Source organism: Anabas testudineus, chromosome 23 (genome assembly GCF_900324465.2).
Source record: "Anabas testudineus chromosome 23, fAnaTes1.2, whole genome shotgun sequence".
NCBI classification, from domain to species: Eukaryota; Metazoa; Chordata; class Actinopteri; order Anabantiformes; family Anabantidae; genus Anabas; species Anabas testudineus.
The window spans coordinates 3,606,789-3,750,967 of record NC_046631.1 but is presented as its reverse complement, the minus strand read 5'-3'; the positions used below and the strand labels follow the sequence as shown (position 1 = coordinate 3,750,967).

General features: G+C 41.6%; 5 protein-coding genes across 10 annotated transcripts in view; 2 read left to right on the top strand and 3 right to left on the bottom strand.

Moving 5' to 3' along the window:
• Positions 1-37,426: 37,426 nt before the first annotated feature.
• Positions 37,427-78,500, bottom strand: tafa2 (TAFA chemokine like family member 2). The gene is made up of 6 exons (XM_026361534.1): positions 78,039-78,500; positions 53,156-53,262; positions 45,707-45,862; positions 42,807-42,931; positions 42,150-42,206; positions 37,427-38,349 (listed from the first exon to the last, which is right to left on the bottom strand). Exons 2-5 carry the CDS (start codon positions 53,259-53,261, stop codon positions 42,177-42,179), a joined length of 417 nt encoding a protein of 138 aa, XP_026217319.1. The 5' UTR covers position 53,262; positions 78,039-78,500; the 3' UTR covers positions 37,427-38,349; positions 42,150-42,176.
• A 753-nt stretch (positions 78,501-79,253) lies between these two features.
• On the bottom strand, positions 79,254-100,403 carry etv6 (ETS variant transcription factor 6). 3 transcript variants are annotated; one of them, XM_026361653.1, is made up of 8 exons: positions 100,019-100,403; positions 97,026-97,155; positions 85,088-85,252; positions 82,658-82,792; positions 80,836-81,435; positions 80,578-80,720; positions 79,885-79,985; positions 79,254-79,778 (listed from the first exon to the last, which is right to left on the bottom strand). In XM_026361653.1, the coding sequence occupies exons 1-8, from the start codon at positions 100,046-100,048 to the stop codon at positions 79,676-79,678; spliced, it is 1,407 nt and encodes a 468-aa protein (XP_026217438.1). In that variant the 5' UTR covers positions 100,049-100,403; the 3' UTR covers positions 79,254-79,675. The 3 variants fall into 3 exon arrangements, with proteins under 3 accessions (XP_026217438.1, XP_026217439.1, XP_026217441.1); XM_026361654.1 differs by having other exon boundaries at positions 97,026-97,152; XM_026361656.1 differs by lacking the exon at positions 97,026-97,155 and having other exon boundaries at positions 100,019-100,402.
• Positions 100,404-102,445: 2,042 nt separating this feature from the next.
• si:ch73-252i11.1 (WWE and TCCD_inducible_PARP_like domain-containing protein) lies at positions 102,446-110,988 on the top strand. Of its 3 annotated transcripts, XM_026362645.1 has the most exons (13): positions 102,446-102,794; positions 103,974-104,109; positions 104,219-104,996; positions 105,095-105,145; positions 105,262-105,388; positions 105,513-105,678; positions 105,859-105,985; positions 106,085-106,181; positions 106,299-106,377; positions 108,244-108,374; positions 108,522-108,673; positions 108,778-109,169; positions 109,275-110,988. In XM_026362645.1, exons 1-13 carry the CDS (start codon positions 102,523-102,525, stop codon positions 109,419-109,421), a joined length of 2,655 nt encoding a protein of 884 aa, XP_026218430.1. In that variant the 5' UTR covers positions 102,446-102,522; the 3' UTR covers positions 109,422-110,988. The 3 variants fall into 3 exon arrangements, with proteins under 3 accessions (XP_026218430.1, XP_026218429.1, XP_026218431.1); XM_026362644.1 differs by having other exon boundaries at positions 108,778-110,988; XM_026362646.1 differs by having other exon boundaries at positions 102,447-102,794; positions 104,219-104,579; positions 108,778-110,988.
• Positions 110,989-113,497: 2,509 nt separating this feature from the next.
• The window catches only part of LOC113163449 (synapsin-3), a 72,534-nt gene continuing 41,852 nt past the window's right edge, over positions 113,498-144,179 (top strand). Inside the window, exons 1-6 of one of the 2 annotated variants that reach the window (XM_026362078.1) lie at positions 113,498-113,552; positions 119,397-119,855; positions 126,709-126,766; positions 134,819-134,910; positions 142,850-143,006; positions 143,389-143,478. In XM_026362078.1, coding sequence (XP_026217863.1) covers positions 119,449-119,855; positions 126,709-126,766; positions 134,819-134,910; positions 142,850-143,006; positions 143,389-143,478 — 804 coding nt within the window. In that variant the 5' untranslated portion in view covers positions 113,498-113,552; positions 119,397-119,448. Of the gene's footprint in view, positions 113,553-119,396; positions 119,856-126,708; positions 126,767-134,818; positions 134,911-142,849; positions 143,007-143,388; positions 143,479-144,179 lie in introns of those variants that run through there. The other variant, XM_026362079.2, reaches the window with a different exon arrangement.
• The window catches only part of LOC113163450 (metalloproteinase inhibitor 3), a 15,587-nt gene continuing 14,994 nt past the window's right edge, over positions 143,587-144,179 (bottom strand). The window contains exon 5 of the mRNA XM_026362080.1: positions 143,587-144,179. This exon is cut by the window's right edge and continues 1,845 nt beyond it. The gene's annotated coding sequence lies outside the window, so the exon portion shown is untranslated.

The following is a 144,179-nucleotide window of genomic DNA, read 5'->3' as shown; positions in this document are numbered from 1 at the left end:
AATGTCCCCTCATTACCCACATTGTATCTGCCAGTCTCATTAGCCCTTTGCCAGATTGTCGTACACCTTCCTAGTATGAATTTCTGTGTAATCAGCCTAATTGCTGGTTGGTTTTAGACATTCTGAGCATGTTGTGAAATGTTTTCTGCTTCATTTCACTAAAATCCAGTCCTCAGTTCTTCCTCCCTGGATTCTGTTCCTGGACTTTTAGATTTCCTGCCCATCAGCGACCTCAGTTTGCCTTGGACTTCATTTAGATGTTGAAGATTCGTTTCACCAATAGGTTCATTTCACCCAGCATCGTTTTAGATCGCTGACAGCTAGTGAACATATTTTGTGTAGCAAAACAGATCCGAATATCACAAGTTTCACGCCACACAGCACAATTTGGATGAATGTGTGGCAGCTAATGGGGCATTAATAAAGCTACACTTTGGTGGGATAAAGTCTAGTTGCTTCTGTGACATGTGACCTGTGCATGTGTAACTAATGATTTTTAGAAAGTGTAGTGTTGTTGCAGCAGCTCAGTTGTTTTTTTTTTTTTTGAGAGAAAGAAAGAAACGCAGAACGATGTCGATAAAAAAAGATTTTTTAAGAAATGGGCAGTAGTGATGAAGGGTGAAGAGTCATCATGTCGCCAATCTAACAGCTAACGGTAAACAGAGGTTTAGGGTGTAGTACTGAGGCTTATAGTCAATTTAAAGCCAGACTAGTGTACTAATGGTTTCTGTGGTATCATGGTGTTTTAAGTTTCCCTTCATTTCCCCAATTCTCATGCGTCATGCTGCGTAAAAGACATACTAGAATTGCAAAAAGTCCATTTGATAGAGAGAATGATTCCTTTCTACTTTCAGAAGTTGTGTTTCGAATAGGAATCTACCAATTTTTGTCAAATACAGGTTAAATGGGAGTGTTAAATATTTCATATGATGCTTCTTTTCACGTCCAAACGCTCGGACACTTTATCTTGGTATCAAAGACCCAAAAACAACCCAAAAACAACTGGAGAGATTGGGTCATTAGTGTATTGTCAGTTGATGTTGGACTGAAATCTTGCCATCAACCTGTCAGTGTTTCACTTCATGATAGACACTGGCAAGGTCACAGACTCCTGTTGGTAACTAAATCCAGCATCGGAAGACAATTGCTCGTCCATTAACCGTGCTGCGTTTCGTAATCTGATCGAGTCACAACTTAACACGTCAAGTTACATTGGCGTATCACTCACTCTCGCCCCGCTGCAATCACTGTGATGTACAGGTAGCTCGGTGTGAGGGAATGTGAGAAGCTAATGAGAAGGAATGGGGCGCGCTTTGATCGGCGGTTATCATTTCATCAATCACTTTGTGGTCATGTGCTTTTCTTGTTCTTTTTTCCATCATTAATTCTACTTTATATACTTGTGTGGAGCTCAAATGGAGGGATATCCTTCGTTTTGATACGAGCATGGCAGAGCTTTTTTGAAACTGTTTCTCTCAGGGTGGCAGGGCTTGGATGTCTTTTTTCCTCCCCCAAAAACCCTGTGCAGCATCCTTCTTCCTCTGTTCTCCTTGAAGGAAGTCCTCCATTGCGACCATATCAATTGCATCACACACCATTTGGACAGTTGCATCTTTCATGTGTAGGCAGCTGCTGAAAGCCATTTGGAAAAAAACACATGAATTCATGGAAAGAAGAAGTAAGAAGAGACTTTTATAGATGTTCATATAATACATTTGTATTTAGCTATTGTGTATTTAAAGAGGCACCGAAGCTGGCAGCCAGAGAGGACATGCAACCAAACTTTTGTCTTCCAACTGCCAATTTAGGACACATACACATACACAATGATATCACTCACAGTTTGTTTGTTTTCCTCTGTCAAACATTGTTAAAAGTGCACTATGGGAAATATTGAAGTAAGCACTGCAGCCCCTTGACATGTCCTTAAGGCACCCCGGGGACCCATTTCAGGACTGGCTGGTCCGGAGAACGACTAAGTTCAGACTTGTCAAGGAGCTCCACGTCCAAGGTGATGGGTTCTCCAGGGCATGTTGAGGTAATGTGCTGTGTTAGTGGAAACCTCGAGTGTGTCAAAAGGCAATCTCCAGCTACCCTCTCACACGCAAGCGCGGAATATGACTCAGGGGGCCCCTGGGCACAGACATGTAGAAGCACCCCTGCCCTCCCACCTACTTAGGTGGCAAGACGCACTCTGGAGACTGGAAACATCACAGAGCCTTCTGTCTCCTCCTCTTTAAAGACATTTCTCTTTATCTCATCATCATTATTTTCATTCTCAATCATTAGAAAACAATGTAACCTGGCTCTAAGCCAGGTTATAGTCTGCACCACTGTGTCAGAGAGAGCACAATGATTATTACTTACAGATAAAAGCGCACATTCACATTGTAACATCACTTGTGTATGTACAGTATATGCTACAGAGGAGGAAACTGTTCCCTGCAGTGTGGCTGAAGAATAAAGGAGAGCGTTGCCAAGTAATCGGCCTCCCCCACTATCTGCTGTCCACTTCAGACGATAACCTCTGTGTGGTGGGTGGAGGCTAGATCTTCATTATCTCTGTGTCACATTAAAGCTCATACACCAGAGCCTTTCCAAGGCCCCTGGGGTGACCTGGGATGTGTGGTTCTGCTGGCTGCAGATATATGAATTCACACTCACACACACACACACACAAATGCGCATGAGCACACATAGGGCACAGAAAGCAGCACCCAAAAACACCCACACAAGTTCATAACCACTCAGATGCGACACACCATCAATGGACGCTGTGAATACGCTCATGAATACACACATTCACAAAACACAAACTGCACACGCGCGCGCAAGTTGTTACCTGTCCTATTTGTCCTCTTTCACCTTTTTTTCTTTTCACACACTCCACTGTTGGCTCTGTCGATCTCCCACACGTACACACACGCACACAAAAAGCACTGCGCCACTCTCTGACAAGATACATGATGAACGTATCCAGAGTGATTTATGATAACTCACTTCAGAGCGACGCTATTGCAGAGGAGGAAATTGAACAAACAGGCCATGTTATCTGTCACTAGATGACCCAGTTCAAGTTCAAGAAGCTGCCTGTCAAGTACAATTGACTGCACAACTGATATATTAGACCTTAATGGCAGCAGAAAAAAGAAGCTCTTAACGATTGCCTTTGCTGGGCATGTGAAGGTCCCGTGGAGGGGTAGATTGCAAAAAGGAAACAAATGATTTCCTGAAGCAGCATCTTCCTTCCAAAAAAAAAAAAAAAAAAAAAAAAGAAAGAAAATCCATCTGATACGGATGCTAGTAAGGCACTTTGAAGGGAGCGGTTTGATGGTGAGTTAGGCTTCAGGGGATTAAAGGGCATCTCTTGATGAGAGGAATAGGTGGGAAATGATACATCACAGAGGAAATATTAGCTGTTTTGATCATATTACAGTGAGTCCGGACTGATGCAGCTCTTCACTCGGAGGGAATCAATCACGCTATTGCAAAAAAATAAAGATAAAAATGCACATTTGTTGATTTCTTTCTGGTACAAATGTTATTCCAGTCATATTGTCCAATCTGAGCTGGCAATTACTGAAGCGGCCAACATTAGCTAATATTTCTATGGTCAGACAGCTCCTGATGGATTGGTTAGTCAAACAAAAATGCTGTGTCTAATGTGCTTGTAAAAGATTTAGCCATTTAAACATCCTGCAGACAAACACCATTAGTATTCATTTGAGCTTCGGCTCTGTGTTACAAATGTAACTCCAAGATTCAATCCATTTTAGGATGTCTCTGCTACTCTGTGATTTCATTTCTACCAGCTCCACCACCGAGATGTGAGCTGATTTGCCTGTTTATTTGAGCCCTTACAATAAAACTATTGAAAGTTTGATGGAGGCGGAGCAGCGTGAATAACCCGAACAGTAAAGTTTAAAGTTGTCAGTGGTTCAGAAGAAAGCTGCACTGAAGGGTGGGAATTCCTGTTTCCTGGTTTACAGGTAATATAGGTTCTTTTTATTTGTTTGTTTGGTTTGATTTTGTTAAAGAGAAAAGGGAAGTTTGCAGAAAATCACATTTGTTAGAAAAAGAAGCTGGAAAATGAATGAAATGAAAATTGCATTTTTTGGTTTGTACTGTAGGAAACTCAGACTCTGGACGCTGACTTCTGGTTTATTTGAGAAAAAAATCTCAGTGTCCTTAATGTGATTGGTGCAGTAAGAGGAATGATTTTGCTTCGAGTTATGCAACACAATTGTCACAGCCAATTTCTCATGTACTGGAAATAAGGGGCCGGTTGATGAAATGACACCAGCAAAACAAAACACTATGTATCAGTGTTATCAAGAAGCCCGTGAAACATATGTTGCAGCATATGGTCCAGAGAGGAGCTCAGGCCTGCCTTTGCCATCAGACACTTTTATATCAGTATAAAAAGTTTGAAAAATATTCCAGCTCACGGTGCTCTTGGAAAAACACATTAACCTTTTCGCGGTGAAAAGGAACCGAAGGCAGCAGCTGTGAGCGTGAAGTGGAAGAAGTGGAGATGCATTCAGATTCAGTGTTACAGCACGGCGCGTTGCCGACGTGACTCCACGCACTTTTCGTCACAGTGAACCTCATCGTACACAAGCATATACACAGTGGGGCAACGTACAGTAAGCTACAGCTGCAAGGAAGCGAAAATTGCAATCAATCGGCGTGGCAGGGGCTCCCCAGTGGTCAGTTTCGAGTTTCATCAGAGCAGAAAAGCTTCAGTGACCCAGTGGACTGTGATCTGGATCTCTCACACCACTGAATTAGCTCCTGTTTAGCTGACAACACAAACTTAAGGCCTGCACCTATGACTGATGAAGGCAGACAGACTGAATCTAAATAATAAACTTGTGAAACCAAAACACTGAGCTGAAAGACACTAAAATCCTCAGTTGATATGTGAGGAATTGAACTTACTGCTGAGTGTTAATCATCTGATCCACTGTAAATATAAAGCTGTGGTGATCTGTATTATTGAAGCACTGAGGGAAATTTGTGCTGCGAATACATTTTGGACAGAATTGTGTTTAAACATGGGTTCAGTCCTTTACCTGAAACATTTCCTTGTACACGACATAAGGCAGCATTTTTAACATGGGATTTGTAATTTAATAAGTCTTAAGCAAGGGTCTTCATTTTTTACTCTTTAATAGTAGCTCATTTCCAGCTTGTTAACACCTCCCTCGTGTAATCTTTATATTTGAGTGTTGAAATATCATATCATGTTCTTAAGATAAAGCCCTATAATTATTAACTGCGCCGGTATTAGCAATAAAAACTATTCGAGCTGCGACTAAGTGTTAATCAAGCCTTTTGAGGATGTGTGAAGACGAGAGTCAACAAGGCCACGTTTCTCCACTTTCTGACAAGATAAAAATAAAGATGCAACATTAAGCCTTTTGTTGCCATATGAAGCTCTCCAAAGTGGGATCAGTAATGTGCTTAAAATGAGGCCTGTCCTCTCTCATCTTGTCTGCTGGTCATTATTCTGTGAGTAGTTAAGAAAATAAATATACAAGACTGATGCTGGTGTCTGTCAGGGATGTTGGGAACTCACGCTATAGGCAAATGATATCCCCACTTACATTGTTTTACAGTAACGCTGCCATTATTGCAGTCATTAGTCTAAATTATTGACTCATAACGCAGCATTTCTGTGCAGCCGTAGCCTGGTTTAGGGTTTAATTTATATGTAAATGCATTTGTACCCTGTGTATTATTTGTCAGCACATCATTTGTTGAAATGAGGTGTTGGATGTTTGGTTTGGAGGGATGCTGATTACAACTCAGATAGCTGAACTCCAGAGAATAAGTCCAATTTCTTTAAGCTAGGACGAGATTTTTCGGCCGAATAAAAAAGGCAGAATTCTGATTTCCAGCCCTGACTTGAAAAAAAGGATGCTTTTATATTTATTCTCGCAGCGTGGAGACGGTGTGAAAATATGAAAATGTCTCAAGTTTGTTTGCAGCAGACAGAAGAATGCAAAAGCATTTCTCAACTATGTATAAGTACTGCATAATGACTGCATAAAACCGCTTGTCTATATGAACACTTATTAACAAAAATGTAGGAAATTATCCTCCAGCTGTTAGGGTGAGAAATTATTCTTTATCACAGTTTGAATATTCAATCATATACCTAATTAAGCTATTTCGTATGGCATTATTCCTGCTTTGCATCACAAAGAGTCTCAAGAGGCCGCGATAATGCCCATCGAGTCTACGGCAGCCTGAAATCTAACTCGTAACAAAGCAGTATTTCTATAAGCAATAAAGCACTTTGCTGCAGAAAGTGGGTCTTTAGAATTAAATTTGTAAAGGAAAACAACTTGTGTGCAGCTCTGGCTTCATCCTGTGTTATTCGATTATTAAATTCACAAAACCACCCACAACGATGCCAAAATTATCCTCTGTTCCCTCTGAAAATATAATTTATGATTGATTACAAGCACATAGTGGGGATTATACAGTAAGGTTCTGTGTGACCTTTAATCAAACTTGACTTATTAGATCGAAATATTAAAATGTTGGGTTTTCCTTTGGGGTGAAATAGAAGTAATATACAATAAAGACTGGAAGATCTGTATGTCAACACCTATGAAGTCATATAGAGAGTATAACGATGACTCTACAACTAAAAAATGTTGTGATGTTCTGTAGCTAGCTTCCATCCCAGCATAAATTCAGACTCTTTTCAGCATGCTTAAACATAATTGTAGACCACTTTTCAATGTGTTCATAATGAGGCCAGACACTCGGCAAAATAACACTTGTCTGTTCTATCCACCGTGTAGAAATTGCAGGAAAATTTCAATTACAATAAGCCTGATTGTTCAGAAACTGGATTGCACAGTACAAGGTCTTGTATAATTTTATGGTTTAGTAGTGACAGTTGTGGTTTCTGCCTCTTGTGCGAACAGCCAGTGCCAAGTGTTTGTCCATGACTCAGAATCTGATATGACTTAGGAAAAGCAGGCTGAACGCGTGCGTATGTGTCTGTGTGCGTGGAAGCAGTGTGCCTGAAATAAAAAGAGAACATGCACGAAGGGTGGGGAGAAGTTGGATCATAGAAATAATTAAAATACTCATCACTGGAACCAATGTGTTGAAAACCAATGACATCTAAGCCCTTTTCACACATGCACCTTATTATGTAGTGTAAAGATGATGGTGTTACAGGCTTAAAAATGAAAAACTGCAGTGACCAGACTGGAACAAACACATGTAATTAGAGGGGTTATCTATGCACAACATACTGTGTGACAATAGTCACCAACACTTTAATATTGTGTGGAATTTGCTCCATGTGCACCAGCTCTGCTGTCTCTGAACCGGGAAAGAATAACCTTCATTTACAGTTCTGTCGTGAACTAATTCCAATAATAATAATGTGCAGAGACTGTCAGAGCACAATTAAAAGAAACATTTACATGTGCACAATGCAACTATACTTAGTAACTCTGTGAAAAAGTACAAAAACACATACAAGTGACAACATAGAGCAAGAGAAAAACTTTCTGACCAACTCTATTTGCATTTCTACAAACTTCTCCTAATAACTCTTTATAAGCTGTTGCTCCGCTTTTACTGCATGTACTGGAAATGTGAGTGCATCAGCCCTGTTGGAAGCTTATTTCTACCATCCCTGCCTACCTGACTGATTCACTGCCCTGGACACTGTCTCTTGCCTGACCCCCTGGTACTGTGAGTTTACTGCCTTGCTTTGTATTACCTGAATTGCTCCTGACCATGAATTATAGCCTGCTGGATTTATTGTTGTTCTGCCCTGTACTTATCACCAGACTTTATTAGCCATATTGGCCGTGACGTCACAGCATCACTTCCTGTCACCAACTACTTCCGGTTCACCCAGACCTCCACACTCACCCTGCACTGACAAGTATTCATCTGACTTATTCCCTTGCACCTTGTGGTTAATAAAACATTGAAAACTTTCCAGTACACTGTGTTATCTCTGGCCATGGAGTCCTTCATCCAGCTCGTGATACTTCTACTGCTCAGTTTTTCCAAAGTAGCCTGCTGGCAGTGAACCAAAGCTGGCGATCCACTGGACTTCTGATCTTTTGATCTCCACAGAGCACCTAATGCATACGGATGTGCATTTTAGCGTGTCTGTTTTATGTGTCTGACATTTTTAGATGAGTTGACTACATAGCTCATATGTTGAACTGATTTTTATTTGACACTTTCCCAGAATTAAAATATAAATATAATTATTGAGCAATAATCCAACATGCATGCATGTAACCTTGGTGGAATCCCCTGAACCAGTCTTGCACACAAGCATTACATTTTTTGTGATTCCATGTGGGAGTACCTGAGCAATAAAAAAGCGTGACACTCTCACCCCGCCAGGTAAACACAAACAGAGTACTTTTCCCACCAACAGGCTTCCTCCTGTCTTCAACTGTGTTGTTGTGCTTTTTTTTTTTTTTTTGCTTTGTCTGCAAGGCTCAATATTCACTGCTCAAAAGTAAAGTAACCTTTCAGATGTCGATAAATGTTGAGGGCACAACACAGGATCAGGACAGAGAAGAATAGACAAGTTGACCTGCACGTGCCCTGAGAGTTGTGAGTCTTGTGCTCTGTCGGCCCCTGCACCATTAACCCATGCAAAACTTAATAAAGCTTATACAGTACTGTAGCTGACCAGTCTAGAAACTAGCTTGTCACCCCATCAAGCAACATATACCATTAGCTGATCGTGTATGTTGATCTGATCTAGATTAACTTCCAAAGGTCCAACGGACATTCATAATCAATTCCTTATTGTTTTCTCCCTGACGTATAATCAATGGGTGGCCCTTCATGAAAGCTGTGCTACTGTAATGTTAGGGCATGACGGAGAACAGATGACTATCGGCCCCTGGGTGAAGGACTTTCAGATGGTTTCTTGAAGGATGAAGCAGAAATTCCAGTAATTAGTACCAGGAGTTTTTCACTGGACAGTATAAAAAAGAACTTTGTGTTATGTTTACAGTGAGAAGGTGTTTGGACATAGGATTATTAATTCACTCACTCAGTCAGATGATGTTTAAAGCACCAGCTCACAATTTTCCCAAGTCTGTCTTAATGAGCATTAGTCAGGCGGCTTTTGTCAGGTCAGCATTTTTGCATGTAGGAAAATAGGTGATGTATCATGATGCTGTAAAGCACCAAATGCAGATGGTAGAAGGTGAAATAAAGGTGCGATTGAAACTTTTTTTGTTGGTGCTATTTTATCATCATTTCATCACGTCTGATTGCAACATTTAAAACAGCTACAGCCTGGGTGAGTTTTAAAGTGAGTGATTACTCCGAGCAGCATAAACAGCAACTGTGATCGTGCTGGATCACACATGGTGCATCACAGCTTGCTGCCCTCTGTCAGAGGGCCAATACTGAACCCTGTCCATGTTTATGGTGCACAGCACATCGTACTCCAACTACACTTGAAACTAACTTTTTATTTGTCACTCTACTCGCTATCATCCAGCAGAACTTTATTCAATGATTATATTAATAATTAATATTCATTATTTTTATTTTATTCAAAACGTAGAAGTTAGAACCAAAACTATAACATTTCTTTATGAAGATCTGTATGACATTTAAATCCAAGCCAGTATTTGGCACTTTGATTATTGTTTCAGTAAATAACTACACATAGGCAAACTCAAAAAGTGAAATTTAATGAAATGAAAAATTCAGTGAACTGTCTGACTCTATCAGCAGCTGAAAGGCTGGGACTTTCCAATGAACCCACTGCTTTTGCAGCGCGTCCCCATGCTGAACCCGGGGTGAGGCTTTTACAGCAGTCCTCAGCAGAGGTTTGACATTTGTGTACCATCATCAGCAACAAGCCGCTGTGGCTCAGACTGAACGTAGCTAAATGCGATGCTGGAAGTCTAGCTGCTAAATTGCTCTTTCCAAACTTGTGCTGGCCTGCTCCTGAAAAACACTGGCCCACTTTATTTGTTCCCTTTAACAATCGGACTCTAATAAGTGATGGTGATTGTGCATGAAAGGTGCAGCTCCACTCCGTTCAGGCTGCTGTGGGTTTACTCATCCGCGTTTAAAAAAAGGAACACACAAAAACAAAAAGCTCTAACAGCCTTTATCTGTCCTCTGTGGTTGCTTGCTGCCAGACAGTCCCTGACTGTCCCTGACCTGCATAAGGCTCTTGTCACATCTCTCTTTCAGCCTGGAGAAATGGAGTTTGACTCAGGCTGCTCTTGCTCTGAATCCTCCGGGGACTGTATTAAAAAGGCATCGCAGCAATGTTGACAGGAATACATTTATTGGGATTGTGTCTCCTTTCAAGAGGCGGCTGGGGGTGGCGCTGGCTTCCACAGGTCGCCGTGGCTGGCTGGCAGGCCATTTGATCTCCGTATCACCTGCACTGGATAGTCCCGCACCGGGCTGGGGCTTCAGATGGAGCGTCGCATTGTGGAGCAGATAGAGATGAAATGAGTGCTGCTATTTATGTCTTTCAAATCATTGAATATTATCATTAATCTTTTTTTTTTTTTGGCATGTGGAATATGAATGTTGAGGGTAATGACATCAGTAGCTTCAAATTTCAACCCCTCTAATAATGTGTTGTGTTTTAAAGGCACATTTCAGGATTCTACAGCTACAGGTTCTGGTTGCCCCTATCATTAGAGCTGTGTGTCTGTTCTCGTGGAGGTGAAACCACCTGGTTTTGAAGGTTTCTAATCGGACCTAGAGTTGGAGTTAGACTCAGCAGTCATGCACAGTTCCATCTAACTTCTAAGGAGGCAATTGGATAAACTGGTTGGCAATTAATTTTAACAGGTGATGTTATTGTAATGATCATTACAGTGTGGACATTTGAGTATTAAACTCAACAAGCATGCAAAGAATGTGTGTTAGTGTTATCATGAAACATAAAACAGAATAATAATAATAATAATCATCATATTTACAGCAGGCATCATTTAAAATGAAAGAGGTCTCTAGCAATACAGGGTGTGATGTATAAAAAGTACTTGAGTAGCCTAAATGTGGCCGAACTGTGGAAGCTGCTGTTCGTGAATGCTCTTAAATCAGCATAATTTTCGATTGAACTGTGCCATTAGATGCATAATTGTCCCTGATCTGTTGTGTCATTGGCGCCCCACAGCATTCTGCGAACAAGGTTAGGATGAAATCTGACTCTGACACCCATTCTGACAGCAAAGTCATTACTAGGAGATTATGAATCAAACATTTAGTCCACAGCCAGGTTTATGAGATGGATTGCTGAGGGCTCCTGGGCTCTTTTGCATTTAAATAACCTCTCGTGGCCCAGTCAAACACTCCGCTTTATTAACACTCACCCAGACTAATGACATGGAACGCCCTATTAATTGCTGAAAATGCCAGCTACGGATCCCAGGCGTCGCTCCTTCTTCCTACCTTTGGCTTTTTACAGGCGAGCGATCTATCTGTTGACATGGTGATCAAAGCCGAGAGCTGATGGCACAACTTCAGTGTGAGTCGAAGCGGAAGGTTCGGGGCTCAGGGGGATCAAGGGCCTTTATGGCAGAGGAAGCCAGTGAATTCAAAGACGCTGCAACCTAAGCGTCTACTCTGGTTCTGCTTAGTATTTTGCTTTTGAATCAAATATCCAAACACACATGAGCTCCTATAAAAATGTATTGATCCCTGTGGTGGGAGGGCGACTACAAGAAAAAGAGTAACATGTGCTGTATACACCTTTTAATTTATTCCGTGTAGATTTTACTTTAAGTGGATTCAATTTCTATTTGTTGCCCATTCATCTGATGAACATGTACAACAACCTCTAAAGCTCTGAGTGCTCCCAGGAGCAAATAAAAAAAGAAATGCTAAAATATGTCATGCACTCATAAACTAAATCAGATATTATTTGACCTGGTCCAACACTTCACATACATCAGAAGGAGAAAATGTCGGCGAGGTGCTGTATGATTACAGTCTCCATCCTGATCAATATTACACCCTCGTTAGCGAGACAAAGTATCCCTGGTCCTCACCCCCTCTCTTCCCACTGCTGGATCGCTGTGTCTCTCTGCTCGGCCCAGATCGTTTCTAATCACACCTAAAAGGGGAATTTTGATCGAGATTAATTGCATCCCTTGAAACCCTGGCTTCCACCTGCCAGTTTTGGGCCCTTGCCACCCATCCTCGCCCCTGAGAGTATCAGCTTAACCCGGGTAAAGTACTGAGGCGGCTGCCAGGGAGGAGAAAGGGAGCTGTGGAGTCGAGCACAGAGTTGTATAACAGTAATGCAGGATGGGGAGTAACGTTGATGGATTTAGGGAATTTGAGTGAATGTGCTGTGTGTGTGTCTGTGTGTGTGTGTGTGTGTGTGTTGCTCTTTCCCCCTTGCTACTTCATGTAGTACGCCTGAGTGGCTGCCGGATCTGACAGGCCAGCTTCCCAGAATTCCCGTGTGGATGACCTCTCTAGGCTGGAGGGCCTTGTTGCCATGTGAACCACACAGAGCAGGATGCGCCACACCAGAAGCCGTTTCCCATCTGAGCAGCAAGGCAGCGAGGGCGCAATCACACCTGCTGCTCATTTACTTTATTCCAGAGCCGACCAGAAACCACGATGATGTATTTGTTTTTGTCATTTAGCCTGACACGGACCAATTACAAGACTCATGCTCTGGATGGTTTCAGTCACAGATGGACTGTTTTTTAGTCCAACTCCAAATGAATTCATAGATTTGCATGTTGTTACATTTTAATATGAAGATGTTGAGAGGCAGACAAGATGCACTTTTAGCCGTTGACCAGATTTCTGATTCACATATCGTAGAGTGATGATACTTACCAGAACACAGATCCTGATGGAAGAAAAGCTCATTAACAACTGATGCAGAAGTAGTAGTAGCTGCTGTGTTGCCTTATTTATTTGGGTAAGGGTTTTGTCAGGCATATCATTGCTTTTTTTTCTCTTTTCATTGAGTAATTAACTTTTTTTTTTTTATCATTTAACTTTTTTCAGCCATCACATCACGTCAACAGTTGAGAGTACCCACTCATTCTCTGCTTCGGGATTTTCTTGTGAATTGAATCACAGGCCTCGAGGTTTTTGGTGTTACTTCAGAATGAAGCTGCTTAACTACAGTTGTATCTGTGGGCACTGCGGGATGATGAATCTGTAGCAAATAAAAAATGCAAATGCTGTTTTCCATACCAAAAAAACGCATTTGCACAGCAGCGTACAATCAGAGCAATGCATGCCTCTGCAGGATTTAATGTGTCCAGTTACACGTTGATGGATGTAATTTGACATACAGTATGTTATTCTCTTGCACTTTATCAGCCTATAGACGAAATGATGACTACATTTGATGCTCTTTCAACAACCTCAGGCGTCGACCTCACTCACTACACACGGGCAGTGTAAAACAAACAAACAAACAAACAAACAAACAAAAATAAACTGGCAGTCCTTGTGTTTCTATTGCGTGTTCCTTTTGAAATGTGGCTGTTAGGAAAGAGTGTCTGACCCATGAAATCCAATCTCATTTAATGATAGACATTTTGCATCAAGCTGTCTCCTATGACAACTGCTCTGTGTAGTGTCATTTGCTGGAAATTGCATTGTTTTTCTCGGCTGGACAAACTAAAGTAGGAGAAAGCTGCAGAGTTCAGGCAGCATTGTTCCTGTGAACGCAACCTAAGTGAGCTGCTAAAACCAAACCCACACAACCATAATAGACTTGCTGAACCCTGACTGACACAAACGTGTTCTCCCACAGGAATCAGATAAAGGGACACGGCAGGAAACTAATATAAGATACAGTATATATCCCCGCTCAGATTGTTGTTCATGTCTCAGTTACTTGTCACAGTCTTTGTAACCTCTGACTGGCATAATCTTTTAATATCTGAAGATGTGTCTGCTGTGGTGGAGCTGGGGGTCAGCCCCAACTGCAACGGGGAAGATGTGAGACAGCAGAGACACTGCTTCTCTTCACAGTTTTATCATCAGCCTCATTGCGACTTCAGAAAATGAAACTAAAGCACGAGCACGCACGGCTGTACACTGAAAATCATTCAGCAGTCCGGCTGGAAAAATATATTTCTTAATTCGACTATTTTCTACCATTAGACTACAAAATGCCCCTGAAAGTGTGAAATGATTTGCATGTAAAGTGTCTTGACTTCCAAACCCCCACTGGGTTTTTATTTTGGCTGCAGGGTAAGTTGACGATATCTCTCTCTGCCTCTCACTCAGAGATGAATGAAGTCGCCCATCCGGAAATCCACACTGCTTCTTAAAATGTGCACATTTTCTGTCAAACCTCTGGAGTGGGACAGTGAGGAGAGAACCACGGCTCGCGTTTTAGGAGCTGATGCTGCCTTCTCTAAGCCATTTACTCATCATCTTTATGAGTATTCTGGGGGGGAACCAGTAAACCGGTATGAAATGAACAATGTGAATAAGGTTAGGTTATAATAACTGAATGTATTAGTCAAACCTATAACTGAACCATTATCTGTGGGGATGTCCCGCTATCTCGTTGGATCAGAGCTCGCCACCAACGTTTGAGTATTTGAACACCTAGATTGGAATATTTCAGCGTTACCATGACAATAAGTAAATGTCAGGCACCTGAGACGGAGGAGGCAACAGGCAGAGCAGCTAAGGTGAGAAGCATCGTCTTGGCGTTTTTCTGCACCATCATCTGCTGATGCAGTTATTAAAAAAAGAGGAGGGCCGCTGTTCACTTTTCATTGTGCTGCAGTTTTATATGAACATTCGATAGTAAACAATATTTGGGATGCACTTATGTCTCCTCCACATCCCTTGCAGTGTGCAGTATAGTACAAACACTTAAAAGATATAATACGTATGTCTTCATCACTCTCTAGCCGTCTCTTTAATGAAGGCAGATCAAATCCAAATCCATGCCCTTGTTGCTAACTGTAGTCGGAGCCACGCTCTCACACCACAACAAATCTATTTTTACATTCCCGAGCTGTGGATAAAGTCCGCAGCTCGAGGTCATGTTGACTGAGATGGAAATTAGTTTACGACAAGCATAACACTGTTCCATTAAACTCACGGAAATTTGTCATTAAGACGATAGTCACACTTGTGGGACAGAAGGCCCCCTCCCCTCCGTCAGTTATTTAGATTTAAGCCTCCCCTGCGCTTTCTCTTCGCCTTGCATGGCTAACCCAAGCATCAGCAAAAAAGCACATTTTATCAGTAGCAGGACTTTGCCAGGAAATCATTCACCTATATAATTACAAATCGACAAAAGGCAATTTGTACAGTATCTGATTGCAGGTGAAAGACGCATAAGAATCAATATTCTCTATCCATCTTCTCTTGTGGAATTAAAGTCTTTGTCCCAGCTCCCACTTCCATATGTCCCCATCTTCTTTTTGTGTATTTGGTTTGATTTTGTCATTTATTTTGACCATTCGTCTGGTTCAACACACACTTTTTTGTTATGTTTCCTCAACCCAGTCAATCAGATTTAATGTCTGTGTTTGAAAACATAAGGTGTTTTTATAAGCTTTCAACAATATTACACCATGAGGACTTGAGTTATCATGTTTTTTCCCATTTTCCCATCACTAATATATAGTGAAAGATTTCTTCAATATATCATATTAATACAAGATATTTTACAAGATACTAGATCATTTAGCTGTGATGCGTTCACTTACTGCTATAAATAGCTGCTAAGAATCATTCTCAGATAAGTGGCTACTACAGCAAAGCTGACTGGTAGCAGGAAATTGATGTTTATTGAAAAAACTCAAATGACTTCACGTCCCCTCTAGGACTTCTTGTCTACTCATTTTATTTTAAGGCTGATTCTGATTCTGATCATGCAAACTGTAAACTCCTTTTAGGACTGAAGAAGGATTTTCAGTCAGAATCTTTAAGCGAAAGCACAGTGAACGCATCTGGATAAAATGTGTGTGTGTGTTTTCTATTCCACAGGGTAGAGCAGCATATTGCTGCTACTGAACTTGCCAGCCCCGTGTACAGTACGTGTAATGGTGTAATGGTGTACAATTTTTATGACTTGTGAGGCTACAATAGTTCTTTAAGACAAGAGGTAAAATTGCATTTTGATCTTTTATTAGTGGAGAAAACAGCATCTTCTGGGCCTGGAGTTACAACCCATTTATAATAATATCTTCTCATTTATGTGAGACTTGTCAAAACACAAGCGCTGCCGAGCAAGAGAGAAACGGGACGCAGATTATACGAAATAAACTACTTCAGTCCATGTATACTTTACATTCCCCCGAGCAGTTTGCACTACATTGCAATTAGATTTCAAACTTTGCTTGAAATAACCTAATCCATAATCCATTTCTATATGTGGGTGTCAGGTGATTGAGTAGCATTATGCAGCGCTGATATGGAAACACACAGAAAAATGGGGATAAAACAAACTTTCTTCCTGTTTGCTGTGATGAATCAGCTCATTGGTCGGCCGTTTTTTATACCGAACAAGAACACGAACAGCAGCAAGGAAGAGAAAAAGTACGAGCAGAAAAGTATTGTGTGTTCTCCCCACCAACGCTGATACTATCTACTGTTTCTTTAAATCACCACTTCCTCCTGTTTTCCCTCATTTCCCTTGTAGTCAGGTGAAAGTAAAGTTTAATGTTAATGTTCAACTCATTCACTGGCTCCAGACTACTGGAATATATTTGTACTGATTCTATTCCTCCTAAAGACCACTACTATCTCTTTAGTCTTGGCCACATTTAAGGTCAGGTGATTGTTCCCACGGCGCTTCACAAAACAGTCCACTGTACTCTGAAAGCCAGAGGTGCACAGGGTAAAGAGGAATGGCGAGAGGACAGTCCCCTGTGGTCTTCCTGTGTTGCTGACAAACCACTCAGACACACATCCCCGCAGGGAGTCAATCCAGGAGGTTGTGAAGGGCTCTGCCTGCATGTTCAGGAGCCTCTCAGCAGCAGGGCAGGCTGGATCAGATTAAAAGCACTGGACAAATTCAAAATCCTACTTCTGACAGTGCTGCCTGCTTTGTCCAGGTCCAGGTCAGGACAGTCATTCACTGTGCAACATTAATTAATTAACATCTGCAGGTAGATTTGATGTTAAGGTTTTACTCACTGTGTGATGCTGTGAGTGGAAACAGAAGAAAAACGGTAGAAATGAAGTTTTTGGTAGTGGTGTTACAACACAAACTGCACAGGTGAATAGAATATTTAGGTCTGAGCGTTAAAGAACCACTGGCACATTTTAAAAGGTGCGACAGCAACTTCATTCTCAGGAACGTCCTTGTCTTCACTCTGCATTTTTGGTAGATGTGTCCAGATGTGTCATTCTACTCTGAGAAGTTGAAATGTGTGTGTGTGTGTGTGTGTGTGTGTGTCTGTGAATATTTTTATTCCGTGTTTTTCTGGCTGAGCCGCAGCTCTACCCTACTGGGCCTCCCGCCCCAGCTCTGCACTGATATGTGTGAGGATGAAGGTGAGTGAGGGTGACAGGCAGCTAAGTGCCTTTTCACCTGCAGCTGATTTCTGAACGCAAACACCCCGGTTTAGACAAATGGGAGTGGGACGCAACAATTACGTGGCGTGGCTGACCTTCAGCTCGTGCTCCGCCATGGAGCTGTCACACGATTTGAAGCTTGGCCTCTTTAAGCTCCTCACTAACACGGATCCCTACTTTTTAAAATACGTACAAAATATTTGGTTAGATTTTTGGTTAAGTGGTCCGATTCCAAGGCTTCCTCATTTGGTGGATATTTTTTACTTTATACTCAGCATGAGTACTTCATGACCCTCTTCGCCTGATGATTCTTCGATTGCGTTCATCCATTATGTAGAGACAGGGTCTTCATCACACTGCTTCCTGGGAAAATTACTGGCAAAATTTCCTAGACAGACAAGGGAAAATGCTGCTAATAAATTCTGCATGTAATGATTAAATTTAAATACAGAGGTCAAGAGCCCTCATTATTTGCACTGAAATATTAAAATAGTGTTAATAATTTATGCGGCCAAATATGCGGCACTGAATTAATTTCAAAAGAAAAATGTTTGCACAGAATAAAGTGCTTTTGGGGCTAAACATGCAAGTGAGAAACTTTTATCCTGCAGCTGAATTTTTAATTTGGCCCCAGATGCCTCTGTGTCAGTGTGACTCATTGAATCCTGGGGAAGAAAAAAACAAAACACACACACACAAGTGGTGTTAACTACATTATTCTCAACTGCTGACCTCTGTAACCAGCTGATTATCATGTTGTAATAAATAAAGCACTTAAAATGCAATCACTTCAAGTTGAAATCTGTATTTCTGTAGATGCTGTGTGTGTGCAGCAACTATCACATACATCATCACACAAGAGAGAATCTGGAGATCAAATCCAATCCTGCCGTGCTTCTGTTCGCCTCCTGCATACGTTGCTATTTGGTAGAACAAGTCACGCATGGATGACAGTGGGGCAAGTCTCCTCTCTTGCCTGATTAGTTCTGCTCCAGAAACGTGGAGTGATGAGCTAATTGCAAGCTGTGGCGGACAATGAGCAAACCCCCATCGAAGGGGGACGGGGACAGATCGATGATCCTCGAGCCCGGCGACAAGCAAGAGATGCGCGGCCTCATCCAACACAATGTCAAAATGAAGCATGCAAGGCGTGCTGCGTGAAGGACGGGTTGCCAGTTTGGACATCTTGATCTAATCCCGTGTTCAGTGTCAGAGAGAAGTGATCAAGGTGTAGCCATCATTGGTTTTATAAACACAACCCTCCCCTCTAGTGTTATTGAGAAAGGAGCATGGCGTCACTAGTACACACACTGAGAGCACAGGCTCAGCAATTTGCTACTGCACATTACTGTACGGGACAAATAGAAACATTTGTGTTAAGTCGTCCTTGTGGTTTTCTGTCAGGGAACACATTCACATCCTCTAATCATCCATCCATTCTTCTCTTTTCTCCCTCTTTTCCTGTTGCAGGTTGCAGGGCTGCTGGTCGAGACGCGATACGATTCACCCTGCACCGGTCACCAGTCTATAAGACTCATTCACACATTAGACATTTGCATCTTACACCTCTAGCCATTGGACTAGTGATTTTCTATGTTGTTGTCAACAAATCTCATTAAAAGAGTAAAACCAACAGGGAATTGTGTCTGCTTACTGCATTCCAGTTCAGTGAATCCCCAACCCCGATTATTTCTTATATTTAATTTTTCCCTGCCAAAAACCTCCACTGATGTTCACAACCGGTTCAAGTGAGCCACATGCTGCTCTGGGTAACATGTCCACACAAACAATGTCATTATAAGAGGTTTTTATTTTTCTCAAGAACAATAACTTTTCATAATCTTTCTCTTTTTTTGACATAAGCCTTATCCTGTAATGGTTTTATTCCTTTTCCTTTAATGGTCGGGTGCTTTAATGTGCCGTATAATAACACATACTGTATTATGTGCTCATAATGGCTTTTAAAAATCATCACCGTCATATTAAATGTATTGAACTGAAATTATAAAGATACTGATTACCACGAAACAATGGAGGCCACACTTTTAAAATAATCAACAGGTGAGTTAAACACACCATGTTTTAGCTGTCTCTTTGCTAGTTGGTGGTTGATTGTGAGCATTTAACGCATGCGTTGGAACTCTGATGTGTTTTACATCACTTTGTGTTTTATCTACTCAGTTTTTAACATGATCTCTTACTGATTTGAGCCTATATGTTGATCTATTTAGGGCATACCCAGAAAGGAGGTAAGAGCCTGATGGACTCATTGCAAAACTGTGGCTATTTCCAAGAGGCACTAAACTATTAGGAGTAAAGTAATTTGCTCAAACATGATCATGTGCTCGTAAAATAAATGGTGCACGTTGTCCCCTCATACTTCAGCGGTGACTGACATGTATGACAAAAGCCTAAGATGCACAAAGGGCCATGGCACCCTGCAATAATAAAATGCAATATGCATGTGCACCGTAACAAGTGTTTACTTCCCCCTAAGACTTAATTCCTCATATAAAGCAGAGGCACACTTTATGCAAGGTGTTACTTTGTCCTTCTATGCCCGTCCCGCTTCATATGAATTTACACGCTCAGAGTGATTTCCACACTAAACACTTTCTCGTCTGTTGTCAGGATGGATTTAGACAATGTTCCTCTACCTATATTCATTTCTCTCTAATCGTCTTTCCTCACCTGTCCTTGCATTACCTGTCCCCTACCCGTCCCTCCCTCTCTCTTTCCTCCTCGCTCTCTCTCTCTCGCGGCTGACTGACTCGTTGAGATGGACATAATGAGACAGGTCCATGCAGGGAGGGAGATGGGGGCAGAGCCATGAAGGAGTGCAGTCGTAAACAAGGTGAAAAATAATCAGGTGATGGTGGACTGCAGCTCTCTGAGGGCCTGCTGCAGCCACAGGCGCAGCAGCCAACACAACCATGCAACTATATATCACTTTCTCCTTAGAAATGACTTTTTTACCTTCAGTCAGCTCTTGTTAGCTCGTTCACAGTTCAGCTTTTTTTTTGTTTATTTGTTTCTATGCCTTTCTTGATTTAGCACCGACTCACAGTATTACTTGTTTGCTCACGGCCGATTTGATTCTATAAATCATTTCTTACATCTCAGTCTGTGACCTTTTCAAGTGTAAATTTCAGGTTTAGTGTTCAAGCAGGGCATCATTTTTGCTTCTGTATGGTGTTGCAGAAAGTACATTAAAATAGAAATATAGGCATGTTAGTTATTCAAATTGATTGATACAATGCTGTCAATAATTGAATTAGTTAGAAATATATCTTGACAAGACCCGCAGTGTAACTTTTCCGCAGTTTGCTGTAGTGCCTAGTTGTGCAGTAATAGGTGTTTCCTACTGTTTAAATATGGACTAGATTTTAGTTTTAATTGTTGGATGTACTGTATCTAACACTTCATGTTCTCTAATCACAGAGATGTAGATTTAATCTGCCCAAATACTATTTGGCCTTGCTGCTGTGTTTTACCGAAAATCTGGGTTCATCAGATTATTTGATCGTAAGCTGAAACTGGCTTGTTTGACTAAGGATTTTGCGAGACCCTGCCTTTGGTGTTTCTCATGCTTGAGCAAACTTGACAAAATTTTTAAACCATCCCTTATTACCTCCCTGTCGTTCTCGTGTTGGAAGTCAGCAGTGGCCTGACCAGGCTGTGGTTCAGATCAGACGATCCTGCAGTGAGGTGAGCAGACGCAGCCATGAACCGCACTGATGGACGACCTGCCCTAATGGTCCCCTAAGGCAATTAAAACTGGCAGGTGGGCAGCCTTTCAACTAGTAAGCCCACAGAAATGTAAAACTTGTGAGGCACCACCACACCGTGGCAGACTCTGAAAGTTGGGAGCTATATACAAAGAGACTGCAGGAGCTTCTGATAAGACGTGAAGCCATTGAATTAAACTTCAGAGCATTTGTTCTTAAATTATCATAGGTTTTACTTTAGTTAAAAAATAAAAATATATATACTCATGGGATTAAAGTTTAATAGCAAACTTATTCGGAACAGTGTGTCTTATTAGTCTTTCCTATGAGAATGTGTTAAATGAGATTTCTAATATGTACTGTAGCTGAGATAATTGAAGTTACTTCACTAAGTTTATGGGAAGGTTTGTGTCTTTCTTTGTGGTGATTGTTCGCTGTGCCTATCTTAGTCACTTTGTTATGTTGTGCAGTGTTGTTCATATATTCACTGCATTTCATAGCTGCATAGCTGGGGTTTTTTGTTTGTTTGTTTGTTTGTTTGTTTTTTGTAATTTTTAAATTACGACATCATGACAAATAAAAATCAGGTTGATAAAGCCTATTTTCCCTTTTTATTGTGCTTTGTAGCGATGACCACCGAAGGCAGTTGGTATTTGTGTGTGTATTTTTAGACAAGAGGCAACTCATTAGGTTTGTGTTTGACTTTTTTGATTAGGTATAGTTGCATTTTTCAGTATAATAACACTCATAAATCATTTATTTGTTTTTTCGAGGTGTGGCATCTTGTTGCATTAGCTACAATTTGGTTGTTTAGCTAAACCTGGCACATTTGCATTGTTTTTGAAAATGTCAGTGTTGATTAATGTTCACTGGCCCGTATAAATAAACAACTAAACAGCACTACAACACACTTGCATGTAAATCGACAGGCAAGGCCTTTGTGCTGCTCGTTTTGGACTTTGATCACACTATTACACATATTAGTGTTTTAGAGACTGTAAATCGTGAGAAGGGCTCCACTAAAGGATCCCATGGGATTAGTTTGTTGTATCAGTAACGTTTTTTTGGTTAATTTTTGTCATGAAATGTTGATTGTGCCAAACATCTGTCAGAGCAACACAATATATTGAAAGCATGACAGGGATTGTCTTATTTTGAAATTCATCATGCTTCTACTGGTGACTGCCATGAAGTGCATTAAACTACAAAACCACAACTGTAGGCCTGATGATGCTAATCCTCCATGAGGTGCCCCACAAGTGCTCTTACACTATAGCACACTACAGCACACTACAATGGCCACACTTGATGGTCATTTATATTCCTAATGCCAAAGTCTGTTGCATTAGGCCATTATTGGGCAGATGTATAGATGTGTTCTAAGAAGGAAAGTGTAGTAAGAATGTGCTCTGTACTGTAAATGCATTATTCTGCATGCCAAATATTTAAAGAGTAACTTAGAAGGACGTTAGAGGTATATGAAAATTGGATTATTGCTGCTGCAGACATCGTTTTTCTAGAGCTGAGTAATGTCATCTGTGTTTCAGATCAAATGGTGCATGATAATGTTGTGTGCGCCACCCTTAAAGCACTGATTTGGATTCATATTTATTTTTACAGGTTCCTGTATTTTCTGCAGTGTTGTAAGATCTCCAGTAAACGCTAGGTCTCAGTTTCCTTCCTGTAAGATGAAATTGAGTAATGTGGTTGACTTGGATCTTTATCACACTGCTGTACAACACTTCAGTGTAAACAATGAGCGTAAGCCCAACCTTATTATTATTTGGCTCTTCCAACTGCTACGCTGCTGTTTTTCTTCCGACTCGTGCTATAATCAAGGTTCCAGAGGCTGAATCGATCTGGTCATCCGGTTCTGCTGTAAAACTATTTATTAAAACATCAAATGCTTGTCCCTGGTGGATGTGTGCCCAGTGATTACCTTTGCAAGTCAATTAAGCCACTGAGTAATTGATTGGACACAAGTCCATGGTCCCAGGATCTTGTGTTTTTGGACCGAGTGAAGGTCAGCACATTTGTACCAGTTTTCTTTCAAATTCCTCTCTTTCTATTGAGGGAGTCGAGTTAACATGGACGGTTGAATCAATACAGAATGGACTGGACCTATGTTTTTGGGGCTCTGTGAGTAGAGGAATAGATTGTGAGGTTGTAATTAGTAAGCGCATTTACACTTTAACAAAACATTTCCGATCAGTGATTCATCTCACGGATCTCTGTTTTCTGAAGAAAAGTGAAATACTTACACTGAGATGTAGGGATTGTGGTTTTAAATAAACACATTTATTTATAGAGGAAACACCTACAAACTTTTGGGCATTTCTTTATCTAGCTGTAGAAGAAGGTTAAGTGGATAGTGCAAGTATATAGGATAAGACTTAGGGGTACTATATTAAATTTGATGTGAAGAATAGAATTAGCCTTATGAGCTATAGTAATTCATCTGCAAGGCTTTATCTTACAAATAATCATGGGAGTTTGTGGTCAGTGGCCTCTGGCCATTAATGCTGACAGTCAATGAGCCTCTTTCATTTTCTAATGTCTAAATTGGACAATAAAAGCACCAGGGATCCCAGACAACCTCTTTTACAATAGCTGAATTCCCTGCAGCATGAAGATGTGAACGTCAGTGCAATTAAAGCTGGTTCATCCTCGCAGCAGCAGCATCACGTGTTCTATTAAAAACAGGTAGCGGTCAGAGCTCTGGTTGAACATGTGAACTTGACTCCACATTAGTGGCTTTATCCTCCAAGGCCTTTGCCATTGCACTACAAGAGGCCATTTTTCCAAGAAGGCAATTATTCATTAAATTGGTGTTGAAACTCGTTGTGTACTGATGAATTACAGTGGCCAGTAATTTGCACGGTAATTAAAGATTTGAGCTACTTGCTGTGCCATGAGCATAAATCACATTTGCAAGGATGTCGGCCAGAATCTGTGAAGCACTCCACCTCGTTACAGCCAAAGTCTCCTGAGTTTTAAAAGTGTTTATAGTTAAACCTTTTATCAAAAAGACTTTTCTACAAGCCAACGAGGTTTACAAGTATCTACCTGCAGTACAGTTAATGGGGAAACTCGCAGAGGAAGGGATCAGGTGGAAATTTCACTAAATACATTTTCATACAGTAATAGTTGACAGGTCTCAAATTGCTGGTGCTGCTGTCTGAATCTCTTTCATTCATGTATTTATTTAACACAACGCATTTTTAGTCAAATGCTGATACTGTACTAATATAAATAAAAAAAATAAAATTCGGTATATTTTATTGTCTGATTTTGTTCAATAGATGCATCACTGCATGATGAAATGATCCAATGCTCACTTAAAACCATGTCAGAGCTGCAATTGAACCAAGGACAGGTAATGTGTAACATAGAATAAGGTCCAGCGTCCTCTCCTTAATGAACTTACATCCTTTGAGATTAGCGCAGACTCTTTTGTATTGTCCTTTCCACAGACAAAGTTAATTTCCACAGTCTCTGTCAAACAGCATTTTCGGTGCTTGCTATTGTTTAATTAAGAGGAGGTGCGCTGCACAGGAGCACGCACACTCTGGCTGGATGAAGGAACTCCTCCGCTGGGACTCGATTCGGTTTGAGAGAGTCGCGTGGGTGGAAGAGAGGAGATATGCTTGCCAGAGAAACGTACAGTACTCCACCAACACACTGCACGCCCCGAGGGAGTTAAGGCAAAGAATTCCTCCTGGATTTTCTCTTTCAGTCTTTTGCTTCTCTCTCACTTTCTTGCCCCCCACCCCTCCTCATTTGGTTGTGGTAATTCATCATGGAATATCAAAACCATCCAAAGCTCCTGCACAGAAATGAAGGCTTCGGAGCCCGTGTATAATTAGTTTTCGTGAGGTGCCACCATCCCTATTGAACTCTCTTGACTCTCTGTCCCTAGCAGTGGCATTACTTATGATGAAGAGACAAGGAAATCCCCCAAGGACATGGAGAACATGACAGCTGCAAGAGGACAGCGAAGTCAGTGCATCTCAAGAACATTCATGAAATTGATTTTGCTCTTCTTGCTTGTTTGAGATCTGTGCAATCACATAGCAGCCTTTTGAACACATACATCCAGATTTAGGGACAACCTTAATAACATCACAAAAAATCAAGAGGATCCGTTGTTAAATTTAATTTAACCTTTACTCAATCAGACAAGTCCCACTGGGATTTTTGCTAAGGCACACATCACGACAGCAGCATAAAAAGTTGCAGACAAAGCAACAAATACAACATTAAAGGCTGCTTTGAAGTACCTGATCCCTGTTGTATCACGTTGTGTGTCACACTACTGTCTCCTTCTAGTTTTAATCACAATAAAGACGTCGTCAGAGCTGAGAGCTCCTTGAGCCTCTGAGGCTGCAGAGTGCCAACAACTCTGAACGCCATCTGTGACTTTGGCCAGACCGTTCCTGTTGCCTGGCACAGTCGCACAGATCACACACACACAGCACCGCTGCAGTGACACTCGCAGTGGAGATCTGACAGTCATCTCCAGCCAGCAACGGGTTCCTTCCCTTCTCCAAAGTGCTGAGGAGGGGAAGACTGAGCATGCCTGCTGGTTATAACTGCGAACGGAGGTAAGATGAGAGAGCCTTTCAATTTAATGTGGCACCTGCTCCTTCAGATAGCATCATCCAGCTTCAGCCTGAAAGCCAATAAAACAATCCATTCTTTTCATAGCTGTGGAAAGGTCCAGGAAGTTTTGCTGCCCAATTGACAGTCATTAGAAGCCGCTCTCAGTCTGTAGTAGCACTTTACAGAATGGACATGGAAGTTAGCGATGGCCAAGTCAGGAACAAATTGAAAACTAGTGGTGAAGGGCTGAGGTCAAATTATAGATGTTTCAGCATCATAAGTTAATAACTAACATGCTCCTCTATATTCTAATGAGCCAGTAAAAATGACAAGATCCCTGCCATGTTAAAACTGCAGGTTGGTTGCATTCTTAAGAACTGCTTAGTTAATTGATACAGATGTCAAATAATAATAACTACTAAATTGTATTTAATGCCAACATAACTAGTAGGACGAGACCATTCAAATTCACAAATTAATTTGCATTCTAACATGTTCATAATGAAACTGCCAAAAGTCAAGCTCACAAATACAGTATATTTCATTATCAAGCAATGACTGGTACTTTGTATTACCACTCATATGGCAGATATTTGATCTTTTCCAGCTAGTATAACCTAACCAGATGTCAAGGTCATCTGCGTCTCTTCCAGGTTTTTCTAGTGAAGAGTTGTGCTTTAGAATATGTGTCCCCAAATGTCCCAAATTCTTATTTCTCATGGATTGGGCATGTTTATGATGGGTACAACATGGCACTGTGGAGATGGTAAACTGTGTGTGGCATCTTCAGTGGCTGAATTTGGTTTTCTGCCTTCATCTGAGCTGCGACTGTGTGTTAGTATTTGTGAGGGTGATAGGATATCCTGTCATTTGGCTGGAGCTTACAGGTGCTTACCATTCAGCGCTCTCAACGAGAGAGCTGGCGGGCCACGGAAATGAATGGTCATTAATGTATCACAGTGGCAGCCTGGTGTCCACTTGAGCACCACTGCTCACTGAGGCCTCTGTCAGCAAAATAAACAGGCTGCGTGCTGGAGAGAGGGGCTGAAGAACTGCGCGTCTAATAAATCCCATGGTGTCGCGAATAGTCAGTGATCAAAGGGGTTAGTAAGAGATGGATGGGATTCACTGTCATTCCCCCAGATGTTGATTCAAGCAGCAAGGGACATATTTATAAGCTACCCTATTATCAAACTCCTCAAACACTGTTAATGAGGTGCTGCTGTGCTACACAGTGCTGTATAACTAATAGCAAACATGGTCTCACTGGAGTGTATATTTGTGCTGACTTCAGTGCAAGCTTTCAATTTAATAGTATGATTCTTCAGTGTGAATTTGTTATAAAGCTATATATGTAACTTAAGGTGGTTCTGCTACACTCCACCACACTCTACCCAATACTTCAGGTAGTCATCATTACTATTTAAACTGCAAGAAATGAGAATCCTCCAAAACCTACTAATCAAGCCTGAAATAATTGATTATCTAATCAGGAAACATATTTACATCACAATAAAGAAAGGAGCCTACTGGAGAAACCTAGTTGTAACCATCATACTTAAGTGCACCTACAGTGGTGAACTCAAGCACCTTCCCTGAACACCCCATCTAGGTCTACAAAAAAATAACAGCAAAACTCTTCAGTTCAGTGGTCACATGATGAAGGAATGCGCTGCCTTAGCAGCCTCACACTCGATATTCAAAAACACTCGAGTCTTTTACAGCTTTTGTTCCCTGTGGCACTAGAAACGAAATCATTTTTTCCTCAGTGTACTTTGCTTTCACTGTCTTCTTCCTGACTCGATGACAACTCTGATTTGTTGCTTGCTTTGTAACTCACTTGTACGTCGCTTTGGATAAAAGCGTTTGCCAAATGAGTAAATGTAAAGAGAGTCATTGATGATGGCTCTTTAATGGGTGATAACATTCAGAGAGGGCGGTGGTGTTGTCAGCCCTTGAACAACTCTTTTAATGAAACAATTTGCTGTTTTGACGTTTTGAAAGTTGAATCATGCAATGACCTTTTGTGTCTTGAGGTGTTTTGAGTTAATTAGCTGATTAGAGTGTGGAAAAATCCTGTCTTTGTATTGGTCTTAAGTAATAATTTAAGTTTTCTGAGATACTGAATTTGGTTTTCATGAGTTGTCAGTTATAATAATCAAAATTAAAAGAAATAAACACTTGAAAGATATCAGTCTGTGTGGAATGAATGTATACATTATACAAGTTTCACTTCTTGAATGGAATTAGTAAAATACATCAACGTTTTGAAGATATTCTAATTATATGACCAGCACCTGTATATAGCTTTCATCTGACCAAATCTTATTTATGCATTAGATCCCAGACTACTGCTGCTTTTCAATACTGTCAGTACAAGTAATGCACCCAGCTTGCATTGATTAGATAATGAAAAGCATCTACACTATTTTACAATAATAACTTAGTTAAATGTGTAGATTTTTATTTTTATTATGTCTGTTAGTTAAAAACAAATGATGAAAGTCACAGGATTTTGCATAGTTTAACAGGTTGACTCACACCATTTTCAGCTTTGGCAGCAACCCTTGGTTATGCTCCTGCGGCTCCTGCAGTAGCATTTCCCGCCCCCTCCCCTCGACAGAAACCAGCGCTGCGTCCAAATAGAGTTGTAGAAATAAGAGAATCCAGGGCTTAAACAACAAAAGAAGAGGCCAAGTTTGAGCGAGGCGGAGAAAGTCGGCGAGATTAGAGCCGTCAATCCCGGCATCTTTAGGACCTAGCGAGGCCCCCTTATGGGATCAACAGCAAAGTTAGAATAGAGGCTAAGGAACTTTTCTAGTCCACTGGTGCACTCCACTGCCCTACCTACTTCCCTCCCATGTCTCAGCAGCACCAGGGCAGGGGTTGAGAGAGGTGAGTGGGTGGGCAGGTGGGGCCGCTGAAGAACTTTCCCTGAACTCTCATCAGCTTGCTTTCATCTCAGGTCACTGTCAGTAAAGGGTTTATCTTGTTAAAACAGTCCCTGAGATGAAACAGGGACCATTGCTGCTGTACACTAAGGGGCCAGGCTTCCGATGCAGTTTTTCTAATTCGGATACTTTAGAATTACGTTTTTCTTTGTGCTAAATATGGGTCCTGTCGTCCTGAGACGCAGTAACCCCGCTGTCTCTACCTGATTAATTAACTTGTGACTGGAAAATTCCACAAAGCGTGAAATTGTAGGGAATAAAATGGATTGCACAGAGGATCCCATATTTTATTCCTTCACAATTGAATGAGTAAAATAAGGAAAGCCACCACAAGGGAATAGAGAGAGAAATTCTATTATGATTCTGTAGTTTGGCAGATATAGCAGCTAGTCGCACTGGAAGAAAATATCTCAGCCGGGCCTTGATGAACACAGATGCATACCTAGACGACATGTTTGGATCAGTCAGATAAAGACACTGTCAGGAAACAAAGACGCTGACAAAACTGACAAAAGACACAGTCAAAACCCTGACACTTATTGAAATGACTTGCTTTCATGAAAAGCCTGTGTTTTCTCACTCATGTGTTATTTGGTTATTGTCAGTCTCTGCGCGCTATTGTTGTCACAGTCCTGGTCTTATGATAGCAAATTCATCCCAGGCTGCTCAGATAATAAAATCGTAGCAGCGATGGCGAACACAATGGCATAGCAAATGACTATCAGAGACTGTGTTTTACCTAGCCTTTCCATGCTGCACACAGGTAAGCGGGATGACACTGATGGCTCCCTCAAATCATCAATGCCATCCATTTGTCTGCTTTGTTACAGTAGATGTAATGCGGAGCAGCATCTAATTTGCTCATGCTTTTACCAATTTTCAACCAATTTTTAGCTCCACAATAGAATCTGAAATTTGTGTCAGTGGGCAGACAATGAAGAGACAGCTTTGAGGAAAAATGATTTCTACAGACATTATGTACTGCCAGATGCTTTGGTGTTCATTGTATCTATGCCTCTTTAATTTGATTGCTAAAGCATGCTGGAGCATAATGCTGTGAAAACTGGCCACTTCTCTCAAAGCAAAGCTTTTCTCCCCCCCACAAACCTGGTGCTGATATGAGTCATTGTGGTATAAATTCAACAACAGCTTTCTATTTTTTTGCCTTTAGACCCACTTGAAACCTTGAAATCTTTAATTTTGTGTTGTGACTGATTAACCAAAAGTGCAGCTGTAGATCCACAGTCAAGTGATCAAATATGAATGACTAACGAGGGGGGAGAAAAGAATAGACCAGTATGTACTGCATGGTTAAAAGGCACTGTGATTAAAGACAACTGTGGTGACTGGTGGTAACACTGAAAACATCTACAGTTCATTCAGAAATCCATGTTTATAGATCACTGGGCTCAGAAGATGCCCTTTAAAGCTAAAATACACAACTTAAGCTAACAGCTTAATTAAACTCAATACGTTCTGCTCTGTCCAGCCCTCCCTCCCCCTACTCTGCGATGCTCTTTTCCCATCTGTTAGGCTCTACCACAATGTACGCAGCCATTCAGGTATTAGTCATGATCAAATTACAATAAGGATGTTCCAAAACGTACTCATTGAGCATAATTGGTTAAAGGTCACCTCTCCACAATACTGAATATTATAGCTTACTGTTTAGGTTTAAACTATTAATACTAGTATTAATAAGTATTACTACTCAAAGAGCAGAGGAAGTCAATGTAGTTGTTGTACTTGTCCCAACACCAATCTCCTTCCTCCTTGAAATCCCTATGACTGTCTTCACCAGAACACGAAACCTGACATAGCGTACTGTTCGCACAAGTAATATGCAATATGAGCATGCACAAGCCATCTGAAGCCATCTGAATTTCATCCAGTACATGCACAACCCACCCTGTGAATCTCTTGGACATGTGAAGGGCACTGAAGGTTGCCGACAATCTCTTACGGCTTAAAAGAAAAAGGAATGGTTTACACAGTTATTGTAGCAGGTTTAAATATAAGTTTGGAGTTGGAGTAGTTTGAAGTGTGTTTTGGATTATGCACTAATTTACTGTTTGTAGACCACTAATAGGGCATCATGCAGTTATTGTAGGACTTTTTAAATGCAAGTGTGATTATTAAATCTTTTTTTTTCCCGAATGTAACTTCGTGGTTGCCATGGTCATGAATTGGAAAAATAGCAAATAGCAGTGCTCTGCATGCGTTGTTACTTTTTGTCACTTTTGGCTTCACCTCCAGATAAGTGCAGCAGATATTTTATTCTAGATATATTCTATTATATTTATATATAAAATCATAATCAAACACTATGAATTAGGAATCACAGCGTACCCTTTAAGCATTCAGTTCTAATCCCTGGGGGTATTCGTGCTCATAGGTTGTTGTAATGAAATGGAGGGAGATGTGCAAGTGTTACACGTATTACCAGAATGAATCACTTATGCCTTCTTTGTCTTATCTACATGTAACCTAACACTGCAGTGTGAGGGTTGTCTCGCAGAGCTCAGGGGAACGCGGCAAACAGGCGCGATCCATCTTGGTCCTAATAATACTGTTCATAACATCAGCTTTTGTCCGGTGTACATGCTCGGGGATCTATTCCTCATCAGATTTCTGCTAACTAAATATAGCATTAACACTCTTGAGGGCAGTCTTAATGACATTAATGGGCACAACAGCGATTCATCACTGTAGCACCTACAATAACAGTATGGAATATTCTCAGGGGCATTTCAGTATTCATGTAGCAGTCACCTATGCTTGTGTGGCAGTCATCAGTATGTTGAGCAGCCAATTACATTGCTTAGGTTAAACTACAGCACCTGTTGATCAAACAGAGCAATGCCTCATATTTATTCTAAACATTTAATTTTCCATTCCAGTTTTTCTCAACTGGTGTAAGATTTTTTAATTTAACTCTATTCATAAATTCTAATGTAAACACAAGACCATTTAAGAAGGACACCATAGGCCAACGCAAACAGATGGTTTGGTGGAAAAATGCAGTGTAGAAACAGTGCTAAAGGCTAAAAATGTAAACACACTCGGAAGAACAAGCTCAAATATTTGTTAGGCACAAATAGTGAAACTCTTGTTCAAGCCCACATGAATCCTTTGCACCTGTCAGAAGTAATTACAATGTACAAAGTGACTGCACTAATTTGGGTGTGCTAATTTGTGAGATGGATGATGTGTTATATTAAGAATTCATTACCAAAGCTGTAATTAAATATAATCATTTGTTTTATATTAGAAGTATGTAATGAAAGAAGACATCCCCATCACATTCATTTGCGCAAGTGTAACAGGAATCAGGTGGCGATGATAGGATGCTTGTGCACTTGTTGGCGTGTCTTAATCAACCAATTCCACCGAACACAAACATGCATTATATTACTTGACAAAAAGAAGGCGCTCAGGTCAGATGACAGGGAGGCGGCGAGGAGGGTCCAGAGACTGTTGTCTCTGGAGGCAACTGGAACAAAATTCTTAGCATAACAACACTAGAGAGGAGTGGAGGGCATGAGGTCGACTGTGGACAGGACCAAAGATTTTTTATGATTTTTTTAATAGATTCCAGGCTGAGCCTCAGAACCCTGCACTTCACTACAGGCTCCTCAGTCCCTCCCCCAAACGATGTCCACCTCAGCAGATCTGGTGAGGAGGGAGATGCACAGGCTTCACCCCACAACAGCTGCAGGGCCAGATGTAGTCAGCCCAAGGCTGCTGAAAGCCTGTGCTCCTCAGCTATGTGGTGTTTTCCAACACATCTTCAACCTCAGCCTGCACCTGGAGAGAGTTCCTCTTGTGTGGAAAAAGTCATGCCTGGTTCCTGTGAATGAGACGCCACGTCCCAGAGTCCTCAAGACCAGACCAGACACAGACCAGTGGCTCTGACCTCACATATTATCATCCTGGAGTCCCTCAGACCTCTGGTCAAACCCTCATTTGACCCCCTCCCTTTCCTACATACCCTAACTTGGAGTGGACAACGCCATCATACATCTGCTCCATTGCACCTACACCCACTTGGACAAGCCTGGGGGCTCAGTGAGGATCATGTTTTTTCATTTCTCCAGTGCATTTAGCACTCTCTGCCCTGCACTGCTGGGAGAGAAATTAAAAAACATGCAGGTTAACACTCCCCTGATTTCATGGATCATGGACTACCTCACCAACCGCCCACAGTACGTCTGCCTGCAGAACTGTGTGTCTGACACAGTGGTTTGTGGCACAGGTGCTCCACAGGGGACAGTGCTGTCTCCCTTCCTCTTCACCCTGTATACCTCAGACCTCAGGTACAATTCAGAGTCCTTCCATCTTCAGATGATGACTTTGCAGTTGTAGTTTGTATTCAGGGTGGAGATGTCACAGAGTACCAGAGAGGGGTGGACAGTTTTGTTGACTGGTGTGGGCTCAACCATCTTCAAATCGACATCAGAAAAACAAAGGAGCTGGTGATGGACTTCAGGAAATCTGAGAGTCCTGTCATCCCTCTTTTTATACAGGGGGAAGTGGTGGAGGTCGTACCCGAGTACAAATACCTGGGTGTACAACAACAACATTAAGTGCTCCACAGAATGCCACAGGAGATCCTTTCTACCTGTGGTCATCAGTCTTTATAATTCCTTCCCCCTCTGTTAGGGGCGGAGGAACTGAAAATTTTTTGTCATATATTTGTCATTCCACCATTTTAATTTTAATTTTCATCCATCGCACATATTCTGTATATATGCTGAGTTTCCTGTATTGATGTTATTCTGTATTTGTGTTGGAGTGGATCTTTTCTGGTTGTGATTCCCTTTCTTTCTGTCTGAGTTGAGAGCACTTGTAACAAGGCAAAACAATTTCCCTCTGGGATTAATAAAGTTTTTTGAAATCTTGAATCTTACATCAAACAGCATCACCTGTGGCTAAGACTGGATTACATCAACTATATAACATAAGACATGAGCCAATTACTTCTTGAGTTGAGTTGCAGATGGTGAAGGCCAAAACTTGATAACATAGAAACAATGTGGCAAATGTGAATTTTATAGATATACAATTTAAAGCTGCACTGTGACCGTGACTTTTGCCCCCACCCACTGAATGTTTACTCAGCCAATCAGATTTTCCTTCTGTCACTATGTAGTGGTGGTTCAATCGTTAGACAATCAAACTTGTGATAGGAAAGTCATGGGTCATAGAGGTCATAGGTCCAGTCCTCAGCCTGGGAAGCTGGGTGTCCAAGTGAAAAATGTCTATTCCCTTGAGCTTTAACAAGCTGCTTAGTTGCTACAGTTGTACTGGGCTGCTTCCAGGTACTGTGTGGATGTGATGAGGATTTTTATAAACCTACCCAAAATAAACAAAAGTTAAAATTGTAAAAAAAAAAAAGAAACAATAATTGCATTACTGCTTTAGTTGCATTAGTTTTTTGGCCAGCTTGATGGTATCTTTCTGTGTTCAGTTTGCATGGTTGCATATTTTTCCTCCAAAGGCATGTTGTCAGGTTAATTGGTCACTCTAAATTGCCCATAGGTGTGAATGTGAGTGTGAATGTCTGTCTGTCTCTCTCAGCTCTGTGTTATGCTGGAGACTCGTCTAGGCTGTACCCTGCCTCTCACCCAACAGACAGCCAGGATTGGCTGCAGAAACCCTTAACAAGATAAAGCAGTTAAGACAACTGCTGGATGGATAATTACACTAAACACTTTAAAGCTGATAGACATAAATGCAACGCATTACTAAAGAAAATTCAACTGACTGTGTTATGTGTTCTGTTTATTACTCTTTTATGAGATGGACAGAGAAGAGGTTGTGTAAGCTGCTGTTTGTTTGCATTCTGGTCACGGCGAGGTTTCACAGCTGAGACAGAGCAAAGTTTCAGGCTGGAGTTGTCAGACTTTACTTAAAAAGGATTTTAACACACAGCAGAGAGAAGGCCACAGTGAATCAACACTTCTAACATATATAGCTTTTATTACACCTAAAGAAAGATATGAATAATTCCCCTACAGTGAGTGTCTCATTTATCATTAGGTGACTTGATGAATGCTGCAGGATTTCCTGCTGCTGGATTTAAGGTGCATTTATTAAAACATGCAGCATTCATTAGGTGTATATCATGCATATATTAACATATCATACTGTGCTGCACAGAGAAAACAAATTACATGATCAGCTCAAATATTTCTTGCATGTTAATACCTTTGCACGTGATATTTTCGACTTGTCAGCCTGGAACGTTTTGGAAAACCGATTCACATTCGCATCTGTAATTCTTCCTGTAACATGTAATTCTGCCAAGTGCTTTTCTTATGTAAAACGATTAAATGAAATTAAAGCACAAAGCTGTTGATAGCATCAATGGTTTACAGTGGATCTGTGCAATGAAATTTCTTTTCCCAGAGAATCGATGAGCTCCATTCCCTTGGTGGACTTTGTAATTACAAAACCCTCATTAGATTATGAAACTATACGGCATATGGCGAGGGGAGGAGATTCCTTTGATGTACTCTTGTAATGACTGCAGCAAAAAAGAGAGCAAGAGAGAGAGAGAAAGAGAGAGAATTGCCTGCCTTTGCTTCATTTGAATCTCTTGAAAGAAATCAAAGCTTTGAAAGCGAGAACTTCTGTACTTCGCAGCTCCCCCACCCCCAGACACTCCTCTCCCTCCTCTAAAATGACTCGGAGACCAACCGGGAGTCTAGCATTGACCCTGGAAATGTCAAACTGTTTTGTTAGGCAGAGGCCAGTGGAATCCAGGCCTTTTGATTCGCCGGGAATGTTTGTCATCCTGCCAAAGGACTCCTTCAGTAAAGAAGAATGAAGCTTGATGTTTGGGGGAAGCACTTGCTCCTCGTAGAACATGAAACAGATGCTTAAGGCAGCACTTGTCTTCGTTTTAGTTCTCAGTGCAACACATTTCACAGACTCAATGTTTGGAAGCACATAGCAGACTGGAAAACAGTAATTCAATGTAACAGTGATTGACAGGCAGAGACGTGCAACTATGTCTATAGCAAACACAGAGGATGTGTTCCAAAGCGAAAATCCATTTAAAGTCCAGTCAGAACCCTGATGAAAGTTTTTCTGTCTCTGTCGAGTATCTTCTCTGTTATGGATTCTTCTAATTTACCAAAAGAGAAGCATTTTTTTTAAAAAAAAGAGATGTGTCATCAATGCAACAGTAGTGGCTGAACAATGCTCAACAGTAATTTGGAGCAGCGCATCTTAAACTGTTGGTTGGGATCCAAATTGACTAAAAGTCTTGTTGCTGGTGGGTCCCTTTATGACGAGGATGTGAATTTTTTTAATAAGCCTGCTTCCCAGAGCAAGCAAAGCTAATCTCTCACTGGGGTCTCCAGCTAAAAACACTGAAGAAACGGCTCATTGACAGAACAGAGTTATGTGTGATATGGGACAATTCGCAGATGAGATAGTTGGATAAAATCAAATCAAACGCAGGTTAACAAACATGGTGTTTTCTAGTCACCAAAACAGGGTGTACTCCCTGTGGAAGGGAGAGTGAAATACAAAAGACTGTCATTTGAAACTATTTAACATGAAACTACAAAGCATGGATAAGTCTGTTGGAGGGTTGTGCATTTCAAAATACATGCCTGCTGATTTACATCAAAATGCTTTGCTTTTCAGGACCGTGCAATTTCATCCACAGTAATGAGCTTTTTTTTTTTTTCTTTCTTTTTGTAAGCACTGAAAACCAACTTTGGCTGCTGATTTGATGACTTGACAACTCTTTAAAGGGCCGTGGATGTTACTTTGAAATGACATCAGAGCAGCCGATTGAACTTGAACTCACACTGACAGTCGTAAAATGACTTTTTCCCCGCAGCTGTCGGGCTCCCAAACGTTGCGGATAGGTAAATTCCCGTCCACGCAGAGTCTTTTCCAGAGAAGATAAATTAATCACATGTGACACTCAGAAACAGCAACAAAACAAAGTAGCTGAAAGAATGTGAGTTCTAGCTTGAGGTGGCCCGTAATGAGATAAGCATTGTCAGCGTTGTCATTTTAATAATACTGTGACTAATATAGTGGCCTGCCAGTTCTTTTTGCTATGCATAGGTCCTTATAATGTAGTGCAACAGTCTTGCAACAGCTTAATTAAGGCTGTCATATTCAGATCCTGATGTTTCAGCTCTTTTGGTCATGTCATGGCTGTGTTGCATTAACAGCGCAATGTGTTTCCAACTTTCTAGCCATCATCCCATTAGAAAAGACCTTTTAGTAAAAAATCATACCTGTCGACACTGTAACTGAGTAGAAGTAGAGCATTCCCAGTTGTCAGCTGGAACTCCTCTTCTGTCTGACACAATGTCAACAGAAGCTAAATATACTGCAATGATCTTTATATAAGTATAAATGATTACAGGGCTGCTGTATGCATAGAGCTGATGTGCTTAACAACCTGACAGCTCACTCTAAATTGTTTTATTACTATTTTGCAATTTATAAGACAAATAAAAACAGTATTTATACGCTAAAAACACATAATTGTTAGCGGTTAATTAAAAGACACATGGCTTTTGTTACACAACCATAGTTTATTACTGATATCATCACTTACACAGATAAAGGAAGTGTCAGCAATATCTACGGAAAGGTGATCAGAAAATCATACTCAAGTAAGTAGTTAAAAACTGTTGGAACATCATTGTCATCACCCAGCTGGCAACCAGATGCCGCGCGTAATAATTTATGCTGTTGTCTAAAATCTGAACTCCAGAGCTTGAATTCTGGAGAAACAAATCTGGCAGAAGAGGCAGGAAATGGCAGAGTGATTTTCATATGTCGTGACTGGATCCAACTTTCTGTTAACAGCTGGTAGCTCTCATCAGTTTCTACCTTTTACACGGATTAGTTCTGCAGTCCATAAATTCTCAACAGTATCTGTGCTGATAGGACCTTGTAATGCACACATTATACAATGTGTAGTTTATTGATTTGGAGTTTCAAATGGATTCACCTTCCCTTTCTGTGTTGCTGCACACAATATGAATGATGCATTGCTGCTGTGAAGGGGTTGTGTATTTGTTTGGAAAATCACCATGAATATCTGCGTCTCAGCCATGTTATCACAGTTGAACCTTTAAAACTACACTTTGTTAGAGATGAAAGACTGATAAAACCACAATTTGTCTTAAATATTTGCAGTACTTACTGTATTGCAGTTCACCTGCTTCGACTGATGCAAAATCCCCTGTGAAGGACATATTACTCTAGAAATTAACATGTAGGCAAAGTTCACCATTGGATTCCACTACAAGCAGGACAGTGTCAGGGATTAAACCCTGGTGTTCAGTAAGGCTAATTAGATGGAGTCCTTCAAAAGAAGTGCTGCATGATCAGTACTTTAAGGATTTACTCCTCTTTTTGATGTCCATAGAGTTCAAGAACAAGTATTCAGAGTTTTCCATAGATTATCTGTTGTCCAGAAGAAAGGAAGTCCTTATTTACAGGGGGGTCCTTTGAAATGCTCTTTTCTTCCTTGGATGATCCAACACAGATTAGAACTGATTCACCTGTGACAGAAGAAAATCACATTACAATGAAATCAGAACCACTGGCGCCAACATGTTCTGCGTTCTAAGGTTTTGATAATGAAGGTAATGAGGCGCCATAATTGTTTTGAAAGTCAGCATGTGTAGATGTACTCGCGTCATCATAGCATGGTTACCGAAGCTCTTGTCTAAAGTAATTCCTTTAAGGTTTTAGCTGTAATTGATGCTGTCTAAAAGCGCCTACAGGGTTCAGTCGTCTCGTCATGCCTTCAATTGGTGCGACCTGTCGACTTGGTAATGGGGCTCGCCTCTACTGTTGAGCTGTGACATTTAGCCTGCTAACGCCTAAGGCTCGTGGGAAATTATGTTCCTGCTAACAAACCGAAATATTGGATAAACAATGAGATTAGATTATTTTTTGAAAATTTGTACTTCACTTAATCCTCACACACCAACTAAGCTGTGTTCTAAGGCTGAATTTCAGAAATACCAGTGGGAATTTAAATGAGGTTTTCTTACTTTCACAAGTTCCAGTGTCACTTTGGCTCCCCTAGGTCCCCCAAACCAAAAAAGGAAATTTTCACTTTACATATAGTCACATGAACAGCTTTGATATATTGATTAATTAAGCTTTAAGCTTCATTCATCTACTGGTGGCTATGAATGTTTGATGCAAGTTTCATGAAGATCTGACAAGTAATGACAGTAGGGTAGGAAAATACTGTTTTACTCTAAATCTAATCTTGAATTCTACGTCATCTTAAACTGAGAACTGATGAAAAAATATATATATTGGGCAGAAAGGTATCTCAGGTTAAACTGTGCAGTGCCATGGCTCCTTCTGACAGAGTAACACCTGTGGGATCTTTTCAGCTTCAGTATCCTTTGAGTGTTTTAGAAAAAAAAAACAAAAAAAACGTATATTGGCTTCATGCATCAGCATATTGATCTCTCAGATGTTATTCAGCACTCAAGATAAAGGATGCTGCTGATTGGGCCTGTGCTCCCCACAAACCCGTCTCTCAGTTTGATGCTGTCAGATACTCTGAAGACCTCCATTCTCCTTGAGATTAAATTGCCTGTCATGAAGCTTGCTGGCTGACTGGCAGCTCCTCTGCACCTCCAAAAGTACATTTTGGAAAAGACTCTCAAGGAGCATAACATAACAACCTTCATAATGACGTCTGCTATCGATTCCAGCTGTCTGTCAGTCGCCACGTAGCTTTGACGGACTGGGGGAAGCCGCCGCCGAACTTGTAAGGCTCCATTATCGATGCTGAACTTTTGATAAGAAACAGACAGCTCTGACAGCCTGGTTAGATTAATTCACAAATGGGTTGTTTGACACAGAATAAGGCAGAGCAGTAGCGCGGCACTGCAGTGTCATATAAATCATCCTCAATTATGCAGAAAAGCAAAACAATCCAAAAACTATCGGGCCATTACTTGACAAGAAAACCTGCATAGTCAAACACAGGGTGAAGAGATTCCATAAATTTAGGTTGTTGCAGCACTTTACTGGTCGCTGCACAGGCTGCAATAAATTCTTCCCTTTACGGAGTCATTTACATTCCGAGCTGTCACCGTGATTAATGTGGTACTAATTTGAGAATAATTCCATGCTGAAAAGACAAAGAGCAGAGCGACTTCTTGTCAGAAGAGAAAATGTCTTCAGAGATGGATCTGCATTGATTCTCACTTCAGGAGGGGGTGAGTGGGGGAGATCATTAACAGTATTTGAGTTGCTGTCTGAAACAATGCTAAAAATACTGGGAGGAATACTAAGGCTTCGGTGGAAGTTGCGTTCACTTAACAGGCGTCTGACACGTGCTAATTTAACTGGCAGAGAATTCATTTCCATTTAGTACCTGAAGCAAGGTTGGCTGAAAGATTTAACACGGCAGGTGCATGGAGTTGTTTGTGTAATTCAGCCTTGTAATTGGCACACAGCAGTGTCCTTGTCAGCAATATGTTTTGTGTTCTAACTATGAAGACTGGGATTTTCATAATATGGACATTTTTTAAAGCTGCACTAGGCAAGATTTTGTGAATGTGAAGATCCACTGGTAAAATCAGCAAAAACACAAATCCAGGACATTGCAAAGTCATCTCTACCCAAATTAGACTTTACTGCCAGGGCTATTTCATACTTTCATACAGATCATTGTACGGTATGTTGATTTTTTATGGTGGTGTAGCAGTTCAGCATGTTACAGATTAAAGAAGGAGAAGAAATATTCATTATTCATTTGTCAGGCACACCTGATGATACGACATGAAATCTTGGCTCGGCTACAAACACACCCACAAGGTAAACACTGCTTTCAGTTTTAACTCTGGGAGCCATCAAGGTTTTTGTCACTGAATATTCACAGTACAGTTGCATTATAAATCTCAGTGGTAATGAGTGCTAACACACAGGCTGACTAAATATATTCTGACCATGTGTAGGTTGAATAACTAGGGTTGGTTTCCATTTTGGATTGGCTTCCCGGTATGCAAATGAACCAAATGTGTTCATCTCCTGTATTAACATATACCAAAGCTTTTGTGTGCTTTAGGTTTCTTTCTCTTAGCAAAGAGGAATGTAAAAAGTGTTGGAGCAGGAGACCTCATTGTATTTTATTTTAAATAAATAGTGTTTCTGCTACATTGATTTATGTGTGGTGACCAAGCTCAAATTAATTATTAGATTTATTATTAGCATTCAACACACATTCAGTTAACTGAATATCTTTAGGTTTTACTTGTTGGTTGCACAAAACCTTTGAATTCATCTAACAATATTTAACATTTGTAGCTCCAGGGCTACATGGATTTCAGTTGATAAAATCACAAATATCAATCATGTATTTCAATTGGTTTAATCTATACAAATATAATAGGGAGCTCTAAGTTGTAATGTACTGGCAAATTAAATTAGTAGTATAAATGTTTTAGACTGATGCCAAAAAATTTTGACTGGTGGTAGAACCTAAAGAAATTATGTTATACATAGAAATTTACATAAAAAAATAAAATGCATTGTGTCTTTAAAATGTTTTTCTAGTGCAAATACAGACACCTCTGAGTGAAATACATTCAGTTTCCTTTCAACTTAAGACACTCCAAACATCCTTCTTTGCTAAAATTAAACTATGAGATTTGACATGAATAGCATCAGCAGGGATTAACAAATATAAAATTAAAAGAGAAGCACAGACAGCAGCTCTGTGTACACAGGAAGCCCCACTTTCCCACATTAGACCTTTATTTTCTTTCATCTCTCTGGTATAAAGCATCACACACTGTGAGCAGCCTAATCACGTCACCTTCCAGGATTTCTCTGCTCACAAGTCCAAAAGAGAAAAATGAAACTTGAATGAACCCTCTTGCTGCCATTTGGGGGCTGCAGATGTGCGAATTGTAACACTGCAGCTGGACGTCTTTGCATGTCACATGCTGCTTATCTGCAAACTCGAAAGACGTTGCAGGTTGTGTGACCTTGCTGCTTCAAGTGACTGACAGAAAGACTGGAAACTTAAGAAACTTGTTTTTCTTGAGTTCAAATGTGTGCAAGATAAAGCTGTTGGGCAAGGTTGATGCTTTGAACAGGTTGTTGGTGTCTTTTACGCTACTGGGAAATGTGGTTAACACCTCAGTTTTTATGAAAATACAGAGCGACACTGTTTCAGTAAAACGATATGCAAATATCCTTTTTGTTGAATGAAGTAAAAATGAGACACATTAATGAACCCTGTTGGGATTTTCTCTGTATTTTAACATTTTTAAGGCAGCACCACAGTGAACAGATATTTTCAAATATAAAACAGATTCATTACCTGGATTCCAGTGTGAAGCATCTGACGTTACCAGAGCTGGTCTCTGTCCGCCGAAATCTTCCCAGTTGTCCATGATTAAGAAGACAACAAAAGAACTGTTTAGCTTTCATACTTTAAGGTCTTATCATACCTGAGAATTACCCAAACTTTTTCCTGGCTTCACCAGATGTTTAGGCTTGTCTAACAGACCACTAAAAGAGTAAAAAAAAAAAAACGAAACAAAAACATATATATCCCACTTTGAGACCCCGACAACTCCCTGAATCAATAGCCCCAGGCTCCAGGCTCCTGGCTCCAGGCAGGTGTGGTGCGGGCAGTTTAAATAATTAAGTACGTGGAGAGAAGCAGAACTGAAGTCGTCATAACACAGTGAAGGATATGGGCATCACGTTACAACGTTAAAAGCAGGTAATTGGAGTGAGTAATTGGCCAGTTTGGATGCTCAAAGTGGCCTGAAAGTGCTAAGGAGACACGGCAGCTCATTGATTACAGGCCCCTGGGGTCTAAGCGCCAACTGCAAACATAAGCTGTTTTTAGGTAACAGCAGGGCAGACGACTGTAACAGAAGCCACAGCCTCTTGACTTTGACAGAAGGTCAAATTCAACAGGTTTGAACATAACATTATTAACACGGCACAGTTATTTTCTTAAACTCACCTTAGTAGTTTTAATCTTGTTCCCCGTTGCACAGCTCCAGCCCTTCAGATCAGGAAGAACTTTGCACTCCTCGCCGTCAAGGCACGGATGCATCTGACACCACCACTTCTGCTCCACTATCGAGGCTGACAGAGGGGATGTAGAGGTCAAAGAGCAAATTAGTCTCCAAGCAGAAGCTGAGAACTTCAGCATCAGCCATTGTGATTTAATCGAAAAATAAGTTCATGTTGGCTCTACAAACAGAAAGTAAGACTGTGCTGAGAAATATTGCCATGGGTTATTTGTATCGGTGAACTTCATACAAAGGGCAGTAAAGGGAACAAATCGCTATATTTGCTGTGACCCCCCCTCTGTCTTCAACACCAGGTCACCTACACATACACTGTTTTTCAGTTACTTGGCAGAGAGGTTATTCCAAGCACCATGGAGCACTTGCCACAGTTCTTCTCCCGAATGAGTCTCTTAGTGTCTTCTGTCTCTTCATTTATTCCCAGATTGACTCCATGATGTTGAGATCAGGGCTCTGTGGGGGCCAAACCACCAGTATGTTGCAGGACTCCTCAGTCTACCTGTGTTTTTATGACTCTTGGTGAATTTCGGAGGTTGTTGTGAGACACCTCCCTGATTGTGTGATGGATTTTTGAAGTATCCAAACACTCCAGGTCTTGAGATCCATGTCAAGCATGTGTTCATGATGGGAACTAGATTAATGCGAGTCCTGCCATGTGAGTGGAAAACCTTCAGCTACAGTGAGAACACCTGCTCTGTCACCCTCATAACAGAGCACATTAAGCTTCTGCTATTCCATTGTAAAAGACATCATTTACATTTAACACATTACAGAGGTCATTATCTACATTCCACATCCCCCTCCAAAAGCATTAGTGTTTTTCTTAATGAAGAGCCTGGTTATTATAATCCACACATAACACTGGAGCCCCACTAGAGTAAATTACATAAAATGGATACTTTGTGACAGGAGGGAATCAATTTGTATCACACAGCCATGGTTATAGCAGCAGTGTGGTGTAAAAAGTGCATCAGGTCAACTGCGAGCAGATGGTGGTTGTGTTACAGCAGCTATTAAAAAGCCACAAAGTCTTATAGTGAAATAAAATGGGCGTATTGATAACCAAACATGTAGAAAGTGCATGGGATTCATTTCAGTTAACAGTTAATGATGCTAAAAAGCATGAGGACTCAAAACGTCTGGGAGCAAATCATAGATTTTACATTTCCATTTTAATGTAAAAATATATCTAAATAAAAACATTAGCTTTGACCTTGAGCTCGACACAGTTTCCCACTGATAATGACGTGCTCTAATGTATAATGATAATTAATGATAATGATAATAATGGTAAATGAAAATATACGGTGCTGTATATGCTGCTCCCTTATTAAGACATCAGTGCATGAAAACTGACTGGGTAAAACGTTCAGCTGTTTTCTTTGGTTACCTCTTAGAAGACTGAAATTTATTCAAGTGTTCTCAGACGTCTGGAGGTTCATTTATCTTCATATAAAGAGGAGATTGTCTCACACAGAGTTGAACTAAAGGTAATCCTTGGTTGTAAAAGAAAAGAATAATTAAAAGGTTAAGTGCTGATCCTTTTTTCCCCTCACATCACCTGTGGAGCTTTAAACTGAGGCCAGTGGCTCACTGCTCTAATTTGCAGAAAATGTCAATACTAAAATGTCAAGGAATAGGTCAGACATGATTGGGTCCAGAAAACTCCACTTTTCAGACCAAAGTGAAGTAGCCACTTCAGCCGAGTCGGGGGTCTGACACATTAGCATGCTAACAGACCCTCTGGGCCATTGACTTAACAGTGTGCAGAGGACTGTCACTGTCATTTGTAGGTGATTAAACGAGTGCTTCAGGAGCCTCTTTGTTAGGCCAGTATTCTAATGTAGCAGGGATACGTATGACTTACTGTATATGCCATACAGGCAGAAGTTAAAGTATTGCTGCTTAATACTTATATATATATAATACTTATATCTTTAAAATATTGCTAGAATATTTCTTATACCAATGTAGCAGAGCTTACTATTATTACTGATGTGACTATTACTAGTAGTAAAAAAGATACCTCACCTTACTACTACTACTACATTGTTACTTCTGATCCTACTATTTCTCACTATGCAGATTTCTCACTATTTCTGTCATATTAGATCTGTCAAGCTCAGACAAGAGTGGAATATTTTATTTTACTGTTTTCTGATTCTGAATCATCTTTAGCGTTTTACAATATAGTCATAAAGAAAGAGAGGAACAATCTACCTGAAACATTGTTTTGTGACTAGAAGCTTGCTGCTTTGCATTGTGAGGTATGTCGACATTTCTATAATATTTATTGTAACATTGAGTGTCGTGAGGTGTCTGTTTCACTGTCCTTTGTCTCATTCATTGGATCTATTATCCTCCATTGTTCTGGCTCATGCATGGAGTGGTGGACTGCTGCAGCCTTCAGCACGATTGCGTGTCAGGGTTAGACGTATTTTGTCCTGGGCCTAATTACTGAAACGTGTACAGTATTCAGCTTGGTGTTCTTGTTCTATGACCAAAAGCATGTTTATGTAATTAAATAGACATTCCTCCAAACTATTATCTAAGAAATTTGATCAACATAAGAACACCTGCATGTGCGCACAATGTGTGACTACCTATTTTCTTCCATGTAGCTGTAGTTTAATAAGACAACAAGCTGTTGTTGTTGTTTTAGTTGTCCTTGCCCCTGACAGCATCTCTTAGAAATTACACCCAAGTGAGGTAAAGTGTGCTGAAACACTTCTGAATGATCTCAGCAAAACTAATCTTTAGGATCTGTGGAAAACCAGCAAAAAGAAAAAAAAAAAAAAAAGGGGTCATCACATATTCAGCCGGAGCGTACCATCTACGCATGACGGGGCTGCTCTGGTGGTGCCGGCCACTTGCCCTGGAAAGCAGGAGCACTTCACAGTCTGCGACCGCTCCTCGATTTTGTTCTTGTTGCAGCAGCGATGCAACGCCACCACCTCACAGGTGCCTGTTCGGACATGGTGCGCCGCTGGAGAAATGACAGGAAAGATAAAATAATCAGCAGTGGTGCAATACTGTAGTTTCTTTATCTTTTTCTTTACTTCTTTTACATTTTGGTTAGATACTAGAATTAGTTTGCAACTTCGTTAAAACGTTAATGTTTTATGGTGCTTGAGGTGATGTTTGTCATCCTGCTCATCAGGAGGCCAGAAAAGAGAAGAGTAAAATTATTGCACCTCTTAGAGACTCTCTAATATGTTATCAACAACTCAAGTATCAGATGGTAATGATTTGGTTTCCCACAACACGCAGCAGCTCTTAAATTCAGATACTGTGGGGGAAGTCCAGTGCTGCAGTATTCGGAGCCAATTTCCAGATCACGCTCCACCATCTTGAATTATTTAGAACCTGAGCTGCTCCGTTCTCTTTTAATTACAAGTGACATTTTCATGAGGTGTCCTTGTGCAGAGATACTCACTGCTGCTTTCATAAACAGTAAATCTGAAATGACTGAGCAGAGCTGGTTCTGCTGTAGGAGCACAGCCAAAGCCAGGTAATTATATTTTCACTTCAGTATATTGGTGGACAGCAACAGTCTCCAGCTGGTGCAATGAACAACTACTGAGGAAAATCAGCTCTGCTGGGATTGAATGATATTAATCAGTTGAACAATATAATGTCTCTGGAATTCTCTTTTTAAATTTAGAATGCGTCACGTATGAAAACAAGATATTTCCGTTATAATTGCCCCTTTTCTTGTGCATGCTCAAATATTAAAAGCTGAAAGAGAGCTGATAGTAGGCCTGCTCCAACAGTCTCCTCCATCCTTCGTCGTGCATCACAAATAGTGCAGGTAGTTGTCCAGAAGCAGCTGGATGCTTATTCATCCTCTGCCCCGAACAAGAGCAGATATAAAAGACGAGCACAGAGCAAGCTGAGCTGCTTTAGATGTTTGTAAGAGAAGTGCTGCCAGTATCTCCCTAAAGGACATGCTTCGCACTGAGACACTGTGGTATTTCTGACTGGATTTGGAGTTCTACTTGGATGCCTGTTCAGCTTCCTCTGCCAGCAGACACAGAGAAAAGCATTTCACTCAGGAATCAATCTGTCTTGCAAACCCCAGTTGCAAAGTCCAACTTTAAACCTGCTGTGCTGCTGCTGTGACACAGAGGATCCCTCAAGCCTTGGACATGCTATAGCTGCTGTGGTTGTGTTTTGTAGATTTGTCTCTTTCAAAGTTTTAGAAAGACACGAATGATGCCATAAAACTTAAATAACAGGATTTCAGGGTATCCTGGTGGCCTGCTGGTTAAGAAATATCCAATTTGACCGCAACATCCATCGTTTAGTCCTGGCTGGGGTCCTTTGTTGCATGTTATACCCGTCTCTCTTTCCTAGTGTTTCCTGTTCACTTCTCAACTGTTGCTATGCGAAAAAGGTGAAATTGCCAAAAATAAATTAACTTACCCATGCATGAAAAATTAGGAAAATGTTTTGGGACCAGGACATGTAGCTAGAGTAGAAAGGAAATAGGACATTTACTTCTTTTTTTTTCTTTGTAAGTCACACAACCCAGTTTTAATTTAGAACATTATTTAGATTTTTATTTTTTTATTTAACCAAGACTTAAGTATTTCTCTTTCTGAATCAAAAGTGTTTTTTTTTTTTTCATTGTTTAAATTACTTAAAATGTTCCATTTCTAGAAAGGTTTCATAAACTACATTTTCCATTTGAACAATAAATGGCATTTTCATGTTTACTCTGCACTATAGCCATAAACCTTTATTACACACTTCGCTGTGTAATATTGTATTTTGTTACGCTGCAGATTATTAATACTGGGGGAATTGTACTGCTAATGTGTTCTGAGCATGTTCAAAACATGCAGAAAACCATGAAACTTGAAAAGGTTCACATACTTTTTCTTGCCACTGTAAATAGGCTGTAGAAAGTTAACATGGAGAACCCCCCCCCCCCCCCCCCCGCAGTGATGACCATATTCTTGCGAATCAGCCAACACCATATTCTATATTTGGCCCCTACAGATAATTCAGTTAATAACTGTTGTTGTGACTCGATTGTTCAGCTCAACAAAGTAACAGCAAAAAGGGGATTGCTATTTGAGAGAATTTAATACAGCTTAGCACAACTCAAGCTACAAACAAAAGCCCTTGGGCATTTTCTATTGCCTTGCCTGCAGGTAAAAACATGAAAAGCATGTACTGTACGGTAAAGAGCGACCTTGAGAAAATAACAAGGAAACAAATAAAAAGATCAGATTTGTTTCTATCAGCCAGGTTTTCAGTATGTGCTCACCTCTTTTTACAATGAGGGCATCAGGTGTGGTGCGTCTCGTCTAAACCTTTTGTCACCAAGGTGAAAATGCCTGATGTTTCCATTGTAATAACATTCACCTTTACAATACAATAATACAATACAGTGTTTCCAGACAAGACAACAGAAACCGTAACGCACAGGGTGATTACTGTACTTTGACAGGTTTGTGGGTTTCATTTAGTAAAAGTTACCGACTTTAAGTGTGCAGCTGACATGCAGTGCTCCACCAAGCTGCAAAAATGAGATGGCACATTATTTCTCACATGTGGCACGCTGAACCCTCAAGGGCAACAGTTCCTCCACTGTCATCCTGACACAGCGGTGAACTCTGAAACCCAAAAAACGTGGACTCAAAGCAGCAAGCTTAACAAGCAGCAAGTGGAGTAGTGAGTTCTTATCAGACTTTCTTTGCCCCAGGTTGCACCCTCTTTGACTTCTCCTGAGAACTTTATACTCCACTGAACTGCTTTGAGATAGCTGCAACTTTCTAAAACCAACAATACAACACCGGTCCCAACTTCACCCCATAATTGGCCTAATCTCTCTGCTTGTAGTTGAAAAGTCCTTCCACGTTATATTACTTGGAGGACATTTTCAGCTCAGATGGCCCCATTTGGTTGCTCATACTATACCAATTGGTCTTGGTTGACCTGCTACCCAGAACTGGGACAGGGACAAACAGCTACCACATCTCCAAATTTAACAAAATCCCCCTAACAGTCCTGCAAAGCTCACTAATCAACACACTGGATAGACAACCAAAGTTTAAAAACCACGTCACTGTGAGATTACACCACCAGAAGAGCGATCAAGAAGCTGCTGGTGCTGGTGCTGGTGCTGATGCTGATGCAGGAATTGTCCCGTACATCAGCTACTGGAAAATCACAATATGTTGTTGAAGTTAAGATGAACAACCTATCAGGTTTTCAGTCACATCCTGAGAACTAACTGCAACATAAACTCTCAACACTTGATGTTGACAATCACACTGTGATTGTGTTTTTACCAGGCATTTGTTGCCATTAGTGAAACCTTTGAGTGGCTTTCAGTGAGGAGTGATGGGCTTTTTTCTCTTTTTGCAGCACTGAAATTACTCTTCTTCAGAGGCTTTTTATATGCTGGTCTCTGGAGACTGAAGAAACTGCAAATGATGCATACTTTGTATCATTCAAGAAGCTGTTGTGAATGATAATGTAATCATCGCTTTATACACGGCGGCGTGTGTAGCCAAAAACACAGCCTCTCCTATAGAGAAATTATCTTTGACGATGAATTCACTGAGCGTAATTCTCTCTGTACAAACCTACATAATGAGGTGTGGAGCTGTGATTCTAATAGTGATGAACAGATTTACCCCCACAAACTATTCATCACTTTGTTAGTAACAGTTTGAACAATGACAGATGAGGAACCGCTTTAGTCAAAGCACAGTTACAAATCAGATTCAGGGAGCCAAACTCTGTGCAACTCAGCAATGCAATGATAGTAATGTTTAACATGGGGCTGCAATAGTGGCCCAGTCTGTTAGTTACTGCTCTCTGAGGGGTAGGCATTGTATTTTCCCTTCTAAGGTCTTACTTATGCAACACATAAGTCATTTTTATTACAGAGTGCAGAAGGTCTAAGGTGCAGAGCAAGCAACAATCTTTGATGCATATTAGGTCACATGTGAATGCATAATTTACAACAGTAAGGAAAATGCCTCACACTCCATAATGTAAACATGTCTTAGAAATACTGAGTATCCACCATGGAATATGTGTAGTTCTGTTGTGGTCTCACATTGTGGACAGCAACATTTAAGCACAGCAGCACAGTGTTAAGGTCAGACATTAAAAGGTGCTATTTGTTGGGAACTTGATTTGCTAGAGGTTGTACCTTGCCTGAAAGGCTTAGTCAGTTCTGTCCAACTGGTGAGAAGACATTTAACCTCTGCAGAGTTGTTAACAGCTTGAGGTCGAGCTGTTAAGGTCACACGTGGGTTCATTGTACCACCTGACTACCATGTGCGTCTATCAGGTCACGTAAGTCAATGAGTCGAAGATCACTGTGCATTTCCGAGATGGAAGCTTGTCCACTCTAAGGATGAAACACCCTAGACAGAAGACGGTTTGACAGATGAGTGCAGTAAAGGAGGCTCGCTCAACAGAGGAGGTCATCTATGACATCACCTGTCAACTAGTCCTTAGAGTCCTTACGTCACTCATCAGACAGTTTAACATCTTGACTCATGTGACTTCACACAACATATGCAATGACCACGATGACCTCAACAACCCTCAAGTTAATAGTGACTTCACATAGGTTAGAATGTGCAAGCTGACATCACGATGGAAGCATATGAAGCAGTTTAACAATATAAAACTTAAATGGACTTGTATGACAAAGCTCAGCAGCTTTAAGCAGTGCACATGTGGACTGACTGATACACACTTTCCCCTTGGGGCTTACTGTAGTTCAATGCACTCATGATCGTTCAGTACTACAAGCTACAGTATATTACAGTTGACTCAGATAATGTGCATTGCACATTGTTGTCCTTGTCAATTCCTGAACATGTCAAACTGCTACTGTGTGCCAAAGTGTGGACAGACTCTCTGCTGCAGTTTAGTTGATAGTAGGTCTTACACCAGAAGATGTAGCACGAGCAGCAGCCAGCAGCATTCTGCCACTGTATTGATTTGAAGGTCACTTAAAGCTCCATGAACCTATTAAACACTGTAGTGTAGTAGGAATTAGACTCGGAGCATATATCGCCAGTAACAAGCCAGCCATCTATTGTATGAGATGATGGAGAGAAGAACAGGGGAAACACAGCTAAAACAGAAGGTCAGTGAAGTTACTTTCTTTACATCCACTCATTACCAGCATGTCCTGCATGTAAACACAATGGCTAATACCCAAAAAGAAATGGTGAAAGAAAAAGTTGAATTTGTAGAGGGACACCGGAAAGCAGGTAGCCTTAAATACTGAATAAATAGATGCTAATTAAAATAAATCAGGTGTCCTCACAGCCTGGGAGCTGAGCTAAACTGGGACTGAATCCAGTCTCACTACACTTTCTGCTCTGCCTCCTGGTCAATAAAGGACGAAAAGACTGACCGCTGATGCTTATTATTCTCTCTTACAGTATCACTGCCTGACAAGAGAGTGCAATAGCAAACCTTCCCAAACCAGAGAGCGAAATATACTGAATTTACATAACTGTCAGGGAGTAGAAAAGCATGTTTGATGTTGCAAACATGATCCCATCTTCACTGACACAAACCGGTTATTTAAAGGCGTCAAAGCTCATGTGTGCATTAGTAAATCAACTTGTCCCCTTGCTGAAATGAACTAAATTTGTCCCGCTTTTCAGAGGTTGGGCTCACTTTTCCTCTCCTTTTTTGTGATTTCTGAGAGGAAATACATTTCCTTTTCTATTCCGTTCCTGATTAATTTCATCCCTTGAATGATAACAGGTTTACAGCAACAGAAATAGCACCCAGGGGAAATTAGAGGGGCCGCATTGACTATCAGAGAGAAACTGAATGCGCGTGAGATTATTCTGATTCGCTTCCTGCTTAAACGATGAGCACCTTGAGCTGGGACTGCTGCCAGTCAAAACCGCGAACATCAAAGCTCGGCGCTGCCATCTAATTGGTCAACAAAGAGAAGATAGGTATGTCTGATTTCTATCATGCTCACAAATGGACATCCTGTTGGGCAGCAGCTCCGCCTGTATACTACCAATTATCTGAGGCTGTGTATTGTCTGTAGCACTCCCAGTGATGAAACATATAAGTTGGCCTCTACTTGTAATGTTGCCATAATTGATCTCCCTGGGTTTACTAGTGACAACCCGACAACACTTTTAATGAGGCTAGAGCAGACGATTTTGACTCATATCTTCAAAAGAACTGTTTCCACTCAATTACACCCCCATTTACAAGCGTGACATTTTCTGTTTGATATGCAGCATAGTGAGGAATCCCTTTTTAAACACTTCACATGATCAGTGGAAGCTACTATACCAGCACCACTCCATGCGTTTGTCTCACGCCTCTCCTCGCTTTAATGCTGCCGGTCACTCTGTCCTGGATGCAGAGCTTAGGCTTCACGCTATGAACAAATCAAACGAGCCTCCGCAAGTCCCGTCGGTTCCTGCAGAGCTGCATGAACAGATGGATGGAAACTCAACAAGCTTGTGGAGAAAGAACAATGGTTTATGTCTAGATATGAAGAACAGCTTTGACCTTATTGTGAACCTCTGTGGGCCACCTGGCTGACTGATTGTATTGAGCACATGATGGGACTGAGAGAAGGAAGGAAGGAAGTAAACATATCTTCACCTGGATTTGTTTTTCTTTATAGAGAAACTAGAGTGGTCTCAAATTGAACTCTATCGAGAATAGTTTGACTTGTTAGACATGCAGCTGGTCTCTGCTGAGCTATGCGATTTCCTTGTGCTTATTGTTTAAATTGGAGTTTTCCACTCGAAGATGAATGAAAGTTGCTCTCTTGGCCAGATTTGCTTCCACATTGTGCAGCCCTCTCAGGGCTCCATCACCATTTAAGAACACCATGGATGATTGTCACGCTACTCCACCTCCAGCTGTAAATGAATGGGAACTGTGCAATGATTCTGTGCTATGGAGAAAACACCTTTGTGCTTGTGTCTGTCACAAAGATCAAAACAGAAGTTAGAGTACCATGGTTTGTGCAGTGCTGACCTTGGGGGCTTGGGCCCACTGCACATGCTTTTTTTTTTTTTTTTTTCCAGTTTGCCCCACCCATGCATTCCTACAGGCTTCACCTTAGGATGACATCTTTAAATTAGTAAATGTCTTTTCAACAGTTTTGGTGTAAGATACACAAGATAGACTTGGACATATACAGGCATTTATCAGGCTTTACTATTTTTTATCACTCTTATCTTTTCCGTTAGCGACACTGAAGACTTGGGTGTTAAAGAAATTTGACTTTTGTTTTTGATGTACTCACCTGTAGTTCCTTCTGTTGGTACAGACATCTCCCAGACACTGATGGCAAGCACCATGACAAGTAGAGTACAAGTAGTACTTCCGATCTGCATGTATCGCTCACTCATCCTGAAAATACAAAAACAAATGTTAACATGAGTTGGTCATTTACAGCACTACTTTAAGCTATTTTAGGTAAATTGATACCACTATTTATCTTACCCAATATTTTACAAGGGCAACATGTCACATTCCAGACACCAGACGTTGGTTTATCAAATTTTATTAACCATAACTATCCTATTTGCATGTTTCCAAACTGGGCACTTTCAGTGAGAGGACTCGGACTGACACATAACAGAAAACGAGGGCTGTTCCACAAACTCGCAGTTTAACTCAGTAGCTTAGCTTCTCTGAATGCATATTTGCTCTTATCAAGCAGCGATACAGGCTCTTATCCTCCTTCTTGCTTTTCAAAACAAACTACAGCTGTGAATGCGCCCTAGATCACAGTCTCCAAATATTTTCTTTCCTCCCCTGCTCCTCCTTTCCTCTCTCCTCCAACAGAAGGATGTTACAGCAGGAACCTGAACAGAAGGTGAAGACCCTCTGCTGCCCCAACAGGCTTCCGCCAGCCTCTCAAGGCTCAACAGTGGAGTGGAAGAGAGCACACAGGCTGTAATGGTTAATCCATCCCTCCACTGTACCTCCACCTCTGCACTACCTCCCCCTAATGAAGTGTGGTGTGGCTGAGGCCCCACTGTATAAACCATCTGGCACAGTGTGTTATCATTGACAGACAACGATCACATTTCAAACAGGGATGCAGGAGCAGTACGGTAATTACTGGAAGAGGTATGGTATCAAATGGCGTGAGCATACAAAATTACAAGCTGCGTTTACGCCTTATTTACCGCCTCCCGCCTCTTATCTTCCTGCCTTATTGACATATAGATTGGCTAAACCTCGTTGGGGTTCTCAGATTATTTGTGTAATTAAGTTTATTTTGGCAAAGTGAACATGACCTTTTATCAAGATTTTCTCATAACTCCCAGCGTCACACAGGAATTAGACTCTAGTGATGTGTCTCACATGTTCTGTGCACCCGCTGGAATTATAAATAAGATATCCATCATCAAGAGATGCAGGTAATGCCAACATAAACAAGAGGGAAGCTATCTCAAGTGCTGACTGTGGCTCTGCCTTCATACTGTACTGTTTCTATTGTGTGAAAGTTTTTTTGTTTTTTGTTTAAGGTAAACACAACACAAGTCATTGTTAAAATACTGTATCAGAATTGAGACATCAGCTTATGGTTGTGAAGCAGCTGGGCAGAGCATGATGGGGATTTTCATTTTTCATTCTCTAATATGTGACAGAGATTAAAAGTCAAGCAGTTTGCTGTTATTGGTATCTTCATTTTCGAAACTTTTAATCTCCCAGAACGCGTGCCGGGCATGCTGGAAATATCTGAGCATCAGGTCATTTAGCCACTTATCCACATGGCTCTGATCTTTTAGGATTTCATTATGGATTTTTCCATCACTGAAATAAAGTATACCTCCAACAGAGGCCATGACAGCCAGCTTCATGACTTTTAGCAGGGAATTCAAGGTAGCTGGAGAGACATGTGGAAGGATATTCACTCAAATGTTTAGTGTGATAGCAACATAAGCGTGAGGTTTATGTATCTGCTCAAATTGTCCACCTACACTAGGTGCTTGTATTGGAGCAGTGAGTGCTAAAATTCACCTTCATGGCAACAGATTTATAGCTGCTGCTTAGTTGTAGAATTGGAAGACGGGTTGAAATGTTGGCCAGCCTGTGTTTCTGTGCAATTCGTGGTGATGTGTGTTTAAAAAGGGTCATTGGTGACACAGCGCAGGGCAGTGTGCCACAGCATCATTTGTTGGGTCCCGTCTAAAGGTGCAGTCCTATAAATGGGATCTCATTGTCCCTGAATGTGCAGTGTTGTCACTGGTGCAGCGGCGTGCTTGGCAGAGCCAGCCACAGAAGATTTGTTACAAGCCATTTTACATTCTGACCTCGGCTCTGACAGCTTTAGCAACTTTGGCGAAATACCGTACAAAAATGCATGGATCCAGAATACCTGCAGTTGAAGTCTTAGCCTTATATTCTTGTTTAAGATTAGGAAACCTTATTTCAACCCTATTCTATGGTGGAAACAACCCAACATACCCAACTACACCACCTATGTCAGACAGTTTTATGCTTTTAATCCACTGGCTATGGCTGGAAAAGGTGCACCTTTCAGCTTATTGTTTTGGTTTTACGGCTGTGTTTTGGTTCATTCTCACAGCTCCCATCAACCTCTATAAACTACCTGCACAGCACCAACAGAGAGACAAACAAAAATAGCAAGCTAGTGAACGGGCATTAAGCAGCTTGGACCAAATCTGAAAGCGAGTGAGCACTGGTGAAACACCACATCAAATGAATGCTAATGTTGCAAATTAGGTAATTATCTCCTAATCTAATTGCCATACCTACATTATACTGTAAAGTGACCACATCACACTGGTCCTTGCTGCCTTTCACTGGTTACCTGTGTGACTTGAAATTGATTTTTATTTTTTAAGGGCTTGAATGGCAAAGGAAAGGCCAATTCAGTGTTCTCCTTTAAATCTCCTCTATAAACTCATGGCTGTGTTATAAAACTGACGCTTATATGCTATCATCATTTTAATTAATTATATTGTTTAAGATGATGTTTATGATTTGATTACTTGATTTGACTTTAGTTTAAGGGACTATATAACTGTGTTTTAAAGGTGCTAGAAAACAAAAAAGACTAATTAAATCAAATAATTCAATTTAATTTACCCAGATCCAGTTACTTCCATGTCTTAAAGATCACCTACACACTTTTAATGTACATAAATGCATAAGCTAAATGCTTGAATACATACGTACAGCACATATATTTACACAAATTCAAATTGCATTTATGTGTTTTAGACAAACACTGTGTAGAAATAAGTGCTTAATGTGCACATATTAACTTGACTTTCGTCTTTTTTATCTCTTTATTTATTCCTTTTAAGTCTGAGCCACTTGAGCACATTTATATTTTTTCTTTAATTAAGCCAGAACAATGTAGTAATCTTGATAATAACTACTTTGCTGAGGTGCTGAGGTATTATTACAGGTTTTCTCTATTGATTTTTATCCATGTCATGGAGCTTTTAGTGCCACCCGGGAATTTTCCTCCAGTTATAAGAGACTCAAATTAATGTTTTGGGAGGAAACTTAAACTATGACTTCGAAACTGTCTACTGCAGTTAGGAGTTTTAATTGTGCATTTTCATTCTGATCTCATGTATAATGTATGCTTTTTGTCGCACAGTAGCCCCCGTAGTGAAACACATAAGGTATGCAGATAAGTGCCATGAGCGTGAAAGATGAACTGCACATTGAAGTTTGGAGGATGGCAGATGAAAAAACAAATACCAATAAACAGAAGCTTTAATGAAATGTAATTATCCTTTGATTGTGTTCAGTAGTTTAGGTCTTCTCTTGCCAGCAGAGACTTAACATTTTTCGATCTACAGTATATTATGTACAGCACTCAAGGACGCTTTCAAATGCAAATGAATACCTTTATTGAAGAATAATGCATATTCTTTTCATTGGTGCCACCTCAGTAGTTCCCCTAGATTTGTGTGCTCAAATTTATCTAGAGATTGGACTTTTATCCCTTTGTTACGAGTTGGCTCTGTTGTGTGGCGTATAAGCCTGCGGTGTAGATCATCGGATTTCCTTTCAAGAGTACAAAGTGAATTTGTTTAAAACTGAATGAAGCAAGAAATCCCCATCTCTGACCAAAACTCTGATCGTCTCAGTGGTTTTGTCCGGCCCTCCCACTCTCCGTTCCCTCGCCGTTGAACAATTTGAATGGCAACAGAGCGCTTTAAAAAAGCCTCCACTCGAGGCTGGACCTTGAGGGGACACACCGACGTGAACTGTCACCTCTGAAAGATTTTTCTGCACACACAAAGATGAAAACATATTACTGTAGCATCTGCAGAAAATCCCCAGCTCCACTAAATTTAAAGGAAACAGTAACATTAGCACAGTGCAAAAAAAAAAAAGCCATCAACCTTATTTCTGTTGTATTGGGCCATTAGTGTCCCAGCACTGCACACTGTGCACACACATCAGTGCAGCCTTGCAATAACTAGACAGAAATTACGAAGAAAGCAAATTAGATTTTCTTACTGTGTATTATTTCTTATTTCTAATGCCAATGCATTTTCTTTTGATGGCTTTCATAGTATATCTTAAATGAACAATATTGGTCAAGTCTTGTTTTCACCTAAGACTTTTTAACAGCTGGAAAGAAAAAGAAATCGAATGGACAAGTTTTGACAGACCAAAGTGCAGCACTGCCCAGAGTCTACTTCCATTTTATTGCTGTCGATGGAGAAATAATAACATTTGGTATACTGTTGCCTGGAGACACAGTGAACAGCCCCCGAGCTTGACACTCTGCCCAATCATTTTTTTTCTTGCTGTACTGACAGTGAGACTGAACAATAGATCAAAAGGTTATGTTCCCTACTTCTACTCCTGATCACCATGTGAGGGGTCTTCTCCTCATAACAACTCATTGGCATGCTCGCTAATGTGTCTGGAGTCTCTCAACTTGTTCCAGTTGCACACCTCATATGTAAAGCATACATGTACTGTATACCACTAATAAAAACACTGCGCTATTTTGGCATTCACTTCATATAACTTGTAATCCGGTTGCAATTTCGCTCCCTAATTCATTAGAGAAACGTCATTTTTAGGACACTGGGTTGCATTTTAAGAGCAGAGAAAGACATATCGGCTATTTAATAGAGAAATTATTAGCATGCAGATGCAGCAACCAAAACTGTTTGAAATGCAGCACTGTTGTTGCTAATGAGGTGCCAGTTATTACAGTGCCTCTGGGACCAGTTATTACAGTGCCTTTGGGAGTTTCGGTGGGTAAATACTGCACCGACCAAGACCCTTGTTTATCTTCAATAATGTGAATATGCCTTAACTCTGTTTTTCTTGTTGCCACCCATAATTACCCAACTGCCATTTCTACACTGATGTCAGCGAGAGACAGATCCACTCTGGCAGATTTGTGATGTGTCAACAAAGTCTGTGTTTGTGTGCACAAGCAGGTGAGAGCTTGGAAAAAGATTTAGTTTGAGTACCGTATTTTGTTTGACAAGAGATCGGGACTGGAAAACGCAGCATAGAAAAAAACTATATTCCCCCACTTGATGAGAGTTCACTGCACAATCTCAAGTAGGAACAATGTCAACAAATCAGACATCTTCAGCATTTAAAACTTCGATGTGGGAAAAGAAAGAAAAAAAAAACTAAACAAAACGTGTGCGTTACCAGCCGTCATGCTTCAGAATGGTGGGTTTGAATAAGTGTATTTGATTTAGTAGAATTATGCCGAACACTTTAGTGAAATAGGGACTGTGTGTAGATTCAGATCCTGACCTCTTTTTTCGTTGTTGTCCCACTTATGTCACTTATTTTCCCACTTTGATGGGTTTACACAAAGTCACAATACTTTCCATTAGCGAGCAAATTACTCTATCAACCCTGGCCTATTAATAGTTCCTATAGCACAATAGTACATGTTAAAAAGTGGAATATATAAAAATGTGTGTTTCTAAGAGACCATCAGTGAATCACAGATCTCATATCTCAATTTAATGATCCCATGGAGCCTTTTTTTAAGGACATAAAACATTCTCAGAGTATCTGAGCTGAAGATTTTGAGTTTCCACGTCACACTTTTGTAACTTGGCCAAACCTGTAGTGATGCCACACAAATCTAAAGCGAGCCCAGAGAAAACTTTCTCCAGTCTTCCAGTTACATCCTGCACAGTGACCATTAGGCAAAATGCATTTTAATAGGAAGGCTACTGCCTCGGTTGAGAATGGGAAGTTCATCCATGTTCCAGACACTTAAAGACTCATAAGACTGGTATATTTCTCCATAAATATCTCTCCTAGCTTTGATGCTAATGTGTTTTACTTTTATGCCAGTAATCATTTTAAAAAGTGTAAGATTCAATTTTGTGTTTGCCTTAACTGTAGGAAGATGCGCGCCTGAAATGCACAAGGCAAGTGTGTAATCCACAGTATCAGAGAGTTTGTAGTGTGGATGGAGGGAGTGTTACTAAACCATAAAAAGCTGGACTGTCCCCCTCTGTTACGGCAGCTGGATTGGATTCAGGGATTAGCCCCGCTTCTCCTTCCCCTTCCCCTTCCCCTCCATCTCTATCTCACTCTTTACTTGGACCGTGACAGAGACTGTCACCTCGGACGGCTGCAGGGAGCCGATTGCTCCGTCACAGAGCAAACACCGCTCATTCGCCAAAACACAGATGTTCCCTTCTGACAGCTGAGGAGGGAAGCTCTCAACCCTGTCACGCCAAACAAGGGAGTTTGCCCACTCTCTGTCACGCGCCCTGTGAAGCATCTGCCACAAATCCTCCTCAGTTCACTTCATAAACAAGACAAGACAGCTGTCAGGGTTGTGTTGAAGTTGATGTATGCACTTAGGACTATAAAAGGAGCCCTGCTTTAGCACATTGTCCTGATGACTTGCTAATCAAATCATTATACACCAGCCTGGAGCAGAGACCGAGCTGCTCCTCGGTGTGATTCACAATCCAAATCTGTCTGAGACTGTGAGTGGCTCGGTTCGCTCCTGAGGCCTTCACGCTCGCTCCTGATTCGCTCCTGATTATTTCAGGATGACTGTTCATATCAAAGCTGGGATGTAATCCATAACACAAGCCAACGGAGCTCTCAGCTCTATGAAACATCCACATGCGATAAGGATCAGTGTCTAGATGTTGTTTATGTTAAGGTGACATGCTTTAGAAATGACGACTTTGTGAAATGCATTTTGGATTTCAGCAGACGTAATTCATTTGACTTGATATGGCTCTGAACATAAAACATCCACCCATGCAGTTTTCTACTGCTCACACATCAGAGAGGGAAACTGATTGGGGGCACTTCCAGCTGCGGTGAGAATGCAACCCGTGTGAGGAAGGCCTTGATTTCAAATTTCACCAAAGAAGAAGCTTGGGCAGAGCAAATATCAGCGCCGTAACCCGACACTGATGCTGAGTGCCCTTTCAGAGACTTAGCCACCAAAACGACCTTCCGTAACGACACGTCGAGATGCTATCCGAGAGGCCGTGCTCCTCAAAACCGCAACAGCCAAATGGTCTCAACCTTAGTTTTCCTTTGATCAGAGTGTCTATGCATCAACGTCTCATGATCCAGTGTGCTATTTCAGTCTAACCCCCCCCCTTTAAATATTGCCTGGCACCATCAGCAGGTAGGAGCATTCATACAGATCACAGTGTACCAGACCAGAGTCTCTTCTCTTTTTCTTTTTATAGTTAAGGTCTGTTTGCCTCCCTGTAATTGCTCTCTTAGCTGAAGCTTTATGAATTATCAATGAGCAGAGTCTAAACATTTTAGGAAAAATACGCACGTTTGTGGCACTTTCGAGAATAGAAAGACTGGGTTCGACTGACGTCTTCAGCTGATATCAATTTTTTAAAGCATCGACACTGGGTGAATATCACCACTGTCACAAGTACTTTAACTTAAGGAATTGTACTTACTCACTGTTTATTCCACCACATTTCAGATGGAAAAGCTGCCTTTACTAAAGGTTTGGAGCAGGAACAGTTTAGATTATCTTAGCGTAAAGTTTGGTTTTGTATGTGCCACTGTATAAATCGCCACCAGTTTTTGCCTGCCCTTTAAAAATACATTAACGCCACATCGTGTTGTCGGCGCGCTCTTGTGCCGTGTCCATCTTGTAACTGGAAGGACATGGGTTTGATCCCTGTGACAGCAGCCTCGTGTCCTTGCGCGCGACGCCTATTCCCTGTGTCAGTGCGAGCGAGTGTGTCAGCTCAGTGACTGCAGAACAACATGGAGGATAATAAATAAATGATGTATGAAAAATTATATTCATCCTTGACAGCAAGTCAGGTGTGTGGGAGTCAGCAGGAAGCTCTCGGTCTGCTTTAATTTCACTTTTGTGGGTCACAATTTCATGCTATTGCAGTTTCGGAAGCGTTGGGTATGTTTGATTTGATTAAATTCAATTGGCTGCAGTGCTTATTGTCTTCCTGCCATCTCCGTAACACCTCAAAGACAAAGATGATTGCTACATAACATTTTTGGCACTTACTGAAATTGTTCCGAGGGATAAAAAGGGGGAATAACAGGTCGTGGCGAGACGAGTCTTTTCTTTTCCCTGTGTCTCGGCTCTGCTGTCAGTTTATGTGATAAGCCAGAGCTGAATCACAGGCTTTTTGATTTTACATGTATCAGAATATTAAATGCCATTTTCTTTCGCCCGTGTTTGATAACAGTGGAGAAATTGTATTCAGTATCAGCGAGCAGATAGGAAGACTTTGTTTTTCAGCCTACAGAAGGTGAAAGTTAGACTTTTTTTTTTTTTACAAGGTAGTGGCTTCTAGTGTTTATTAGATGGTCAGAAGTGGAGAAAAAAGTTTATATACAAACTGTTCCATTATAATAGGAACTATTTTATCCAGTTCTTCCTTTATTATTTAAGAGATATTTTATTAATTTCAATTACTACACATTTTTTCCTTTCCTTAGTAGACTGCACAAACGTTCCTAATCTAAATTTCCACATCTACTGTTGAACAAATCAATGTCCTACTGTAAACAAGTCATAATTACTCCTATTTGCCATATAGTTTGGTTTCCAGCAACACCGTTCAGAATAGATACTTTTTCATTCATGCACATAGAGTACCTGACCCAACCATAGATATAAAATCAAAAATGCGAAATGAGCTAAACTGTTCTCTAACTCTGGCAGGAAGCTGCAGGTTGCAGAACATTGACATTGAGAGCCTTTATTGTTAGTTTGAATCTAACACCTTATATGTAACTTACCTGATTATACAGCTGTACTGGAGTTTTGTCACTTTCTTACAGGCGAAACACAATAAAATTACAGCTAAATTGTCACCGCAGCGTGGAGGGACTTATCAGCGCTACTGTAAGATTCATTTGAAATTCGCGAGACTGACTTCTCTTTAAAAAGGCAGAGGGGCTATTTAAGAAATCACACAGGAGGAACAGGAATACATTACACTCGGAGGTAGCCTCCATTTATCATCATCATTAAACAAACGGAAGATGCCAGAGTCATGTGCACATACGGATATTTCCTCTCTCTCTCTTTCTTTTTGCCCCTGCTTACCTTTCGTCCCGGACAAGTTAAAGCACTTAGAGGAGCTACTGGCAAGTTTTGTTTGCTGTGGGAAATAATAATAGACTACGTTATAGGTCGAAGATAGGTTGCTACTCAAGCTGATATAATTGGCTTTAAATCCTGGCTGTGTTTTTACAGAGAGGCGATATGCAGCAACATTTATAACCAGCTTCAGCACAGGGCTGACAGAAAATGCAAAGTACATAGAGGCTTGGAAAAAGAAAAAAGAGGATTTTGTCAGTCAAAACACTGTGATATTTGTGCTCTTGGTGTGAAATAGCTGTCAAGGCCGCAGCCACCTCTTTCTTTGTCAGGCTAGATAGGTTAATAAAGTGAACACATGCGAACAAGGAGAGAATTTGTGTCTAAACTCAGACACGGCTGTGAAGAAGAAGCAGACAAGGTGATAAAAGTAGGTGAGATCGTGAGATTTCCAGTCATGTTAAGAGAGATAACCGAGGCTCTTTTTTATTTTTATTTTCCTGACTGTGTCTCACGTGTGACTCTAAACTCTTTCTTTGGTGACGGGGCTCGGCACGCGCTCAGCCACGGTGCACTTCCTGCAGTGTCTGTGACTGGAAACCCGGAAAAATCCCACCTCGGATTAGTCGCAGCCAATAAGTGTGTGTGTGTGTGGGGGGGGGGGGGGGGGAGGACGTGAATAGAGTCAGCTCTCGCACGCTTTGATGAGAAGAAAAGGTGAGGAGCGCAGAGCACGTTGAAACCTATTTTTAGGAATCTAATGAAACTTCTCAGCGCTGTGCCGACAGCAGGAGACGTTGACAGGCGATTATGATACTCTTTAATTAGCTCCCAAGCTTTGGTCTATTTGTTAGCCAATTATCATCACTAATGCCACCTTTGATGCCTCCTACCCAGGTTACATGCTGCAAGAGCCAAGTAAAATGTGAACTACATTCATGACATTGTAGGCATTTGTTTAGACTTCTCATGTGGAGACATCATGACAAAGCGGCGTCTTCACCCACTGAATTATGGGAAGAAAAATGAGCTTTGGAAGACATAGCCATTCTCTGGGGTTGGCCCACTTCTTGCTATACTTCAGCATAGAGTGGTTCAGTTAATTTGGCTACGCTGCTTTCCAACTCACCCTGTTGGGCTACATTGGAGTGATGTTTGATGTTGCTGTGCCATTGATCTTAGCAATTACCTAAATGAGCACAATGTTATGTTATTTTCCAATCTTCCTAACTTGAATTCATCTTGTAACAGTGATAGTAGAAGTGTACTCCAAGGTGTTACATCGCTGTTGATTGTGGTTGCTGGTGCAACAGGACTAGAGATGTTAGTGTTGTAGGGTTAGTTCTATTACATCTATAACTGAAGTGAAGTGTATTAATCTAATATGTGACATGTGTATGTGTGGAAAAACAAAAACAACAGGCTGGAAGTAAAAGGAATTGCAGAGAGTGGACATCCCTGCCATCTTATCATAACTAATCCACGCACTCCTGCACAGGTTGTATTTATATTCCGGCTGTCTTTGTATTACAACACCGAGGGGCACAAAACGCGTTGCAAATGACACGAGCCATAAATCAGCCTGGCTTCCTCTTATCTCTCGTGTCGACCTCTCTCGTGTCAGAGCGGAAGCGCGCGCCAGAGGCGGCCCCGCTCAGGCTCTGATTAGGGCCGTTGCTCGGTCTGAAGGGCCGGCGGGCACTGCTGGGACAGAATGACCAGGGCAAGATGCTGAAGAAGGCAGGGGGTTTAAAAAAAATCTATTTAATTACACAAAGCAATTGACCAGAGCACAGAAGCTTTAAAAATGAAACTGCACATGTATTTTTTTTGTGTGTGTTTTCGGTTACACTGCTCTCTCCGCTGTTTTACATCACAAAACAACGGAGCTCAAGTTATTTTAGCCATGGCCCTCATGAGGCTTATAATCCCAGCTAAGTGACAGGCTAATTTGTGGTATTAGATTGCTTTCATCGGGTCGTTTGGGTCCGCTTTGAACGTTAGCGTTATGAAAAGGCTGCTCTGCCTCAGCGGTCACATTGCCTTGTATGATGGGTGAGTGCTGGGGTGGGTGGGGAAGCCATATTTCCACAGTCGTGTTCAGTCAAGAAGGATTAAGCCGAAGGTACGATACCAGGGCTGTATGGGAGAACCTCCACCCAGCCGGGATCAGTCAAGTGTTCAGTCTAATCGTAGTGTGAATTTAGTCTTTTTATAATGAGCGATGAGACTTAAACAGAACTAAAGGTCCATGGAATGACAAAAAATAGGTTTTCTGCAGGAGTGGAAATCCATCAAAAAGGGACAAGAGGCGACTCTAGTGGTGTTAACATGGCTCAATGGTGAGACAAAAACATCCAGTATTATAGAAAGAAATCAAAGCGTGTACGTGGGTTTGAGGGAGGCGTTAATACCAGAATATAGCATTAAGATATACCCTCACACACAGACACAAGACTGTTCTCTTTAACAATAAAATGGGAGCCATGCTAAGTCAACTTACTGCTGATGACCATTCATAGTGTCAGGGACTGGAACAAGTAATTAAAGGCAATAGAAAAATGGAAGATTAGTTAGAATTAATCCGCAACTTTTCCCATTTTCCTGCAGAAAAGGCTGAAATAGAAGAATATGGAAATCTAGCAGAGCATAGCAGAACTAATGGCTTGGCAGCTCCCCCCCCCCCCCCCCCCTGAAGTGAGAAGGGGCTAATGGATCCGCAGCCCTGGCTAAGATGGCTGAGCCAGATTGTATGTGGATTTAAGCGATTAGGAACGCGGTGGTCCCGGTTTTCTTTTGACGCAGAAAATGTAATATATGACAATGAATGCTAAAATATGAAATTTCCCATTTAAAGGATCAATTGCTGTTGCAGGGAATTCACGGTACAATTCCAACTTTAGATTAGGGGGATATATGCCATTTGAATTTACATCATATATCTATGACACGGCTGCAGAGGACATGGCAGCAGGAGTCTGCAAATGTCCTCAAATCTACTGGACTCAGTGACATAAATATACATTCTCACATGCCGTGACATGTGACGTGCTCAACTTTCCGCTGTTGAGAATTGGTGGAATGATCTCACCTCACTAGCAGAATTAGTTATTTTAAGATTAATGATGAGTTATGTTAACAGCTTTCATGACATGAAGGACAGTTTTAATAACTTGAGTCAGTGTTGTCATTGTTTAACATCGTCTTAGATAATGTAATACCACGATATTACGTTATCTGAGAATTGATTGCCTGACCCAACTTTTTATTTTCAAGCCATGTAAAGAAAGAATTTATTACATTTCACCGAGTTATTACATCATCTATCAAGAAAATAATGGGACAACAGAGGCTGTGTGTGTGTGTGTGTGTGTGTGTGTGTGTGAGAGAGAGAGAGAGAGAGCGGGAGAAACCAAATTCAAGTTACAAACTTACATGTTAGACATTTGACATGAAGCCATTAAGAATCAGAATTAAGTTATAACTACACTTTATTTTAAAAAAAAAAAAAGGGCATAGGTTCCTAATCTGTCCTAAAGCGGTCCTCCTGTCCATACTGTCCACACAAATCACCTGTTATTTTAAGACAGGAAAAAGGTGAACCTGTCCTTTCATCTTAAAATATTACAAATCTGTTATTAAGTTCGTATGTTGACAGAACCATTCAGGAATAAGTCCAAATCTGAGAGCTAGAAAGAAAAAAAAAAACAACAATTCAGAAATAAGCGAGCTTCTTTAAAATATACAGTGCCATAGCAAGTGCCCTCTCATTATACGACAGGACATAGGATAGAAGGCAGGGTGGGACTCTGTGCATGCTGTCTGAAAGCGCCACTCTGTAGAGCCACGGCCGACTTCGACAGGTGCCGGTGGATAATTGGGCACCGTGCAGACTACAACCGCAGTGCCGCTGTCTCCTAGAGCTCATTACTATCACTCAGAAGTTCCCCTTAAAAACCTCCACAGTCACATGACACCACGCATTTGGGAAACACACGACTGAAGTCTCTTGAAAAGTTAACATTAAAGGGGCCGTCACTCACTGCAAGCTGCTGACGCACTGTTTGGACGGGTAAATGATCGTGCTCAGCGTGTCATAAGCCTGGAAGGCAAGAGGTTGAACACACACACACACGTTCAGCTGCATGCAGATACACACAGGGTAAGGTGCAGTCCATCCTTTGGTGAAACACGTACTGTATATCAACTGTGTGCTAGCCACTGATGACAGCTTTAAAGCAGGGGTTTTTCTGCCTTGCTGCCCAAAATGTGTATAATAGATAACAGAATTGTTAATCAGCTTCAGTGAGCCAACAATATGTTGCTAGGTGCAGAATGTATGTCCTTGAAAAATCACTTTCTACACATTTGCAAGCTTTGGAGTTTCTGTTTACACCTCATGAGAGTTTGAAACACCAAACCGGCAACACCTCACATTTACTGGCACACAGTTCCACATGCATCTTAGGTAATGTTTCGCCTTCATTAGTTTTTAAAGACGGGAGACAGGAGAGAAAGGAATCCACTTAGAGAGCAGGATGCTGCACTTACCCTTCTGACCCAGCAGAATGCCACCCACTAGGGCTATTCACACTGATTATGGCCCTGAGCAAATAACAGCAACTGTCTGTGTGGTGTTGTGTCAGTTGTCAGTGAGAAAATATAAATTGTCCAGTTTGAAGAATGGAGTAATAATGAGCAACAACTTTCTTCTCTATTTCAGCGCTTCTACTGATGAGTTGACAGGCTGACATGTTTCCATCCGCGTTACTAGATGACATAGCACCGTCGCACAGCGACTTTATGGCGCGACTACTTTGCAATTTTGCAAGGTTCTGTGTTCTGAGCAGGTATTCAGACTAAACTATGAAGTCCAGTTTATCAGACAACAACACGCTGCGTAGACAGGAAAATCCACCAGGAATGTGTTGGCATATTAGTATGTGGTCAGCCACTGCAGCACCTTGTTAAATGACAGCTCCTTGCAGCGTAAGTTGAGGCACATTCAACTTTGGAACGACCCTGCATTTTTCAGATGAATAAGGGCAGGCTGTCTTTTCATGCACGGCTAAAGTTGGCATGAACGCAGCCTAATTGAAATAAATGAGGAGCGCGCATTTTTTTTTTTTTTTTTGATGCCACGCTAACGCAAGTTCAAACCCAGCCTTACAAGTGTTCGACTGCACCATCCTCTTTCTAGCTTATTGGCCCATAAGCCAGGAAGAGGACGCTTGAGGTGAAAATCATTCAGTGAAACTCGCTGTTCCCAAGGTCAACAACGAGTTTCCGCTCTTTAATAGTGCTGCAGCTTCAAGAGGGCAAGTCTGAAAGATGGTGCATCGAGCAATGATGCTATTCCATAGTAGAATAGTTTAAAAGGAGGACGTATTTTCCCTTTTTTGATTTGGTTTCTCATCCTACTGGGTTAAAAAAGAGGCTTTTTTGTGTCAAACCACCATTGCCAGGGGAATAAAAAGGAGATTGTGTCATTGGTTTAGTATTCCGCAGACTTTGGTGTGAAGAGATAAACTTTATCAGTGCTATTGCAGCTCCTATTGCTGCCTATAGCAGTCAATAAAAGTGATAATTACTCAATGCCCCTGTAACAACTTCTAGAATCATGTCATGCAATTAAGCCGAGGTATTCTGATAACCGATTTGATTTCTAAACACAACTCTGAGGCCGGGCAGCATCATTAAATGCGCAGATACACACAGTCTGGGGAGAGAACAGTCCTACACATTTACAAGTCCACTGTCTCTTTGGCTTTGATTATTTGCTCAGTGGACAGAAGCCAAAGACCAGAGGGGAGAGACGAACAAAATCCAAATGAGCAATCACACCGTGAGGTTGAGGAATTACAGAATGTTTGGAGCGACACTGAAGGAATACTATATATCACAGTCATCGCTTAATATTTAATAAAGCAGATAAAGGGCTTCAGCAGAGTTTGACACAAGTCTGACTTGCATACCAGAAATAATTACATGAGAACAGATGCATTTTTGAGGTGGTGCATATGATATTAGAGCGAATCTCTTAATCGGACGAGGATCGAGCTAAATCAAAAGACACTGGAGCTTACTTTGCAACATGGTTCACACACACACACACACACCTCTCAGTCTTCTTACAAATCCAGTGTTAAACTGAGCAGATGCTCCTCAGTATGTATCAGATCTTACACCTTTAAATAAAGAAAACCATCTCACAACTCGGCAAGCAACTGCAAAACTGCTGGAGTGTGCCTTTACCCTGACTGCCGTCATGACGTGGATGATAGAAGAGCATTTACATTTTTATTAAGGCTTTTATGTTCACAAATCACAGCCTCTCACAATCTAAACCCAATCTTTCTGTAACGTGAAGTAACATCCTTGTATTGTAACACAGCTTCTCCAAAGAGCTGTTTTTGAATCAAGTTTCAAAGGAGAATTGATACCCTGACTTTTAATCTCTACAGTGGGTTAAGCCCAAAAATGGTAACAGAATGACAGAGATGACACAATCAGGGTTATTTTAGCAACCTTTAAAAAGCTGGAGCCACCCAAGCCAATAAACAGCTGTTACGTGATCAATAAATTGAACATCTTGTGTAAACACGTTTCGATTTCGAGGCCTATGCAGCTTAACCAAGGCCGATTCATTCCTTTTTATTTGGTCTAATGTGACAAATCCTTACCATCATACCTGGTAAGAAGGTTGTACAGTATTTTCTCATTAGGTATTTCCAGAATATGACGACACGCTAGTCGGCTGTGCTGTCTGAGAAAAATACACGACTCAATGCAAAGTGTTTGTCTCTCTGGGTTTTCTAATGAGCTGTCAGCACCTTGCACTTGACGATATAATTGGTTTCTGTGTTGGTTTAGACTCATTAAAGAAAAAAAAGAACTATCTGAGAACTTGGTTTGTCCTTCACAGTGACTGAGAAGGAAACATTGAGTTCCACCACAGTGCTTGAGCTATGGCCAGCACACCAACCCTCCACCGGTGTGTGCCGAGACATTGACTGGGTCGTCCTCCTTCCACACTTGGCACCACTAACATATGGTAAAGGATGTAAATCACCATCATCTATACCATCGGTACTGTTAGTGTGCCTGTTTGTGTGACTAAAACCACATTTTCCAGAATGCTACATTGCATCTAATTGTCCCCTGAAGATAAAGCTTGACATTGTGTTTTATTTTTTTTGTTTTTGTTTGTTTTTTTTTAACCCAGGGCATTTGTTTGCTCCACCATCTGCCCTCACCAGAAACTCTAAACAACTGGAGCTCTGCTTAAATTACGGTGCCCACTTTCTGTTTTGTGCTGCCGAGGACATGAAAATGACAAATCTTAGCTTCACTGAGACTTTGAAGCTAGAAAGGTTCGTTTAAAACATTAGTAGAAACTGGCTAATGTAGTGTTTTTTTTAAATTGTCCACAAACCTGAACCAAACATGATTTCAAAATTGTTTCCTGTATCTGATCTGAACGCTCAGGTAACAATGGATCCTGTTAGAATCACAACAAACCCCATGTTTCATAGTTATCTGACTAATAATTAATTAAAAAAAATTGGTGCAGCTTTAAATCATTTTGTTGTTGTTCACATTATTTTTTAAATGAACATCAGCAAGTTTAGTTTCAAAGTTCAGTCTGTTAATTGATTACTGCTGTTTTATTCACTTCAACAATCTGTAACAGCTACCACAAATAAAGATCCACCCACTCATTCTGTAATATTTCGGATAGTATCCACAGGGCAAAACACTTCTAATTGAATAATTTGAACATCTGGCTTGTACATCAACTAATCAACAGATCTCGCAGCCTTGGGACTGGAGGTCTGTGAGTTTTGCAGTCTGGAGGCTTCCTGTAACTCATTTCTGCCAAGCTATACACGCAAGCCAATGTGAATTTCTTCTTTTTTTTTTTTCACAAGTGTAAAGTAACCTGATGTTCAGCCAGAAAGAAAAGGCAAGGATGTGATGTAGCATTTAGGAAGAAACCCAGCTGATAAAAGGCTACAGGACCACACAACCATTCTATGTGACATTAGATTACTTTACTAATTACTTCCAAAACAAAAATTAATATGACTAATATGAAAATGATATATTTTTCCGTCTAGTGTTTCATTTAAGATGGTTGGAAGTTCTGTGTAGCGGTGTCGTCCGATCTTCAGATGGCGATACAAGTTATTGATGAAGGTCTCTGTTTCAAATACAGATAGATATACAAAAGCAGAAAAACACGCTTCATCTACACAAAACAGATTAGGTGACATGCAAGCGGTAACAAAATGTAATGCTTCACTTGGTGCAAGATTCCCACCTCTGGGGGCTGCATGCATCAGTGCTTTGATTGTGCTGGAAATGACTAAAACAGAAACTGTAATAACTATAACTACTGTATATAATCGCTCATCTTTAGCAAGTAGGCATGAGAGTGATACTTTTCAAGCAAAGAAGCAAATATGATCTAACTGCTCGGTTGTTGCTGAGGCAGGCAGCATGTACTGTAGTCCGGCTTTTACTATATTAATGATAATATTACCATCTTTGCAAACTTTAAATGGAATTGTTGCCTCTTCGTTTCTCCTGTTCTCTCTGCCTTCCTCCCGTATTTCCAGCTGTCGCCTGGTAGAATGTAAATGAGCCTCTCAGCACAGAGCCTATGATGGTGTCAGCCCTCTCCTTGGTCTCTGGTCTCATTAGAAGCCTAGTGTAGCTGACATTTACCCAGCCACTGTGTTGACTAGCTCTTCATGCGGGGCACATGGGTCAAAACAATACACAGCGAAACTTCAACAATCCATATCTCGTTGGAAAGGAAAGTTGCTGGAGCCTGTGAATGTTGACTAGAAAAAAAAAAATCACACTAAAGGGCCAAAATAAAGCCTGGAAATGTAAAAGCAAAATCCATACACATTCCTTTCTAAATGACCCATGTTGTGGAAACAGAAGTAAAAACTTGGCTGTAGCTTTGCTATTTTTGACGTTCTGTGTCCTTGCTCTGCTGTGCACACTGTTATTATCTGTATGTTACCAGTGTCAGCATGACAAAATCCTGGCAGCTGAAATAATTAAGATTCTGAATTAGCAGCAAATACTGCACAGTTTTTTTTTTTTACATCTGTACAAGGCTGAGTGAGTTGGGGCCATTTTGTGCAGTAACCTGCGTGATTTTACACGTTCCATACTTCCAGTGTGCCCATTGAAAATGTCAGCACGCTGCACGCTGTCATCTTACAGAGATAATTCAAATTTGCTTTGATTTCAGTGAACAACAGCCGTCTCCCGAGCCCTACAATAAGCTCTGAAACGGCTCTGTGAGTTTGAAATTAATAGGATGGCCGTAGCTATTTCCTGACTCTTCCTCCTCCTGGGACCCCGCAGCTCTGTTTTTCTGCGGTCCTCTCATCCTGTTACTAATGCCTGACTGTGTGTAACCCTTATCTCCATGCTCAGTACATGGCCTGATAGGGCTCTGTGTGTAAGCAATTAAAACGGCTTATTTGCCAGATAAGTGGGGGAGAGCGGTCAGATAGAAAGCCACAGGCTGCCACTATCAGGTCTTTAGGTTACAGCCCCTGGGTTAAATAGCCCGGGGCGCAGAGTGAGCCAAACGAGGCATACAGCTAGGCACAAGTGTGTGGAGGGGGATGAAACTCACACAAGACTGTGTTTTTCCACATCACATGCACACATCAAAATTAACATGCAAACATCACTCTAAAAAAACAACAGCTAGAAACATAGACAGGGCACCACCATGCAGGGATTGAATAAAATATATGTATCTAATGAACGGAACACATTTTCTGTGAAGCAGCTCTCCACATCGAGTGCAGCACAATCCCAGCACACGGGGAATAACACAGGAAAAACTTGTTTTATTATCACATTACAACTAATCACCAAAGAGACATAAAATCTGGTACGGTTTGCTCTTATTGGACGTCTTTAACACTATGTGTCATGTAGTAGCTGGAGGCTGCAGCGAATTGTAAAAAGTGTTACATATTGCCCTCAAAAATTCCCACAGTGGATCAAAAAGCAGGAGATTATAGCCTGTGCACTAGTTTTCCTGTAGTTTTCCACAGCACAATGCTTTGCCACTCGTGGAGGTGTAATTTACACTTTAGCACAATACCCTTGTTAGTGCTGCTGCAAAATGAGGATGATTCATAATTGTCTCAAACCTCAGTTTACTGCTCACTATAGATTAAACTTTGTTTACTGGGGTGTCAAACATTCACCGTCTTCTTGTTGAAACAACTTCAAACTAATATCCTATATTTTTCTTATTGTCAATAAATGTCACTTAGCCAGCAAGACTAAAACAAATGCTAATCTGTAGAGCAAAGAAGCCTGATGCCATCCACATTATCTTTTTATTGCTAAGATTTTTTATTTTAAATTAGGGTATGACTCATTCATAGCAAACACATCAGTAAAATGTTCACTAATATCAAACAGTATTTCGTTTATTTTGAAATACAACCTCTGTTCACTATAGCTAAAGCTCTATTTATCATTTTTTTCAGTTGCATTGCAACTTTAGGCAAAAAATAAATTTATATGGGCAGAGCTGAATATGCATAGCCTCTTCTATGCCACCAAGTAGGCAAAGCTGTCCAAAAGATGTCCTTTATTATCATGAACACATCCACTGTACTTTATTTCAATTTCACATATGCCACCTTGCAGTCCAAGCAATGCATTGTTCACTGGTGTTGGAATACCAAAAAATACATTACCTAGCTGTTTTATAGAGAGCCCCTAAAGGGACATGGGCAAAAAAAAAAAAAAAAAACGGATTTCAGTTTCTGTCAGGGAGTCACTTTTTTGGAAAGGACACCTGAACAGTCGATAAGACTTCAAAATATAATATGCCGGTGACAATTAGCAAGCAAAGCTGTAAAGTCCTTATAATTCAATCCAAGCTTAAAATAAAATTCCTGAAATTCCTTAAAACTAATTCCTGCATTGGCAATTGACACATAAGAAGATAGGAGACAGTTTCTTTTAATATAGTTATATAGATAATATAGATTTAATATGATGATCTATAGAAGCTAGATCATCATGAGTAGCAAATACAGGAGATGACAATATAGATGAACATTAAAATAAATAAGGTGGCATTTAAGAAGGAGAAGGAGGTGTTCACAACAGATATGTTAATTGTTATTTAACTGAGTCAAAGTAATCTGTATTTTTAAATAAAACTGCCACATCAGACTTTTTTTTAAGTACATATCTCCCTTTTTCTTGAGCGACCACCAGAACGGCTTTAGATGTGTTTGGTGGGAGATTTGCTTAGAGCGCATGTCAAGAAAACATGCATAGATTGGAAAAAGCGAGTAAAATCATAAGGTACAGAGTCGTCTCTCTGAAGATGACACGGTGGAGTAACGGAGAAGGAGAAGACTTCGACCTTAGTCGTGACCTGAACAGACTGTAATGAGTTTTGAACTTGTGCTTCAGCTCGGTATTGTTGTGGTTTTCAGAGTGCTGAGAGCTGGTAAACAGGATATTGAGTCCCAGATGGGTTTGGCTCACATCATGAAACAACTGTAGGCCCACAGCTCCGCACACACCATCAGCCATAGAAATGATACAGAGGGAACAGGGATGGATGGGAGAGATGAGAGAGTGAGGCGGCAAGGAAGGGAAAGTTTGTTTCTGCTATACAAAATGCATGCTGGTGTTTGTTTGGAGGCTTTTTCGAAATGCTGGAGTCATCCTGCGTGACGTGTTTATAAGCCACTGGGCCACACACAGAGTAACGCTAAGACGCTGCTGAAGAGATAAAACGGCCACACGGGGAAAAACCTAGAAACAGCCCATCTTAGAAAAACAGTGAGAAAACAGTTTCCCTCCTTCTTCTATCTTTCCACCTTTTTCTCCCTCCATGTGTCGAACAGGCTCACAGTTAAGAGGTTTGTTGGAGGAGGATAACACCACTATACCTAATCTTTACATCAACTTATACTCATAATTGTTTTTGCCTAATTTTAATAGAGATCTAATGTCATGTCTTTTTTCCCACCCTAACAATTTACCTACCTCTAACACACTGTAGCATTTTTACTTAACCACCAGGCTGGTTCTCTTGCATCCCTCCTTTCACCTCAGTGCTCTGGTTTCTGTCATATTTATTTCACATTTGACCAAAGAAAAAGGCTTCAGTCGATATGAAAAATGGTGAAAGGACATGTCAAAATAAAGCCCTACCAGATACTGTCAACAGCCAAGGTAAAAAATCTAATCAGACGAAGAGGAAGAGAGAATAAATAGAGTAAAACAGAGGTCAAAGTGAAAAATGTATAGGAACCTTTTGCTATTATTTTATCATTTCAGCACAGCTCCTGTTTATTCACTGGCTGGTGAATTTGTTTTACTTCAAATGAAAGAGGGAGAGAGGAGTGCGAGCCGCAGATCAAATAGAATGTGAAAGAGAGAGAAAAAAGCCCCTGCTTCCTACCTACATCAAACACCCGCACAGTGGGTGCCAATCATCCACCGATATTTTACACAAATTCCAATAGTTTCAAGAGGGGAGAGACGCAAACTCCCCTATCAAGGTGATACAGCCGAGGACCTGACCTCTTCTCAATCTTTCATTTGGATTGGAAAGGAATAAATCTCAGTCAACTCCCAGTTTGCTGAGGCGTCTAGGTTACATCTAAGAGATTCTGAAGCTTTTTGTACTGCAAAAGTCTAGTCTTCAAGATTTCCCTTTCTTTCCTTAGAAGAACCTGCCAAGGTCAGGTAATGTTCTACTTAGTGCAATTTCTTTGTTATGTCACCACTAAAAGCATTTTCAGGAAAGGAGGATGATTTTTTGTTGTTGATTACAGATTATTTCACAGTTAAGTAATTAAGTAAACTAAACCTGAACATATGATTGAATGTATATGTGAATTAGCCTAGGACACGTTAACATTTTAGGAAATACACATATAGTATTGATCCAGAGAGTTGTACTAGGCTGATGCTATTCATATTTGTCTGTACAAAAAAGATAAATCAAAAATAAAAATCTAGATTTGTTTTTTTTAGCTTTCAAAATTTTGTCAGCAAAATACAGTAAGACTAGAACATATTTCCAGTATATTAAGACCTCGTGCTAAATACTCAAGGATGATAATAGACCAAAAGGATTGCAATCAGTACGCTTGTTGAAAACTAAAGGTTATATGACACAGCTATGGACTTTCAGTACTGCGTTATTCAGCTAAGGTATATGAGTGTAGCAATCCACGTTAATGATCAGGCTGAATACAACTTGACTAGACAAGTCTGCATTCTGCTTTGTTTCTTGATAATTGCCTGCCTATGTCTGTTAAATTACCTATAAGATAGTCAGAGCAACCTAGTTTCTCGGTGAGACATCCCAAAGAGTCTCAATGGGGTTGAGGTCTGGACTCTGTAGTGGCCTGTCCATGTGTGAAAATGATCTGAACCACTCTGTCAAAATTTGAGCCTGATGAATCCTGGTATTATCATTTTTGGAATATGCACGTGCCATCAGAAAAAAAAAAAAAACAGTATATGCATGTATTCAGGTGGTCAACTGACCTCATTCTCTGGAAAGGGGGTAAATCTGGACTCATCAGACCACATGAACTTCTTCCATTGCACAGTCAGACAGAATGAAGTCCCAAAAGCCTTTGAAAGCCCCTCTCCAAAACTGTGTAATAAGATAGCTAATGTAGTCAGCTGTTGTATTTCTTTACTTAATTTCATTACTTCCACCTTTGCTTTATTTACTATGAATTCAAAGTTAGTGAAAAATTACACTTGACCATTCTATTAGTTTAATCTGTGTTAAATCTCTTACACGATGTTGCAAATGTAAAGGTTTTTGACTTGTTAAATCGAAATGGCCCCAAATGCAACTTTAATTGCAAAAAAAAGATTTAGTTAAAATGATAAGGAAAAAAGACCTGGGCACCCACAAAGACAGACTAATTCAAAGACCCCCCATTGCTAGTGTGTTGCGTGTCACAGCTGTTCAGGGGCAGTACTAAGTTGGCCTGGTTGGCGAGGAGCAGCAGAGCATGAAGTGTTGGTGTCATCGCTTTAGATCAATGCAAGGACGAGGTCACGTGAACCACCGGGAAAGGTGACATTGGCTGATTCGTCGTTGCTGGCCAGACAGTCGGCACCGGGTCTCCCAGCTGGAGAGGGACCACTCTGACCTAAGCCAGGCGGCCCAGAGCGATGAACCTGATCATTCATGGCGGAGGAACTGCTGCTAATGCTTCAAGCGAATTGGGGGCTGCTGGGGCTGCCAGTTCTTTTCTGAGGGCACTAGATATTGGCTGCTAGAAAGTTGCTAGAGAAGTTGCCAGATGACGTCATTGTGTGAGTTGCTGACTCCCTCTGCTCTGTGCGGTGGGGAAGCATTCACATCCTTTGCTCAAATGAAAGTACCAATTTATCAATACAACGCACCAAGACTAATACAAGTAAATGGCAAAATCCTGCTGCAGTCTATTACAGAGCATAGACTATTGCTGAGTTTAAAAAAATGACCCAGATGATGTCATGTTTTATGTTGGCTGCTTGTTCTTCATCATTCTGACCAATCAGCTACTAGCACATGATTTTAGAAAGATTAGAAAAAGGAAGTGTATGTTTACTATTTCCATCTTTCAAAGTGCAGGAGATGAACTGTACACTTCACTGATGTCTAGTTTGTTCCTGTCTACACTGTACTTGTGCCGTCTACCGCCCACTGTACCGTCCCTACATTGTGTGCCAGTCTTGTAAACTGTCAGCGTGTTCAATTTCTTTTGTTTCCATGTAGCTTGGCGAATTGCAGTCCCATGTGTTAGTGGCAGGTGGAGGAGGAAGAGTCCAAATCAGCTGGTCTGAACCTCCTGCTACTGTGTCACTGAATTTCATCATCACAGGACTCAAATTATTATTTGCTTCCGGTGAGCCGACACTAGACTCACTACGGGAGGTCAAATCGATTGCTGTTTAGCCGGGTTGATTTCTGATGGCAGTTTGGGAGCTGGACTCTGACTTGGGTATCATCCTGCCACACCTAACAATAACATAACCAGCCTCACACATAACACAGTGTTAGCTCCAGACGGTGTAGCATACTAATGACACCTATAAGCAAAAAAAACAAGAGATTTAACTGTAGACAAATACAAAATACATATTTTGTCTCAACTGGGAAGCCAGTGGGCCACTTAAAAATAAATAAAACAGAAAGGCTGGAACTTTTCTGGAAATAAAAATACTGGAAACACTGTGAACCATCTGACTCAGCTGTCTGTTTAGAGGAAGAGAATTCAATTAAATGTGTGTTTTTGAATCTGACATCCACTGCAGGTATACATGAGTATTCCTTACATGCACTTCTCTTTGGAAGAGGCTGGTTAGGGACACATAAGCCAGGCCTGCGCTCGTTTTAGCTGTAATAATGTCAGCACTGATAGGACGTTGATGCCTTGTTGATGTTGCACAGTTCAAACATTTGCAGCGGCTCAGTGGTTTCTCCGCGCCTCGCCGTGCGCACTCGCCGGGGAGCAAACTCTTAACAGCCCCCGAGTGAGGGGCCCACAATGACCGCTGGGGTCGCTTGGATGCCTCTTACCTGTAATTGTCCCACTCCCTTCCCGCACCTCAACGCCCTTTAAACCATCGGCGGGGCTGCTCTGCTACAATCCAGTGGCGAGTCTGTGATGTGGAGACATTTGCGTCCCGAAAAAACGGATGAAATCAAACAGGCGGATCTGGATCAGTCTCAGTCAGACACGATTATTCGTCTTCTGACTCGACAGCCTCACCATCCACCACACCTCCGAGATTCTCCTGCAACCGAACCTCCTCTATGTCTCTTTTTTTATTCCGATAGTCCACAAACAAACAAACAAACAAACAGAAGCCTCTGAGCCCCGGGCAGGTGACGGACATTAAATGGTCCTGTCGGTGCGCCTTTCAGTGAGTGGCAGTCACCCAAAGGTGCACACCAGACTACACACTTATGATGAATGTATTCAATGCTCAAATCGGGATCATCCTGATCAATCACTTTGGCTTCCAGTCTTTGCTCCGCCGCGTCTCTCCCCAGTCTGACAGCTCAGCTCTGTGCGCACTAACTTTTATGGAGACTCCGGAGCGCATGGCGCACTCCCGCTGCCTCTGCCGGTAATGCCGTCACAGTAATCTGATTACTGTTGTGGATTTGTAACATAGTTAAGTTTAAGCCGTGAGATCTGAATGTCACATTGGATAAAATATGAAGTAGCAAAGCGATTTAGTTGTTACACCCTCAGAATGAACCTCAGTGAGCATCGGTTATTATCTAAAGATCCTTATGTAGACTAGAAAAGACAGATTAACTATAAAAAATAAAGTCAGAATATCCTCATAACCACATAAGAAGATGTAAAAGAAGAAGTCATTATTCTAATTTAAACACATTTAAGAAGTGTAATGCATGGTGTTTAAGAGTTTAGTCAATTAATGAACGTCAAGGTGCGTAAATGAATAAAAGTTCATCACTGATCGTCCCCCACTAAGGCATCTATGATATGTTGATCCATCTTTTGCCACTTCTAACCGTGCTGTGAGGTGTAAACACGTTTTCTCCTATAAATGACTCTTTAATTGGGAAGGTGTGGAGCATGTTTGATGAACATTCACCGCTGCGCCTCTCTCATAATAAGCTGTCCACTAGTGCCATCATGTGGACAGCTTAGTGTAATGTGATCCAGAAAGTGAGCACCCAGAGAGACAGGACAGGACGCACTGGGAACAACTGTGATTAATGTAAGCATATACTCCACACTACTGTATGAGGATTCAGTTTGATCAAAAACGTTTATTCCATGGTGAAAACATTCCTGTCACACACGCACACACCCAGTTTTCTTTTTTACAAACAGCAAAATTCCATAGTATAATGCATGTGAGAGACCAAAAAAAAAAAAATAATCATGAAAGTGACATAGGAACAAAGTGATTGGCTTTTGCAGTTCATTCAGAAATAAAGGGGAACACTTAAAAAGTCTGTTCAGTTTTGTCCATCATTTAAAATCAAACCAACCGGTGTTGTTCTCTTCTCTTTACACAGAGATTAGCATCCTAAGGCAATCGGGAGAGATACCAGATTTCACGTCTCTCCGTGCACGACTCCAGATTGTTCGAGCTGCTTCTGAAAGGCATCAGCGGCTGTGGTAGTAGTAGTAGCAGTAGAAGGTTCGCGGACTCGTTTTTCCCCAGAGGTCCTCAGCATTCCTCTTTGATGTAGATTTGTTCGTCTGTGTCGGATTCCAGGTGCTCCAGCCGGTCCGTCTGTCCGTTCATGATCTCATCTGGGGTTTTCATGAACCTGGTGAACGTCACAGAGTTTGGTTATTTATTATTATATGTAAACAGTAATACACCATATAAATGCCATGAATACTTTGATGGAAGTGTGTCTTAATGCTGGTTACCTGAACAGAAGTCTTTGTCCAGGCTCTTTCCTGATAATGTTCAGTTTGTAGTAGTGTCTCAGTGCTCGCGACATCTTCTCGTACGTCATATTGGTTCTGTTCTGTAAGAGTTAAAAGGACAACGGTGTCAATAACATCCTAACATCCTCTGTGCCCTTTTAAATCTGCAATTAATGTTTGGTTGGCCACTTGGGGGCAGCAGAAACAAGCAGCAAAGGCAACACTGTTGTGATTACAAGGTGACATGATGGCAAGCTGATGCAAATGTAACCATCCAGCAGACAGGGGACGCCATTAACATTCATTCGGAGCTGTGTTTCGGTCCATCTGGCAAACGCTGTTCTAATTCTAGAGTCTCTAAACTTTGTTTTTGGCTCCACCACCTCCAGAGGGTAATATCTGAGACTTTAGTGGCTAAACAGATAATTTGCCTGTATGCTGTGGGAGCACTGAGCAGATGATGAGTTTATTAGAGTTGGAAACAAGGGATGTGATGTGATGTTGTGGTAAAAATGTTCAGCAGAGCTGAAGGTTGGATGGTTCTTTGAGTTCTTCAGTTCTAAAAATAGGTTTTATTTTATTCATTATCTTTTGGTATAGGGTAGTAAGCTGCTGTAGACATGTCTTTTCCCTGTCAATAAGCCACCTGCCACATCAAAGACTACAGCTGGAGACAGCTGAGTGTGTGTGTACCTTGTGATTGCCCCAGAGCCTGGCCAGGCCATTGGGGTCCATGATGCGGAAGACTTTGCTCTCTGGATCCTCCCAGCGAATGTAGTTCTCGTACCTGCTGTCTGACAGGAGCTGGTAGACGTAGTCCCACAGCAATCTGCAGTCTGCGGGAGGCAGGGCGGGGAAAACACAGAGTACGTTTACACGAGTTAAAGGTTTTATTTGAGAACGTGATGCTTTATGTCAAAGGCAGGGCTCCTTGCGAGGGCTAAATCCTACCTGCTATCCGTCCAATTGGCATTTGCTGCTCCTCTGGAGGAGACACGGGCATGATGACATGATTCCTGTAGAGTGCTTCCTCCTGCTGCTGCAGCAGAAGCTGTTGCTGCTGCTGCTGTGCCAGTGGTATTGGATGATGGTGGCCCTTCCCTTCGCGCCCGTTCTCGAGCGTGGCCTGAGATTGGGGTCCACCGCGGCTGTGCCTGAAGTCCATGGCGGCGCCCCCAGTGCTTCTGTTCGGGCTGAGGAGCAACGGATTCATGATGGTGCTGGGCATGAGCTGGATGACGCGAGGAGGGCCTGCCTCCTGGCCTGCAGGGCTGCCTGAGCTGGGGGCGTCTCTGGGCGTTGTGCAGCGCCCATTGGGTGCAGCCGGGGAAACTGACAAAGGGTACATTTCCTCTGGCAGGTGATGGTTGCTGTCGGGGAGCTGGGAGAAGGTTTGCAGGGGGTCGTCATTGGCGGGGCGAGGGTGGTTTGTCTCGGGAGGGGATCGTCGTGGGGTCGGGTGATGGGGGGAACGAGAGCGGTGCCGCAGCTCGATAGTTGGTGGATGCTGGGGGAGTGGCTCCGTACCACGCGGTCCCCGCCGTACCGTTTCTAGTGACACAACATGGGATACGTGACAAAACCATATGAGATAAATATGTAAACATAAAGATTTCTTTTTCTATCTTAGTTACTTTACAAGAAATATCAACATGTTTTATTTCTGCCTTCTCTTACTATTTATTTTTGGACTTACATTGCAGCACAATAATAAAGTAATTAACCACATGACCTGACCACGATTAAAGTGTCAGTGTACCTGAGGTATTGCGTGTCCTGCCAAACGTCTATCAAGTGCCTGAGGCTAACCTGTTAGTGACGTTAGGAAGGCTTTTGGGTGTTTACCACTTCCTGTGTTTGCCATACAGGTGTGCCAACAGTAAATACAGTGCATAGTGGCTATCAAGGTGAGACTAGCAGTCAAGCAGAAACCCGCATATAAAGCATAGGCAGCAACAGTGAGAACAGACCAAGTGAATTAAAGTTTAAAACTGTGAAATGCTGTTTTGTAGCTTTTTAATGTCCATCGTTGTCATTTAACTGTTATGTTTGTGATCCACAGCAGCTTCTCGACTTCACCAAGTAAAACCACTAGATGTCACTGATCTCCTGCACCAGGCTGGGCTTGAGTCTTAGTAAAAGTACTACTATGGTTTATTATTGAAGTAATTTGAATTCTCCTCTAATGCCTTCATTCACAAGCAGTGGAAAAATACAGGGTGCCACTCAAAACGAGGAAATCGCTGGCAGTAACAAATACCAGTGAGACAATCACTTTGCCTGCAATAAGCCACTGGGGCAGTTTGTGGTATTGTGTGCTGCAACTTGTTTAAATAAAGTAACATTTCCTTGTGGAACAGGTTTTACTGTCAACATTTGAAGTTACCGCTCCATCCGTGCGTTTGTTGCTGTGTCACATTTCCTTAGATTGGAGCCAGAAAACAGCCTGGCAGGTATTTCACTGAACTCTAACGTTACTTCCTTGAACTCGACAAACAGGTAAAGTAATCTTGTCCTCCAGGAAAAAAGAAAAGGGACTGGCTGCTGTCTGACACTGCACTATTTTTAGCACCACACATGCAAAAACATGTCTTATAGGTGGGTTCAAAATGACCGTTTTAAGATACTAAGTGTCTGCTATTATAATGATGTTGGTCTATTTAAAGCCACACACTCTTGTGTGCAATTTAAATTATGTCCAGCAACAGTACAAAGAACTGAAAAACAATTAACTGTATGCAGGAAAGCAGCAGACGCCGTTTATTGGACTGACCTTCGAGCTTCAGGTGCGGCACCGCACTTTCAGCCAACGAATGGAAAGAGTTCCCAGGGAAGTATCCAGACGGATAAAACACGTGGGGCTTCCTCTGCTTTAGGATGTGCTGCAGCAGCTCGTACAGGACATCCCCTGCAGAGGTGAAAAGGTCAGAGGTTAGCATATGTCTTCCAGTAGCATTTTGTGCCTGCATAGATTGGGAAAGTAGTCTTGGCGTCATCGACAGAGTGAGGTTCCCCTTCTGCTTTGTTTTCCAGGCAGGAGGTGGCTTGAGCAATGTTGGAAGAGTCACATTAGACATTTGGGAGTGTCAGAATGGCAAAACCAGACTATTTACTAGAAACATTCCTAGATATTTCATACTTGAAGCAGGTGACTCGGAGGGCAGGTTTGCTCTCAGCTCTAGAGAGTGTCTTTGTACAGAAGGAAAATGTTGTTTCCAGGAATTTTGGATGCAAGCTTTGGATGCTGTCTAGGATGAACCATCACACAAGTAGGCCATAACTCGCCTTTAAGTACTTGGTAGTTAGTTAGTGGTGACACCGGGCTCAAAATCTGAGAGGGAAGTTTACTGAATGATGATTGACTACAGACACAGAAGGCTGCCACCACACATTATACAAGTTACCTAAAGTCTTACCATAACAAGGAAATGATTCTCATAAAGGAAGTGATGGTGAACATGCGCACACAAATAAACACACACACACCCCTTTCAGTTCTCACTTTCTGGTCCTGTGGCACAGAGTTGCATTGCGGGGAAAATTCCTGCTTCCTGGTGCATGAAGGCCTGTTTTGATTTTCAATTTAAGACGCCAGTTTAAACACAACATAGCTCCAGGTTATTCTAAATGTAGCTGCGACGGGAGCTTTATAAACTGTACAGCTGATTAGTGGAAATGAGGTGAAGACAATCCAAGGAAAAAAAAAAAAAAAGCATATTTTTTTGGAAAAGATGGTACAAAGAAAGGACTGATGGGACCTGCACCCTTATAATTGACTGGAGCAGGAAACGGACACATCACAAGCCAAAGAAGATGTTGCGCCATTCCCCAAAGTGACATTTGCAATGATGTCACTAACAACACGGCCAAAGCCACTACTGACTCTAAAATGGAATTAATTCATCTCTTGACAAGCTGCGATTACGTTTTAGGACAGAAATGTGTTGCATTAAAAAGCTGCTTTCGCATGAAACCCTCATCACAAAAGACACAAACTCCAGCTAATAGAACCTGTACTGATGAATCACATTTACCATGACCTTTTCCCAGAACTCAGTTTCTTGACAGGATGTGAAATCTTTTTTTAATGTTCAAATGGAATCATCCTGAAACGACAACAGCTGTCAGCTGGGTCTCTCTCGCCATAGCAACAGATTATTTCTCGTAACATGCGATATAATATGAAGGAGGAGATTCGTCTCTGGTGGCCGACCATATAGACAGTACACAGCAACTTCTACTTATTTCATAGAGGTTCTCGCTAAACCTACAGAGGACTTAACACTGTAATAAATAAAGTCGTGTTTACTGTATTAATTATTAGAATTTATCAGCATTTGTTAGTTAACTTATTACGTTTTTATTGCTCCACCATATGATTCCTATACCTATTTGGAACTAAAATCCCCTAACTTTACATTGAGATGGTTTCCAGTCTGCAGGGAGCTTATCCTAAGTCTTTCTGTTTCACAATGCTGATTGCTCATGACATCCCACTCCTGTGACTATCATCCTCCACCACACACAGCCCTGACTTCATCTCTGTGTAATGTAGAAAGAGCACACCATCGGAGTTGATATGCTGGCTATAAACTGTTGCCTTTCTTCTTTTTTCTTTGCTTGGCCGATGGTGTTGACGGGGGAGGCGGTTGAGGTTGGTTTGTACTTCCTGATCAACCGTTTCCTACTTCCTCCCCAGCAGCCACGCTGTGACAGCTGCCTCCTTCCCTTGTCGCCTGACACTGCCGCCTTCCCTCCTCTGCTCCAGCTGACTTTATTGATCTTTAACGGCTGTAGTTTGGCTGTAAACACATTGATTTTAAAGCTGCACTAGTAAATGATCATCTACAGATACTTGAATTTTGGTCCGACTCTAAATTGATCAGCTCCAGCTGCTACAGCTGATCAATCTCAGCTGATCTCTTACATATTTCAGTCATTTGTGACCCTTTTCGATTTCATTTAATTTTATTTGCCATTTTGAAGAGCTTCTATGTATAATTGCAGCCATCTTTCCTTGGAGTTTGTGCAGGCAGTAAAATGTGTTTGTCTGATCTAAAAGTGATCGTCCTTCCTACTTGTTAAATCTTGTTTTCTTGTGTATGTGTTGAGCCAGTGGAACTGAGAAAACAAATTCTAATGCAATCATTGACAGTGACTCATTTGTAAAACTTTTTGCTCATGGTGGAAAGGAGAGAAGTACCAGAGTGGGGGGATCTGTAGCGGAAGTCTTCCTTGGTGAGCAGCAGCAGGGCTTTGCCGTTCATCTGGAAGGAGCCGCTGGTGATCGGCCGCAAGGCAAACTCCTTTTCAGCCCATCGTAGCCACTGGGCCACGTCCTCCCTGCTCCAAAAGACTGGCTGCAAACCTGAAGGTGGGAAAACAGAGGATGAGAATGGTACAAGTTCAGCACAGGGTTTGGCAATGAGGCAACAAAATGGAGGTGAAAGAGAAAGGACAGAAGAAAAGAAGGGCGAGCTCTGTGAGAAAGAAGCAGAAGGAAGGGGGGGGGGGGTTGGGGGTGAGGGTGAGGAAGGAAGAAAGGAAAGACAGGAAGGAGAGGGGGATGAAGGGGAGGGATGGGTAGGGAGGAAAGGAGGAGGTGGGGTGGGGGGAGGAAGGAGGCAGAGGCAGTAAAAAGGATATTGAGGAAGTGGAGATAAAAGCCAAAAGGAGGGAGTGATTACGGGAACGGCAGCAGAGATAAAGAAAAAAAAGATGAAGGAGGAGGCAGAGGCAGAAAGGGAGAGTAGGTTTGAATAAAAGATTAGAAGCTGATAGGTTAAGGGGAAAAATACAGAATGAATCACAAGGATAAAGGAGGAGTGACGGGTGTGTATATGAGAAATACGGTCAGACTGATATTTGATCTGTTATGATCCGTTCTGCTCTTTGCTCCCTGAACTCCAGACAGACACATCAGAGGATGGACAGTTTATTAGTTTGTGTTTATAAAAACAGACGAGGACACATGGAGGGGAAAAGAGAGCAGCGGAAACAGGAATGACAGTTTCTTTTTCTCCCTCTCTCTCTCCCTCTCCCTCTCTCTCTCTCTCTGTCCTCTCTTCGCGCTCTGACATGTTTCTCTGACTGCTGTGGGAGCAGGAGTGTAACACATGTGCACTGGTGACCAACAACCATGACTTACGTTTCAACCAAAAGGCCTTGATCACACCTGAATGTATCATTTAGCAAACGCATCGAGTTGTCAAAGATAAGATAGCCCAGATAAGTGCACTGGTTTGTTACAGTAACTAATACGATATTCTCATTTAACAGGGTGCATATTTTTAGCATTAAACTCCCATTTTTGACCCGTGTTTAACCTGGTCCTCGCTTCACCGTACCATTTTGCACACTTGGTGTAACTCAATGATTTACAGTATGACTCAGACTCCCCCCCCCCCTCTCTCTTTTTCTATTTCCTTCTCTTTTTCACATGTACAACAACAGACTTGCAACAGTACGTAGCTCCGATCAGCATCATCTATGACACCCACACGGACCATAACTACTCATTTCTTACATCTCACTTATCGCCTGGCCTCAAACACTTCCTCTGGGAGTCGGACAGCTGTTATCTCTGGCTGCCAATGTCACTGTCACACAAGTAATAGGAACCTTGTGCTCGCTTTCAGACCTCCTCCCCGTCAGCTCCCCCCCCCCTCGCCCGTCAAACAAAGGAAGTTTTCACAGAGAGCAATCAATATAAAATGAAACCCTGTCTAGATTGTCAGCTTCCTATTTCTTCCCTTCCCTCCTGGTGCACCATATTCAGATAGTGGAACGAGCACTACCGATAAGCCCGGGAAGTGCTAGGTTATCTAAAGCACAGCTTACAGCCTGTCAAGCTCTGACCCTCAGCCTGTCAACAGACATCCTAAGAAAGTCTTAGGGAATGGGATACAGGTGTTTTCAAAGCCACATGAACTGGGCAGAAAAACAACTTTCTTATATTTTCTCTCTGGGTTTTGGAGCAGAAATGATAGATAACGTAACATCCAAACCCTGTGCTTGTTTCCAAACCCCGTTTCCACCTGCTGGGACAGCTGTATAACTTTAAAGATTTTAATTTTAACTGGACTACATAACAGGAATAGATCTGGGATGCAATGGAATACTCCTGACTACATCGTGGACTTTCTATCAATATTGAATCAAGCTGCCATCTGCACTGCATACACCAGCTGTATGTCTGTCCCTCGTGGCTGACTTGTGAAAGCAGCGAGGCCGGGGTGGGCAACAGTGCAGCGCAGGTCGCGAGGTCATGGCTGCGGTATGCTCTCTCCAGGGCCGAAGAGAGGTGCTGCTCTGCCAAAAACCCTCCGAGATCCGGTCTGCCGGCCTCAGCCATCTGCACAGAGCCCAAAGGAGGAAGCAACAAGGGGAGCAGAAGGGAGGAGGAGGCGGCGGAGGAGAAGGAGGAAGAAGGGGGCTCGAACAAACGCGTCCCACAACGCACTTTGGCAGGAAGCAATCCAGCGCGGGCTCCGTTTCAGCACAGGAAACTTCCCCGCGGTAAGGTTAGAGAGTGACGCCGGGAGGTTCATTAGCAGATAGCAGCGAAACAGAGAGGAGAAAAAAGGAGGAGTGGAAACAGTAAGGCAAGAGCGATGAGGGCAACGGTGGATAATGCGCGAGGACCGGGGGGAAACTTGAAGGCAGGAACAAGAGAACTAAACAAAGACGCGAAAAGAGGAAGGAAAACAGATAATAAGTGAGAACATAGATGATGTCCTCAGAGTAGGTCACCATATGCAGCCCTAGATTCCTGCTCACTGCACATACAAGAGCTATGTGTCTGTATGACTGACTGCTTATCAATTAGGACATAACTGTTTATTCTTAGAATTAACTCAAGTGTGTGGCTTTGTTGCTCAAACTAACGCGGCCCAGCAAGCTGACAAAACTGCGGCGGTTTCAATTTATTTGCCGTCTCGTCACTCGACGCCGCTCATTTCTGACTCACATTCTGGTTCCGAGTTTCAGGATCTTATTTTGTATCTCATATCCATGTGATCTAGACAGGAACTGATTCTAAACCTAATGGGAAACTTTCTGTTGCACTGCAGCCAGACACAAACATCCTTTGCTTGCTTTAATGTAAAAGGGAACATGGATGGCACCGATATGGAGTGAGAAAAGAGAGAACCTTCAAGCCTGACACCCTGTTCCTTCAACACACACACACACACACACACACACACACACTACCTTCAGCTGATAAAATTGTCCTTTTTGGTTGTTTTCGGTCAGAGAATCTGTTACAGATTTGTTGCAGGTTACAGGAAGAAAATCAATTTCAGTCCTCCTTGTCATCAGTCTCTGCCTTTGTTGAACGCATCTCAGGTTCTCAGTGTTCGTTAGAGTGAACATGTGTGTGTTCTTGAGAATGTGTGCATTTGTATTGAATAAAACCCTCAAGCACGACAGCAGCAGGATCCCAAGCCCTCGACTAAACCGTGGGCTCCTAATCCTCTCTGATGACACATAATTTTCGCTATGTGATTTCTCAGGCCCCCGCTCATGCTCACCAACACACATACACACACACACACACACACAGAGCGCACAAGTTGCCAGGGCAACTCTTAAGCGCTTGGGATGAATGAAGGGAAGAGGAGGATGAGATCACTGGTATCTTGTTTCGTTGCTGCTGGTACAGAAGCCCTCAACTTCCCCTCTCAGCCAGACGAGTTAATGAGGTCCGTCCTGCTGTGAAGCTTAAAAGTCCCGTCCAGAATCACAGCTTAGATCTAGACGTCTCACCACCACTCACACCGCTGACCTCGCTGCTTATGTTTCTCTAACCCGACTGAAAACTGCCTCTTGACACTTAAATGAACAAACAAAAAAAACGGCTTTAAACTGTCGCCATCATCGCCCATGATCAAATGAAAAGCTCCATAGATGTTTAATATAGTGTTACTCAGCAAAGATGAACAGTTGACTGACTGCGTGCTAATCCTGTTGTGTTTCACTTAGTTTAAAGCTGCAGTATGTAACTCTTCTTTTCTTTCTTTTGGGAAATATCTTCCAAAACATATCTTAACGTGCAGATCAGTAGCTGTGACCCCAACTCATTAAACAGCCTGACAGCAGTGCAGATTGTCCCTTGTAAAGGTTTTGGAGCCTCTCCCTTCTAACCAATCAGAGAAGGCCAATTAGTGCTGCTTGATAGGGATTTTTTGTAGCATCTTATTTATTTTAATTTCATATGATTTTCAAGTCTCATGCATGGTTTCTAATTTATAAAACCCATCTTATAAAGTTGTTATTTCAACACACTCGCTGTAATCTACGTTCTAAAAACAATTGCAGCTTTATCCCAGACATGTCTGCGCTTCACTACCCATTGACTCACAAGTTGACTCGTCACCTCTGTTGCGCTGCGACGTTTAGCGCGATCCACAACGAGAACACCTAGGGCCCGTGGGACATTGTGTTATTCAAAGGCCCCTATGAAACTATAATTAGATAGTTTCTCAAAATAAAACTTTGCTAATCCTAATAGGTATGGTGTTGCATTTATTAGAAATGCTGCAATCTCAATGTGATGTTGAAAGGAGTTTTTGAGTTCCGGGTTCAGTTCAGTGGCTCCAGTGCGTCATCGAGCTTCCTTTCGTCCCAGCCCCCAAAAAAAAAAAAAAACCTGACCACAAAAAATGATGAAAAACCATCTAACTCTGCCATTCAGAACTACATGGTTGACAGATTTGCCACACGTTTTCAGCAATACGTTTTAACATGTTTAACATGAAGGTGCCAGAAAGCATCTTGTTTATCGGAGGATCCGAATGAGCTACATGGTTTGGTTCGTCTGTGAACCTTCTTCAATGGATCCGTAGCCATTTAACAAACCTTTTAGCTCAGCGTAGCCTGGTTTATAGATTTTTAGCCATTAAATTAGACAAGTTTTCAGGAGTCTCTCAGTAGGCGCGTCATCTAAGTTTCAGGTACATTAGCACATGAAATGTACTGAAACGCATCCATACATCACGGGGAATACATTTAAATGCACTTTTTCTTTCCCACTGTATTTATTTTGAAACAGTGACTGATTCAACATATTCAGTCCTGTTTTTTTTTTTGTTTTTTTTTTTAATGCGTCACACTTTGCTGTTTCCTTTCTCTTCATTTGAAAAACTGGAACAAAGCTCGGTGCGCGCTGTATTTTGAGTCATACTAGGATCTGAAAGTCTCAGATATTATTTTCTCTCAGAAACCCCTTGACTTTCAAACAGTCTAAATATACACAAAGACACAACCGATGCGCATAGAGATGTCTGACAGAGAATTCCGCTTTGCCTGACCCGGACGAACTATAAATAAACAAAAGACAAATAAAAAAATAAAAGGAAAGCATGGCTGGGACTTTGCTCTCCATACTCAAAGCTCCTTAGTCACTCCGTTCTTCAGTAAATGTTTACCTTTTTCTCTCGCAGCAGAAGTAGGCGGATATTGGTCTCACTATCTCAATAGAGAAAAGGTTTTTCTTTCTCCAGACGGAGGAGGAGGAGGAGGAGAGGAAGAAGGAAGGAGGAGAGGAGGAGGAGGAGGAGGAGGAGGAGGAGGGCTGGCCATGACCTTCCGACACCCTCAGGAACATGTGGGTATGAGAGCAACACACTTCCTCAATTAATCCTCACACACTATTCATCTCCTCTGTCTTTGTGCTACTCTGTGCATTGATTCCCTGTCAGGTGGGTGCAGCAGGGGAAAATCCAACTCCGTGCACACACACACACACACACACTTTTACTTTTCAATCAAGAGCACCCACTCCCTCTCATATTCATCCCCCCTGCTTCCTCCAGTGGCATGCACGTGCCTGTCCCCCGTCCAGCAGAACTGGACTCCATCCAGTCAAAACAAACATAAAACAGATCATCAATCACACTAAACTTTTATGGCCAGGAAGTAGCACGACCTGTTTTTGATAGCTTGTTGTTGAGCACAGGAGCAAGCCAGCTCTTGTAGGTTAGTTCCTGAATCCAGCTTTAACTGCCACTCTTCCTTTTGTTCGCGAGCCAGTTTTTTGTTTTTTTTTTCCCTTTTTCTTTTTTGAAAATGCAGAAGCTTCAAAGACATTAGTTAACTAAATCAAAAGGCCCCTGCATGTCGAAACCCCCCCCCCCCCCCCACACACACACACACACCCTTGTGCTCTTCTTCTTCTTCTTCTTCCCATGTGGCTGAAGTAAACAGCGTTTAATGCTGTGAAACCCGTAAGTCTTACAGTCTAATGCAAAGCTCCTACGTTTCTTTGCCGTGTCTAATGGTGAACTATTATCCCAGTTTCCATTTATAAGGAGTTCAACCAATGAATGAATTTCCCTTCTTAGACTGCAGTCTTGCTTGTCTGATGATTTCTGAAGTTGTAAGACACTTTCTACACATTATTTTTCAGGAGCTACCTAATAACTGATTAGATACTATTAAATTTCTAAGCCTAAAGCCAGAGTTTGTAACGCTTCTGAATAGTAGAAATTTACCCCACAACGCGTCTTAACATGCAGAGGTGCTGTCCAACGGTTCTGTGACTCACTTATCACCCAGGCAGCCATGCAGAGATATTTCCCTTTTTAAGGTAATATATGCGAGGCTCTCCTTTTTTGACCAATCAGAGAAGGGCCAGTTATTTCTGGATGATTCCTAATAATTTTAAAATTTCTGATATGATTAAAAAAAAAAAAAGTGCAGTTGGAATTGATGAACACCTCATATGTGCTGGCCCTGCCTCGCAAATAGCCTTTGACCGAGCGCAGACACCAGCTTGCAGAGGTTGCTTTAACCAAACAACAGGCTGTTTAATTTTGGCCTGCCATCACATTACTCATGGAGCTGACATTAATTAGTAGCAGTTGATACGACCTGCTGCCGGCGACGTCTGTCATTTTAAGTGGTGAAGGGGACGGTCAGCGCTGGACTAAAAATAAAAAGCCGGTGCCTGAATGTTTTGTGCACTGCTGCTTTGCTAATGATAATTAGTGTTGTAGCTTAGCAAATTCAGTATCTGAACTCTGAGTCACTCACCGGTGCGCCCCAAGAGTATTTCACACTCACACACTCCAATTTTCATGCACCATATGCAGTGAAATGCTGTACCGTAAAGCCCTGCTGTCAGTAAGGAGACCAATGCGTAAACAGTAGCAGGCTGAGGAGGACAAATAAACATTAGGTACACAGAGTATTATATTGGGATCAGTTTTACTTGGACTGATACTGATCTATTAAATTATGGCCAGATCAGCTCCGATCCTTAAGAAGATTCAAGCCACTTCTTCTTATCCCAAACATATCAAGATAGAAAAACGAAGCACTTCCTGAGAAACCAGACCAAGTGTTTACAGCAGCAAATGGAAGAGATTTCATTGACTGGATTTTTATAAGACAAAGATTATTTGCGCTTTTAAGTCTATTCCTATAAAAGCCTGAAATCAACATGCAATCATACAAGCAACACAAGTGTGTATTCATTGTGATGTGTGGAGTAGATCACACACACACACACACACACCCTCATGCACACACTACCCATTAAAAACACCATGTGGAGTGTGTCGCGAACAGGAAGCAAAGGGGGCTGCGTTCAGCTCACTTGCTGGCATGTGAGAACAGTTTCCCTTTCAGAGTAGAAAAGCGAGCAAGTTAAGACAGACACACACACACACACACACACACACACACACACACATAAACACACAACAACAAAAACAACATTTATTCAGGAAGCGCCGTCTGCCCACTCAGGAAATTCCTGAGGACAAGAGCTGCTTCCAGGGGCAGGAAATTTCCCCTCAGAAAGACCAAATGCACACACACACACACACACACACACACCATACAAAAAAACACATTTTTAACAGCAATTCCCCCACACATTAATATACCACAAAGAGAGAAAGACAGAGACCAAAGGAAGCTGGTGGGGGTTTTGCAGCCATGTACGGTAACACACACACACACACACACACACACACACACACACACACACACACACATACTCACATACAATATACACCTACAGTACCTCTGGCAGGCCTTGCACAAAAACACAAGATTCACTCACAGTCAACCACCCACTCGTACAAGCATGCATAGTGCAAACCCAGCTGTGAGCACGCGCACACACACTCTCACACACACACACACACACAAGGAAACCAGCCAGTCTTGTTTCCATGGACATAGATTTTTTAAAATCATTCAGTAAGATATTCCCTCTCTTGCAGCCCCTGCTCTAATGTGTATTTGTAAAATAATACTGGAACGTCTTGTGTCTCAGACCTTTAAATAATTCACCGTTTTCTCACTGACTCGCTCTCGGTTGCGTCATGTTTTGGAGTACGTGGGCACCATGCTGAGCGATGATGCCCGGATCGCAGCTGAATTAAAACCCGACAAATCCAGCTCACGGGCTAGCGCCTGCACCGCCTCATTGTGTGTGTTGGCGAAGGCCCTCTCAGGCCTTTTTAGTGCTCGTCTCTCTTTTGTCACGAGCAGACAAACAAACTAAACGTCACGGGTGTTTGACAGCTCTCATCCACAGTCTGTTTAAAGCTGCACATTTGTCTATGCGAACACTAAAACCCCAGAATGATTCCTCTAATGGCCATTTTTTTAAATTGCACTAACATGTTGTCTACATATATTAACTTTGTAAAAGAATACAAACAAGTTGTGGCTCTATGGGCAGCTGGGACGAGCGTAAAGACTTCCTTAAGCTACTTAGTCTTGTTACACTGAAATCACCAGCTAATAAGCGTAGACTCTGAGAAGTCACTAAAACCTACAAGATTGAGGGAGGTGTTAATTAACCAAGTGTTCTCCTACGTTTCCCCCTGTTTAGTTTTTAACTAAAAAGAATTGAAATCAAATCAAATCATTTCTTTGAAGCAATTAATTCGGACTCCTATACATATATATAATATAATGCATATAGTGTTGTTTGACTGCACAAACCAGAGGAATTTCTACTGAGATGCCTTTTTCTAATGAATGGAAAGACTTGTTTCACTGAAGTCCACACAGTGGAAAGAACAATATGGAAAATCCTGCAGAAAAGACAAAAGAGGTGAAGGAAAATATCTCCACACAGTAACAGAAAATGTTACACTAATATGTGTTTTAGCAAGTAATTGGAAAATGATCTTTTTTTCCTAAATATATTTTCACTATATGTGACGGTTTGTAGTGTGTTCTGGTGTTTTAGTGATGTCTGCCTTAAAGGGTTAAAATCAAGCCTGGTAGCATTCTTTAGTGTGAGGAGCAGGCTGCAACTCTCCCCGATCTAATCCACTTCCTCCCCAGGAAATGGAGAAGGCGGATTTCTGCCCACACTGCAATTTCCTCCCTCATTCTTTTTCTTTCTGTCTTTCCCCCCCTCTCTCCTCCTCTCTCCTCCTCCCTCCTCCTCCTCCTCTTCTTTCTCTTTTCCCCTCCAGCTCCCCCTCAGGACAGAACTGCCACAGAGTACGGGGTTAATGGATGGCTTGTTTTCCAACGCATGTGTGTTTACATAGGCGGGAGGAGAAAGGACGAGCAGAGGTGTTTCGGTGCGAGCAGTGACAAAGACATGCTGCTGTCTGCCTGAGTGGGAAGAGTGGATCCCAACCAGCAGACGCCATAAACTAAACACTGAAGAGGGGGAAAAAATAAAAAATAAAAAAGACACTTTCCCCATGTGCAGATGTGTGAGGAACTCTGTTGCAGTTCAGATTAAAACAAAGCAGGACTTCCACATGCCTGCGGATGTGAAGTGACCCATCGGTTTACTCGACAGGAAACTCAACGCGGACCTGTTGAGCTTTCTTCCTTTTTCTGCAACAATGCAAAAGAGGAAGTGGGCTGAGGGAGTTTCCTGTGCATCTCATCCAGCCTCAGCCTGTACAGACGCCCAGCCCCTGCAACCCCCGCGGACGAGCTGAACTTCACACTTGTTGGAGGAAAACAAAATAAATAAATAAACTGGTTTAAATATTGACAGACGCATGGACAGAACAGCACAGGGTTACACTTTGAACATCAAGCCTATCTCTTGGCGCGCGTCCAGCCCCGCCTGCTCTGTGATTGGTTAAGCAACAGTGAGTCGATGCAACCGAACCGAAGCCCCAAAGAGCCGTGAATGTCACCGTGTTGCTTCACTTTATTTACTTATCTTTACAAAACATATTTCACCACATTGTCCTTTAACTGACTCAAACATATGCTGTTCTTCAGTCTTAGGTTAATTAAACGCGTGCTCAAATAGAGCAGAAGAAGGTGCGGGAAGCGTCAGATATGGTGAAGAGTTGTCCGTGGCCTGAAGCAAAGGAAAACTGGTTAACAAACCACGACTTCTAATTAGCTTGTTTATACGAATCCACTCTGCTCTTAACAGCTGAGCCGAAATATTCGGTCTGCTCTGATTGGTCAGAAGGGCAAGCCTCGCTCCAAAACTTTAGAAAGGAAAATCTATGCATCACTGCTGAGTCTGGGCCACAGAAGCTTTCAAAAGCACCACTACACATTCAAATTCTGCTAAAACATCTGACAAACTGGAGCTTTAAGCCTACAAATGAGGCTTAACTAATATTTAAAGGTGCCACATGGAGTTTCCTTGTAAACTAACAGTTTGCTTCCATTGAGTGTTTTTATAGAATTGTCCAGTGTGTGTGTGTGTGTGTGTGTGTGCTGGATCCTGCCCAAATGTGTCCTCATAAAACATTCTTAAAGCCAATTGAAATAGTTTACATCTGTGTTTGCTTGGTAGCTGTCTTCTTCTTCTTGCCTGCCTTCGTCGGCCTGTTACTGCCACCACCGTCAGTCGCCGAAAAGGGTGAAACCATTGATTTGAATTGCGTCAGCCACATGCTTTCATGTATTCGTGCCCAAAACGGGGGCCCACTCACAAAAACAAAGCACCGTAATGCTTCTACGGATTAAAACCCCTATAGTGTGTCTATAATGAAGACTTCAACTTCAGACCATTTCATTTTACTTCATTATTCACCCTGATTGCTTTTGCCTAACCCGTCTGTAGCGAGTGACATTTGTCCTACCTGTTATTTTCATTTTCACATATGCAACGATAGTTTCTGGTGAAGCCGACCTAATGTTTCCACGCCGGAGACATACGGAAGCTTAAGGCAGGACATGTAAAAGTTGGGGTATAAAAGGTAAATGCTGACATGGCACAACAACGATACAAGACGAGTCATAACGTCACCAACATCCATGTGACGCTTTCTAGCATTGAGCCACTGTGAGATACTGATCATATCAAACCACGTAGGGTTGTTTCAGAGAAGAAAAACCCCCAGAGTGCATTTTGTTGCTCATCAATTCTACTTTTCAATCATAAGAGGAAGAATATGTTGATTTCTTCTTTCAAAAGCTACATTGTCTCATTTTAAGAGTTTCTCTTCTCTTAAGTCGTCTTCGGCTATATTATTTTTGTCACCAACCCTGCCACACGACGCTCAAATTCTCAATCTACCAAGCTCTGATTTGGCTTCCTCCCCTTACTGCTCTTCTTCACTAACTTTCCCTGCCCTACCCTGCAGTTGTCCTCTCTTTCTCCTACCTCTCCACATTATTTGTACCTGACTGCTGCGTAACTGTTGGTTATTCCAGTGCAGTAGGTCTGTCAGTTCTGGTCCAGTGAAAGCGTGTAACGTTCAGGTGTCTGACCCTGGATCTGCTTCAGCGCCTCCCATCTGAGACGTGTGGCATGACTGGACCAGCTCTCATTCAACCATAATAGTGTTCGTGTTGCTGTGATTGAATGTGATGTGGGGCTTTTAAACTAGTATAGTGATATTCCACAGCTTTTTTTTTTATTATTATTTATTCCCGTTGGCTCCTCTCACTGTGACAACACCGTCTATACTGCTTCTGTTCGCACTTCTAAACTCTGATGTCACCACATCCAGCGGCTCAGACTGTAACCGTCCCGGCCACACAGCTTGAACGACAGGTGATTTCCGATTTTGCTGATGAGCGCGTCGACCAAACAGAAACAATTACAATGCAAAATTCTAAAAAGCCCCCACAAAAATGAGTCGGTGCTGTTCAAATGACTGACTGATGTGTGTAGGAGCCACTGCGCTGCTGTTTGTGTGTGTGTGTGTGTGTGTGTGTGTGTGTGTGTGACTCACGCAGGTGCGCGGGCAGCCTGGCAGGCTCGTCCTCCATTCGGCTGGCTGGCCTAGCGGCGGGAGCATGGATGGGGGAGGAAGTGGAGTTTGGCAGCGGGTTCGCGGAAGGACTGAAAGAGCTCCTCTCCTGCTATGAATAGACACAGAGACACAAAGCATGGCTCACAAAGCTCCACGACACAGCAGCCCTGAACCCAAACAGCCCCACGCAGACTCGCCTCACCTCGCCGTGCACCCACGACATCGGCGAGGCTTGGCCTCATCTCAGCACACAGGCAGAGGAGCACAACTGTATCCTTACTAGTACGCTGACTGACTGACTGATCTGGTGCGCCAGATTCACAGAATGCCATACATGTTTTAGCACATGTTGCTTTAACAGATAACTAAGCAGTGCATTGTTTGACAGTGTGTTAACACCAGTGTCTTGATGCAGGCTTGGCAGAAATGACTGACAGCTGATCTGTTAGATAGCTTTAACATACAATAACACAAGAGGAGCTGAAACCAAACGCTTTAAGTTGGAGTGACGAATGACTTCCACTGATTAATTGATCAGTTCACTTCTTGTTTCAGCGCTAATTAACTGTATCTGTGCAGCAGAAACGTTTGTTCCCCATAAACTATTATTTCTAGTGATACTAAAAATGTCCCCAAGCCGGTCTCTGAAGAGTCTGAAAACTAAACCGTGAGCAGTGTCCAGGACAACTTTCCAGAGCTTGATGATAGACTATGATAGGATATTAAATATACAGCACAACAAAGAGAGACAACAACTGTTGCAACTGTTGTTTTCACTGTTAACTTTTTATTTTTTCTGACTGATTGACTCATCTACAGAGCTGAAATGATTAGTTGCTATTAATTAGTTTGTTGACATAAAACGTGCCCCAACTATCTCGATGATTAATCCGTCATTTAACTCCTTTTTCAAGAAATAAATGCCAAACGTTTGATCCATTCAAACCCTCAGGCGGATTAGAAATTCACCATTTTCCGGTGTTTTACGGACTTGACAGATAATCGATACAGATTGAAAACAGCTTAACGGATTAAATCCTAATGATGGATCTAATTGTGAGCTGCAGCCCTGGAATAAACGCACAAATGAGGGCAAACAATCCATATGCATTAAAGTAATGCCAGTAAATTTTTGAATAAATATTTAAAATGAGTCTTTCATTTCATTTCTGGGTGCTAATTATTAGTAATTATAGAAAAATAAAGATATGCTGTACAGTAGGTGCATATTTTGGGCACTTTTTATGACAGAGTTGTAACTTTTATTACTTTATACGGTTCTGTTTTCCTCTGCTTATGGCAGTTAGATTAGCAGCTGCAATCCAAACAGCACATACACTAAAGTCGTGTTTTTAGTACTGAAGGTCGACTGAAACCCTTTCAGAACTGATCTCAATCAGTCTTTTAAGTCAGTTAACAAGCAAAAACATCAAACATTTCAGAAGGAATCCAGTTGTTAGTCGCGGCCCCTCCTGGGATTCTCTGAGATTTGAGACTCCCTCGCTCTGTAACAGTACGACAGATCTAGGTTAAGGTATGAGGTTTTCCACTCTGCGGTCACGCACTACTGACGGGCTTCCTTTCCTGCAAATGGGGGCAGATCATGAAGCCACTTAGTCACCTCAGCTTCTTGAGGAAACGAAGCTGGGTGTTTTGCTGTTTCATCCCCCCCGTGTCAGCCTGCTGTCACCGCCCAGCCACTGCGAGACCTGCTCCCCAACTGCATCGAGCAGGAATTTCATGTGGACGCCAAGCAATAATCATTCATTCTTCTATTTCCTCCTGCAGCAGGCCAAGGATTTTCTGTCCCCTGCTTGATGTCCACTTTCTAAAAAGTCAGCTGTCCGGAGGAGGGAAGCAGGATGTTCTTCTGCTACTGCTGCCGCCTTCTCACAGCTGCGACTGGATCATGTTGCTGGACAAGGCGACAGGTAGGGCAGAGCTTGAGGACGAGGACAGCTGCAGAAGGGGGAAAGTGATTCGAGCAGCAGCATGAAGGTGAGGGGTGAGTTCAGTCTGCCAGCTGCGGTGGTGGAAAAGTTGCCTCAGAGTAAAAAAAGGTGATCACTCTTTAAGCATTCAACTGCAATGGGCACTGGAATCTGACTCAGTAACAAGACATAAACTCAAAAGCAAAACACTATACTGTCCAAAACCCAAAGATAGGCAAGAGAGGACACACACAGGCAGTAAATCCTCATGTGTGAGGCCTGAATTTACTCAATTAAAGAGCACAAACACTTCATCGTCATCCAAACTGGTGCATATTAATAACAACATTATGGGTTTGCATCCTTTTCCTATGATAGCAACTATGGATTACATTCATTACTGATTAATAACTGTTCCATCCTTTGGATTACAACATCACAAGCGTGTTCAAATGATTGCACAGTGGGACCAGAAGCCAGGAATGTAAAAAAAAAAAAAAGTAGTCATCCATCCACTCTCAGCTGTGGATGTGCTGTTTTTCCTCATTTTAACTTTATACAGTATCATTACAGTTACATTACACCTATTGAATGGCCTCTCTTCTGTCTGGTGCTGGTGCTTCTTCCATTCTCTGTTATATCCAGGTTACAACACCGCGTCGGATCACTTTTTTATTTATTTTTTTTACTGGAGGAGCTAAATCAAACGTCTCGAGTGTCGCCGACAGTCACGACTTCTCCCCGTCGCCGGAGCGGGGGCGAACTGGGAATCCAAATAAATAATAAATAATAAAAAGAAGAAGAAGAAGAAGCGTGAAGCAACAGATGAGCAGCAAAACACACGCACCTCAGCTGAATGGCGCCACAGCCGCTGCTCCGAGCTCTCACACGCAGCACTGGGAATCCGCGCAGGATCAGCGCGGACACCGCGCACAGAAAAAGCCCTTTTACGCGGAAAGTGTGGAGGGTGGAGGGGGTGGATGGAGAGGTTGGGGGGGGGGGGGGACAAAGAGGAGCGACGAGCAGAGCAGACAGCGTTACCTTGATCGCAGCCGAGGAGGATTCAGACATGATCTTCCCGTCAACTTCTCTCCGTCTCCTTCCACTTTTCCTGTTGTGCCGTCCTCTGCGTCTCCGTCGCGCTTTCCCTCCTACATAAAGACGCGCAGCAGCGGCGGCGGCAGAAGCACGAAGACTGCTCGGCGTCTCGGTGCGGGACAAGTTGCTTTTGTCATGTAGCCCCGATTGTTTCTCTCACATCTGCTGCTTTTTCTTTTCTTTTATTTTATTTATTTTTTTTTTACTCCATAGCGCGACTGTCGCCGTGAAAACTTCTTTTGTCTGCGTGTGTTTTCCCTTCACATGTCGGCAGCGCGCTGGTTAATAATCCCTTCCTGGAAGAGCAACTCTCTCTCTCTCTCTCTCTCTCTCTCTCTCTCTCTCTCATTGATTTGGATGTGTGTAAAACGGCGAAATGACGTGAATTCCCAGCATTGAGCCTTGCCCCTTTTTAAAGGGAAACCCGAAGCAGGAAATCGCTGCGTGTCGCGTTGCAGACACACAACCGACGATAGAGGCTGAGCGCTGACTTGTCCTCTTCTTATTTCTTCTTACAATCAAAGCTCAGCTGCGGTTCCACAACAGGCTAAAACCAACAGGCTTTAATTAGACAGCACAATGCAACATTACACAACTAGTGGAGATGATTAAAAAAAAAAAAAAGGAATGTGATAAATAAACTCACAGCTAAATGTTGCGTAAAGCCACAAAGCAAAGAGTTTAATGCAAAAACGAGGTAAAAAAAAAAAAAAAAAGACATATAGCACCAGTGGGATGTGGTGAATCATATAAGATAGAAGGGAACTTATAATATCTTCAAATGAATCATCTGTACTCCTGTGTGTACAATAAACGCCCCTGTTATTATTTTTTCTTACATTACATGAGAGAGAAAATGTTAAATGTCCAACTTCATTCATCCAGTTTGTGTGTATTTAGGTGTTTACATATACGTTAGGATGCAGTTGTCTCACTGAATAATTACTATTAATAACTATTAACAGTGGACTGAATGACTGTGTGTAATGTAAAATGCGTCATCACTCCTCTCTATTTGAGCATCTTTTCATCTTTATATGTTTTGGTTCACTCTCGCCGCCCTCATTCGTTTTGATAGGCACCACTTTTACAATTACAGCTCTAATAAACCCTTGAAGCTGCGCCCTGTTCAGGTTTTTCCCTTATCTGGATGGAATGGAATAGGTGGTGTTATGTTATGTTATAAAACCCCACCGCAAAGCTTAAATGCATCTTCACTGCTCCTTGTCATACGTTCTCCAACTCTGTGAAACAGGGTTTATTAGTGTTCTTCAACTCGTTTGATGTTTTACTGATAGTGGTGGAGAGCACTTCATCCAAAGTCTCCTACTGGTGTTCCGCTGGGCCTAGATCTGGTAACAGTCCTGTATCACACCTTGTGACACACAACAGAAGCTGCTGGACTGACGGCGAGCTCCTCCTGAGGAGAATTTGTGCCGAACTATTGCGAGCCTCCAGGTCCCATTTGACAGTGAAACTGAAGGGGGAAAGAATGCATTTCTTCCCAAGCAATGAAACCTAAAGTGGCAGCAGATGGTGGAAGGAGGGAAAGGCAAAAAAAATAAAAAATAATAAAAAACAACAACAACAAAACATGTATATTCTCTTCAGGGAGAGGGAGGAGGAACAGGAAGCAATGAGGCTGATGGGAAATGTGCAGCTTAACTTAACGAGCAACTGCAGATCAGTGGAGCTGAGGGATGATAAACGATCATCCTGATGCTGCACATGTTTTTTTTTACACACTGGAGTTAATGAAAGTAGTTTTTTCCATTAATAAAAGAAGAGTTTTCATCCTTTTTGCAATGATATGACTTATTTCTACCATAAAAATCAGGCGTATTACCAGAGAAACTGTCTTATTGATTACTGCTGGGACAGAACTATAAATGCATTTAATGACATATTAGTATTTTCACTGAAACATGATGAAGTGTAGGCAGGAACCAGCCTGCTGTTTAATAGGTGGTAGGCTGAAACACGGCCTGACAGATCACAATAAAGGGATTATGGTAATCATATTAAGAAAAGTGGCAAATGTTTATCTTACACACCCATTGTAAAACCCAGACATCAGTCTGCAAATGCTTGGACAGAAAGATAAACGTAAGGAAAGTAGGCTTTGTGCCAGACAGAAACAGGAAATGCAGCATTGTCTATATATATATATATATTGCTATATATAGGAATATTTGCATGTTACTTTTCTGGTAATCATCACTCAGATCAGTCAGAGCTCATCGGAATGAAAGACTGTATGAAATCATATAACACCGTGACGCCCCCAAGCGGAAAACAGCGGCGTTACAGAAAAAAAAAAAAAAGAAAGAAAGAATTAAAGTTAAGTTTCGGTTTCCAATCATCAGAAACGATACCGAACTTTCCCCCTGTCCGTGAACCCGGCAGTCGCTCCTCGGCTGTGGATAGAAACACGATCAGAGCCGAAAATGATGGAGTCGGAGATCCTAAAGTTTATTTGTGCCAACCAAGGAGCAGTGAACACTGAGGACCTGCTGTTCAATCTCGACGCCGCTAATGTGTCGGAGATCCTTTCTAACCGGGACAAGTTTGTTTCGTGTTGTCCCAGGGGGCAGCCGACGGTGGTGGCCAGGACCAGCATGACACTGTGCAGGCGCGACGGCTGCCAGGGGACATGCAGGGGCCTGCACCTGTGCAAAAACTACCTGTTCAGCGGAGGCTGCAGATTCACGCAGCTCAGGTAAAAAAAAACAAACAAAACAAACAAAAAAAAACAACAACAACAATGTTTGATTGAAGCAGCTGAGTCCTGGTCGGTCTTTAACAGGCCCGATCTCAGATCTGCCTTAAAAATCCAGCCGTGTTGTAGGAATTCAGTGTCATCAGCAGCGTTTCTGGGTGTTTCAAGCAGTTTAACGACGAATGACAGCGTCATTAAATTAGATGGTTTGTTTATTTATTTATTTCTTTCTTCCTGATTTAAAGGCTCCCACACCGTGCTGCGTTCACGTGTTACTAGGGAGTGTCCGACATTCCGCACGCACTTTTACAATCATCGGCGCAACTGTCATAAGCACAATCTTTAGCTTTAAAGTCCGGAAAAGAAACAAATTAGAGAGTAGAGAACAACATGAGAATTACAGAGTGTAATAATAATACGTCTCCTTGTTCGTTGTTTTATTAGGACCATAAAATGAATCGGTGGATTTTGTGGTGCGTTTGAGTCGATCCCGCTCTGTTTAGATCATGTAGCTTAGCTGCATTAAGCTAAGCTAAACTAAAACGAGACCAGCAACATGAGAACAAGGAGATACACAATGAACAAAGTCTGGTAAAATAGTACATAAAATTATACTAGTTATTTTTTTATTATTATTATTATTTGTGTGTTGGGTGTTTTAACTAGCAGCCAGCGCACAACAGGTCAATGTTGAGTCTTTATGCTAGGCTAGGCTAATTCTGCTGCTTTGAACAGGCTACATACTTAATTTATTTGCAGTATTAACATGTGAGGTGTTTAACTGTAATAAGAATGCACGCCAACCTTTTTCAATTGTATCTACTTGTTCCATTAATTATACACAATGATTGAAATATATATGAATATCTTTCTTTATTTGAACACCATTCTAACTAGGTCATGGACCTTGTGAGTGTGTGTCACACACACACAGTTGTGTTGTAATGGTGAACTTCACCCTTCTCAGCGTTATGTTTGAGTCACAAGAACAAACACGCGTCTTTGAAGCTGCTGCTTTAGCTCACATCTGATTATCCCTGTTATAGAGCGGCTGTCAGTCATCACACACTGTTTACACTGGCTTTGTAGGCATGGTAACACACACACACACACACACACACACACACACAATACGCTTTCATATGCACTCAGTGATCGAGTGTGGTGTCTGCCCCGCAGGAGAGGATGCAACTTCTCCCACGAGCTGAACTCGCTCCACAACCAGGAGATACTCCGAGAGCACGGCCTGGAGAGTCTGAGCAGGACGGAGCTGTGCACGCTGCTGCTGCAGAGCGACAACACACTCCTGCCTCCTGTAAGTGTGGCGACATCCGGCAGATCGATGCACAGGAGTTTATTCGCAACGTCTAACATCTGGCTTTGTTTGATTAAAACTACTTTCTGTCTTATTCTCCTTCTTTCAGATATGTTTTGACTACAACAATGGTCTAGGGGAGTTTGGCCGGTGTGAGAAGGGATACAGCTGCAACAGGCTGCACATCTGTGAGGGCTACCTGAACCAAGGCTGCAGCTGCTTCAGGGCTCATGACTTTAATGCTCCGCAGCCATTAAGAAGCCTGAAGGATAAAGGTGTGCCTGATGAACTCTTTCACTCCTTGAAGGCCGTTTACACGAATAAAGCAGCGTTGAGATCATTTAATAGGGCCAACAGGGGGACTGGACAACAACCACGTTCTGACACCACTGCTGCTGCAAGCGGTACTGATGCAAGCAGCAACAGAGGAAGAGGGAGAGGCGGAAACCGTGGCAGTAGAGGCAACAGAGGTAACAGGGGAAACAGGGGAAACAGGGGAAATAGGGGAAATCAGAGCAACCTTCAACAAAACCAACTGGCCCGTTCCTCCAGTGACATCCTTGCTGATATTGCTGGCTTAAATCTGTACACTTTTGACGGACTAGACAGAGACAACAGCGAACTACACTCTTCCACCAGTGACGTCTCCTCTGCTGCCAACGACACTGACACGTGCAGCGAGGATGGCCGGAGCAGAAAACAAAAGGCGAAGCCGAATAAAACTTGGGCAGCTGGCAGAGGGAGGGGGAGGGAGGGAGGTGGCAACTGGGGCAACAGAGGCAACCAGCAGCAGCTGCAAGTAGCCCGCTCCACTAATGACTTAACTTCTGCTGCTAGCGACAAAGGTGCAAACGTCAGTAATGAGCAAAAGAAAAGACCAAGGAAAGGTAAACTACTGTAGCTGCATGGTTTACATGAGAGGGTAAGTTAAAAATATTGTCTGAGAAAAACTGTGTCAAATGAACTGTGTGTTTGTTTCCTTCAGACAAAACAGAGATATGCATGTACTTCATCAAGGGACATTGTAAACATGAAGGTGAGTAATCAGTAATAGACCATAGGAAGCATACAGGACACATAATTGTACTACTTAGTGATAATTTCATTATATGACATTTAAAAGCTGTCATTAATAAGGTTTTGTGTTGTCAGATAAGTGTTTTAAGGCCCATGACAAGATGCCGTACAGATGGGAGGTCAAAGAGGGTGATGAGTGGAAAGCCATGGTTGATAATGAGGCGATTGAGAAGGACTACTGTGACCCCAAAAACACATACAGGTACTTTCTGGTGACATTGGTGACACTGAAAAGCTCTCCTACACCAATATGCTGGTGTCACCTAATTGAATTATGTAAATTGTGAATTGCATGAAATAATATTTCCTCATTTTGGTGTCTTTAGTAGTGGCAGCTCGAGTGTGCATTTTGACACGATGACCTCTGGAACGAAACAAGTGCGGCGACTCTCCACTGTCAACTCCCTGCGCGAGCCGACCTTCATCCACACCACGGAGTGGCTTTGGTACTGGGAGGACGAGTTTGGAAGTTGGAACCAGTACGCTTCACCTGTGAGTAGCTGTGTTCACTTTCAGGACATTTTTCATCTGATAAACAAAACATATGATGATAAAAGGAGAGTGAATACTGGACTCATCCAGAGAGCTGGTGCCCAACTCTCCTAATTCCCTGTCATACAGTAAATGTTGTTTGTCATGAGACGGTTTCATGGTCGTGGTCATGGTTTCTAGGCTGTTGGACCCAGAAGAGCAGCTGCAGACATCGACAGTGCTAAACTGGAGCAGAAGTTTCTGGACAATGACAAAGACGTGGTGGAGTTCACAGCTGGCTCACAGTCATACACGCTCAGTTTCCAGGGTAAACAAAGGTTATGCAAACCATCTCTATGTTTACAGTTTTATAAAAATATGAATATGGTTTATGATGATGGCTTTTTTTTTATTATTCGTACCTCAGATATGATCCAAACAAACAAACAGTATGGCACTAAAAGGCTCGTGAAGAGACGGCCCAGTTTTGTCTCAGCTGCAGATGTTAAAGAAAAGAGAGTGAGGTACGACATCCTAAATATGCTGCACTGTGTGTTTGTGTGTGTGTGTGTGGCCCTTGTTCAACACAGCCTTATTAAAAAGAAAAATAAAACTATAACGAGTTTGCTTTTTGTCTGCAGAAGACCTTTGGGACAATCGACTTTTGCCCCTATACCAGCTCACTGGGACAAGTCACTAGTTCCTACCACAGGATACAAGGTATAGTGAATGCACTTAACTAGGTTTGATAAAGGCAGTAATACTTTTTATTTCCATTCCAACAATCAGTGAACCTATTTTTAACTTTAACTTAAGTTATTAACAGTTTCAATCCCTGGGTTCTTCCATGTAGTCCAACGTAATGGGGACGTTCTGAAGAGCTAACTGAGGATTAAAGCCATAAAGTAAATTTTGGAAGTGATGAGGATCATTTTATATACAAAAACATTTTGCATGAGACCTAACCACAGTACTTAGATGAGAGATGTAGTGTTCCTATCAATTCAATGATTGATTGATTAATAATTATATTGGTAGAAGGATGTTGGAGATGGAGCTGCCAGGCAGGAGGGCAAGAGGACGACCAAGGAGGAGATATATGGATGTTATAACAGAGGACATGAGGTTGGCTAGTGTTAGGGTAGAAGATGCCCATGATAGAGTTAGGTGGAGAAGGATGATTCGCTGTGGCGACCCCTGATGGGAAAAGCCGAAAGAGAAGAGAGAGATTGATTAATAATACAGTATGCTTTAAAAAGGTTTTTGGTGGCATAATTAGATGCTGGGTGACACACATAGGTAACCGTGGTTAAGAGGTACGGGGCGAAACATACTACTGATAACAGAAGGGTCAGTGGCCGTGCTTTAAAAATTGACCATGTACAATAAGTGTTGACGCCACCTTGCATTGAGAACCAGCCGTGTGAGGGCTTCAGACTTTTCTCAAGGATTATTCACGAAGGTTAGTGTTTTAGTGACTGATCAGAAAGTGTGAAGAACAGTGGTTGAAGTCACTCTCCACAAGAAGAAAACCATTGCAAGACTAAACTTTAAATATGAAAAGAAGCTTGATCGTTACTGGCAACTCGTTCTTTGGACAGGTGAAACCAAAATAAACGTGGGGTCCAGCCCTTTTGGTGAGTGGATCTGGACAGGACCACCACGAGAAGTCTGCGAGGAGCTTGGCACAAAGCAAAAACTCTACAACAGCACACGAAAAGTTTTTAAAGAACAAAAAGTTTGACCTATACTGTAGGTCCCGCTGGCTTAAATCCAGTAGAACATCCTTTGGAGTATTTGGAACCTAAAGGTAGCGCAGCAAAACCCTGAAGCCAAAAGCAACTGAAGAAGAACAGCAGAACATGTCTCTGCAGCTTGATGGAAAAAAGGATTTGTCATCACTTAACGTTTTATAGATATTGACTAGAACTCAGCTCTTGTTTTATACTGTAGATAGTTATTTTAACACAGCAACTGTAAAATGCTCATGTTAATCGAATATCTTTTTAGCATTACTGACAATTTAACATCTTGAACTGATCTTTCTGGGATTTTAAAATCTGCAGTATGTCTTTCTGTTCTGTAATTATTTTGTTTCTTTGCTGAGCGACAAATGATCTTTGCGCCTTCAGAGCATCCTGTTGAAACCGCTCCTTCTTTTCTGTTATTTTCTGGGTGTATTTTCTCATACTGTCTCTAATAAACTGTGGATTTTTAATGTGTGCCCTACTCATCATCAGTAATCTGTTGCTCTGTTTGGGAAAAGGATGAATGGAAATAAATCTAACATGAACACAGAGTGTCAGTGAAGTTTGTCGTCCACCTGCAACAGTGGAGTTCCACATTTACAACATCAGCAGCAGTTAAAACCTGCAGATGTAAATGTGCTGATGGAACTTGAACTTAGTCTTTTAATTTAAGTAACGTTCCAATATTTTCACTAAATATGCACGAAACAAAAGACAGATACAATAAGCTGGAGAGAAAAATACAGAGTAATGTTAAATAATGCAGGTAATTGTGCTTTATGTAAATACTTTATGTCTGGAAACATAATTTCATTTCTCTCTGCTCTTTGTTTTCCAGCGAATCCCCCTCCAACGTTTGTCAGAGGAATTCAAGGAGATTGAAGCTCTTTTCTGTAAAACCATGAGAGGCTATGACATGGTGAAAATTGAGAGGATTCAGAACAAGAGTCTTTGGGAAGTGTTCCAGTGGTAACTATCTGTGTCTCTTGCTTATTTATTAAAAACTTAATAAAAAGCAGCTAATGAACGTTGGCAAACTTTAGATAGGACTGTATCTACAATTGTTAGTACAGTGTCAGTTTTTAGCTTTTATTTTTTATTTTTTCCTAAATAAAGGCAGAAGAATCAGATGAAGAACAACAATAAGAATAACAATCCTATGGAGAAACAGCTTTTTCATGGCACCGACTCTAAATACGTGGACGCCATCTGCTCTGCCAACTTTGACTGGAGAATCTGTGGAACTCATGGAACCGCTTTTGGCAAAGGTCAGAGTACCGTTTACTTTTGGTTTGATAACAGACGTGTGTAGTTGTTATATCACATTAAAAAGTATATGTACTTGATTGACTCTGTCTGTATCCAAACCCAGGTAGTTACTTTGCTCGGGACGCTAAATACTCCCACAACTACACAGACTCTGACTCTCACATCAAATCCATGTTTGTCTCTCGGGTGCTCGTGGGGGACTTCACCAAAGGGTCTCCAGACTATCGCCGACCTCCTTCCAAGGATGGCGGGGACGTACATTTCTTTGACAGCTGCGTGGATGATGTCATAGAGCCTTCTATCTTTGTTGTGTTCGAGAAGCACCAGATATATCCCGAGTACCTGCTGCAGTACAAGCCTACGTCCCCACTAGATCCGTTTTATGGTCATGCGTCAGCACCGGCAACAAAACCGGCTCCCAGAGCATCAGTTTATCAACCGAGCACAGTCTCACATCAGCCCAATTCATGGGGTTCAGTTTATCAGCCCAGCACATCCACATACCAGTCCAGCACCCCCTCATTCCAGTCCAGCACCCCCTCATTCCAGTCCAGCACCTCCTCATACCAGTCCAGCACCCCCTCGCACCAGTCCAGCACCTCCTCATACCAGTACAGCACCCACTCATCCACACTGTCTCACCGACCCAGCACAGCAACTTACCAGCCTCGGCCCAGTCCATCTTCTTCATATCCCACGTCAAGCCCACAAGCAAAGAAAAAATCAGATTCCTGTGTCATTGCTTAGGTGCAGTGCTACTTGATGGCGCTTTGGCATAATAATTTGGCGAATGAATAAAAAATGTGCAAAGAGATGAGTTAGGATGACTTTACGCTAAATGTTTATTTGTAACACTAAAATAACTAATCATACATATTTACAACGGTGCAAAAAAAAAAGATGCTAAATTCACGTTATGCAAATGTTAGGGGTTGATGGAGGTGCTAATTCTCTAGGGAACTTCCATGAAACCATTACTGGAAAAAAAAAAAGACAGTGTAATTAAAAGTGGCAGTCACATTTTAAGCAGACGTGATAAGTACGTGGCATTTCCGCTCGCTGTGTTTGTTAATTTGAGGAAGGTTGAGATTCTCCTCATCACTTTACACTGAACCAGTTCTTTCATCTGCTGCTATTTTTGGGAGAACGGAAGTTAAAGTCACTAATCGTTAATTCACCTGTTTGCGTTTACTGATACAGTACAAAACTTTTCCATCTCAGCTAAGCACTGTTTCAATTTTAGTTTTTTTTTTAGATCCTCAAATTGAAAATGTACTGTACTTACTGATGCAGCCTTTGTGCAGTTCTTAGACATTTGCTCAGGGCTATACATTCAAATAATCATGTTCAGTAGTAATTATGAAGAATACATATGTCTCATATTTAGTTCTTACTGCATTAAGAGATGCTGCCACAACACCAGAAGGTGGAAAAATCCCTTGTCAGCATTAAAAAATGTAAAAATAAATGTTTTTGTCTTTATTGTTTTGTTTTATTTTGTATTGGTACAAGGAACTATGGAGCCATGATTGAGCTGTGCCTTCCATACTGTGTAATCACATTCACAAAATGGAAATGAGGTTTGGTTATGTGTATGTAAGCTGGCTTTGTGTTTGGAGTGTATTGATTATTTGAATCAACAGTCTTTAGAGTTTATTATTATTCTACTGCAACTAGAAACATGACCTTTGTCCAGACTGTCACACTGTTTGCAAACACTTGGTTTTGTGCATTGAAAATAAATGTGATGTTCATGTTAACTGCTCACAGAAGTTCAGTTCTAGTTTCAGGTTCACATTAAGTCATGGTGTTTCACACATTGCTGTATGTCTCTGTCTCTCCCTCTCTCTTGTCTCATAAGTGAAATGATGGTGCCACCAGCGGTTGGGATGGACCTCTTAGTGAAATGAGGCAGGGAATGAAAAATGATCAGTATGACTGCTGGTACTTCCTGTGACAATACACATTAGCTCTGCCGGGTTTCCTTACAAACTGTAGAGAGAATGTGAATGTGTTTGTATGTTAAGATGCGGTTTTATTCTAGTGATGCACCCTGATTTCTTTTATACTTCTATATTCTACACAAATGTATTTTCAGACTCTACTTTTTTCTAAACCTGTCGGCTTTTCCTCTGGGTCATGTTAACCTGCTGTTTTCTACTACTGTACAGCACATGTTGTCTTTTTGCACAGTTCCTACGCTGTCAAAGCTTCACCCATGTTCTCGGATCTATGCAAATGTAAAAAAAACACTAAGAGAAACAGAATGAAAATAAATGGTTTGGTTCTAAATAAAGAAGTGTCTGAAGTTCAAGGTGCACTAATTAGTGTTTTTGTGTTAATATTAGATCCAGCACTACATGCGTCATTACAGGTGATGCTCATGTCAAACAGACAATTATCACCTGACTTTGCAGTTCACACATCATGAACTCTTTCAGCTCTTCCAGGCTTCCTATAGTTCTCGAGTGCATGTATGTGAATGACGTTAAACTACACCGTGCCCTGTCTGAAAATCTCTCCCCCACTGTTCTGACTGTGCTGTGAATCGCAAAGAGACTATTCCCAGGGTGAAAAAGCATCTGTCTATCGCCTGCACTACGTCCATTTCCATCAATGCTTCATTATGCGTATGCTGCCCATTAAAAAGCAGCTGTCCTGTGGGAGATGCAGCTGTGCCCTACAGGCCACCCAGTGACAGTAAATATCCACTGACACTAACCAGCCTAAGCAGCCACTTCCTGTCTGACGCTGGGTGTTTTCCCCGGTTACACAGAGCAGATCCTTCAGAGCCAAAGTCTGCGAGGACCTTCCAGGCCTCAGAGTATCGGAAAATCAGATTTTCCTGCATAGCGTGAGGTCATGAATTAAATATGACTCCTTCCCTTTTGTTTGTGTGCATCCCTCCTGGTGCTTGAGGTGTTTATGTTTGTGCTGAGTCACGGTGGCTTAGTTCCAACCGATGGAAGACCACTACAGCGGCAAAACCCCACGGGGAGTGGAAGAGAGTTAGGGCTTCATTTGGCTGAAAGATAGAAAGAGGGTTTGTTGAGTTTCTAAAAGGAAGGATAAGCTGCAGTCAGCAGATCTACTGCATGTGTAGCATCTATCAACACAGTTCAACAGTGCCTAATATCACTTAAACATGACAATATTACACTACTACTTGTTTGGTTTTTTGGTGGTTTCTGTCCACTTGTGGCTGTTGGAAGTTTCTTAGAAATTGTTTTGCATCTCTTTGTGGCAAACTTGTGTCTGTTAACTGAGCTCAAGCAATATTAACCCTTCCCCTCATATAGAAGCTCTGGCCCCCCAGAATGGGGATCTAGTCCGTGCAATGGGAACACAATGCTGCTGTGAAATAACGTCCATCCTCTGAGGTTGCACCATCGTGTAAGCTTCTGTTTTGTGCAGCTGCTGTGTGCAGATGTGTCTTGCTCTCGTTGGATGAGTCACGTTTGTGCTGCATGTTGTGCTCCAGCCTGTCTCTCGGTTCTTGTCCTAGCAGAGAGTTGGTTATGTCACCATTAAAGGGCCAAAAGGAGTCTTAACACTGAAATATACAAACAATTAGTTCATGAATTTGTCTATAAATATCCCTGTTGATGGATTTTACTGCAGTGTAACATTAAATGTAGAACGTCCATCATTAGTTACTAATGCAGCATCTGTGAACGTGTTTGCCCCCAGAGAGCTGGAGGCAGTACCACAGGTTCTCATTAAAGTGCAATTAGCTCCAACACAATCACAGGATTTGCACCTTCATTCACTCAGTTATCCATGCATTATTACATCGTCTTAATCCAGCTCCGTGCGTTGAAACGGGTGTGTATCAAGTGCCATACAAAGATATGATTGTTGTTATCAAAAGAGTAGTTATCTAAATAACTCACCTTTAGGGTCTAAGATGGCAGTGGCTTGTCTTTTAACACACAACCAACAGACCAGAGCTGTTCACGGCGGCGTCACGGTTGCAGGCGGTGGCTTAAAAGAGATTAATGATGTTGTTATTACACCCTGTTACATCAGTGACAGCTGTGAGTCGGCTTGTACTCCTGCACCTAAGTGCCATCATCAAATATTTACCTCTGTTATAGCAGCCTGACAGATGTCTAAGTCATTTCATTTCTATGTTTAATTTGTTCACTAATTATTTTATCAAAAATAGTAGTAGCTAGTCCTGTTGGAAGGCAGAAGGACTGAGAAGCAAACTTTAGGGGGATCATATTTAAAGCAGTGTTAAATTATTTTGGCCACTAGGGGGCAGTTGAAAAAAAAAACATTATATTAGCAAACAGGAAGCGAGTGAAACAAATGAATCTCCACCTGATACAAGTCTAATATTCATCCTCTGCTGTCTTGATTTTGGTCTGAAAATAATATTAATAATGACATAAAATAGCTAAAATCTAAAAATTTTTTGCAGAGTCATCTGCTAATCTCCTGTAGGTTCGTCACTTTAAGTGTTTATTTTCATATCAAGCACATTTCCAGTCAAACATAACTTTAAAAATGTTCAAATATTCCCAAATAAATAGTTGTTCATTGTCTTTTACTTTAGGGGGAGATGCTTAATTACAGGCGGCTGTGACCAATGAGCTGCACGGAGCGACTGCGGTAATGATGCGCTGCATCCCCTCACGTTCCCGGCATGCATTGTGGAGGAGAGAGAGAGAGAGAGAGAGAGAGAGAGAGAGAGAGAGAGAGAGAGTGGGGGGGGGGGGGGGGGGCTTTGGCTGGGAGGCTGAGGAGGACCCGATCACAGCAGAAGAAGAAGAAGCAGCACCGGTAGAAGAAGAAAGAAGGAAAGAAGAAGAAGGGTCCTCATCCGACACTGGCTCCTCATCATCATCCTCATCATCACTAACAGCCGCTCAGGTAAAGAGTGCGCGTTTCTTCCATCCTTCCTACGTTTGCTTTTTTTTTTTTTTATTGTTGTCAGCGTGTGTGTGTGTGTGTGTGTGTGTGTGTGTGTGTGTGTGTGTTTCCCTGCTGCGGGCTGTGCTGTTTGCACAATCACCTGCATCTTTTCCGGGTATTATTATTATTATTATTATTATTATTATTATCATTTATTTTGAAATAAGATGTGGTGTAAACGCAGCGTTTGGATGTGAACTGATGTTTGATCGACAGGAGCTGTGTGCAGGGATTCCCCCCCTCAACACTGTCTCTGCTGCCCATGGTCCAGTCACTTAGACTAGAGGAGGGAGATGTGTGTGTGTGTGTGTGTGTGTGTGTGTGTGTGTGTGTGTGTGTGTGTGTGTGTGTGTGTGTGTGTGTGTGTGTGTGTGTGAGGGGATCCATTCCACGATTACCAGCGGAAAAGCAGCTGAATGACAAAGTTTCCTCTCATAATAGGGGACACACATCAGCCTTTATTATAATCATTTAAAGGGGAAACATCCCTTCTAAAGATGTCACACTGATTCCTAAAATATTTCAGCCCCAGTTGAGTTTTTTTGAACTTTACATCATGATAATGTCCAGCTTTAACCCCTATTTAACCCATATACTGCTCAATAAATAATGTGAAATAATGCCGGGGCACAGAAGGCGGACAGTGTCTTGTCTCTAAACACTTGGATCATTTATCTCCCAGCAGATGCCCTTCAGCATGAAAGGCTCGCTGCAGCCATTAATGATCCTATATGAGTTTTTTTTTTTTTTCGAGGGAAATGATAAATTGTAAAATAGCTGTGACCTTTTTGTCCTTAATTAGCTGGTTCACTGGTCCTCGGTGTGCGCCAGACTTCACGCTGCACAGAGTCCGGTTTGTGATGGAGACGCAGCTTGTAGTAATGTGGGGGCTGGTGAATGGAACTTGAAATCAATATGCTTCTGATGCTGTTGATATGAAAATGATTCATAAGCAGCCTGTTGAGTTGATAGTAGATTGTGTGGAAGTAGGTCACAAATTGACGTAATGTTTGACAGCTTTTAAAATCTTGCAAGTTTGCATGAGAAGCATAAACCTGGGTGTTCACTGAGCTGAGAGGGGTGTTTGGTTTTAACCTGATGGCTTCTTGAGATGGTTCTGAGTAGCCCAACAGCAACAAAGTCTGAGTCTGAATCCCTCATGAGTCACTGTCTGTGTGTGTGTGCGGATACTAATGTGAGGTGTCTGCAGTGAGAAGTGCAGTGAGGTCACATGCATGGTGACACCCGGCCGGGACTCCTCGCCTCGCCGCCTCGTCACTGCTTGCAGACGCTCTCGCCGCTGTTGTGTCGCTGAGCACACTCTGATGCTGCAGTCATGGAGTTTCACAGTTCCGCTGTGATTTTCTCCTTCCTGCCGGGTCGTTTTGGAAAACACGAGAAGCAGCGAGGTTTTCAGATTGCAATTTAAGCTCCTCCACCGTTTCTCAACTACAAGTCATTTTAGTGTTGTAATAATGTCCACGTTCTCCTTTTTGACGTCTTGTGTGAAAACGCCTGTAATGTCCCTACAAAATAGAGGCAGCGCACTGAAAGCATTTCACAGCATGTTCCCCTTTTTCACACAGGGAGATCAACAGCCTAAGCCTAATAACGTCTTCACAAGCTGGCACTTTACAAGTTTTCTACTGTCTGATGAGAATAAGCGCCGAGCGTCCACACAACCTCCCACAACTACTCAACACTGTCTTCGCTCTAGACGTTTCAGCCGCTGCAGAGGGAGCGAAGGGTTTTAGCTTTAAGTTCATGCCAGTGGCAGCCATTTATGAAGTGTGTGTCTAGTCTACCTCTGATAGACTGACTCAGCTCTATATATCAATAATCACCTTTATTTGGTGGAGAAATTCTAGTAATGACTTCCAAAATACAGAGCGAATACTATTTAAATTCCTGTAGGAGTCACATGAAAATTACACAGCCACATATATCAATGTTACCCCCACACTCCTTGTGTGGTAGAAAGCTCTACCGAAGCTTATGTAGCCTCTTAGTGCACTCCTCGTAGCAACATAAGAAGGTGGCACAGTGCTAGACCCACAATGATGAGTCATCATGTTAGCATCACTGTTCCCTGCAAAGTAAGAGTGGTGTTTTACTTAGTTGGGCTACTGCATTGGACCCAGGACTAAAACTCAATTTGCTAAGCGAATGTAAAAATGCTGCATCTCATCTGCTGTTAAAATGATTGTTGAGATGATGTCCGAGCAGTGCATCACATAGAAACTCTGTATACAAGTAGTGTGAGAAGCCTTCCAGATACAAACACTGGTCAAAAGGACATGATAAGGCTCGTGGTGTCACTGAGAAAAGGACCAGTAGTCAGAAATTAATGGGAATCATCCTCCATCCTTCAATCTGACTTGGTTAAAAAGTCAAGTCAATCATTACTGATGTTGTGTGTGTGTGGAGTATATCATGTCAAAAAAACAAAAGCCAAGCGATAAATAATCCTGCGGCGAAAAAACAACGGTAGCCATGACAACAGTTCTGACTCCATTGAGTTTTCACTGTAAAACTCCAGCATCAGCTGTCATAAAATATCCATCTGGAAGCGAGACCCACATGTTTATTTCCAGTTGTCCAAAATGCCTCGGGGGCAGTCTGAACGCTGACTTTGTGCTCACCCACCTCTCTTCAGTTTGTTTTTTCTCGCTTTGACTTGAGTCCAGTAGCTGGTTACACCCCCTTGCCCCTCAGCTCAGACTGTCATGAATAATAAAAGCCATGTTCGGGTGCTCGTGGTGACACACCACACACCAGGGAGCCACACACTGATCCCTTTAAGCCTGTTACAGTTCACCAGTAAAGTACGTTGACTGTTTGTGTGTGTGTGTGTGTGTGGGTGGGTGTGACGAAGGTTCTGGTCAAGAGAGCTAAAGGCAGCCATCATTTTAGATTAACATTCCTGCTAGTTCATTAAATGTTAATCTTGTCATAGTAAATGGAATCACTTATACACATAACATGACGTGAAGGTTTATAATAAACTCCAACATGAACCATAACCAGTGCTAAACCCTCCGTCTGTTGGTCATTATTGGATCATTTGGACATGTAAAGTGGGAAAAGTGAATGTTACATTTATCAAAAAAGATGGGATGACACTACTGCATGTCCCCGTCGCTAATTAGTCAACAATCCTCTCAGGCGTCGATGTGTAAATTCACACGGAGGAGCCATTCAGAATATGTGATAGATTTAACAGAGGGGCCAACGCCGTCTCTTGTCATCTATCTTCATCAATTACAAGTTGTTGTTGTTTTTTTTTTTAAATATAGAAAAACACACGCCAACACACACATCAGCAGGGGTCCTAGAGTGTGGTGTGGAATTATCCCGTTCTTCCCCCTCATTAGAGAGCGGAGCCTGTGATTAGCGCTGAGCCGAAGTCTTCTTTGCTATGTTATATTTCCTTTATGCACTGCTTACTGAATTTCTCATCAGCGCTCAACATTAGGTTTTTATTGGGGCGCTTTGAGGTCTGGGGCTGTCCTCGCACTGATGTTTGCAACCAGATCTGCAGTAGCAGAGCACGGGGGTTCCCGTGGTTTTCTCCCACTACTGCAATGAGGGACTGAGAAGCAAAGCCTATAAGGAGTGAATAGCTTCCAATGTGCTCAGGCACAGAGGAAAAAGCAGCTTACAGGGTGTTGAGAAAGTGGAGACTGTAGCATTTCAGCAGACAGTATCAATCTGATCGTTCGACTTAAGTCCTGCCACTTTGCCCTTTAAGCTCCTCAAGCATAATTCCCACAAGGAGACCCCTTCTCTCAGTGATGGGCTTCTCAGCTTGGCTACTGGAAGGCACTTTTCATCTCCTGTTTTGGTGTTAATCACTGTGACAGGGAGCATCTGTTTTGTTAAAATGTGCCTGGGCAGAATCTGCAGACTCATTTATTAAAGGTTTGCTTTGATGAAGACATGGTGCCACTTGAGGTCAGATTTCAGGTCTTGGTGAGGATACAGAAAAAGCTGAATTTTATGCGCCAGACTGCAATACTAGAGCTGCAGAGGGCACAGTCAATGAGAGAGAAATTGTAATTTGCTTATTTTCTCATATTGTTCCGTCTTAATGCAGCAAACAGCCGTAGTAGTTTGAGCATTTAGCCAATAAAGAGCAAGATATTTCCCTCAGGAGTTGGTTAGTCCCATCTACTTTATAAGGTGAGAGTAGGTTGGTGTTATGTTTACAGCTTATTCTGCTTTAAGGACTTATTTCTTTTTATGGATTCATGGGTCTGGGGTGAAGTCCCACACAGACAGAGTGGGAAGTACTAACGCATCATTAGTGATGTACTTTTCAGGCAGTAACAATATCGTTCAGGTTTGCTGAACTGTCACAGTCGATGGGGTTTGAGGTGCAGAGACAGAAGAAGACTACAGATCCTTCCCCATCCTGCTCACCGGTCTCTCTCTCTCTCTCTCTCTCTCTTTCTCTGCAGGGAGAAAAGAGAATTCCCCCTTGAGGAATCTGTGCAGTATTGGGAAAAAAGAAACATTACACAACAGCTATGATTAGTACTGTTCCTAACCACAGTAGTAGAGCTGCATCTATGGAGCTTACATCCACGAGTCTGTCAGATTTCAGTTTCTTGCTGACAGGTGATTATGTAGAAGCTACAACTTTGACTCTGCACAAAGACCTCCTGATGCTGATCATCCGACTACATTCATGTGTTCCTCCTGCTGTGGGCTCCTTAGACCCTCCTCCCCCCCTTCAAATTTCGAAAAACACAGCCGCAAACACCCGGCACGTCCTCCTGAGATGTGACGCCTCAATAAGAAATGCACTTTCATCTCATCCAAGCTCCATTTACTATGAGAGCGGCCTAGTTTTAATCAGGTTTAAGGGGTTCTTTTCTCCACAGCTACTATGCTTGCTCCGTTGCGGCTTGATAGCTAATCTGTTTGAATGTCTCTTCTATGCCACGCTGGGTTCCATGTGTTATATAACTGCTTCCCTTTTTCCCAGCGGGCTCTATCTGTTTTACAAAGAAATGAGCTGTGAATCACTGCTTCAACTTTGCATCATCACTGTTGTGTCACTGAATTATTTTCCAGCGGTTGCTGTCCCACCCTGCCTGACTTAATCTTATGCAAATCGGGATTAGCAGCTTCATAGTTGCTATAAAAAAAAAAAACACCTCAGAACACTGATTCACTATAACAAGTATATCACATTTAGTTTGGCACCTTGCTCGATCTGACACTTCTAGCTGGATGTCTCTCTCTCTCTCGTGTCATGTCTGCTAATTAATGCGAACGTCACAAAATAAGCGTGTTTAACACTTTTCACCTGTGCTAAATTTAGATGTGCCACACAATCTTGAGCATTACCTGAAGCTTTTTGAATCCTATAAATGAAATTCCACATTGTTTGTATTTACAAAATATTTTACTCACTTGACAAACTGTATAAAAAAGGCAATTAAAGAGCATAGGGAAAGCTGTTTGCATATTTGGCCATTAGGGGGCAGCAGAAAATATTTCATTAATTAGACATATGTCAGCCTCCATTAAACATTTACCTAGACTTAGAAGGAGTTTCTGAAGGGAAGTACAGAGTTAATTGATAATTTTCTGTGGGGTTTTTTTTTCCCCCATTATGTGCATTCATTTGCCAGGTTGCTATTGTTATTACGAGCCAATAAAATACTGATTAGTGCAGCTTTAATATGATGTATTTTTCATTAAAACAGGATGTTAGGGTGAGGCAAATGCTCAGATTTAACCAACATTGTGAAACTGATTGTAAACATACCCTGTCTGATTTGCTTTCTCTAGGATTTCTTCCCCTTCATCTCACCTGGCCTGACCGACCCACCAGCCCATCACCATGAACTACCTTCGCCGGCGCCTGTCAGATAGCAGCTTTGTGGCCAATCTTCCCAATGGCTACATGATGGATCTGCAAAGGCCGACCCCTCCTGGTTCGTCCACCTCGTCTCCCGCCTCCCCAGCCACAGAGAGGCGGCAGCCCCCTTCTGTCCCGAGCCAGACCCAGGGCTCGGCCCCGGCCCCGGCCCCGGCCTCGGGCGCGGGCTCAGGGAGCTTCCTCAGCTCCTTCTCCAGCGTGGTGAAGAGTGCGCAGATGGCCCAAAATGTTGCCGCTGCTGCACACGCCAAGTCGGCGGCGGCGGCGGCGGCAGCTGAGGGGGCCTCTGCTGGAAGCACTCAGCCAGCCAAGCCTGTCATACGCAAGCCCAAGATCCTGCTGGTGATTGATGATCAGCACACAGACTGGTGAGTGCAAGTTTCATGGCGTGAACAGCAGACTTTTACATGTCACATCACTTTCCCAAACCATTACCCAGCACAACAGATAGCCTGATAGACTGATCTTTGAGTTGTTTTTAAGGGTCACGATACCCGAATCGTTCCTGTTCACAAAGTGTAGCTCCTTCGAAATGTTCCGCAATGGTTCACAAAAGCCAGAGAGCATTTTAGCTTGCACCTCTACAGTCCCGCTACAGGAAGCAAAGTAGTATGTGGAAAATGAAAGATGACAGTTCGACCTTTGTGTTCTGAAAGTAGATCTATTTAAACTGAATGTGCACGTTTGCTCTGCCCAAAGTTCACATTTAAACTTACCAAAACTGAAGTATTAGCTGAATAAACCTTGTTAGCTTGCAAATCAACACATTTTCACTTCTCTGTTCAATGTCGACAAAAACAGAAATGTGGAAATGGGAGTTCTGCTGTGGGTATCTTGATGGGATGCTGCATTGACGGGAACACTGCCACTAGGCAGAGAGATAAACTTTTATTTGTGAAGTAACTCTTTAACATGCTGTTTATCAAGCAGCTTTTAAACTAATATTGCCTTTGCGTTTTTAGATTAAGCTACATTCTGTTTTACGTGTGATACGTTTTGAAAGGAGGCCGTCATCTTTTTGTTTGTGATAAACTTGCGTCCTTGGTTTTAGCAGAATCATGTCATAGCTCTCTGGATGCTGGAGGAGAATTGGCATGGCAACAAGAATAAGGTCCTTTGCTTTGGAGATGAAAGACAATTAAATCAGCTTTGATAAGAAGATATGGGTTCATCTTTTATCCAAAGCACGTAGATTAATGTTAGAGGCGGATGTCAGCTGCCTTTTTGCCGCACACAATCGAGGTATTAATTTGCAGGGCTGCAGTCAAGACATGCAGCAGCCAGTATACCCTGTTTGTTTTACACAATCAATAAAACACTCTCCCATTTCATGAATTGTTATTCTGTTGCCTGACATTTGCTGGTAAATCGACCTCAGCAAAGCCGTTATTAGCTATTTCCAGCCCTTTGAATTTATTGAAAGAATTAGAGGGGATCATTATGTGCCGAAGCATCTGTATCCGAGGCTCTGCGGGGAGATCGAGCCGATGTCTAAAAATGATCACTAAATTAAAGCGCCCCGCTGATAGATGTGTCAGAAGAATCTAGAATGCTCTCCGTTTTCTGAAAAGCCGGGCAGCCTGTTTAAGCCAGCTGGCTGAAGTCTCCAAAGGGCCCGTTCCTCTTCGCACCCTGGTGTTTTTGCAACAAATCGTCAAGGGGATCCTCATCCTCCCTCTGAGGCGTCCAGGCTCATTTTGTCATTCGCTCTTAGGGGCCGTCCTCGCTCTTGAGAGAACAGCAGGGTTTTTTTATTCACCTAAACAAACTATGAAAAGAGAATAAAGGAGCCTCTCACAAGCGGTCGGCTGCTTTTTTAGTACCTGTACAATATAATGCAATCCAGTGCAACAGCACTGCAGTAAATCCTACTTTTGAGATGTATTTAATATTCGATTTTTGTTGAGACTATGATTTAACATTGTTTATTCGGTTCTGTGTCAATCTGAGCTTGTAGTTTGTGGCGCTTTAGTACCGGATTGGATCATATTCTTATGGATCAAGTAGATCTATCTAATTTCAGATGTATTTAAGGGATTAAATGATGTGCGTTCCTGTACTGTAATGATTCAAATACAACTCTGGGTCAAAATGTGTTTCATTTATTGCTACTTTCATGTTCATCTAAAGGGGGAAGGAATTGGGTTGGATTTGTTTGTCCACCGGGTGGCACTACAGTTCAATTAAAGCCTCACAGAAACCTCCTTGTCAGTTCTTCACATGCTTTGTTGTTTCTGTGTTGAATTGAATGGCTTTGGCCAGCAGATGGTGATGTCTGATCGCATGAAAGGTTAAAAAGAAACGCTCCACCTGAGCTATTTTAACAGTCTGGACTTAGTGTTTGAACTAATCCAAAGCAGCTCTTCTAAGTCAGAACGCAATTTTGGCCGCAACACCAAAAGACTGGACCTCACACTGAAATGAGTTTTGTGAAAGAGCATAATCTCCATCAGCCCACATTTTTAGCTTTGACCTTAAAGCGGAGTCGGACAGTTTGTCCATAATACTGGAGGAGACGATCTTCAACTAGAGAAAGCTTTCACGTTGGTTTCATTTCTGGTGGTCATATAAAAGAAACCTCTCTTTTCAGCAGATAATGCACTTTTAATCTCTTCAGACAGTTACTATGCAAAATATTGTTGGCACGTGGTCAGAGGCTGTGATGCAGCGGCTGTTAAAGATAAGATGGCAATGTAAAAAAAAATTGAGTGAGTCTAAATCACACATCTTTCTCTAACTGTGAGCTGGAGTGTGTCATGTCATAGAAATGTCCCAGAGGTGTCTTTAGAAGCTGCAGGGAGTATGAAACAGCCAAGTACAAGTTATATAAAAGTCAAGTAAAATATTTGACTACTGCTTTGGCAACATGTTGAATGTGCGTTGGATTTTTCTGTCACTGTGTATGCTTTTAGGACAATGTGAAACCTGCTTTTGGGCGACTAAGCCTTGATTAAGAAACATCAGGAAATAGGCGTATTGTGTGCTTCTTTGCTGTAGAAATATCTGTGTGTGCTGCTGAAAAGAAATAGATAAAAGTTTGAACCACACAGGCAAAGTCTCTAATTTATGTTATGACTCTTTTTTTTTTTTTTTTAATCTATCATGTGGTCCACAAGTCTTCCAGCAGTCACTCTCTAAACAGATGTGTTGTGCTTCTCATGCATTTCCATAAATCAACAGTGATCTTATCCCATCTGCGGTCACAAGTTTAACCGAGGCCACAGCGAACAGCAGAACTGTTTTATCTGGTGGAAAGGCTACAATAACTAAAGCCACAGCACATTGTTTCTCCGTTGTTGACAAATGTACGGCAGATAAGTGGTATCAATAAACTGTAACCATCTAACATCACCCACGTCTTCTCTCTCAGGAGCGAAGACAACCACACAGCTAAATGCTGTGGCCTACCTCCTGTAGGGTCCTTAAACAAGACGTCTTACGCGTACCCTGCCTGCCCTTGTCTCACTTGTAAGTCGCTTTGGATAAAAGCGTCTGTTAAATGACTATATGTAAATGCAGTAGTTGTTCTGAAAGGCCACTTTAAAACTGGGGTGAAATTGCTTTAATGGAGGTGGTGGAGATGCAGTAATCATTTAAATATGGGAATATGTGAAATCTTTACATAAACATGTAAAGATTTCTGTTGTGTCCTGAACATTTCCTTGAACTTTTGCTACAATTTGGAACAGTTTACTTGTTGACTTGAAGGTATGCACGTACCAAAGTGGAAGGAAAGGGGAAGGAGAGGGTGTCAGTATGTCCATCGCTGGCTGCCTTGGGGTTGAATTTCCTCCTGGCCATTCCAGCAGAGAGGCTGAGGTCTCTGGGGAAACGCTGCTCTGTCCTGACAGGCTTGGCCTGCAGCAATGACTGATACACAATAGCAGTACACAGCACTGAGGCAAAGACTTCGAGAGCATCACCGCCACCACCCTTCGTTTCTGTCTCTGTGTCTCCTTCTCTCTCTCTCTCTCTTAGGCTGACATGCATGACGTTTTGCCAAGAAGCTGTCAGTCTGTTTGCACTGTGCTCTGAATGATATGAGTGTCTGATTGCTCAATTCAGCCGTGCTCTGGCAAAGTATTAACTTCTTTATACACCTTTCTCAGTAATGTCAGGACTTCTGCTTGCCCTGCGTCATTTGAAGAGGGTTTTTATTACACATTTTGTCTAAAGAAAAAAACAATGTACTTCATGAAGAAGGTGAAAGTTCATAAACTGCCATGTGCAAACACTAGAAAGTGAGTATTACAAAGTACAGGGACTCTCTACTTAAAATAGTCTTAAAAGGTGAAGGAAGGAATGTCTTTTGATCAGATTGGAGTTTGTGGTGGTATCTGAAGCATGAGATCTAACACATCTGGTTAGATATGGATGAAACTGATATGGATGCATGTACCACTATAGTAACCTGTGAGGAAGTGCACAAAGAGCCTCACTATGCATAAAATGAAGTATTTGTTGGATCATCTAACAGAATTCGAAAAATGGGGCTCATACTTAGGAAATTGTTGAAAAATGTGTGATGAGTAGACCATATATTGTTTAGCTGAAACAATCAATATGTCCGTTTTTTAGTGAAGACAATCGTGATACATCTGAGATGTAGTTTACTTAGCGTAGTGAGTCCTTGATATGTGAGTGTGTTCTTCCAAGTGTCCAAACCAGCCATTTAGAGGATGTCACCCCTCACTCACCCCCAAAGAAAAGTTAATATTGTATTAAAATGTATCAGACTTACAATGATTTTAAAGATATTACAGATTTATTCAATGAGTATTTTTGGATTTAAAGACTAATATTGCATTAATTTCTTTTTCTGTCCTCTAAATTTTGGGACATACTTTAAATAAAACGCAGATTACCTTAAACAAAAGTAACTAATTATGTGATTGTTGTGTTTACAGCTTGTTTCTGCTGCCCCCAAGTGTCCAAAAAGTTATTTATTGGCTTTCACAGGCTGTAACCTACGTACACTGGTAGTGTTGTCTACTAAGCTGAAACTTGAACTTTTTCCTGTTGCCATGAACCTTGAATTCTTCCTATGAGAAAACATGAACTAAACCAACACATGAAAGAATGTAATCTTCATGGAAAAACATGTGACCCTTATAGAAAAGTTCCTTTCTAAACTCAGCAGTATTAACATAACATCAAGTTAAGGGGGGTGAATAAATGTAGAATCAGTCCTAACTGTAAAATAATAAAAAGCCTTGAGTAACAGTTTGTTTTATCTACATACATTGCCCACACACTTCCTAATTATGGCAGAAAAAAGAGGGAATGTACAGTATTCTCCTGGTAAAAAAGGAATTCAGATCCATGTTTATATGGTGGGTGTGTGCACAAGTGGGACAACGAAAGCCCAGACCCCGTTTGCAGACTGAATGTTTATGTCACGAACACAAGTTTTGTTCAAACCAGAGAGCCTGGCGGCCTGTAAATTAAATTGATCACTCTAAGTGACGACATGTTTTGCAGTACCTTGAAACGCATACCAGCCATTTTTAGGCAGCGAGCCTGCAGGCCCCTGCCTCAGTGCTGTGGTGGTGGTCCAGGGTGACAGAGGGCATTGCCTGTCATGTATGTAGGTCAGCCATGCTGAAGATTCACAGCTTCCAAAATTACAGAGATTGAAACAGCCAGGGACTTAAAACTTTACAGTCCACCAGCTGGGAGATGTTAACATCAAGAACCCCCTCGACGAGCATAATAATCATAATAATCGTTAATGAAGAGACTTAAAAGGACAGATGTAGGGGGATGTAAAACAAAGGGTGGGATGTGGGAAGACAAGCAGGGGAATAAAGGAGCTTTGTTTGGTGAGAAGCTGGAAGAAAAATGCTGCAAAAGGAAAATGTGTCTTGGTGTGACTAGGTCGAGGGGCACTCGAAATCCCAAAAGGCCCGTCCCAGTAAGCCCTCTAGCCTGTAGCCTAGATTCTCAAATACACACAGCTCCAGCCTGAAGCCCTCAACAGATTGTTAACTGCCCCACGCCTGTGAGGGGTGAGAGTTCAATGCGGAGACCCGCAGAGCACTGGGGCACAACAAGTTACTGCATGAACACAGAGCGAGTAAATAGCTTAAATCAGTGGTGTGTGTTGTAATATTTCTCCTGCACAACACCTCATTTCCCATAAACCTTGCTGCATTGTAAGGCTCAAGAAAATTTCCATCCACTTTTCAGTCAATTTCACTAAACTTCCATCAAGAAACTGTAAAAAGCTGAAGCTCAGTCTGCGCTGTTAGATCATCACGCTTGGCTTGTGCCATAAAGCAGATCCCGGGGCCATGAAACGGCTGAGGGTACATTTGATTTGATTACATTTGACTCATGATTTGGCAGAAAAGATAAAAACAATTTTCATCAAATAAAATAATGTTTGAGTCAAGGACCACAATCTCGGCACGGTTTCTGTGTGGTGGCTCTTTATCGCACCCTGTCGCACATTAGGGCATGTTGTTAATTAGTAATAGACACAGTGTTGTTCGCGTGTGTCACTAAACTGTGTTATAGTTTTTACCTGTGCAACAAGTCTAGTGATGGCAGCATTCATCCCCAAGCTTGCTGTTTGCAACACTCAAATTAATCAGCAAACAAGTTTGTGCAGTGTGTGCTTAAATGAACTAAATTAAAAACAAATTAAAAAAACATCAACTGTCCACCGTGGGTTTTCTGTAAACCTAAACAGTAGAGTGAATCCAAGTGTCTCCTGTTCAGTCTAAATATTGCACACAAACCGCTCTCAGACACACCAGCACATTGCAGGAAGAAGAAAAAAAAAACATGGGGGCTATCCTTCAATCAGTGAGTTGTCTTTATTAAAAGCACTTTATCTCACTACTTAATCTTTGCCAAGGTATTCTGTTTACTTGAAATCCCACAAGGTCAGGTTCTGTAATCATGGAAAATATGAGTCATTATTTTGCCCACTCACAAGGTATTTTGGAAGGTCTGTTGAAATTTCAGCTCTCCTTCAATCAAATAAACAAAAGGATATTTTAAGGCTGTTTTGACTGTTAAGAGTGCTCGCAGCAGAGACGCAATCCACATGTTGAAGTGGACGTGACCTAAAGAGAGACAAATCAATCAGCAGTATACTGTTTAGGGATTTATTTAAGCGTTCTGATTATCAGTACGTGCAAGGTACTACCAAAATAAAGGTTCTTTAAACATTATTTATGTCAGATGTTTCACATTTCTCTTCTTTTCATGCAGGGCAAAGTATTTTCGAGGGAAGAAGCTAAATGGGGAGTACGAGATCCGAGTGGAACAGGTATAGTAGATTTAATATCACTTCTAATGATTTTGAAATAATACTTATCCAGTCAGTCTTATGTTAATTAATACTGTGGTGACTTTAACAGGCTTGCACCCATTTTACAGTCCAACTGGTATTTGGTATTATCCTCATTTTTATATATTTCCAGATATATTAGATTTTTTTATACAGTATTAGAAACAATATTTCTAGGTTCAGTCTTCTCTCCCAACCCTCCCACCCCTGACCTTGCCTTTCTCTGACTGGTTAGAAGGGTGAGCCTTACTCAGAATCTTTAAAAGGGAATATGTGTGCAGTATGAGTTATTGCTTCTTTAATTCTTACTTATTGCTGGGTTTGGGCATGCTAAACTAGCTGAAGGTTCAGAGAAAGACTCTCTGGAAAAGGTGAAAAGTTGTATTTCCCTTAATGATGAACTGTGTTAACACAACATGATTATGCCACACTATGTACAGTACGCAGCAAAATATGTTAATCATTGCAGATATATAGCACTTACAGTGTGCAGATGACATCTAATCTACCTCGCATAACTGTTGGCTTTTACATCTGTAAGCCATTGTTGACTGGCGCTGTCTTTGAAATGGAGTGGTGGGTTTTTATAGGAGCAGGAAAAAGGGACCACAAAAAGCTGGACCGGTGATTTTATAGCCTGTTTGCTCCACTCTCTACTGTTGTGGTCACATCGCGTTTTTTGGGATGGAGTGGGTCTCTGGTATGAGTAAAGATTTTTCTATATGATGAGAAATTGGGTGGATTTTTTATAAACGTGCCGTGTCACAGCTATTGAACCCTAATAAAAAAAGCAGCTGAGTTAATTAGGCCCCTTAAGTCAATAGCGAAGAGGGACCATATGAGCCTTCCAAAGCTCAGCTATAGCTCCAACTGACCTACTTAGATCTTGTTGGAACGTCTAGCCTTTCCCACAAACTCTCTGCATTGACGATAACAAGTCAGTTGCTAATTGCCTTCTGCAGCCAGACTCTTCATAGACTGCGCGATGGAAACCCAATCTCTGTGTGAAAACGTAGCGACATGCTGAGATGAAACCTTTTAGGGGATGACAATAAAAGCACAGAGGCCTGATGCACTTTCTTCTTCTCTCTTCAGTCTCTCTCTCCTGTTGCGTTTTAACATCTCTAGGCTGCAAACATTTTGACATTCAAAAGACTTGTTTTCAGTGGCTTGCACCGATGTGGAGGTATTCAGCTTTTACAACTACCTTAGTTTATAGCTCTTCTCAAAGCTGTTTTTATTTTCTTAGCCATGATATAATACTGTGGTTATTTACATTATGTTTGGATAGACATCAAACATCGACACACATAGCTGCCATCCATCATGTTCATGTTTCTAAAGCCCTCTGAAGCAGTACTCACAAGCCCCAAGCCACTAGAACTCTTCTCCGGCTCGCTTGCTGCCATATAAGGTGCCGTCTGTAGACTCGCCACAGCATGCGATGCTACAGGGAGTCCTGATGCCAATCTGTGTGAAAGAAAGAGTGGCTTTGATTGTCAGATATGCTGTCTTTCATTAAATCTGTCCAGCCACCCCTACCTTACCCACAGCAGATTTGTCAGCCCATTGTTTTAGACCATTCACTCTCATTTACATGACCCACTTTGACGTTCCATTTGGCAGACGTGTGAGGTTCCGTGTCCACTGGGTAACTTTTTTTTTTTTAACCACTAAACAGATGCTGATGTTGGTTCCTTGTGCTCTTAAGTGAGTAATAAAAACAGGCTCGAAGCCAATGTTTTTTTCTAAATGATGAAATATGTTCAGTAGTTGTTCCTGAGAGCCAAGATGTCAAGCAGGCATCACAGTATGATCTCAATAGCAGTATATCTTTTAGAATCCAAATGAAAAGACTGCCAGACATTTGTACAGACGTTTCTTATTCTGTCAGTTAGTTCAAACCTTGTGGTTTGAAAGGAGAGTAACATCAGCGTTCATACAGTACACCAATCAACAATAACATTATAGCCACTGACAAGTGAAGTGAACAACACTGATTATAGGATTATAGCAGTCATATCGCAAAGTTGATGCGTTGGAAGTTTACAGTCCTCCAACACCAAAATAAAAAAAAGATCAGAGCCCTGTTACTCTTAAGTTGATAAAAATTCAGACTCTGGCAGGATATGCTTTTTACAGTGGCACTATTCTACTACTTTTCACTTAGAAGAAGAAAGTCTGATCATTACAGTTGTCCCTTCTGAAACTGCTTAGTAACTTATGTGGAGATTTTCTCAGGGAGTTTGATCTCATCTCTGGTTGAGCACTGGGCATATGTGGACAAATTATCTTTGGCACCAGTGCACACTGACTCAACCAGTTTGTTATCTGGACATACATTCTCACCATTTTAAACTGGAGATTTGGCATGATCACTGAGTCTCTAGAATGCTTTTTCAAATATCGTTGAAGTGTTTGTACGTGTGTAGATTGGTGACGGTGCCAAGCTAAGGGCCTCTTTATCTGATGTCTTGCTCTGTGTTTGTTACACTTGCCACTTTTAAATTTATGACAGTCTCCTGTAAGACTTCCAGAACTGTTCATACACTGCAGACATGATATCCAACAAAGGCCTGTCAAACAATCTGCCTGTTTACTACCCACAAGTCATAAGCACTGCAATTTACACAATTGGACACATTAGGCAGTTAAATTTGTAGACGTCTTTTGTTTGCAAAAGAACAAGAGTGGGCTTTTCAGGGTAGCCTGGCCACGTGTGGTTTCGGTTGATGGTGCAACATCTGCTCAGCAGGCGTGTGACCTCAGTGCTATCCACGCTCCTTTCTGCTGCAGTCATGGCAGCTCACACACAGTTGGCTGTATATTATCCACACCCTTTTTTGGCTGCGATGTGACCATGACATAGGGCATCTGAGTAGAATGTGATTTGGTTCTTACTTGCTGTAGACATGTGACTAATCCAGCTGCCTTGATGCCTTCTGTCTATTATATTTTAGCATCTGTGTTAGATTTTAGCATTTAGTGTCTCAGAGGATGGATTTCACTGTTGTACAAGGTGGTAGTGATTAGCGGCAAATACCTCGCTGTGGTGCATATGAATGGTCCACTGTATTTCAGATCTCTCAGTCTGATCTGATCAGTATGTAAGTCGAGCAGGCTTATCAAGAATTACAACAAAGTTCAGATGTGGTATAACAAGATATATCTGCCTCGCAGCTACTGTATGAAGCTCATGTGCTCAATCACAGCTGTTATTTAAAGCTAAAAAGTTTTATTTTATACTTCTCCAACTTGTCAATTTACTACTTTCTGGCCCAGGCTTTACAACGTAGGACAATGTAGCACGACATCTGTCTGCTAGTCAGTGTTTTCTTAATTGAAAGGAAAGAGGTGGAGCAATAAAAAAAAAATCTATCCATCTATTTTCAGATGAAAGGGAATCACACAATAATAAACATTGGACCAGAACAGTTTTATCAACAGCTTTTCTAGTTTGGTCTTCCACTGGAGACTAAACATAAAAAAATACCAATATCATTGAGACAAGGTCACTGTTAAAAGGAATAGAATAGGCTTTTGTAGAGAGGAAAAAATAAAGTTCAGTAAGGTTAATTATATAGTTGGTGTTGACATTGGTTACTTGTTATAGTTGCTTCTGTAATTGGAAACAAAATGAACAAAATGTAATTTAGAGTAGAGTAGTTATTTTCCTTAATTGTTACTGAATACCTTATTTCAACTATTGCGTCCGTATTGTTTTCTACAATTATTATGCAAAACATGCATATACATACATACAAACTTCACAAGATCCACTTGAAATATGTAGAATGTCATTTCAAATGACAGCTCAAATGCTTTTATGTCTTAGTCTTCAAATGACATTTCAACTGCTTTTATCTTTTACGCTTCAAATGACAGTTCGACTGCTTTTATCTGGGTGACATTTTACCTCTTTTTCTCTAACTGACTATTTAACTGCAGTCATCTTCTACTGTGAAACTGATGGTTTGGCTGCTTTTATCTCTTGCACTTCAAATAAGTGCTCAAATGATTGTTATATATCAACTTTGACTCTTTCTGACAGTTGAACTTCTTCAGGTGACGTGCTGCTAGATAGTCACCCTTTTAATAGTACACACTTTAAGTTTTGTTATTTAGTCTCATAGACTGCTCTTTATCTCCAGTTTTGCAGCCGAATGTATTACAGCTTCTGTATTTTTTTATTTTCACATAAATAAACACCTGGCTTGCACTTCTTTGACAGTGCTTCACCACATATTGGCTGTCTCCTGAGGTAACGACATATGTTTGACATGTCTAGTTTTCTTGGATTGCTGTAAATAAACAAAGTTGGTAGCTGTGGCAAAGAGAGTGACAGGATTTCAGACTGCAGAAACTGATTCAGTATGAGAACAAGCTTAGCTTTAGGAGAACATAAGCTTAAGACCTGCTCCAACCTATGACAACCATAGTAGCTCTTATAGTTGTGTTTATACTTGCAGGTCAGCTGAAAACCATTATAAATTCAGCCTGAATGCAGGTCAAAACACGAGAAGAATCAGCTTTGGATGCCATGTATCACTTCCTGTTTTCTTTTCCCAGGGTGAGAGCTGCTCCAAGACAAGTGTCTGAATGTGTTGCCATGATGGTAACCATGGCACTGTGAAAACACTCCTGTCCTGGCTCCTGAGCCTGTGCGTTGCACCAGCTACTTCATCCATTACTACCCAGTGACAGTAGCTGCTAGCACAGAACCATCCAGTCAGAGATGATGTGGAATGCTCTGCCCATGCCAAAATGTAGCCCACTCTCTAGTTATATCTGGTCACAGCAAAAGTCAACCTAGGCCTCTATTTTTGGGATGGGATTTGTTTAGGAGATGCAGTGATTGAAAATGTGTGTGTACACGCTCATCTGAGAATGTGTGTATTTGGGTGTGTTATGGATTTATAACAGATCACTGCTTTTGGCAAGGCATGTGCTGCTGAGCACACAGATGTTTCTTTCAGAGGCCGGTATCAGTAGAGAAGAGCCGAGAAAAGGAAAGGAGTGCATGTCCTTGAGGCACACTGACTGTGAGTGGCGCCTTGTTGTCCCTTAAATAAGATTACAGCATTTGCTCGCCCCTGCTCTTCCTATGAGAGTGCAACACAATCGTAACAGAGGTGGGTGTTTGTTCTGTCTTGGCAAAAAACTAGTTTTGTTATGGCACATCTTTAAAAAACTGACTCACTTCCCCATCAGGAGTTTACACTGGGCCACAGCACTGGATCAAAGAAAATGTTTAAAAACAATATTACTGATAATAGCTCCTTTTTTTAAATGAAGATTAAAGCCCATGTAAAGCCAAGCAAATCAGGCTTAAATTCTCAAATGATGGCCACAATATAAGAGTGTGTAGTTTGTATTTGGAAAATTGGCAGGAGCTCGATTGAGAAGAGGGTCAGCTGGAGGATTTGCTTCCATCCCTGTCCATGTTGGCATGTCTCTGCAAAGCAGAGCAGCTTACTGCAGGTTTGTGCTGTTGTGAAGCCATCACTGTATAAGCTAACAGCGCAACAAGCTGTAATACAACACCCACCTTACAGCATCAACCTTGTACAGTGGATAAGATTAACTTGAACATTACCATCCTGTTGAAGCCGTGTTTCTTGATGAAGTAAACAGAACATAGAAATAACATTTTCAGATGTGACCCGTTGAGTGTGGTACTCATTGATGCTCTTACAATAATTTGACATCAGGCCCTCCAGCCACATATTGTGATTGGCTTCCTCCATGACAGCATACTGTGCTTGACATTAACAGGAGAGAAACAAAGCTGAACTCCTGGCCTCCAATTGACAGTTTCATTGGATTGTTTTAGTACTATTTAATAGTCTAACACTGCAGTGTTAAGATCAAGAGAATGATTGAATGCAGTCCATTGCTGAGTCAGGATCAGAGCACTTGGAGACGTATGAAATGCAGCCATGTTCTTTGTCAAGTGTTGTGTTTGGTAGCCAACCACGTCATGTCAAATTGAATTTTTCTTTTCTCCACAAAGAGTCAGCAGGCTGCTTGTTCGGTGCCCATTAAATCCACTACATTAGTGTCACTTCTTGTAGTTAAAGTGATACTGAAGGGTAAGATAGTGTTTCAGAGGTCAGCCTTGCTGTAGCTGGAGCAGATGGAAGTTTACAATGACGCAGCCTGAGCCAGGCACAGGTGATCCCTGTTATTATATTAAAAGTTCGATGACTGCAATACAGACAACAGTTAAATGTGCATGTAGCCTCATTTTGCCCTGTAGCTACTGACTGATGAGATAATCCTGCTTTGTAGTGAGTATAATAAATGGCTTTAAAACCTTAATTTGAGACTCACACCTCAAAATATGTCATCAAGGACATATGTTATGATCACATAGTATTTATAGATAATGTTAGTCAGTTAGTTAGTTAGGCCAAAGTCAGATCAATGCTTCGACTTTGGTCTACCCAGTGGAATGTAAGTAAAGTACATTTATTCAAGCACTGTGCAGAGCTAAGGACAAATATAGGGTTATCGTACATTACTCGAGCACTCTTTTCATGCTGGTTTGTACTGTTACTTCAACTTACTTTTACTACATTTTAAATGGAATGATTGTACTGTTTGACCCTCTACATTTACCTGACAGCTATAGTCACTGCTTACTTTATAAATTGGACATACAGAAGTATCTATCAATTATGTCATTATTATTTATATTATTAGCTATCTAGCTCTCATTAACTGGGGAGATGGTTTGAGTTTATAAATTCATTATTTATTTGCCTTAGCAACAAGCTCTGTCTCTGCAAAGGCAACACTTTAACGTGTAGAGTCACTTGTAAAGTCTTGTGCACGTCTGACCGTTAACCACACCCAACTATGATGTCACTGTGGGCCGACACACCCTGAAATACTCCTTTATATACTTCTATATTCTACTTCTAGATGCTAAGTTGCTCTTTAAACCACATTTTGAGTAATTGTATTGATAATATATTATATATATATATATATATATAATGTATATACAGTGGCAAGAGGCATGTCGGTCAAAGTGTGTGAACGTTTTGGAATCGCATGGTTTTCTGTATTAATTTGTCATAAAATGTGATCTGATCTTCATCTAAGTCAAGAGTATTAACAAATATAATGTGCCCAAAGTAATAACACCAAAAAATCTGATCTTTTATGTCCTTATTGAGAACAACAATAAAAGACTCAAATGAACCAGACGAATATCAGAACATGTTTTATGACAAATTAATTCAGAAAACCACAAAACTTTAAAAGGTTAACATACTCTTTCTTGCCACTGTAATACCATTTGTTAGGTAACTTTGTCTTGCAATAATTAATGAGACAAAAAGGAAAGAACATTTAAATACTGCCAGATTTAGCCAGGGGCCTTTACACCAGGAGAATTCTCAAATGCAGTGACAGTCAGTAGTAGGAAAATTGAGTTGTCCCACTCTAGTGTTGTGCATCCAGAAAGTCTATTCCCAGAAGTCCACTGTCACCCCTCCTCTTGAGTGTCTCTGGGAGTTTGACCGAGTCATTAGGTAGCCAGGCTACAGGCTTTCACAAGGCCTCACTGTCCGGGAGGCCACAGACTAAGGATAACTCAATTTGCTTCCTCTCACTAAGTTCCTCTGTCTCTCTAACTCTTGTCTTTTTCTCTCCGCTGCACAGATGCAAAATGTGGAAATGTAGAATCAAATGAACAGATCTATTGTCTGTACTTTGTTGGGTACTGTTGGGTCAGTTTTTTTTTTTAATAGTGAACATGTCATGTTATTGAGCTAGAACCTGCCTCTTTTTCACTGTCCCTTGAGTTTCATGAGTCAAAGGCATGATAGCAAAACATTTTTACTTTCACCTTCTTAAACAAATACAGTTGTGTGAGAAAGCCAAAATAAATAAGAAGCCCTTTGTGCATTTGAGTGTTCAGTCAGAGAGTTTTTTTTACTGTGCACAAACTTGACTTCATACAGTATGTTATTGTAGGATGTACCGTCTAATACAAGTAATATCTTTTCTTGTATTTATCAGGCAGAATTCTCAGAGATCAACCTGGCCTCCTACGTCAATTCGGGATGTATGGTGGACATGCAGGTCAATAAAGGTGGCACCAAAGTGGTCAGGTAAGATGCTTGAGGCCAACAGAAAGCTCCTGTCCTTTGACGCATTTACCCACGCAATCTGTAATCTGCCTCAGTGAGCCTGCACAAAGACTCCAGTTCTTTTCTTTCCTGTGGCATTCAGCGTGACTCTGTATGTACAACATTGGTTGGTTGCACTGAGAGAAATTAAGGCAAAGTGATTATGCCAGTGGGAAAACTAAAAGACTTCTTACCCTATTTGAACCTAGGCGTGACAAGCAGAAGGAATCAAAATATGGAGTTGTCTTTTTTATTTTTTCCATCTGAGTTTAATATTACTATGGTGCTGATCCATGATGATACACGTGTTATATAATCTGTTTGAACACTAAATTATTTTTTGACTTTAACTAGAGATACCTCAAGTAAATAACTTTTTATTTTGCAGTGGCAGCTGTGGCTTCTGGCCACAAGCATGAGCAGCCCCTGTTGCAACCGCAACTGCAGCAGCAGTTAGACACGTGGAAATGGAAATTTAAATAGACTGGTGTGTTATGTGAAGCTGGCACACAGGAAGTACACTGATCATCAGCTGATCTGGGTGGCAAAAATAACTCCTGCTTCCATTCTGAAAGTCACTAGTCACTAACATGGCCAAAGTGTGAGGATGACATATTATAGCTGTAAAAGATTTAGAATAGTTTTATATTAACAACTGACTACATGACTGCATGGTTTGCAATAGCAAGCACTTTGTTACTCGATTGGTATTATCGTACACAGCTTCATTCTCATCAGGCACATTTTTCATTTCAAAATTATAAAAACATACTATATGCTACTTTAATACCAATCGTGTAACAAAGTTATCGCCAATGTATCATTTACTGTAGCTGCTATAGCAAGCTGTTTTCTTCAGGAGCTGGTGGTGACCAAAACAGTGCTAAAAGAACAGTGAATATTCCAAAAAATTAAGTAAATGGTTGCTAATATTTTTTTTACAACATTGAATTATTTAATTTGGCGTTTTTGACAAAAAAAAAAAAACATTTAAACGGATATGTGCAAAAAATATGCATAAACATAAAATATACTGTAAAACTAAAGAGGCTTTAAAGTAACTCACCTAAATCATCACTGGTGCAGCCACTTGCTTCATTAAGTCACACTATAGCATTTGGGAGATAGCCCTCTGGAGGCAGATGCCCTAATTTTATAATTTCTTAATGATGGATTTAACTGTGCTCCAAGGCATGCTTAATGACTTGGGAATTTCTTTGTATCCATTGCCTAACTTGTACTTTTTGATGAATAAAAGCTGAAAACGTTCAAGGGGGCGAGGGTAATACTTTTCATAGGCTCTGCATAATACCATATAAGGTTTGGCATTTAGTGCTTGTTCCTGCTGCCCCCAAGTGGCCATGAAAACAGTGACTGCAGGTTTAACGTAAAGTAGGGATATTAAATAACAGAATAATATTTCAAATAGATATACTATAGCTGTAAACTCTACAACTAAAATACAGAAATACATGATGCAATACAATACTGAATGTAAACATAACTTTCTTTACAAGGAAGTGGCACAAGGCGTCTTAATGCTCTAATTATAATAATAGATAATTTAAAAACTTAACTTTTTCTTCTTGACATCAAACAGAGCATCAACAAGCTGGAGGCTGGCTAGAAGATCAGTTGTCATCCGCTTCTCATTCTCTGGGCTGCCGAGACCTGAGTGGTCAGTCAGATAAGCTAGGGCATACCATCCGGTGTCTGCCCACCAGCTTTCATTCTCGCCTGTTTTGGGAATAATCAGCTTGTGTTGGCTTTGACTCCACGCACACTTTTGTAAAATAACTTTCTTATCGATGTTGAAAGCAACATTTGGAAAAAACCTGCCCACACAGTGCAGTGTGAAATCAAGCGGGAATAATCACAGACCACTGGCAGTAATACGTCCAATGTGACAATGCAACCACTTGTCAGAACTGACAGCGAGGTCATTGTGTGGGTTGGGTATTTTTGGTGATATTGCTGTAATGATGGAGAAGCCAAATTGGCTACAGATGTTCTGACTGGTGCCTTGGTCACAAACACTGACATTGACTGCCAAGCTGTTGCGGCTTAGCTTATCTTTTATGACCCTGAATTCGATTGCAGATAGTGTAACGGTTGTTTTTTAGCAAGCAGACTGATGGGGAATGACTAATAAAGTTAAAAGTTAAGGATCTGATTCTCCTGCAACTGAAAGTCACAAGTTCAAACCCCAGAAATACACTGGAGGTCTCTATGTATCATCACCTGTCCTTGTCATAGATCATAGCCTGATGGCTGATTATTTCTTTGACAGCTATGTGTTTCAATGCAAGGACATGTGTGAGATCCATTAGACAATTAACACATACATGCTGGCATGTTTTCACTGTATATTTAAAGCAGGTTCCTGCTTTTCCATGGATTTCCTGGCTGTGGTGCTGTGCTCCCAGCGCTGTGACCTCTGATCTCTGTTCATAGGAATGCTCCCTGAACACATCTCCTCTGCTGGCTGCATGCAGCAGTACACTTTCTCACACTTGTGTGGTTTTACGGTAGTTTATGCATCGTGTCCCGTGAATCCCTCATACACGTACATACAGGTAATTTGAATCCAGTACAGGAACAGTGGTGTTATGTCTTTTAATGTTTTTGTTTTGTTTGTTTATTTGTTTGTTCACTTTATTGTGAAGCATCATTTGTTGTGGCTGTGATTAATTTGGCTCGGTTTTCATATTACTACCACTACAGTTCTCTTCTTCTTCATCTCATAAATGTCTCATGATGAGCTGCTAAGCCAAAACAACCACTAAAATAACAACATGACAAGCCCTGATCTGTTTTTCATCCTAGAGTTTTTATGCAGTTTTGCTACAGAACGACTATGCGCGACGTGCAACGTGGCACGCACTGACAGCCAGCACTGCAGAGCGACACGCCACAGTAGTTATGGCACGTCGTCCCCTGGTGCACTGCTGCTGTCAGCCCTTTAGCTTCCTTGCACTCTGTTGCCAAAACCTCCAGCAAGCCGCTCGGCTCAAAGTAGGAACTCTGGTCTGGCTGAAAGATGGATTGTAGCAGCCAAAGTATAAAAAGTCACAGAGGATCGCTTCTCTCCTCCTCCATTCCCCACGGCACTCCTCCTGCAGTTAATAAAAACTGTAATTAATTAGCGGTGATTAATATCAGACAGCTGGCGTGTTAACTGTTTGTTTTATTGTTTGAAGTGTCTGGCAGCATCAGGTAAATAGCTGAAATCTGACTTTAGAAGAAGATGTGAGGTCTTACAACTGATACTGACTCAAAAGTTGCATTTTTGTGCAGCATACAACATATTTTGTGTTGTTTCGCCACAGCATTATCAGTGGCATGTCTAATTTTGCCGATGTCATGTTCAGTTGATGCAGAAGCTGTGGTTGCCATTACTGGGATGTTGTTCTGTATCTTTGTATCTCCTTCACATCTTCATATGCCATGTAGAGTTTATTGAATGTAGGGCTAAATTTAGAAAAATCAACCAAGAATAATGGACTTATTAGAGAAAAGACACAGTTTCATGTCACAACTGGAGATCATTTTCTGTAAATCTGTCAAAACTAATGTCAGCAGACTTTAGTAGACGTCTTTAAATTTGATCAACAGTACACTGAATTACATGTTGACTCGCCTTGTCACATTCCTCGCCACTTGCAGCCTCAGAGATGGAGAGAGTCAGGCAGCTAGATTACATTAGCAGAACCTTGTCCGATTCCTTTTCCCTCTTTTTATTTAATTCTGTGTTCTGAAAGCCAGCAGTCTCAGTCAGTTGGGATCTCAAAGCTCTGATCTTTTGGTTACCTCAGGTGACGATTTAGGTGAAACACACACACACACACACAAAAACAAGCATTAACACCCCCCACCCATCTTTTCCCCCTGACCCGTGCGAAAGCTCTTTTTAATCAGTAAAGGACCTGTCTGCCTGGAGCTGCTTTTACACCTAATACCTCAGACAGGTTCATCTTGTTACCCAGCAAATAAATCCCACTCACAGACGCGCTGAGTTCCGACATGGCTTTAGGACGCCTGAGGGTGGTTCTCCTCTACCAGCACTGTGACCGTAATGAAAGCATACAGCGACCATGGTGCTTTTGTAATATAGCCATGAATACAAATGGTCTTACTAATTCACTCCTACAACATTCATTTCCCCTTCTGCCAAAGGTCATTTGGGGCTTTATCACTCTTGCAGCTCCCTCCCTCATTATATCCGCCTCCTTTGGGACTTTCCTCTAAATTCTTAACATAATCACTTTTAACCAACAAAACATTCTCTAATTTGCTTTTTTTATGCTAGATGTGCTCAAGTGTAATTTAAATCTCCTTTTTGTTGTTGTTGTTTTGTTATTATAGTTGTTGACGCAGGTCCTTTGTGTTTCTGTGTGACCTTCTCTGCGTTCATTGTGATGTGGAGATGAGCCCCTGTGTGTGATCTCATCTGGAAGCTATCCAGAGTTCTGGCAGCCCTGACCGGGCCACCGCCCAGGATCTGAGCTGCTGCCAGATCACTTTGGTGCCACAGGGCCTAGAGACACAGCCACAACCACAAGGAGTTCTAGATTGAGGCCAGGGGGCCGCAACATGATGCTACACACAGAGAACAGAGGGTTCCTTGGGATTCTTTAGATTTATATACTACTAGGTAAAAAAAAAAAGATCGTAACCATACATTTGCAGCGATTGGATTTTCAGTTTGACAATGAACTCACATAAGAGCTGAATGTGTTAGCACACATTTACCTTTTTTACCCACCCAGAAGACACAGTACATCATGCTTTCTGTCAATCTGATATACATGGCAAGCTTCGACTAGAACAGCTGTATTAATAAAACTGTAATTATAGTATGTGTGGGGCTGTTTATAGGGATCATTTCCATAAGCTAAATTTTTTTTTCTTTTTTTTTTTACAAAGTAGTTTTTCTAAGTAGCTTCAGTTAAGCAAACTAAACATTCTCCCTAGGGGAGCTGTCTGCTGTAGTTGAGCTTCTTCCAGTAGTAATTGATAGCTTGCAAATCTATGCTTTCCAAGTAGCTTCCCCAACACTGGCAATTTAGAGCCACCAATTAACCCAACTGCTTGTCTTTGGATTGTGGGAGGAAACCGAAGTACCTGGAGGAAAACATAGAAACACCACACAGAAAAGTTTATAACGTGTGTCACAATATGTCAGTGTTGTATTTACTGCCACTACCACCCAAATGGACAAAACATTGCTCCTACCAACACAGTTGTTGAATTGATTCACCACACTTTAAATGTGTCTGGTTATGAATACACTACTGGCTTGACAATTGTATGAGACCATTATACAATAAACTGCGCAACAGTGCCAACAGGATGTTTTCATCAACATTCAAACTCAAGACAATATGCTGCCATTTGGTTTCCAGATCCATTTATCATACGGAATCTCTGACCTTCTAATAATCTCCACAGGGATGTCTGAATTGCGGGGAACATTTGTCCTCACAACCACCCTGTGCCTGGCTCAAAGGCTGGTAAGAGCCATATCTTCCTCCATCAGTCTGTCTGTCATTGATAAGAATAATCAGGGCAGAACTCTGTGGGAATTCCACAAATGTCAAACAGTACATACCGAGGATCAGTGTTGTGCTTGTATACAATGGTGCATTGTAAGAAACTGGCTCTCCGTCATAGGAGGGAAATGCGCCTTAGTGAGAAAAATCTGTGCTTTTCTGTTAGGACTGCACAATAGCAAAAACAACTCTACATCGTGCTACAAAACTGCATTTTTTCTTGCGTTATAAACAGTTTGGGGGTAATACTATTTCTCTGAGAGTGGACTGATACTACTCTCATTTCAGTGCACAAGTATGGAGTTGCTTTACTAGTTGTTTGTGAACTGCTGCTCACTATCATTGGAGTATTTTTGGATCAAATGATAATGTAATGTCAAAGGTACTTAATAAATTTACACAGAATTATTACCTTTGCTCAATGTAGTGTTTTAACATCTTTTAGCTTAGTGTTTTGGTCTTTCAGCCCTCAACTTCACTGTTTGGGTTCAGTGTCACCACTCTGATCTACTTAGATTGTAGCAACAGTAAGCAGAAAGCCATAAATTCACTAGTATTAAGATGGTCAAAAGAAACTTGTTGGCCTTTTCACAGATTTATTTTAGTTTACTTAAGGAATGACTTGTTAAGATGGATTGTTTCCCCCACCCCATCAGTACCTAACTTGCTCCATGTTATGCTCATGACTCCACATGGATCCATTTTCCTGCTCATGTCTCAATCTATAACCATGGTATCCTCCAGTCAGCGATGTTATCAGCCTTTACTGCACCACTGATAACCCATTCAAAGGACACATTAGCATAAAGCCTGAGAAGTGATGCCTGTCGGGCTCAAGCAATTGAGATCATAAAGCATAAATGTGCTGCTGTAGCGAAATCCACATCCCACAGAGAGCCGTGCTTTCGCAGAACGACTGTGAGTGAAGAGACAGAAAAACAAAGTTAATGGTTGACAAACCTCTGTAATGTTCTGCTGCTATAGGGCAATGCCTCTATTAACCATAGCCCGGTAAAAGCCATCTCACTGAGCCGAATGTCTTGTGCATCTGGGCTTTCTATGGTAATGACGTACTTTAAAGGTGTAGTCTGTCTATTTCTGTTTGCATGCACTGTTTGCAGAATCTGCAGCATTAGTGGCAAGCACTGGTTCGCTCTTATTAGCTCTATATATATACTTATTTTAGCCATAGTTTTTTGTTTTGAACTTATACTCATTGTGTTGGCTGACACTGTCGAGCAGAATGTTGTTCTCCGTGAATTGGCTCTTGTGTTTATCAGGAGCTTGTGTTGCACATGAACCGTTGAGTCTGGTTTTGTTCTAGAGCCTCAATAAACAGTTTCATCCAGTATAAATAGCAGAGCCTTTGGTGTGTTGCCACGGTGGCTGAGTACAGAAGCAGGGAGGAACAGCTGTAGTCGCTCTGTCGCCGAGACCAGATCACTCCTCAGTCGCCCTGCCAGTCCTGTTCGTGCCGTCGAACATAAGCAACACTTGAGGACCCAGAGTTTGTTGTAGCGCTTGGCAGTAATTTCAGCTCACAACTGGCAGCTCTTTACCTCCTCTGTGTGTGTTTGTGTGTGTGTGTGTGTTTACCTGTGCACACATATTTTGATTATGCAAGTGTCTTTATTTGCAGGTTAACAGACGTAATGTAATAACTTTTGTACATCTGCTGGTCAGGTATTAATGTTATAGTTTAGCTAATAGTCATCTTCATGTTTTATTAAAGCTGCCCTCATCAAAATTATTATATTAACAGATCAATTGTGAAACATCAAAGGTGTTGCTCATAGCGACAGACCCACAGAGAATTTACACACAACTCTGCACTGTACAGCAAGTTATCAGAGCTAGTGATTATCTAAAAAATAAATAAATGCAGCTTTAATGATTTTATTTGATTTTATTCTACGTAGAAAAATGACTGCAGTCAGTTTGAATTTCCTGTCTTAATGTGAAACGCAGGGATTGATTTTAAAGGAGGCCTCCAGGTGCCTGATGACTGTTTGGCCCTGCTCCCAGAACACTTTGTAAAGGAGGGATTAGGCTGTGTTAATTGGATAGATGGTCCAAAAAGATTAGGTGCACTGAGGAGCATTTCTTCACCCCTTTAGCCCGACATAGTCTGTGAATAATGGAGCCCTGGACTGTAAACACAAGCCCAGATAGTGTGTTAATGTGTTAACAGAGCTTTTGGCTGGGTAGAAGGCAATATGGTGGACAGGTCTGACCTGAGCCAAGTCAGGTTAGACTACAGTGTGAAAGTGTGAAATAGAAAAAGATTTTCTTAAATAAAATGTTATTCTTCAGGATATCTTAACTCCATTATCTGATGGTTTTCATTTTCCATGTCCAACCTGCTGCAGGTCTTTCAAGCCTGACTTTGTCCTGATTCGGCAGCATGCATACAGCATGGTCCCTGGTGAAGACTTCAGGAATCTTGTGATTGGCCTGCATTTCGGTGGCGTCCCCAGTGTGAATTCTCTCTTCTCCATTTACAACTTCTGCAGCAAACCTTGGGTGGTAAGCGATCTTTAGGCCCTTTAGGCGGCTCTCTTTGCTCTACTTTAACTCACACAAAGGTGTCTTGAGTCCCTCCCTTGGCGGCTGCCTCTGACTGATTTATTTGGGCTATTAAAGGGAGCTGTAACATCTGTCTTTGGAGCCGGTAGTACAGTCCGGCTTCACCCTTACACATTATTGTTCACTTTGCAGTCAGAAAAGCTACAAAACTGCAGTGAAAAGGGTGCTAATGCTTGGCTCTGCATTAAAACTATAGTTTCATGAGTTTTGTGTGTTTTGCATGAGCACAATTAACTAACTCTGTAAAGCATCTATCTAACCTTTCCTGCCCTGCACTGCTTAACTAACGATGCCTGACTATCTTGTTTATTTCTGCTTGCAGTTTTCTCAGATGATTAAGCTCTACCACTCCCTTGGTCCAGAGAAATTCCCCCTCAATGAACAAACCTTCTATCCCAACCACACGCAGATGGTGAGTGCTTCTTCTTATCATCTTCTTCTCCTTATAATTCGTTTAAACAGAACCAACAACAAAATAACACACTCTCACATACACACAACCACAGTAAACTTCATATGGTGAGTTTTTCATTAAATCTTTATTATAAAAATATAAAACACAGAAATTAAGTCAAACATTTCTATAACCCCTACAAGGAATCAGCCCCCCACCCACACTTCAGGAATCAGTGTTCACACACAGACTGTCCACAGCTTCCTTTGATTGAATATTTTTGATCCTTTTTTTAAGGATCACACTTGACCAAGTTTTTCTGTGTTACGCAGACAATAAATTCACACAAACATTATCCACAGAAATAGTGACAAAGAAATGCCACAGAGGGAGGAACAGTCTATATTAAGTAACTAACTCTTAAAATAAAATGATCATAGTCTAATGAAAGCATGAGCAAGATATTATTATTCAGTTCTTTAGTTGTAAAATAATAATAATAGATACATAACTTTAACACTGAATAACTGTTGTTTTGGAATGGAGGTCCATACATTTAAAGACATTAAGGGAACTTGCTTTCTTCTCAGGAGGTATATGAGAAGATTGATACCATTATCATAGCATAAGGCCTGGAAATGAACCAACATCTCGCTTGGTTCTGTCACACTGCTAAAAAGTGCAGCAATTATTGATCAAACCAATAATGATTGCTGCAC

What these genes read in the sequence shown, in the direction of transcription:
- etv6 (XM_026361653.1), bottom strand. Translation starts at nt 100,048, where the DNA reads ATGTCTGAATCCTCCTCGGCTGCGATCAAG. An exon ending in GCCAATTGGACGGATAGCAG is followed by an intron (nt 80,721 to 80,835) that starts GTAGGATTTAGC and finishes TGCCTCCCGCAG; the next exon opens with ACTGCAGATTGCTGTGGGAC. An exon ending in GGACAAAGACTTCTGTTCAG is followed by an intron (nt 79,779 to 79,884) that starts GTAACCAGCATT and finishes GACGTTCACCAG; the next exon opens with GTTCATGAAAACCCCAGATG.
- si:ch73-252i11.1 (XM_026362644.1), top strand. Translation starts at nt 102,523, where the DNA reads ATGATGGAGTCGGAGATCCTAAAGTTTATTTGTGCCAACCAAGGAGCA. An exon ending in GGAACCAGTACGCTTCACCT is followed by an intron (nt 105,679 to 105,858) that starts GTGAGTAGCTGT and finishes CATGGTTTCTAG; the next exon opens with GCTGTTGGACCCAGAAGAGC. An exon ending in ATACACGCTCAGTTTCCAGG is followed by an intron (nt 105,986 to 106,084) that starts GTAAACAAAGGT and finishes TTCGTACCTCAG; the next exon opens with ATATGATCCAAACAAACAAA.
- tafa2 (XM_026361534.1), bottom strand. Translation starts at nt 53,261, where the DNA reads ATGAGTGAGCGATACATGCAGATCGGAAGTACTACTTGTACTCTACTT. An exon ending in ACCAACAGAAGGAACTACAG is followed by an intron (nt 45,863 to 53,155) that starts GTGAGTACATCA and finishes TCATTTCTCCAG; the next exon opens with CGGCGCACCATGTCCGAACA. An exon ending in AGCCCCGTCATGCGTAGATG is followed by an intron (nt 42,932 to 45,706) that starts GTACGCTCCGGC and finishes CCCCTCTGTCAG; the next exon opens with CCTCGATAGTGGAGCAGAAG.